The sequence below is a fragment of the Chlamydotis macqueenii genome, chromosome 2 (assembly GCF_036417535.1).
Source record: "Chlamydotis macqueenii isolate bChlMac1 chromosome 2, bChlMac1.mat, whole genome shotgun sequence".
NCBI classification, from domain to species: domain Eukaryota; kingdom Metazoa; phylum Chordata; class Aves; order Otidiformes; family Otididae; genus Chlamydotis; species Chlamydotis macqueenii.
In genome coordinates, this window is record NC_141557.1 from 93,359,624 (window position 1) to 93,481,519 (window position 121,896).

Genomic DNA, 121,896 nt, shown 5'->3' on the forward strand with positions numbered 1-121,896 from the left:
AAATGTCATAACTCAGTCCCATGCCTGATCGCTTGGCCCTGACAGTGTGGCTATTAGAGAACTCCATGTTAACTGCAGTTAGAGACTGAGGAAAAAGGCAAATATCTCTGTCCCTGGCCTTCACCTAAAACCCTTGCACTTGGCCTTGTTGAACTTCATGAGGTTTGCATGGGCCCACCTCTCCAGCCTGTCAACGTCCTTCTGGATGGCATCCTTCCCCTCCAGCGTGTCAACTTGCTGAGGGTGCACTGTGTCCCACTGTCCATGTCACCAACAAAGATGTTGAACAGTGCCGGTCCCAATACTGACCCCTGAGGAACACCACTCGTCACCATTCTCCACTTGGACATTGAGTTGTTGACTGCAACTCTGAGTGTGGTCATCCAGCCAATTCCTTATCCACCAAGTGGTCCGTTTGTCAAACCCATGTCTCCAATTTAGAGACAAGGATGTCATGTGAGACAGTGTCAAATCCTTTGCACAAGCCCAGGTAGATGACATCAGTCGCTCATCCCTTATCCACCAACACTGTAACCCTGTCGTAGAACTTCCCTATGCTGTTTCAAAACCACCTACCAAGCAGTTCATGTCTTCTCTCCTTTGCATCTCTTCCTTTCTTTCGGCCAAAGACAAGACAGACAGTATAAAATAGAGCAGTAAAAAGTTACAGCAACACCTGAAAATCCAATGAAGACTTTAACAGTTAAGTACCCTTTCTTTGACAGGCTTAAGAATGAAACTGGCAGCAGTGTCACATTTTCTATGAAAAATGTATGACTGGGGGTAGAAATGTTCAGCTTCCAAGGGAATATATGTGCCTATATAAAAAGTTGTGAAAGAGTAGACTGAACAGCTGCCAGCTCCATTACGTACATGAAAGCCATAGTTTAGATTTTAAAAATATTTTTATTAAGACAAGAAATAAGAAATTACTCAAATGCATGCCAGCATTATCCATTAAATGCTAAAGCTTTCAACTGACCTTTACATTCAGATGTTAATTATGCATCAGATAACACAGTCTTCCAAGTTCCTGCTAAAAGACAAAGCAAATCAATATAGATACCTTCCCTGAGAAATAACAGCCTTACTTTACAACAGCGTAAGTAAGTCTGTTGACAGCACTGCATACTAAATTCTGAAATAATCCACTGGAAGTAGTGGTTTCTCCACTACTGCTGGCTTAAGAGTTGGCCAGTACTTACACCTGGGGAGTACAGGATACTCAGCTGTTCCCAGGATGAGACTATTTGCTGCCACTGAGGATCACGAGATCAGTATTATTTATCAAATGTCAATGAGACACTGTCTCCCAAGGTATTTACAGTACACATTAGAAAGGTAATACAGTTTATCACACCGCAGCGAGTAATTAGATAAACTCACTTCAAATCAGGAACTTTTCCCTGGGAGTCACTGTTTGTCCTGACATTGTAGAGACCAGTTTTGCAAACCACACTTCTCCTGAACCAAAGGAACTACCTTTATTTTCTAAAGGTCACTGCTGACTTCCTTTTTTACAAAAGCTTTTGGATTAAAGAAGTATATTAAATATATAGTAGACTTGGAACTCCCTAGCTTGGTCAACACTACCACAACAAACAGTGTATTCTAATCCATTTTTTTTCACATCATCTATTTGTAAGCTAAGGACAGGATCGGTAGCAATGCCTTTATGTAAAAACACTTCCTTTTACAAAGACCAAAGCCTATTTGTTTCTTTGCTGATCTAGTATGTTTTCACTTCCAAGATTATATTGGTTTCCCCAGCAGCACTGTTCTGTTAAGGAGAAAAAAAATATACCACAACTGCAAACTAAGGTAGCCTTTGATTAACGTTATCAGAAAGTTCATAATATTGACTGGCAGTAAGGACTGTGCATGTTAAACATAAGCTTTAAGAGAATTCTCATGACATCACTTGTATCTTTTTATTTACTGAAGTCTGCGCATATTTCTCAAATACATATTTTTTATAACCAATCATATTACATTATTTTACATCATTATGTATATTACATTATTTTTGCACTAATCTTATGCTGTGCCTACAACCTTTGCTTACAAGTAACTGCACATAACTATTCAGATCTAATTTCTCATTTTATTTTAACAGTTTGCCTAAATACTTATTTTACCTGTTGTTCCAGTCTAGTCTGAAAAAGGAAGGTAGTCTTGAATGAATTTGGTGATTCATAACAGGTAGGTATTCCTCCTTACTGCTCACCACATTCCAGACTAGCATCTTTTAACTCTTTTTTTACTTGACCACAAAGTATTAGTCTAGGTCAAAATTACAAAGGTGGAGTAAAGCAGGCATAAAGTCTTGAAATTTCCTCCTTTCTTTGGAGTCTGCTTTAGACTGCCATTTAACTATGAAGCTGTCTGCAGAGCATCTCTCCCATGGTCAACAGCCACTATAGCCCTGGGGCTGGCATTGCTACTCTTCCCTGGGCTTACAGGAACATTTCTCCTAATGGAGTCATTATAAGGACACATGAAGTACCCTGAAGATTAACAGACCCAAAATAATCCCTAGGATCTTCCTTATCAGAAAGGTCTTTTCAGAGCAGAATCAATGCGAGTTTTGACTTTCTGCTTCACAAAATAAGAATCCGACTAAGAAAAATTCTTCTACATCTTTTGTCTGTTGTTGAAGATAAGACAAAATTTATATTTTCATCTGGTGTGCCCCACAACATGCCAGCAGTACATTTTTCTCTGCTGGACTTCTTTGGTTATTTTCTCATATCCTCTGAACTTGGGACAACCGAAAGTTTTGCACAGGTAATCCTCCTCTCAGAAGCTTCTTAACTGGTTCCCCCCTCCCGCCACCCCCATCACAGGAACATGACAATTCCCAGCAAATATCTCAGATAACCGATGAGGAATATTCAAGTGATAATTATGGGTTCAACACAAATATTGCTTCAATAATCAGCTTGGGGGAAAAAAAAAAAATCATTCTGAAACTTGGTCAATGACCGATGAAAGCAACTCTAAATTTACTTTTCAGGAAAATAACATTTTTAGTTTGACATTTCTGGTGGCAACTTTTGCATTTTTATTTTGTGGTATTTTTCTATGGTTTCACTTCCTGTTTTAATTAAAACTTTATTTTGAAACATCAAAATTCTTTGCAAGATGACAATCTTTCCCAAAGAACTGCAGCTCCTAGAAAGAACACGGTCATCAGCACACCTTCAAACAGCTACATCCAAACCTGCTAATCATGGTCCTGACAAGTTTCTGTAAGGTAAGCTGCCAAGTAGATCTTCTTTAGGAATTTCATTTTTAACTCTCCAGTCTCACTCCACTGTAAGACTGTTTACTTTTTCATGAAAACAGATCTACTGCTGATAACAGAGTATACTACACAGCCAAGGCTATGGTGCCTTTGCTTTTGGGAGAAATGGGTATTACTTGAAGAGCAGCATCTGCTCTTCACGATGATTTCTAACCTGTTCAGAAACCTACTAAGCAGATGTTCTGGAAATGGCAAGTTAAATGGACAACTCCTACAGAATTCAGAATCTTTTTTTTTTTTCTTCCATTCTCTTCCAACACAGACAGACATACTCTGAGCACTACCTACTGGACATTTATGGCAAAGATGCATTTTACATCCATTTTCACTGCTGCTTAAGCAATCCTGCTTGGCACCATTTGGGCAACACTCTTTGGCTTAGGACAAAAAGCTTGCAACCTTCTCCTAAAAGCATGCTTTTGATGGAGACCCACAGCGAATAAGTCTTTTCTTATACAGCAGCCAAAACAAAGAGGGTTGCATCCAGCACCCCTTTTAACCAACTGTCACGTGTTTGATCCTGCCTGAGCAAGTTCAGTACTCTTTTCTTCCTAAAGAGACTAAAACATTACTCTTTTCTCCTCATTGCTTCCTCTATCCAGAGGTGGGAAGGCAGTTTCCTTTCTCAGCTGAAGCTGTTCTGTTGCACATTGAATATTTAAATAACAATTAAATCAGAGTGAGCAGCAGCCTCTAGCCTCAGTATAAAAAATAAGTTCACTTACTTTATATGAAGTTGCTACCAGAGCAGCAGCAAGGAGTTAGTATCCTCTTCCACGCAGGCTGCTCTCAGGAAGAAGAGTAAGCTTGTAACTTGCATCTCTGATGAATATTTAGGCCACCAGGCTAAATTACAAGGGGAAAAATATCCCATGTAATGTTGATATTGGCCGTGTTACACAAGACAGTGGCAGTCACTTCTCTGTTAGGCCAAAAGCCCAAGTTTAGACATAAAGGGCAGGCCTACTGAGAGCATGTGCACCTAACAGAAGCAGAGGAACGACACCTAGTTACAGGTTTGGGAGAGCTCAGGAGCACATCTGGTACTGAGCAGCTCAGCTCTGCCAAGCCAATGGGCTTCTAGGCTCATCCAAGAACAGATTTTGGGGAACACAGTAATAAAAAACAGTAATCCTAAAAACTTTAGCTGCCTTGAGTATTAAAATGAACTCAATAATTCATCATACCAATTGCAATATTGGGCTTATAAATCCCAATTCCCTTTCCAGATCTGACCTTTAGCTCACACGTCCATTCTCTGTCTCTGTGTGAATCACAGAATCTTTAAGGTTGGAAAAGACCTCCAAGATCATCAAGTCGAAACGTCAACACCATCAGCCTAACACCACCATGCCTACTAAACCATGTCCTGAAGTGCCATATCTGCATGTTCTTTGAACACCTCCAGGGATGGTGACTTCACCACTTCCCTGGGCAGCCCGTTGCAGTGCCTGACCACTCTTTCACTAAGGAAGTGTTTCCTAGTATTCAGCCTAAACCTTCCCTGCTGCAACTTGAGGCCAACACATATACCAACACACGAATAAAAGCTTCTGTTGCTTGTCGATACCTTATACTTGTTGGTAAACAAAAGCCAAGTGTTGCCTGGGCAGAGGAACAAAACCCAAAAGATAATTAATATCATCAGTGGTCAGAATGAGAGCCCATAACTTCCAGTATTTGACAGAGCTCAAGGAAACTCTGATGCAGCAACGCTGCCAGAACCATCAGCAGAGCCATGACTACTTTTTTGGCCTTTCAGTGGGAGAAGGCAGCTGTAAATGCAATCTGCAGTGGGCAACAAAGGATATTAAATAGTTTAGAACTGCCACAAATACTAAGCAACCCTACAGAAGTTACAAAGGTGCCCACGGAGCCAAAAGATGAATTCAGGACAGAGCCAGGAGGGGGGTGTACACTTCCAGGATCCCTCATCCTACAGCCCCCACCCATAGCATGGCTTCACGCCCCACATCACACTAATGCCGCAGGCTCCACATGGCCCCACAGCGACTGGCCCAGCCATGCGGAGAAGCCGGATGCCGGAGCATATCCCAGGGAGACAGCAAACACCGTTTAGGGACTTGGAGGTGTCTGGGCATGAGACAGGAGCCTTCATCCCCTTACACCTAAAGGGCTCCTTCACCCCCTGTAACACATCTGCCCAAATCACTCAGCTTCATCTTCCCGCAAATCCACGTTATCTGCTGGAGAGGCAACATCCCAAAATCTCTTTCAGATAAAGCAGCTGTGGTGGTAGCAGGTACATACAGATGTAGCAGATGCATGATGCATCCTGTATACAGGTAGAACACACAGGAAACCAAAATCCCTGATCCTTTCTACCACTGCACCACTGGCTTCCTCCATCTTCAAGGCAAACCATGCAGGGTGCAATTTTTCAAAATCACGTAGTACTGAGTACAGTGGTTTGACTGATGTCACTGAAGTACCTGATTAAATTCTTACTGGTTGTGAGAGAAGGCACAGTTATATCAACACCGTTTGTGCCACTCAGAATTTCCCACTACCTCATTTTATCTGTGAATAACAAAGTTATCAACGGTCTCCTACTTCTGGCTGAGATGTGCTGTTAAGTTACCCAAAGAGCACAATCTGGAAAGCGGTGAAAGAAAAAGAACTGTCTGGCAGTAAGAATATCTCTCTTTTTCCAGAAAGGACTCCATGCATCAGCAAAAATGTTCTAATTTTTTTTTTTTGTAAATACTTAGATTATGACAGAAAAATGGTTTTAAAGATAAGAATTGAAGTCTGTGGTGGTATAGCCCACATAGTTTCTCGCTCACCCTCCCCCTCCCCAGTGGGATGGGAGAGAAATTGTGAAGAAAGGAGAACTCGTGGGTTGAGATAAAGACAATTTACTAAAATAGCAAAGGAAAACTACAATAATAACAGAATATAAGGATATTAAAATACACAAAATGAACAATGCACTATTTCTCTCCACTCGATGTCCCAATGACTGATACAACCCATCCCGAGCAGCGATTATGGAAATGAAACTGAGCAGCGACCACAGAGTGAAAGGGAGCCAGCAAAGTAGAGGGAATGATGCCAGAGAGAGAGAGAGATGAGAACCATGGAGGTGGACACCCCCACCATGGGCAACCCCCACTGATACACCGACTGAAAACCAGTGGGTGCCAGTGGGACTTCCCTGTACTTTCATCAACTTGGCAAAGCTACATGGTTGTTCTTGTGAACCCTTTAGCATTATGAATTAGATTGGTCCTTCACTAAAGAGCAATTAATACTTGGAGGATAGGTGGACATAGCATGTCATTCCAGAAAATGTACTGACTGTGAAAGAAAAAAAAATGAAGAAGCACCTAAGCAAGTCAGGCAACTTGACAGCATTTTCCAGCACCACAGGCAACAAATACTACTGGTAAGAGAGATCAAGGCAATACATAATTTTTTTTTTTTTAAAAACAAGACAAAAAAATAGCAGAATGCTTTTTCACTCAACATCACAGACATGTATTTGGAAAACATAAAAGTCAACAAGCTAACATCAAAGTAAAGCCACACAGAGCTGAAAAATTTATCTGGCTTCAGCATGACTCATGAACCCATTTTCACTCCTAAATCCCAGTAAAATGCCTTTTTGCAACCACTGCTTTTGTGTTACAATAAAAAGATGCATTAAAGAACAACGATCAGTAGAATGCAAGGAACTATAATGAAAGTTCAGATGCTGATCTCGGAGCTGCCAGGACTGCAGGCCTTGCTTATCTTTGCAGACAACGACAGATGTTTTAAGTACATGAGGGGTTTAACTGAGTGAAACATTCCCCACTTTAAGCATTCACTGAATTTTGTGACAAAGAGATTGCTCAAGCCTCAATTTTCCATCCTACTCAGCAGAGGCCATAAGATTTTTTCGTTCAGAAATTCAGTTGTCCTAGCCAGTATAAGGAATGATTTTAAATCCTCAAGGATGATTAATACTTTCATCAGTGAGATATTTCTATTGGTTAATTAGTGTTAAAACATGGGCCTTACCTCTAGTTCAAATTTGTTTAGAATCAGCTTCCAGCCATTTGATATTGACATTTTTTTTTCCCCGTGAAAGGAGGACCCTTTGATTTTTAAATTTGCTTTTCCTTAGAGTTTGATCAATCCACGGTCAATAACCCCTTTCTTGGCTAAACTCCAAAAATGGAGCTTCTTTAATTTCTCATTAGAAAGAAAATTCATCAGGCCTGGATGACCCTTTTATCTTGTTTCAGAACTTTTTCTACTATGCAATGTCCTTTTCAATGCAATAAGCCTGAGGACTAGCCCAATTATTTTCTCAGTTCTCTTATTAATGCCATAGACATAGAGCTGGTGCTATCTTTTTTACACATCCAAGGATCATATTTGTTTTAACTGTCATCCACCACCAGGAATCTTCATCCTGTAAGATGTCTAAGTGCAGCCATAAATGCTTTAAGGAGGCATTGGCTTCCAAAAATGTAATCCTCGTAACAGAAGTATAACTCAATGCATCACCTTGCATTTGGCTCTGTTAACGTATACATTGTTAAAATAAGACTAGTTTGACAAGTAACCAAGATTTCTCAGAAGGAATTTCTACCTGTCATTGCAAATGCTGAGAGTTATTACATTTAACCCTCAAATAATTACAATTTTTCTTCCTATCTGTCTTGATACACACCAGCAATATTGTGATAGAACAGTTTTTCACAGGAACCTACTGCAATGCCTTCTAGAACAAGTATTTTCATTTATGCTTGCCACAGTCACTTGTCTGGTGTATAATCCATCTAGTTTTCATGTCTGTTACCAACTTTTTAATCTTGATGTTATTTTGACATGGTATTTGTCAGCTTTCACAGGACAGCTGTCTACCAGATCAACAAAATTCTTCACAGTATTTCCTTAGGCAAGACCTGCCATGAGCACAACCACCCAGAAGACAGGAATCCCCTTTATCAAAGGATCATTTCAGTTTAGCCAAAGAACTATTTTTCATATTTTATTTAATTCATATGAAGGTTCAGAGCACTTCTACTTTGAAAGATAGGACATAACTGTAGAAATAAGCTGTGTCTTTCCTCTGTGGCCATGGATATGGCGGGTTTTTCCCAGCTGAGAGAACTTAACCTCAGAATAATTTTCTGCAAGTATTTATTCCTGAGAGATAGAGTAATGACACTTGAAAGTGTACAGGCAAATCTGATTTTCTCATACAGGTACTGAGAAATTTCCATTTAGCTACTCAATAACTGCCAGCGCAAGACAGTTCATTCTGACCAGAAAATGAAATATAGTGGAAGTTTTTGTCACCACGGGACATTCATTTGCTCTCACAAGAGAGCAGAAGTGCTTTGAAAGCAAGCTTTTTAATGCTTGCAAACCAGTGGTGATGGCAAGCAGAGTTCAAATTAATTGCCATCTCCGTAGTTTTATTAGGAACACATAAGCATAAGGTTGACACTTTCTTGGATAAATATGGCCACGAAAACATACAGGACTTCATTAAATCGCAATAATTGGCAATACTCCAAAGAGAAAGTCCAATTTATTTCATCCTTGAGACAAAAAAAAAAACAAACCAAAAAACAAAAAAAAACCCCAATCTTTAGTTTAATTCTCCATAAAGAAATTGGCTTTACAGTGTACAGGCAGCTTATGGTTTGTCAGGATGTATCGAAAAATGGGAGTAGACTAACCACTGCTAGAACGATTGCAATAGTACAGCCGTGACAGTCTAGCTACAACTATCTACTAACTGTATTTCATAAAGCAAAGAAATAACTTATTCCCTGTCAGTTACAGACCACTGAGAAGCATACAAGAAAATATTTGACATTCCCAGTGTGTCAGTTTCTGAATTCCCCTGCCACCATCTCAGTTCTTCAAAGTCTACAGCAAAATCAGCATTTGATGAAAGCCAGAAGCCATGCTCTTCACAGAATTTCTTTGAAAAACTCTGTAGATTATTAAAGAAAAAAAAATATCTAAAGAAAATCTGACATTGCTGCCTCCAGATGGGGATATATACTGGTTATAGGCTTTTACTCAGACTTCTGAACAGGAAGCTGTGATTTTTACCTGGCTGAATTGAAATGAGTAGAACTTAACGGTGTTGATCAAGGGAAAGTTCTGGAACACCTCAGGGAAAGACGATTTTTTAAGGATCTTTCTTTGACAGGTATTTCCTTGGATAAAAATCAGATCTAGATTCCCTTTCTGAATTATACAGACTGTTTTTTTTTAAACTCATCACATTTAAGCAAAACCTTACAACAGAAACCTATACTACATAGTCCTCTTGGAGCATCATATTGTTCTCACTGCAAGACCGGTAACCCCACTGGCAGAAAACACTGCAGCAAATTCCCAACCAACAAACATAAAATAATGAGGTTACCTTTAATTATTGGTCAATATTACTCAACTGTTTTGTCTCTTTTTGGAAACCCACAGACTTGTAACCTGTATGTGGACACTTCAGGAACTGCTATGCCTTGACACCCACTGGACATGCGTCATGTTGACATTTAGCCTATAAAGCCTTCCTGTCATCAGTCCAGTGCCAAAATCCCTGGGGTGGTTCCAGCTGGCAGAGCTGCCATCTCCTAACTTTGCCATCATTAATTTCAGTTCTAAAGCTACTGAAGGTAGGTCTTTTCTTGGAAATCCCCCTAGTTTGATACACCTACCTGGATAAAGTCTCTCTTAATCATAAAATGATAAAAAATACAATAAAAATATACATTATTACAACTCATTGACTGTGGCATCTTAGAAAAGATTAATTATTTCAACTGTAACAGGTCAGTTACCTCTGTTGGTAAAACAGAGGTAGAAGAGAATTGTATGAAAATACTTCTTTGCCATCGTGCTTCTTGTTAATCTGGCAAACATTAACCTGCTTGTACCATTAGTTACTCATTTATCTCTAAATCTTCATATCAAATGCTCTTCCCCTTTTGATCCATAATCCCAGACTGGGGCAGCAAGTTTAACTCACCAGCATAAGGGTGAACACTTCAAGAAACTGCTAAAGTTCAAGTAAGCCAAAATTACCAAAGTATGCCTTTTCTAAAGAAGTTTAATTACATTCACAGCCGTGACAATGAAGAATTTTTTTTTCTTCTGAAAACTGAGAAACGGAGACTAAGATGCAAAATTAGCAACCTAACCTCTCTCCAGTTCTTAGAGCAATCACAGTGTGTAGTCAGCAACAGCAGAGCTGTAAAAAGGATGTTCTCAGTAGGGTCATACAAAAGTTTTCAATTAAACTTTTTTTCCCCACATTAAAAAAAAACAAACTCAAGAATGCCTTAAGTCAGGAGAGCCAAGATTATGTGCGAGTTTCCCTAAAACTTGTCAGATAACTTCAGCTGTATGATACTTACCAACAAATTACGAAAACACCAAAGGTTCTTACAAGTTTTATCACAATGGTCTTTTCTCTGCTGTTTGTCTTCTTAAGTAAACAAAAGCAGGTGTTTGCCCAAGATAATTTTATTTTATATTTTATTAATAAAAAATATTAGATTCTGGTAAGAAAGGCAAAATTCAAGCAAAGAGACTCATTTAATTATCTAAGGCATAAGGATTTGATTCCACCTGTGAACCAAGAGTGCAAGTGTGTGCACCGTTCTAGGTCTACAATAAAAAAAACCAAACCACAAAACACACCCCACAGAGCTGTCAGTACCTACTTGAACCCCACCCTCCACCTGCATGCGTTGCAAATACCTTAAGTGTTTAAAACAGAGTTACAGTGAAGGAAGGAGAAACTAGCTGAAGGAATGGATGAAGAAGATTCTTATAACTATTACTGCAACACAAAGCATGGCGTAAAACAATGGAAGCGTCTCGTGTGCTTCATTTTGGTTGTGCATTGCACAGGGGACTGATGCAGTATTCCCGCCAGGCAGACCATTAGCTCTATTGCATGTGGTCACGAACACAGTTTTGGATGGGGTGACAGTGAGGGCAATATCAATAACAATAATTGTTGCTTCTTCCAGGCATTTCCAGATACACAGCCTGGTCTTGGTGCTACTCATCCATTGCACTTTGGTACTGCGCTCCTATCCTGCACACCTACCCTCAAGTAGATTCTTGTCTTCGCACTGGGGAACATGGCACAAATTAAGAACATAAAATAAGGAGCCTAAGAGACCAGTAAGGGAGTTTGGGGAACAAATAAAAATTACATTATTCCTTTGCTTCACGGCTCCCATCGTATCTCTTTCTCTGCTCTTCTCTGCTCCAAGGCAGCAGAAACCCACGCAAAACATAACAGGATAGAGCTCTGGAGGACCTAGAACAGTTGGGGTTCTGTTTGCTTAAGACAGATTGTTTCAGCCCTACACGAGGCTATGCGCTCCACTGCAGCCACCAAATCAGTAACCTTGCTGTTAGGTTGCAACTTTCAGAAATATGCCTCTCTTTAGCAAAGCCTTGAATTAGTTGTTTCCTACCACTGCACACCTATTAAACGCATTTTTTGTGTCCTCCTTAAACCATCTTGCATCCACCAACTTGCCCAAAATGCTTGCGAGCATGCATGCTCAGAACGTCAGGGAAGTGGAACTGGATCCTCAAAGAAGTCCTCAGGGTCCATTTAAGCACAAATAATGGCAGCATTAATATAATTTCCAAGATTACCTGATATAAAGAAAAAAAAAAAAGAACTACTTGCTATGATGTGAAACATGAACTTCCTTGTGAAAAGTAATTAGCGCGGAGTAGTTTCTGACTTGGGACAGCAGAAAGCTACTAATTGTTTGATATAAAGCTATGTCAAAAGCTTTAAACATTCTTCAGTCAAAGGTAAGAATAAACAGTGTTTCATATGGAAGCTCAATTCTTTTTACATTTGATACATTAGGATTACCGTATGTATTTCAGTTGCAGCATGAAATTTTAAACAGCAGCACAAGATACCATCGCGATGTTTTTCTGGACTATCTTCATGCTTCAAAAATGTCAATTGCTATTTTTATGAGTGGTAAAGCCAAGACTGCAATTGCCTTGTGAACAAGGGACTTTAATGTTCACAAGATTAAGAAAACCCACAATTTACCAACTATTACTTTTCAGTGCTGTTTAATTAAAAAGGAAAACTTAAGTGTATCACTACAGTCTTCTAAAGCAGTAAGAAGAAAAACAGTTCAAAGGAATCTTTGGAAAATTTACCAGTGTTCAGTGAAAATTTCAATCTGATTTTTCAAAGGGAAGGTATTGGCTGCATCTATTCACCATCTGGGAGAAGATACTCCAACCTTACAAAGTAAACATCTTCACAGCTAATTGTCCAGACCTGAAGCTACATAAAACTGTCTCTTACCATCATCAGCCTACTCAAAATAAATGCACTTGAACTATAAGCTTGAGTGTACACACACATAAACATCCATGGACACACAAGAGAGTGCATTTTGATATCAGCAGACATTTAGTACAGGAGTTGTTTGCTTTCACCTCACTCAATGGGGAGAGGAAACACATGTCCCAGCCCATATTGAAAATTATGAAAAACATAGATTAGAAAACAACATAAGATAAAATTTTGTTCCAATTTATAACACATACAACAACAATTATTTCAGAATGGCTGAAAAAACGCAATATATAGTAAAGGTTACTCTTCCGGTTTTAGTTCCCACCAACCCAAAAAACCCAACATATTAATCTTGGAAGTAGCAACCAGCTACTTGCCACAGATTTCTTCTCACATTTCAATGAAATGCTAACAGCTGAAACCACCTGATGGAGGGGCTTTTACCACCCCTTCCCCAGCAATTAATTTTTAATGCTAAACAAATTGCCACAAGCAGAACTGAAGAGGAACTGGAGAAGGTGTAAGGACTTCAGAGGCTCACGTATATTCTGTGCATGTGCTCCTCAAAAGAAACAGAGGTGGTGTGACAAACACCGCATTACCAAGCAGGCAAAGCTGAGTGTTCTGACATTAAAAGAAAGGTTTAAAAAGAAAAAAAAAAAAACACACATCAGTATGAGAGAGTGTCGTAGTTCAGCCCTGATCAGGACCAGACTACGCAGTCTGTCTCTCGCTCCCCCCACCCTCCGAGAGAATAGGGGGAGATGATATAAGAAAAAACAGCTCAAGGTTTGAGATAAGGACGGGGAGAAATCCTTAAAGTTACCGTCACGGGCAAAACAGACTCGACTTGGGGAAAACCATTCATTTATTTCTAAAAATTAGCAGGAGAATGAGACAGGGAACAAGATAACCTCCCCCCACCCCTCCCTCTTCCCGGGCTTAACATTATCTCTACTACCTTCCCCTCCCGAGCGGCACGGGGGGGGAAAAGGGAATGGGGGTCGCGGTCAGTTCATCACGCGTTGTTTTATGCCGCTGTATCATCGTCAGGGGAAGAACTCCTCGCATTCCTCCTCTGCTCCAGCGTGGGGTCCCTCCCACGGGCCACAGTCCTTCGTGAAACTGCTCCGGCGTGGGTCATCTCTTCCACGGGGTGCAGTCCCTCTAGAACAGCTGTCCCAGCAGGCCCTCCACGGGCCACAGCCTCCTTCAGGCCTCCACCTGCTCCAGCGTGGGGTCCTCCACGGGCTGCAGGTGGATCTCTGCCCCTCCGTGGACCTCCATGGGCTGCAGGGGGACAACCCGCTCCACCATGGTCTTCACCACGAGTTGCAGAGGAATCTTGGCCAGGAGCCATATTACTCCTCCCCCTCCTTCTTCACTGACCTTGGCGTCTGCAGCCATTCCTCACAACAGGCTGGCAGACGCCTCTCAGGATCCTTTTTACATCTTATTCACTTCTCATCTCCTCTCCACTTCTTGCAGCCAGGCCGGGCCGAGTTGGGCCCAGTCGGCTGCCCGGCGGGAGGCCAGAGGGTGAGGCCTGCAAGGCCCATGAGGCTCGCGCCTCCCCCTCTCTGCCCCCCGCTCAGCTGCTTCACATCTTCTTCTCCTCTTTTTCCTGTTTTCCCCTACTTAAATACGTTATCGCAGAGGCGTTATCACGGAACATTCTGCTACCAATTGGCTCGGCCTTGGCCAGCAGCAGGTCCGCCCTAGGCCCGGCTGAGTCCACTGAACAAAGGGGAGCAACTTCTAGCAGTTTCCTACAGAAGCTACCACCTTAGGCCCCCCCTCACTAACAAAACCAGAACAGAGAGAAATTAATCTCCAAGGAAATCTACTACAGTATGAATTACTGTACCAGAAAAACTTTGTTTAGATTAATAAGCCAATGGAATTCTCCAAATAATAAATATGTAGTTTTGGAAGTGATGATTACTTCTTACACTGAAACAATTACCTTTTAAATTACATCTCTGGTCAAGCTCAAAATACACGGATAATAGAGATTTCTTTCAGCACATTTTTTGTCTATGTATCTGCCTGATGACTCTTTCATATTCTTTAGCCTCCCATCCCCAAAATATTAATGAACTGTACTGGACGTATACCTCCAGAACTACTTTGAGGGAACAATTGAGACTGAGCAAATACACTCCTTCACCAGTGCTACATTATTATAAAGCTTTAGCTGCTACACACGCTGAATAGATCTACTTATTTTCTCTTCATAAAAACAAACACTGTATCTGCACATTAAAACCACTAAAAAAACCAAGTGAGAGCAAAGGTGTACTCACAGAAGTTCATGTGCTTTAGGCTGCCTGATAGCAGACGCATTTGTCTTAGTTCAAACTTAAAAGGAATTCTGAGCATCTTGGTAGATTTGTCTCAATTTAAAAAAAAATAGTTATTAAGCATCACTCGCCAAAAAACCCCACCTTGTATGCACTAAACTAAACAAGGTTTAATCCCTTCAGAAAACTGAAGAGGTATCGGCTGAAATTGATTGACTGTGCTGTATGAATTACTTCAAGGTGATGAGTCTGGTCACAGAACGGCGAGAGGGATGGAAAGTGGAACATCAGCTGTATGCAGTCATGCAGGGAGGATTTGATCACTTTTGCTTTCTCTTCAATAGAATGATCTAAATTTATGCTTAGACACCAAACAACCATTTACATTTCAGAGAGTAAGCCCTAATGGGGGTAACCTGAATTACCTACAGCTGCTGAATGTAAGCTTTTGTAGGGTCTGAACGCATGGCTGTCTAGCAAGTTGTTAGATGTCAGCTGAACCACAGTTACTGTTGAGGCACATGTCCCTCCTGACCCCACAGAAAATGTGAAGAAAAATGGCTTCTCTCAGTGAAATAAGTTACACACAAGGACTGAGATCCACTGCCATAATTGTACTTTGTCTCCAGCAAATCTGCTGTTTCACCAGATCCACTGCCGCCTTTGTGGCTCATTCCCAAGATCCCACCATTCAAATCAAACTCAAGTTTTCTTTACAGTAACAGCATTTTATTTCAAAATATATTAACCATTCTGTGCTTACAAAGGACTGCAGTGTGAACACAATATTAAGTTAAAAGCTTCTTAAACCTGCTACAAAAACCATTTTTATTAGGAAGGACTGGTGTATACAACCAAAATTATTCAGTTTAAATACCTCTGCAGTCTGCACAAGTACTTCTCAATCTTAACCAACTCACACGTTTTGTTCTGCCACACATGGACATAGGGGTTATATTTTCAATATTACACATGCAAAACAAAGTACTGTATGAAAACCAATTATGATAACAATAATTTTTAACATAGTTCCATTCTGAAGATGGATCACATGTACATTTACACATAGAATTTGTGTCAACAGACAAAAGAAGTTATTGCTCCAGATCCCCACAGGTTCCGGGTAGGAATGCACGCTATAGAACAATCCGTGCTTTGTAACGCAAAAGATCTGCAGTTAGGTTTGAGTAGGGTCTAGCCAGTCTTAGGACTCAATGTCAAAAGTTTCTTTGGATTTGGTTTGGTGAAATTTACCAAAGGGAAAAAAAACCCTTTCCCTAGTCTTTCAACCAAAACATCAAATACTAGTTAACATATACATAGATTTAACATATATATAGGTAAAGACCTAACTATTAGTATAAAAAGTTGGTTTCCAACCATCACTGAAGCATAGAAAATTTGTTTCTAAATGTAACAATCTGAACAAATTGTATGCTTGCAGAATATACCAGTAACGTCACTGGAAACTGAAAACATTGATCTACACAGCCAGTAAGTTACAAACACCACAAAAACAGTTTTTACTGATACTTCTTAAAAAAGTTTCCATTTTGGGCTGAGACTAGCAGAAAGGGGGTCAAAAATTAGGATTCTGTTTTTCCAACTTTATGGCCTGGATGCCAGTTCTTAAGCTTAATGAACTTTTTTTCTGTGGCTACTTTTTAGCTTTCTGATGCCTCTTACATTTAATCTACACCAACACCATGAAAAGTACTTTGACTGTAGGTCCTCATTGGATCATTGTATACAACAGTCGAGTGGCAAAAAGTGAGGCTAGGAAAATAAATCGGCATTTTTGCTTTAGAATCCTCATACTGAAAATTCTCCAGCTATATATATGGATGCTATAGTCCTCACTCTACCTTTACGAGCTTGCAAATGCACCCTCCTGCAAGCAAACAGGCCCCGCTTCTAACTCAAACCTAGCTTTGGTATCGCTACATAGTGCTATATGCAAAGAATAATCTAATTCAGTGCAACATGAATTATGTTTGTCCAAGTCCATCCATATGCAGAGCACATCAGGGATGCATTTACTCGCCAATTAGCAATTCCTTCCTGAATTGGACATACTATTTCAGCATGGACGTTCAAAGCATGTCCTTCAGGTCATCAATCCCAAAAGAGCGTGAAGCAACACTCTCATGTACTAAGCTAGGTTCGGAACAAGGTACCAGATGAGGTGTGTGAGACGTTAAGAGACAGGGGAACTGAAGACATATTTCATGCAGCTCTGTAGTGGATGTGTGTAAATAATTCCAGGAACAGCTGTCTCTTAGCAATGGATTACTAGACAGAAAAACCACCTTTTCCCAACTTTGTGTTAACTAAAACAGAACAGTCCTAATCACCCTACCAGTACTTGCTTGGCTCTTCCTCATTTATCAAGTAAACATTAACTCTAGAAAATGTTGCTTGTTTTCACTATATACAGGCACTATTTTGTTCTCAGATATCTTAAAAATAAAATAAAATAAAATAAAATAAAAGGACAAAATTTCAGTTAAAGTCCAAATAGGACAGATACTGCTCATGTTTACGTAATGCTGCGTATCAGTATCTACACATTTACAAACCCAATGTAGAATCCCTGAATATGCTCATCACTTCTCGCATTTTTTCTGGTTTCAAAATACCAAGTTCATTTTCCACATTGCAAGTTTGGTTTGTTTTATTTTTTTTTAATTTCCAAATTTATTACTTAAAAGCAATTTTGGAGAATTTTACCATAAAGCATTACAGTATTTTACTAAAAATGACAGATAAACAGTATCAGATCAAGTCTCCCTAAAGTTTTTTAAGAGTTTTGTAGAAATACAAATAAGATGGGAATTGCCAAAGTATGCCTCACCAAAAAGCGTAAGAAATAATAATAAGAAACCCTTTGAAATACGAGCCAAGATAGAGTTTATAAAGATTATGCATCCACGGATTTAGGAGATGCCAGATGTCACTTAGTAAAGATTATTTAATTGGGAAATGAATTTTCTCTTCTAAAATTTCAAACTTCAAGGCAAACAACTGCGTCTGTAGAAGAAGAAAGCTACCTCCATTATTAAACATAATTCAAACTCCAATCCCAATAGCTTTCAGCACCTTCTGAAGAAAATTGTAGCTCTTTCCAGAGGTAGCATCCATAAAGGTGGCACTATCTGCAGTGACAGACTTAAAACAATATAACATAAACACAATGTCTGAATAAAATGCCATTGTGGGAGCATCTTCTACCACTGATGCAAAGCCATAGAGTCTCAATAGAATAACGGTATTTTCCCATCCTTAGTATATCAGGTCCATAGGAAAGGCAGCACTCTTTGCAGTATTCTGTCACCAATACTAGCGATTAGCAGCATAGCAATTCTGCTGCTGCTTTTACTGGGGAACAATTTTATTCAGTTTTGTATTTTCAGGCTTTCTGAAAAACAATGTTTAACACCACAGCCATACACCTATTTCAGAAGTTACACTGATATCCACAATGTATGGTACTGGAGACAGCATGCAATTTTCCCTACACAATGTTTTTTTCTTATTTTGTTTAATTAAACAGATTACGGATTTTCTAATCCAATAATCACTGACAAAATACACGTTCCTCCCCAGAGTCCTGAAGAGAAGCCACATAGTCCTTGAAATCAGACAAGCTAGATGTACCCTAGATGAGCTGGAAATACATACCATTGCACATGGAAATATCTGACTGCTGTCTCCATTATTAGATACGCGGGTATCAAGTTAATTTTTAGAAAAATGAATATCATATGTATGGCTAGAATGTTGGTTTTTTTTCTGTTGTGGTTTGTTTTTTTTTTTTTTTAAAGCAGTCTTTCAAAATAAGTCTTTACTGCTCCCAACTGGCCACGGTGCATCTCTGCTGAAAGTTACCATATTGTAGTAAGGCCGGCAAAATGAGCGTGTGCCACATTCTCACCTATTGCGGTTTATTGCTTCGTGAATTGAATTAAGCCAGTATTTACAGTGACCTGAAGTTAACACGCTGGGCTGTAAACTGACACACATTCACTTCTGCTAGCTCTACCACAGCATGGTAACAGTCAACTAAGGTACAGGAAGAGGAGGAAGGGAGAACTTAGTGCAAAAAGACAGATACCGCTAACCCTTTGGCACTACATTTACTTGCAACAAGCCTGATTTGCTAGAATAAAATGATAAGAAACAGTAGAGTTGTATTTTACAATACCATGAGACTACATTGTCTTGGTGTACTACAATTATTCCCTTCTGAATTCTAAATTGGTTTTGTTCAAACTGAATACTAAAGATACTAAATATAAGTAAATACCTGCTCCTGGAATGACTGTTTATAGTAAAGCTAAAAACCATTAACTTCTTGCTGATAAGCATTACAAAAAAAGATAGTATTTCCTACGAAAACTGTAGTTTAATGCCACTACAGAAGAATCTCCTCTTTTTTTTTTTTTTTTTGAAACCCACGAGCCATCTAAAAGGCTTATTACGCAGAGCTGCTGCTTGCTTTTGCAGATGAGGCAACATAACCAGGAACTGGCATGCCACAGTATGATCAGTTTTATTATTTTCACATTATTGTGAGACTGATCTAAACTAAACCATTCTTAAAGAGGCTGAGTCTTTTCAGAAAAGAAAATAGACTGTTAAATACAAAAGGACAAGTTTTTCTATTTCTACTGGTAATTAGATACTAAAGACAAACCCTAAATGATCAAGATAAACTTTTTCATAAGGTAGTGTTCTGTTTTTTTCCTTTATTTTTTACATGGCAAAATTCAGTGACTTTCATATTCTAAGAAAATATTGTTGGAGGTTTTGTTTCTTCTTTTCTTTTTGGCAGTATACTGTTACTGTACCACCACTTAACCATACAGCTCGCGCCTCAATCAGGCATAGCACATAGCATGAGCTCCTTAAGCTACACTTACTGAGAAAGACTGGACTATGGGTAGTTCTTCGTGGCAAGGCTTAGCTGAATTTGAAACAGGAAGCATCAATATGAAGCCTCATTTAAAAGCAGGGCAAACTAAGAAGACTACATCATATATGAATTCTCTACATAAAATTATTTCTCTTCACATTGGGAAAGAAACATTTCAAAATAGCAACGTATCTTCTCAGCTGATTTTACTGATTTGCCACTATTGAAGATAATTGTGTCTGAAATACCATTTTAATCTTCACAGCAGAGACCCTTCTTTAATTGAAGGAGGTTGGACAAAGGGAGAGGGAGAAGAGGAAAACTTAAAAAAAATAATAAAAAAAAAAGAATGCTTTATAATGACTCTTAAAATGACTATGGTGAGTGCCACAGCAATCTGAAAGATTGTCACAGAAATAACCAGGATAGCAAACGGGGACAACAACAATATCTTGACCAGTGAGTAAAGAGGAGCAACAGAAAACTGGAAATACATTGAAGATGAGTATTTCTTGCTAGTAATCTTCTTTGAATGCTGTCGACAAGAAGCTATAACAAAATGAGAACACAACATTCAGTGCAAAAATTCTGAACTAAAAAAGTAATATAATAAAGAAGTTTCCCAAGTATCACAGTGATCTCATTCAAGCTGTTTAGAATGTTAGGGGAATACTTAGGGACAGCCTCAGGCTCTTTGTCATCCTCCACCCTAGCCAGCAACAATTATTAAAGTGTGTTTCATTAAAGATTTTACATGACCCACAAAACCAAGGAAATTAAAACACAGGACAGTTACTTAAATCAAGTAATACATCCTTCCTATTCAGTTAGTTGGAACTGATGTGTAGGCCTTTCAGAATTTAAAATATTAAGTGGGATCTACTTCAATGAACTTGAGTCAAAACACTAAATTAAGCCTGAGTCTGTCTTCCAAACACATATCTGCAAGTTTGCAGGTGTAAAACCAACATGCTTGAAAACCCTCATTTAAGCAGAACATTTAATCAGTAAAACTGCAGCAGCTAACCTCGATAATCGAGGAATAAGCTATTTGTGTCTTAACAAGCGGCTTGTTTTTTGCAAACCTATACCAGGACTTTCTTGCTTAGTAAGTATCAGAGTATTTCCCAATCACTTTCTATGGCAATGTAGTTTGAGGAATACAGTAAAAATACATGCAATATCATGAAAATAGGAGCCTTCCAAATCTATCAGCACTTCTGCAACTCAGGTAAAACATACATCTAAGTTACCAAGAGTTGTTTCTACACAAATCTTAGATATCCTTATCCCAAGGCAAGAACAGACTTTTATTCCAACTGTTGCATTACTGTCAACAATACTGTATTTTCTATAACTCATTATCAATGAAACTCTAAAATAAATTCAAGATAAGTTATTAGAAACTGAAAGGTGGTTCTTTGGTTAAGCATGTGCATCTGCTACTTTGTACCTAGGGCCTCATTGTCTTTGTGGAAAAGCTGTTCAAGTATGAAATTTCTACCAAAACCCTCACTTCTTACTTCTAAAAAGGATCCATTTATAAAGATCCATTGTGTCAAAATATTTCAACAATCAATATGAAGGCCTTAATTGTCGCTAAAACTGCAATTTCAGCAAAATTACGTAAGGAAGGAAAGCTCTAGAGTAGTTTGATGCTATGACCTAGGCAACACACCATTTCAGGAATTTAAGAACTCTGTTTATTATTAAGATATAACTTAATCTATATCTTATTAAGATATTTGGCCAGAGGCTTTCAGGGGAAAATACCAAACTAAATTAAAACAAAATCCATGCTCTCTCCTCTTCCTCTTTGGAAAGAAACTTAAATTTCTTTGAAAAGTTAACTGAACTCAGCCACAGCATTTGAAAACCACCATTAAACAATCCCCATTCAACTTCTTCCTATTACTGGAAGTAGACTTGACAATTGTACATTTCCTCTGCCTGAAAACACTCAAGGCCTTTGATTAAATTTAGTTGACAAGATGACTCCACTGGGATGGTGAGTAAACAGCAAAATTAATCAGATTTCACTGCAAATGAGGGCAATAAAACCATTTAAACAAGCCCTCCTATTTCTATATGAGGAAAAAACACATTTAATTTGCATGTCTATGAATTTCAGGAAGATACTAGAAATGCCAGTCTCCAACAACACTAAATTTCAGTGTGTATAACAAGATAATATTTAGGTGTTGTTATAAGTTGCAGATGATGGTCAAAGCCTCTAAAGAAATACTTTGAGGAGCAGCAAATAATTATATTCTACTTTCATTTAACAATGAGTGGTTAACACCTTTTTTGCCATCAGATTAACTCAGAATAAATATTCTGGAATTAGCTTTCTTTAAAGCTACTACAATTTAATAACACAAATAACCCAATAAATAAAAGCCAAGTCAGTCATTTCAGCAGATAAGATAATGACTCCAGTGGATATACCTGTCCTCTTAACCATTCTTTTTATGAAGACACGTCTTCAACAAGGCAGTTGAACTGTGTGTTAGTATGCAAAGCCATGGGAAGTAGACATTCTTTCTTGAAGAGGCAAAGTGCACAATAATGTAAGGCCAGCAGAAGTTTGAGAAGTGGTTTCTCCTAAAACCAAAGCGATGCTTCCCTGTGAGCTGCCCCCCTAGGCACAGCCGGAAGAGGACAGAAGGCCATGGCTGTTGTGAACTCAAGACAGAAGACAGGGATTCTCTCATGTTGAACAGGTGCAGCACAGCACCTTCATCACTCTGCAGCCATTTTAGTCTCCTCAGGGCTCTCTCTAGATGACCTGGCAGGGCAGGATGGGGGGGGGCGGAGGGGAAAAAAAAAAAAAAAAAAAAGTAAGAGTCAAATATGTTAAGCGATTACAAATATTTCGTTTCCTACAAATGAAACAAGAAACACACATGCAAATTGGTGTGTGTACTGCGGGAAGCTCTATCTACAGCATATACAGGAAGGCCTGGAACATAACTTCTACAAGTCAGAGACTACAGACAGGTCCAATTAGTGGTTCTTCTCCTAAGTACCCAACGATGACAACATTATTCATGTGAATGAAGCAAAGGATTATTTTGGACAAGCACAGAATCCCCTTTAAGATAAATGTAATGAGCTAACCTATGTAATTGAACAAGACAGCAGAGACATTAAAATGGCCACTGTCATTAATAACTTTGCAGTATCATTTCCAACTCTAATTAAGTATTCAATTAGGAGTTTATTCATTCCATTCCTTAACTGTACAGTTTAAAGATACATTTCTATATTCCACGTTCAGTAACTTCAATAAAAAGATTAATCAAGATCATACTTTTAATTGAATAATGGCATATAATGTTATCTCATTTTTTAAACTTAAGTACGTTTATCTTTATTTGCAGTATTGTACAGTAAAACAAAAATGCAATAACTGTAGGCAGGCCTCTTATTAAGGACAACAAACACTGACTACACTGACTATGAGATATCCATGAATAACAGTTTTACACAGAAGAAAGGATGTTCAATCATCTCCTAGCACAACGGCAACATATAAATTACAGGATACAAAGGTATTATCAGTGAATTTTCTAAGACAGTCTTCTGTAAGAAGTTGAGACATTAAATACACATTTCAAGTTTACAAGTTCCAGTGAGTATTTTACTTTACCATAATTTTTATCCCTAGAATATAAGATAATTGAATCCTCTCAAAATACTTCAATACACATGCAGGTGTGTATGCACATTCACATATAAAACTCAGGCACACCCCCTCTATACCTATGCGCACATACACTGATCCATGTAAAAACATAATGCATAGATGTAAGACATTTATAACTTACCGATAAATCTGTAGCGGCCATGCTGCTTGTGATGGAGTGGGCACTGAATTTGTTGGACTCACCAACATGGCACTATATATGTTGGAAGCAACCACAAGTATACAAAGTAGAATTGGTCCTATGATGGCTCCTTCCAGTCCCAGGTAATATGCTCCACCAGCTACCGCAAGACCTGTCAGGTAAGGATGACCACCTCTGGAATTATGGCACAAGCAGAATAAAATTAAATTAAGAACAACAAACAACAAAACTATCAATTATGAAGTGTGAATTAATCAAGGTTTTATTAAGCTTAGAAAATTACATAGCTGTCTATAGATACCCATATTTACACTATAAACTGCTGTTTGAATGACTGCACCAATATTCCAAGCTGTATTCTGTACTATATTTGCACAACAGATCAAACAATGTTTTATAGCATATAATGCTGGTAATATCAACAATGACGTAGCTACTTTACAGACATCTGCTGAAGAATGTCTGAAGGAATCAACGGCAAAAACATTTCCATTTTGAAAATGGAAAGATTATTGATTACAACGAATGTTCACACTTTATAGTCAAGAACTGTTAAATTTTAAGACAGCTAGCAACATGTACAGCGATTCTCTGTGCCCCTGAGCAAAGACATTAATTTACATGATGACAGCAACTTCCATTGTATCTTTCAAATAACAGCATATATTCTTTAAATAAACAGTCAGGTCTTCTCCTTTTGTAACAAAACAACCTCTCAGATTGAGTGTTTTGTTATCATTAGTTTTTAATGTTGTCAGGTGACAAACGCAGATTTTTATGAACATATTAATATTTACTGGGAAGTTGGGATCAATGGAGCTTTTGGTAAGAGCTACTATGGCAGCAAGTAACCCAGCCCTTTTCTCTTTTCTTTGTTTCAGTTTAGAGGCACAACACAAATCCTACCAACAGCATTTACTCAAAGCCTGCTCATCTTTACAGCTAAAATAGTGATGTATGGAATTATAGAAGAAAAGCTGCAGTTGAAACTTATCACCCAGTTTTCGGGAACTTGCTCTAAATTCTGAGTGTAATGGAATGAAAATACGAGCTAATCAGTTTAGAGCTCCAGTAGTTTCTACCAGGTTTCTACCGTGATCCTGATGTCCACCCGACTCCCACACTGGCAGTCTTTGCCTTCATCACAACTGTGTGTGGAATAAGACCATGAAACATGACCTATTACATCATAGTCACCTCAATCATGTCTTACCTAGACCAAACCTAACCTAGTGGTAAGGGCCATAGTGTTTTCTGAGGGGATAGACTTGACCTTGTTTTTCTCCAAACAGTAGACATATGATTAATTTCTAAAGATTTAAAAACTTCATATACATTTTTCCAGCATCTGCATCAGTTTAAACATTCTTCTGACTAGTTTACTAAATTAAACAACAGGTCACCTGATGTAATAGGACTACAGTACAAATGCAATGCATTTGGAAAACCCTGCATAATGTAATTGTAGCTATTTCAAATAGATTCAACCTAATCTGCAAGACAGTATGATGCTTACTGTTCTATTTAATCCGAAGAATACAATTTTGCTCCACTCCCAGAAAACCTATTCCTGCCACATATATTTTCCAGACAGTAAACAGAGCCTGCATCCCCTACAGTCAAAAAATGTATTCTAATAAGCAGAATAATTATTGTTTGGTTAAATAGCTACTAGCCTTAAATTTAACCATGATTGATTGTTGGAAAAAAAATGCAATTTGATTTTATTTCACCTGTTAGCTTTAATTGAGGCAAAATAACTAGTGCCACAGTCTATGAAAAGTAGTATCAATATTCTGCATATTATCATTCGGTTCTTTCTATTCAGTGTAATTCTATTTGGTGAAAAAAAATATTAATTTCTAACTTAACACAGAACTGAAACATTTAATGTCCTTATTCTACATGAACTCCACTACAATAAAAAACAGCACAAATGAGGGATTAGTACTAGCATGTAACTAAGTCTGGACCATGAAGTTCCCAATTCAAAAAGTTTACTAGGATTGTTTCTGATCACCAAGGCTGAAGCAGTAACTAAAGGAGTACAACTTTGTGTCTATATCGTACATGGCTGTGAAAATGTCTTGCACATATGAAAGCTAACAGTTCATATCTTTGCCAGCTCTGTTAACAGTGCTGCTTTATCTCCAATCCAAATTGCATAAAGGGATTCACTAGATATTTCAGCAGCAGAAAACATCAATGGGCATTTCAGTTGCGCTCCAGATACAACCGCAGATGTTCACTTTGTCTCCATAGTTTGGAGTTTGTTTCTCTTGTGTAAAAACTCAAAGCTGAAATTGGGAGACACTTCCAGTCAACACAGGCAGCTAAACTCCTAGCAAGACTTTTTTCAAGAAATCTGTGCCCACCTGCCACAACAGGGAGACAGCCACTGGCTACTGTCTCAGTAGAAGCCTATCTCCAGTTTTGCAATTTCACCTGTCTCAACACATTTAAAGATCAATCCACAATCAACAGATTTTTACACTGGAGTATGGTGACACAACACAAAGGTAGGCTTCAAAAAAGCCTAAAAATTCTCACAATCCATTCTGAAAAAATAAAGTGTTTTTTTCAGGTCCCTAACAAGCTCATGGATTTCTTGTTTATTCTGCAACATCATCTGGCATTAGGTGACGTGAAGGAAAATGCTACACATCTTTACTCAATAATTAAATAAACAGCAAAGTTATTCTTAGATTTACTTTACCAACTGAAACAGTTGATATGGATGACTTTGAGAGTAAGTCCAAGACCTCTGAAGTGATAAAGTTCACAGAAAAAAGGCCTGGGAAAGTAAAGGCACTTAGGCCAGTAAGACTTCATACCATGAGGTGGTACCACTACACCTACTCCTATGCTTGAAGACACTGTTCTGTGTGCTTCAGAAAAGTAAGCTTAATTAAAGGCACTGGTGATCATTAAGCATTTTTACAACACTAACTTTAAAAAGTCTTCAACGTACTTACCCTGATATATCTGAATAAATTGCTGTATCTACAAAATAGGTTGGCAAGAGGTGAAAAACCAAGAGCAAAATGGCTTTGCATCCCTCTCCTTGCACAAGCCACAGATCTAGGACGGCAGGGATTGCTGCCCAGTACGTCCCCAGAAACGGCACTGCTCCCAGGATTGCTGCTAATGCTAGAGCACACAGAAGCAGAGGTGAGAAAGAGACCAGAGAAACATATTTCACAAATATATCTACAGTTAAATTCTGACACTTTTGCCACACCAGTAGTCCCACTTGTATCAACTGTTGCAATTACGACACTGAAGCGCCACATAAGGCTTTGGGTGTTTATAGCTGTAGTTTAAGAAAAAAACAAAATTACACTATTCCCCATACAGAAAACCTTCACCAACTGTCAGTCATAAGGAGTTATTTCCAAAAGAGGCACCAATTCAGAAAAAACTGAAGTTATACCAATCACGTACATGTCAAACTTTTACATAACTACGAATTAGCAACCATGTGCAAGAAAGTACACAAGCAGAAGTCTCATCATAACTTACCAGATCTCCTGCAGTCAACCATAATAACTGTCGTAGTTCAGCCCCAATCGGGACCAGACTACACAGTCTCTCTCTCTCTCTCCCCCCACCCTCCAAGAGAATAGGGGGAGATAATACAAGAAAAAATGGCTCGAGGTTTGAGATAAGGACAGTGAGAGATCCTTAAAGTTACCATTACGGGCAAAACAGACTCAACTTGGGGAAAACTATTCATTTACTACTAAACTAGCAGGAGAATGAGACAGAGAAGAAGATAACCTCCCCCCACCCCTCCCTCTTCCCAGGCTTAACATTATCTCTACTACCTTCCCCCTCCCGAGTGGCACAGAGGGGAAGAGGGAATGGGGGTTGCGGTCAGTTCGTCACGTGTTGTTTTATGCCACTGCTTCATTGTCGGGGGAAGAACTCACATTCCTCCCCTGCTCCAGCGTGGGGTCCCACCCACGCGCCTCAGTCCTTTGTGAAACTGCTCTGGCGTGGGTCACCTCTTGACGGGGTGCAGTCTCTCCAGAACAGCTGCCCCAGCGGGCCCTCCACAGGCCACAGCCACCTTCAGGCCTCCACCTGCTCCAACGTGGGGTCCTCCATGGGCTGCAGGTGGATCTCTGCCCCTCCGTGGGCCTCCATGGGCTGCAGGGGCACAACCTGCTCCACCATGGTTGTCTCAACAGGCTGCAGGGGAATCTTGGCCAGGAGACGCATTACTCCTCCCCCTCCTTCTTCACTGACCTTAGTGTCTGCAGCCGTTTCTCTCACAAGAAAAATTCTTCACAACAGGCTGGCAGACGCCTCTCAGTATCTCTTTACATCTTATTCACTTCTCATGTCCTCTCCACTTCTTGCAGCCAGGCCGGGCCAAGTTGGGCCCAGTCGGCCGCCCAGCAGGAGGCCAGAGGGTGAGGCCTGCAAGGCCCACAACGCTCACACCTCCCCCTCTCTGCCCCGCTCAGCTTCTTCACATCTTCTCTGCTTTTTTTTCTGTTTTCCCATTCTTAAATACGTTATTGCAGAGGCGTTATCACGGAACATTCTGCTACCAATCGGCTTGGCCTTGCCCAGCAGTGGGTCCGCCCTAGGCCCAGCTGAGTCCACTGAACAAAGGGGAGCAATTTCTAGCAGTTTCCTACAGAAGCTACCACCTTAGGCCCCCCCTCACTAAACAAAACCAGAACAATAACGTAGGTAGTACTGTGAGAAACCAGGCAAATATAAAATCCATGACTTATGGTGTACACCCTTCTGATTACACAAATACTCATTGTAAGTGATGCACTACTGCCCTCATTCTAATTTAATGCAACAGGAATGAACGTAATAAAAAAAAATAATTAAAGGGTTTTTTTTCTTTTTTTTTGTGTCATTAACCAGAAAATAAGAACTTCTAAGATATTGCATGTAGCCGAAAGAAAGAAAGTTATTATTTTCTAAGTAGGTCTAATAACAAACAATGCCTTTAAGGTAGTTGCACTTCATAATACAGACTATTATATTAGATTTTGTTGCTTTACAGCTTCCCCTCTTGCTCCCTCATACATGAAGATACAGCATTTTTAAATTACTACTATTTTTTTTTTAAGGGAAGAAAGACAAAAGAGGAAGAAGATTGTTCAGCGAAAACTGTTCAGCTACTTCCAAAGCTAAGATTAAAGAATAACAGAAAATCAGAGGCTAGTTCAGGCAACAGTACTGAGAATAAGACTGCATGTCTCTATCTCGCAGTTTCATGATACTGCATCTTCCTGCATTTAGGCACCTTGAAAAATCAGCACCTGTCAACTATGGAAGAAGGAAAAGCCAAGGCAGGTAGAATGAAGTTAAAACCTGAAAAGATTTGGACTGAATAGAAGGGAGAAAATAATTACATCCAGGAAAAAAAAAAAAAAAAAAAAAAAAAACCAGACAGGAGAAGTAACTGGAACTGGCAGTGTTGTGAACACAGAAAAAGCCAAGGCTAAGAGGTAAGACGGCAATCAGAGACTTCTCTCCACCCTACCCATGACCACCATGGAACAGCCTTGGAATAAGTTTTCAGCAGAGCTACATTGTGATTGAATGTGATACATTCTCAGTTGGAACTAAAGATGTTGAAAATAAGAGCTATGAAAAGCTGTACAGTCTTCATAGAACCATTAGATCATCAGTTTACTTGGAAGAATCAATCAATGCTAAGAAGTTCTTTGGAACCATAATGCATATCACAGAAGTATTAAACTTGTCACAGTATTTTCATAGCAAGCTTTGAACAATTAACAGGAAATAAGAATGAAGTTATATGCCAAATAGGGAATAAAGAAAAAAAATTCTCATTAAGTTCATACCATTTACAGAGTTCATCAATAAACTCAGGTGGTATGATTAAAAAAGTAATCAATCCTGTAATTGGAAGCTATCTTAAGACATTTGCACAAATCAACCATATTAAGGTCGCCTATGCAGCTTGAATTCTTACAGTTGCCAGCTTCTGATGTAACATTCCCTAAAATAACTTTAAGACTAATCTTATCAGCAACATTTAATCCTACTGATCTTGTACAATAAATAATTACATAATATTATCTATAAATAGATTATAATTGTTCAAATTCTTACCAGATGGTATGAAGACTATGTTAATCCCAAATATAGTGTGAGTCAGCCAAGTGTAGAGTCCATAGAAGCCAGCCATTTTGAGGGAAGCATCAAATACACCTCTAAAACAATCAAATATACTCTGTTAAATGTTATTGGCAATATGATTTTAGAAACTACAAAGACATACAAATAAGCTGCTTTGAAAAACTGCAAAGCCATTAGTGTCACAAATAACACAACTCAAAACATAACACCAAACCCTTTATGTATTTGTTCCCTATGAAAAGGATAAGCATCCATCACACCTGTCATTTAAGGTATTTAGACACCTCAGAGTGTTCTTTACTGTACAATAGGTTCCAGGGATAAACTCCTTGAAAGAAACTGCTCAAGCATCAGACCACATCCTCTATCAAAAATAACCTTGTATCTCTGAGAAGCACTACCATTCTACATAGGAGATACTTTTTCTTTGCCCTTTGCCACCTCTATCTGTTCATTCATTTTGTTTATCTGCTTACATTTCTGCATCTGCTCAGTCTCATTGGATTAAAACCACTGGTCTGTGAAGTGAAATGGGCTGCTTCAACTTTTACTTTCCAACATACTTGCATGGCTTTCCAGACAAAAATAAGTGAGCGCCTCATATTCATCGCTGGATTTTAGCCTCAATATCTTTATATTCCCAGCTTTTAGGTTGCTTACTAGGTTACATTACTAAAAATCTATATCCAATATGTTGCCCACAAAACAAAGTTGTTCTCTCTTAAGTGTGTGCACAGCTTCATGAGAAAGCAAACAGGCAGCTAAGTGCTGCATCATTTTTACAGCACTAGTGTACTTACACACGTGGAGTATCCTATAACTGAATGGAAAAGCTGTGCCTCAGGACTACAATCACAACAATTATACTCTAAAACTGGTATACCTTACCATTGTATTATGCCAGTTTTTCACCATTACTTGAGAAAGGCATGAAGTTTCCTGAAACCACTATTTTAGCCTCCATTTTTTTCTGTACTCTAGTAAAATTAACAAGCTCTCAACAACTTCTATAAGACTGCCCCAAAACTATATTTCAGTATACAGGAGGTAAGGCAGGCATGTGAAATATCTACTTCACTTGAAATTAAAATATCCATCTACAGCTACAGGAAAGACTGAATTTTTGAACAGGTAATTATTTTAGATTTTCTCACAGAGATTACAAAAAGGGAAGACAATCTTATTATGGTAACCAAAAGAAAGACAACAAACCAGAAAAATTATTCCAACAGCCAGAATTAATTGCTCTGAATTTAACTATGTTAGGGAGTAACTGCAAAATCACTTCTCATTCATAATAAAGCATCCAAAACTGCCATTCTGATTTACACAGTTTTCACATTTCAGTTCAGACAAGCATCATTTTTATGCTCAGATTAATTTTATTCAAATTTAAATTCAAGTTCTGCCATGTCTTTTGCTGATGTAGTCATGCAGCTTATAAAAAAATTTTACACTGTTAAGTTCATTATTCACTACAGACACGCTAGCAGAATAACAGAAAAGTTAATCATTGACCAACACGCACGTCCTGATCTGATGTAATTTTGCAAGTTGATATGTAATTTATTTCAATAACAAAATAGCATATATCTCCAAAAGACTGTAGAACAGTACAGCATCTCTCTAGCTCCTTGCGTCTAGCACACACAACTAAAGCTGAAAGAAGGCAACACACAGGGCTGAGAAGCTGTGAGGTGCCAGTGGTCAAGGAGGAAATGAGGAGGCTATACCTAATTCATTCTCCTCCTCTCCTTCACCTTTCTTTGTGCCTCAACTAGTCGGAAGAAAAGCACAGGAGATCCCACTTCATGGCAAGTCTGGCCCAGGAGAAGTCTAAAGTCTCTGAAGACTCCTGTTTGATACTTCTGTCAGAAAACCTAAGAATGCTATCTTAAAGTCCCTAGAAATTCACATCCATTTGATTTCATGGTTAAGGCAGCTAAAAAAAAAAAAAATTAATGCTGAAAACACTAACCAGAATCTTCATCAACAATATGCTTCAGCTACTCTGCGTCTGTGACACCAGATCTTAAAGATGATGTGGTATGCTACTGCAAACGCTGAGTGCACTTACTACTATCTGCAAAATGCAGACCTTCTTGGTGAAATTATGACAGTAAATTCATTTCATCTCTTAATACTTATTGGCACACATACAGTCTCCTTTTATATACAAGATTAATTGTATGTTTCAGAAATCAGAAAATCCAATCGCTGCTCATTTGTCATTTTGGCACTATATCTGGATGTATCTGGATGAACCACTTTACCTGCAAGAGCTGCCGTCTGCAAATGTGCAATTTATGAGCACTTCACAGCAATTTGATGTAAGGCATACTTAGACATACATATTCCATTTTACTGAGATTTGAAAAGCATGTAAAAGGAAAAAAAAAAAAGGAAAAAATCAGAGGACATGGGTCATACTTCACATTATTCAGATTAAAAATGAAGAAACTTCTGTCAAATTGTCAAATGTTTCTGGCACATTTGTTAAAGTTCTTTCTATTTCACTGAAAAGCTAGGGAATTTGCTTGTAGATTTCACAAGGGAAAGTGTCCCCTTTTCATTTTATGGCTTTTGGCTTTTTTTTTTTTCTTTCCTCTTTTACTAATTTGCCATAAAAAGTCTACAGATCCCCCTTTGCTTCTACTGAAGTTTATATTAAATGTATGTCCACCTGAACTCAGGTTCACTTTACAGAGCCTGCATATAAGGTCTGTTCACCATCAGCTACACAGTGAAATTTCAAAAATTTCAGCCTAACACTGCAACAATCCCAGTTCAAAGGAAAGAAGCAGAAAAGTGAAGACTCCTAGGATGCAGAACCTATCTCAAGCTTCAACTCGGAGCATTCATTTTTTGACCTCAGAGTTAATTCGATTTTCTACATCTCTCTGTTCCCAGAGCACTGGAGGAAATAAGAACATATGGGCTGAAATGATGAGAACTGGAGTTTCCAGAAGATTACAGTAGACATATAATAAGTTCAGAAGAGAGATTTAATGGCTACTAAACTAAATTTATAATGAAGGCATACTGACCCTGGCCACTAAATGGACAGAACAGTAAAAACTAGACAAAAGTGACATCTGTATTTGGAAATGTTTGTAAAAATGAGCATTTCCCTTAATACCTCACAAAACACTTTAGAAGCCATACAGTGATTTACAATCCAATCAAAATGCAAATTTGGTAAGAGGAACACCCTAAGCCAAACATCTTCTTAGGAAAAGACAGTTTTCTGATGAAACCCCTGAAACAGTACTTGTGTATGTTAGAAACTGATGGGTTTGTATGAGAACACTTTGTGATTCTATATTGACAGATGACACCACTATAGGTGCCGTGACCAGCATGTCCCCCGAGTTGGGACGTCTCTCAGGCATAGCCTCCTTAGACCAAAGAGGTTTAAGGACCATCTGCCAGCAAAGTTGATGACAGGCCAAGGTGAAGTTCTACTTCTTGAGGCTCAATTATCACCCATTGAGGAATGTCGATGCATTGTGTGTAGTTATGCTAAACTCGAGAAAGAAGAGGGAACTTTCATCTACAGGCTAGTCTCCTCTCTATATATATACGTAGACAGCCGGATATATACACACACATATACATATATAACACATACACACACACACGTATGTGTGTGTAGATATGTGTGTATGTATATATATATACATACACACACATATACACACACATTTCACTAGATTCAAATATTTCTGTCTGTGTGTGTTTGTGTTTATACATATATACAGATATATATATTGCTTTAGGATACCCTGTAGTAAGTTAGCGTGAATCTTGTCATTCTGCAATCGGTAATTAAGTTGCTGTTCTAATAATTCAGTAGAATATGTTATCACTTTGTTAATCTTTAAATTGGTTCATGATTAAGTGCTGCTAAATTCTACCTTTGATTTACCTCACACCATAAATAAATCTTGAATTGGTGCTAAATTGTAATGGTGTGAAATATTTCATCCACGTCACCTGCCAGCACAGTATCTTTTATGTGCCACGACAGTTTTTACAGTGAATTCAGCCAATAATTATGTTTTGCTGTGTTAGTTTTAACTAACTAGCTCAGCTCTCTACTCCCCATCCAACTCATACAGCAGTGGCATAAATAGCTGTGTTCCCACTAAGAAAGAGGCCAGCAGACTCACAGCTGGAGGGCAGGAACTCTTCTTTGCACAATATCTTATCCCAGCTGAAAATAAAGGCTGCTGTCACCATAACTTCAAAAACAAGTAGCTCATTTTCTTCCTTCAGACACCACCAAGATCCATTGCAAAAGACAAGCCACCAGTTACAATCAAAGGGCAGCTATTATCTTAAAAAAGACGGAAACATTCTTCTACAATGGTTCTCCAAATTTCAAGTGATCACCGGGAGAATAATGAATGAAATGACTCTAAGAAGTCCTTTTACAAAAAAAACCTCTTAAGCTGTTATTTGACTCTCTTTAAGTGTTCTGTTCTTCTAGGAATAAAAAAAAAAAAAGTCATTATTTTTCCATTTCAAAAGTAAAAAGTGCTAATATACACTCCAGCTATGAACCAAGCAGAAGTGGCAGTAGGTGTTTCTTGACAGAGTAAGATCATCTCAGGAGCAATATAAACATGCAGATTATTTTCAGAGATGATTCCATGACATTTCAACAGTAAAATTGTTGAAATCTTGTATCATTCTCCTTAGAAATGATAAAACTGAACAAAGAGAGGCAAGAGCTCCAGCATATGGAAGCTAGTAATGGCACTAGTCAGACAAAGTGATACAGCCTTGAACAAAATGCAGGTCCTTGAGTTGGTGTAACTGGTGCAAATATTACACCTCTCAAGGCAGGACAGGGCTCCAGTGACTGTATCAAAACTTTAGAATTTAAAACAGTGGGAATTAGTCTAAAGGACACAGCAGCAAATAGGCTTTTCTCCCCTAACAGAGAGATATGTCCATTCTCTGAACAACTAACATGTAGTCCAACTTGTAAGAAATTCTACATCTGATTATTTCTCTGTAATACTTCAAATATTTTTTAATTGCTACTTGGACCTGGTCATATACACTATATATATTTACAATGACTCTTCTGAGAAGCACATTTGAAAGCATTAGTTATTTCTAAATCAACTACTTCTAACACTTCCAGATTTTTATCATGAGCAGACCACAATTCTCACCAAGTGCAACACCTAACCATTCTTAAAATGGATCTTAGAACATAACATATAAAAAGCCAAAGCAGTTTAGACCAAAGGCCTGTCTAACCAGCATCCCACCTCCAGTAGAGAACAGAAGTAGACGCTAAGGGAACAAAATAAATAGGACAAACACATTTAACAGTCCCTCTGAACACTTTTTTCAGCCTCTGTTTCCACCTTATGGGATCTCATGAACCTGATATAGGCTGTCTGTTCAGTACTCCTCAATTAATATATATTCTTAGCCCTGTCCAATCCTGCAAGTTGCTATAACTCCAACATTTTTTGGCAAGACTTTCCCCATGTTTATGGCCTGTTGCATGAACCCAGACAGCTTCCCTTTTTTTTTTTTTTTTTTTTTTGAATCTGCCTGCTTGCTTTTTGATGATCCCAAGATTTTATGTTGGAAGAGATCGTGAGCAGTCCAACTCCAGTAACCCTTTTCACAGCGGTTCTGAGTTGCAAACCTCAATTGCGCAACATTCTTTTTCCAGGTTGAAGAGCCCAAACCTGCTCAGACATTCCTCATACAGGAACTGCTACATATCTTCATTCAGTCAATCAGTCTTGTTGCTCTCCTAGATTTCCAGGATGCAGGAACCAGAACGGGACACAGTAATCCAGGTTTTAGGCAAACTGCTGGTATGTCCTTAACTAGTTCCTACTATGCCGTACAGTACTGATGTCCAGCTTCCATATCTGTACTTCCTAGGTTTCCTGTAACTTTTTTTTTTTTTCCCCCACGAATTTTCTTTGGTGAGTTACTATCATCCACTCTCACCAATTTGCTATTGCTCATTTTGTCTGTTTCTTCTACAACCTCTTCTACAGTCACTGTAATTTCCGAGAGATTCTGCTGCAGCTCACCTATACAAAGGATTTTACAATGTGACTCCTTCCACGTATCTTCACAGAAAAGAACTACACAGCATCAGTTTACCTATCCCTTGCAACAGCCTGCAGCAGTCTTGCTGCTGCTGAGTACTCTTTGTCATCCCTCAGGCCCCCTGAGCGCCTCCTGCTCCTGCAGTATGTGAAAAGTGGTATTTTGTTTTTTTTTTTAGCTTTGAGCAAATGAATCAAACTCTCTCTCCCGCCCGCCCCCTTTCTGGCCTATTTCTATCTGCCAAAGTTTATGATCCTTCTGCTTTCTTCATTTAGCTAAAACTTCAGCTTTTGAAAGGATAGTTTCTCATTTCCTGTGACCTTTCTTACTTTGCTTTTTAGCTACGCCGTCTTCCCTTTAGCCTTACTCAAGCCTTTCTTAGCAGTTGGCATGCACTGGCACTGTACCTTGAATATTTATTCTCCACACCATCACACGGATATAATACTTTCAGATCTTCATTTTAGCTTGCAAAGTTCATGAATGAGAGCAACAGCTAGCTGGACTCAATAAAGCCCAAGATCCATTGCAGTCTTATATTAAGAAACTCCCAGTCTGTCCAGACTATTACTACTACAAAATCATGAATCACAAGCATAGAGAAGAGGGTATTGTGATTGCTTCTGCTGGCAGAGAGAATAAACAATGAATTGACCTTATAATTCAACCTAAGATTACAAAAAGGCAAAAAGCTAAAGTTGTGATGTGAAATCTTTGAAATGTTAGGAAATCCTGAAGTTTTCTATAAGCCTTTATGCCTTCTTCTTACATTACAATAAATCTGTATTTTAAATAGCAGAAATCTAACCAAGATTATCATAAAATATACTGTAACCTTAAATACACACAAAGAATTATTAGATATGCAAGCACAGAATCCTGCAATATGTTACACTAAACATGATTCTCATAGTATCCCTTTATTCTTAGAAATGTCTGATAGAAGATCACTTTCCTATATATTTAATAATTCTTTCAGCAATCTAGTCTTTCCATCTGTCCAAGTCAGCTACCAGGGTTGCCTCAGAAGCAAGGAGAAAAACTGTCTGAGTTGAATTTCAGATGCAAGTAAATGTCCTTGTTTTTACTTTTTGTGTCTTTTACTTTTTTGTCACATGCCAGCTAAACTTTCATTCAAATAAATACTTTAAGTTCTCAAACACAAATAACTGTTTAAAAAAAAGTTGGTGATGTAGAAAAAACAGCGTATATAGATAGATAACTGCGTAAGTGCAATATGTAATCAAAGGATTAGTATCTAAGATGCAATGTAGTTACCTTAAAGATTGCATGCAAATCTGCCTATGTGTTTAAACGTGCACAGACACACACACACACAATAACCCACATCCTCTACGTGTTTGCAGATACCTTCAGTCTTAAACAAACTGGACAGTCAGAGAATTACGAACTACAAAAATGCACCATGAGAAACTGCTGTTTGAACAGACAGAACGCGCCATCTGCAAGATGAAAACAGCAAATGGTAGAATATTGGTTCTGCCTGATGTAAAACAACAAAGCCCTCAACAACCCATCAATGTGTTTGAAAATACACTCTATCAGTCTGCACAGCGTAGAGAACAGAACTGTGTGCTTCAGTATCAGATTATGCACTTACATAATCTTGTGAATTAGGGGTAGTAAACTGTAGAATTCCTACAGACTTCATGACATGCTTGACTCAAACTATGTGTGTACAATAATGAACATTTTTTCATAGTTCCACGTAAATTTGGAAAAACAGTAAAGATTAAGCATGAGCAAATCAATTATTTTCTCAATTTTTCTTTGAATATCTGGGTTTTTTTGAATTATTCTTTGCATAACTTTTTTAAATCACATGTACATAAAGCAATATACAGACAGCTATGTTTAATAAGAACAAGTATTTTCAACATAAAACAAAAAGGAAACAAAGGTAAAGACAAATCTTTTTTTTTTTTTTTTTTGGCAGGAGACCATTTAAAACTAAAATAGTGGTATGAGCAAGTCATGTGGTTATTGCTACCAAAACAAAACAATCGGCCCACTAGGATAATCAGGTTACAGTTACTACCAGCTTGGTTCTGCAAATGTACTGAAACATCTCTTCTAGATTTATAGACTACATTCTACTTTTTTTTTTTTTTCAGTAACCCAACTGAAGCTTCCTTTCCTCTATGTACTCTTAAAAAAAAAATAAAGAAAAAAAAAAGAGTATCTGTTATTCCTAGTTTTAGACTAGTAAATTATTTCATTAAGACAGAATCACTTTCAATTCTATTCCCATCCCATAACATATAAGTGGAGCTTATAAAATTCAGTAAGGTCCTGTTAAATGCATTCCTGTAACAAAAGAGATTTCTGCAAGAGATACTGCTGCTACTAAAGAACACACACTGCATGCAAAAATCCAGTCAAAACATAATCAGTTAACAGTTGTCCTTGAAAAATTAATCTGAAAGACATTTTTAATGCTGCAGTAAAATAAACAAGATCACATATTTTGCTTTTTCTAAGCATTAGCTTAACATGCTGGAAGATTATTGTTTTCTGTGGGAATTGTATCACCACCTCATTTTCTCCATCGTTGCTGCTGAGATGCCACAGCAAACAGGCTAGACGCTTAAACAGCTGAGATTTTTTTGTTTATTTGTTTGTTTGCATAGTAGCTAATTTCTGATCTCTTTAAACGTTAATAAAGCTGAAAAACCAATAAGAACCTATTTCAGCCATCAAGGCACTATAGGTTTTCTTCATATCAAATCTCTCTTTAACTTTCTGGCAAATTTCAATTAAGGATATGATTGCTATTTCCTCTTTAGAAACACCTAATATTTTAAGTAACTTTTATATAACCAATGCAAAATCTGATCAAATTTGAGGTGTACATGGCAAATGAAGAAAATGAAGCAAATAATGATAACCCTTCTCAAACTGAAAACAAACAGTATTCATCTTCCTGGCATTACAGAACGAACTTCCACTAACACGTTTCAAGGCATCACTCGGAATACTGATCTGGGTTTAAGACCATTTCACAGTGTAATTAGGCCCCACCAAAATTGAAAGCTGCAGTAACTTTAAGCCACAGCCATACCCGTGTGCATGCACTCATGTGAAAGTATCGCACACACTAAATTGCACTGAGCCCGTGACAACATGCAACTTAGTAATGTGCAATATCTCCACCAGAGCAAGCAGAATGGGAGCTTCAGGGAAGAAGGGTATGGTGCATTCAGGAAGAGAACGACATGCTGCTCAGGGAAAGGAAAATGGTTCAGGCAAAGGTGTGCATGCTACTACCTTGGACACCTGTGAATTGGAGAATTACTGCTTCATCCATTTGGGGGGGGGGGGGGGGGGGGGAATAAAATCCATACAAGAGCACCACCTCCCTGTTTCAGGGGCAAAGGACGTAATTTTCCTACTTATGGAGTGAGGTATGTGATTTATGAACTAATTTGATTTTACAGAACCTTTTTGCACAAAGGAAATCTCACACGTGTGCAGATAACCATTTCCCCCAGCCCTCAAAATACTAAATTATTAACACAATTGCAGTGAAAAATTTCACTAACTAGTACTGAGAACTAAAATTATCTAAATCCAGTAGAATGGTCCAAGTGGTTCTCTCATTTCTAAAGCAAGTAAACTTCCTAACCCTGCCTGAGAGTGCTGCCAAAAGGATTCCTGCAGCTCAACTTATTCTGGCATAACCCTTCTGCCACAGTCGCTAGTCCGCTCCCTATTCCCCTTTCTCCCCTGGTTCCTGTAGCTGGCTTTTACTAGTTTCAGTGAAAGAAAATAATGTATTTACCATGTTCACAGGCTACAAAACACCACTGCCAGTCAAGGGAGACTCTTGCACACAATGAAGGTGCAAGGCTACCTTAATAATTCATCACATTTTTGTGCTAATACTTGCTTATGTAATACAGAAAACAGGAAAAAAAAAAACAAAAAATAAAAAAGGACAGAATGGCAGGAGGGACAAAAGGCAAAGGGAGCATTTATCAAGAAGAGGAAATAGTAACAAAGTGTGGCGACACCAAGAAAATTAAAATTTGAGTAAGAAAGACCTGGGATCGATTGCAAACCAAGGAAAACCAGAAACAGATAAAACAACTGGGCATGAAAGACCAAGATTATTAGAGAACGTAAGTTAGTTTGCTACTGAGACACTAGCAGCATTCAGGATTATTAACATTTTCCTAATGTTTTATTTCTCACCTCATTCGCAGGCAATGGCACATGAAATTCCAGTACGGAACTTGGCATTGCAAATTTTGAATGAGTTGCCCTATTTGAAGTAGCACCAGTATTTCATACATCAGCCAGAAAACCCTGACGTCACACATGCCTTTAGTTGTGATCTTCTTCCCAGACTTTTTACTATTTTTTATGGAATCATCACACAAATACTGATCTTCCCTCTCCCCCTGCAGATTAAATGCTGCTGTCTCCAGGATGCAACCCATTAAGAGGAGTAAAGGCAGTATACAGCAAAGCAGCACACACAAGTGCTTACTCTAATATGGCAGGAGTGTTTTCATCATGAAAGTTATTCAAAGTTGTGAAAACTGATTTATGAACAGTTTGCAAAACCGCATTCGTTCTGTAGTACAAACACTGCTGGTCCCCTCCTGGAAGATTGCTTAGGACAACTCCATCAAAGGCAGGTATCTGCAGCAAAGGCAAGTGTCAAGCTTACAAGCAGAATCATATTCACAACATGGGGAAAGACCAAACCAGCAGCAGACCATCCCTTGAATTTCCCTTTCCCTCCTTATCCTAGGAGAAGTCTAGAAAGACTGAACAATGCTCCCAGGCTGAGAAGCTCCACTCTGAGCAAACGTGCTTCTTCCATCCCTCTCTCTCCTCTGGGTGTCTAAAGTCTTAGAACAGCAAGAGCTTCTTGAAGACCCTCTGTGGCAGTGCACAAACAGTAGCAACCGATTAAGCAAAGACGTTAGAGAGATGGCTGCTGCTTTGGAAAAGCAGAAAGCTATGCTTCTGACAAGTAATAGTGCTGGAGTTTACCCTTAAGGTCCTTGTGCACCAAGCCCTGAGGGAAAGGGGAGGAGAGGGCCTGGTTTCCATCGAGCTGCTGCCTTCCCCATATGGCAAGGGACACCCACAACCTTGCAGGAGGTGGCCTGTCCCACTACCACCCAGGCCCTTCAGACCATCACCAGCATCAGCCTCATTCCGCTGACCTGAGGCACACCACCACCAGCAGCTGCCCCTGGGTGGGATTTGTCCTGCCAAGGACAAGGCAGTGTTCCTCCCACCGAGTAGTCCCCTTCTCCTGTCTACACCTCACCCACTCGGATACTGTGGGAGGCCATGTCATGGGCCTTACTAAGGTCAGAGTAAATGGCAGTCACTGCTCTCCCCTTGTCCCACCAGGACAGTCACCTCCTCAAAGCACGACTCATCTTGGTCCCAGCACAACCTGCCCTTGGTGAAACTGTACTGGGTGTTCAGTGATGTCACTTTGTCTTTTGTGTGCCTTGAAGTGATCTTCTGTCTTTCATCGGTCTGCCCCTGTACCACTAGGCTAGCCAAGCAAGCTCTCATGTCAGACATGGCATGACTTGCATGTCCCTGCTGGTTCCCACCACCTGATACATGCTGCTGGCATTTTGTGTCCCTTCCATCCTGGACAAACAGATTTCCTATCAAAGGACAGGACAGCATTTCATCCCATGACTTGCAGCAAGTAATTCTTGGATTCTCTTCAACTTATTTAAAACTCCTGCAGTTTAACACCACAGCTGCATCTTTTTTTTCTCCCACTACTCAAGCGCAAATTTAACATCTGAGGTATCGTGACAGAAACAGTCAGATTCAACACTTGGCTTAAAATAAGCTAGAAAGCTGTTCCTACCCCAATACAGCTCATATATCAATCTGTGTGTATAGAGACCTGTCACTCTCTTTGCAAACTCATCATCAAGGGAGTTAAAAAAATATTTATAAAATATATAGCTACTTATAGTCAGGAGAATAAAAATCCCAACATAGCTGTGGTGAGAGAAACTGCAATGGGAAATGGCCTTGGTGTGATTAGGTGTCTGCTGGATAACAGCTTCAAGTTAAGGGATTTCTCGGGCTACAGAAACCATTTACTGATTACCCTCCTCTTTCCTCCTTGCTCTTCTTCTCACAAATAAATGACAAAGGACACAAAGTAACAGACTTTTTTGACTCTATATAAGTTCCCTAGTGCTTTTCACAAACACATTTTAAGCAAAAGAGCAATGGAAGTGACTGACAACATGGAAGAAGAGTATTTTCATGTCATTTGGTCCATAAGCCACAGAGATGTAACTGCATTTCTTGCCAGGAGGATCCCTGCCCTCCGGAAGGTCTAGTTAGATGCACTCTCAGCTTTCTGCATGTGCTATGTCCTGCTGAAGAGCGATGGGAACACAGCTGGTGCCTTTCAAGATTTATAGCCTGAACTTTCTCTAATTTTGGTCACCTTGAATGTGTATTTTGAGGATTAATTCATGTCATGTAACGCCGTCACAGTCTACTAATGAAACTGACTACAGTTTCATTATTCGATAATTTTTAATATGAATGGAGCCTCTTCCTTTCATCCTACCACCAAGCATTAACATCCATTTTGCATGCCTTTTATAGATGAGGTGAACAAGCCATTTTTAGGTCCTCATCCCTCTAGAAACAGTTCATCTTCAAAAACAAAGGAGAGCTGCTACTTTGTAACAAAAGAAACAGCTTGTAGTAGCAATTGTTTTTCATATGGCAACAAACTGGGCACTCATAAACTCATGGGAACTTGTTACTATACTCTTCATATTTACATATGGAGGACCACGATAGGTCTTGAGGAGAATGCAAGCTTATCTAGAAGCACTATGGTAAATCCTTAGGTACAACCGTGCAAGACAGAGGAACTTCTGAAAGTCTCAGTAGTAGTATTTCAAAGAATTCAAATAAGGCACCAAGTACAGGCTACTCCAAATAAACAATTATGAAGGACCGAGTCAAGCTACCTTAGCAAACACACAAACTGAGCTCCCTTGCTTATGACAAGCAGCTTCACATTCCACATTCTCCAGACACTGGCTTTTTCTCACTGTATTTCCACTTACTGCTGCATGCTGGCTCTTTCCTAATAATTTTCCTGTGGCTTCTCTAACATTATTTTCTCTTTCCACCATTCTAAACTCTGACAAATATCTTGGGTCACCTGTGTCACAGACCTATAAACTTAAAATTGCATTTAATACAATCCTCCTTGCAGAGTATTCATATCCTACTTTTTGACACCATTCCCCTCTACCAAGGGCTAAAGAGAACAATTTGCGAGACAAGTTGCAGTTTCTAAATCTGCTCGTATTCTTCAGAAGAGAGAGAACTGAGATACTAACTACATGATCAATGAAAGCTCAAGAGCAGTCACTCAAGAGAAGGGCTATTACATTTTTGGCAGAATTCCACATTTGTTGCTTTCTACCTGGATTGTCCCTTCATTTCAAATGACTACAGCACTTACCATTGTTGTTCAAGATCTTATGCAGCACGATACAACCTCCTCATTGTTAAAATGGACCGAGAAACAGCTTAATTCAGTAACAGATAACAACACTCACTCACAAAATACACCTAAGAACAATGGCAAACATTTGGCAATGAGTTTGGAAAGTAGTTTTAATATATCGTCAGTTTAATGACTGTAAGTGTTTTGTATGTATGTGCAAGATGACACAGAAAGCAGTGGTGTAAGAGACAATGGCTGAACAGAATTTAGCATGGAATCTGTCGATTTTGCCGAGTCCACCAGCTTTTTGAAAAAGTGAGCTATGACTTAAATACATTATTTTAAATCCATTTATTATATTACCAACATCTTAGTGTTTCAAGCTGCTACCAGGTGAAAGCTCACAGTTTCATTCATCCATGATGAATAAAATATATTACTGTACCACCCTAAAAATTGCTTTATTGTGAAGTCTCAGTGAACCCTATTTAAAAACACAAAAAAAATCCTCCTTCAATTACTGTAATAGTTTAGAGGTGAAACATAAGAATGGCAACTAAGCATGAAAGACAGTGCATGCACTGTGGAGGTGCAGTACAGAAGTTTTCAAGTGGGATAAGGAAAGTGCTCCCCTGTTGTTCCCTTTGGTGTCATTTGGTTCATGGAGATCATGAACTAGATTTCGCTCAGATGAAACTGAACTGGAAAATGCACTCCAGGAGCATATCTAATACACTCCCCCTACAAATGAGTACTTAGTCCCCAAGATTAGACTGAAAATAGTTCAAACCAAGTAACTCTGAAATGTGTACAGCACAGATGTCAGGTCCTCCATTTCAGCTGTTTTGCTGTATGAATCTGCTCCTACTGAGCTGCATTAGCTGTTAATGCCAACACAGCTGCAAACACACTGCTTTATGATGGGTTAGGTGTCTCACAGGTGTACCAGTTTTATAAAAGACTAATGTTCACTACAGCACAGACCTCTGAAATTTTTTTTAGGCAAGTCCAATCCAATCGTTTTAAACCACAGGGAAAGAAGCGATCAATGCTAGATTCTTGAAAATCTTTTTGATTTTCAAGTTATCTTTGAAACATGAGCTGTTGCAATTGCTAAGTATCTGTAGCTGAACATCAAATTTAAAGATTTTTCCAGAAAGGGCAAGAGATCAACAACATACCTTATTGCTTCCTCCACAGACTGGCCAACTATATTTGAAGAGGAACCTGGCTGAGACAAAGGTGTCAGGCTTATCACCCACTTTACTGGCTTGTAGTACTCATCACTGGAACTCAATAGGTAGAAGAGTGTGGTCAGAAAGATCACCTGAAAAACAAATTTGAGTTTTAAATTAAAAGGCAATAAATACTTTCCAGAATTACAGTATGCAGCTATGCTTCAGATACTGAACTTCATTGGAAAGGCACAAAATACTATGCCACAAGCTTGGATTTAGAGAAACACAGAGCTAGAATAATTTTCTTCTCTGTTCCACAAAGGACTTAACAGTTACAGCTAAACATTATAAAACTTCTAGCTGTGTTCGGCCTCTTCCAAAAGTCACATCTAGATCAAAAAACTACAATGTGTATTCGGATCAACATTCATTTGTGTCGTCCGTCCCCCCCAGCACGTTTAGTAGATCTAAGAATTGCTCAATAGTAACATCTATTCTTTAACAAAAAAAAAAAAAACTCTAACCAACCAAAAATTGCCAAACACATCTGAGCTGTCGGAAGAGTCATTATGCAGCTGGGTATCAGACACAAATTAAACAAAAAAAAAAACATAAACAGATAATTTATAATATTTATTAGGTTGGTAATCCTGACTACTACTTCTGTGAGTTTGAAGGTGAGTCTCAGCAAAAGTAATGTCAGTTCCATTGTTTCAGTTTAAAGACAAAAAAAAAAAAAAACAAAAAACCAATTAGGTTGTATTAACTTCCTGTATGTTGCAGTCCACTATGTTTTCCTTATTTTCCTGTTAGTGGGCTGAGCAACTTCTTAGGCTAAGCATACATCACAGAAATGTGTCCAGCTTGAAACAGAATACTTCAAACAAGCAAAATCTATTCTCTATGCCTCAATAGTAAATTATGGCTTATATTTGCTTCATTTTGCAGGCCTTAGATCTTTTTTCTTTCATCCCAAGATTAACCAGAATTCCTTCACTTTCCTTATTTCCAACCTACTGTATGCTAGAATAGACCACATCTTAATCTTTTGATAAGCCAAGCAGCCTGACCTCTGTAAGTCTCTTACTTTCAAGCATTTTAACCAGTCTGCAGATACCTCATGCCCTTTTCCTGCATCCTCTCTGAACACGCTCAGGAAAAAAAAAAAGAAACCAAAAAAAACAAAACACAGACAGGAGAACATGCAGTATTCCATTACCAGTCTCAAGAATGCAATCAATTTCTCTCTGTTCCTAATTAATTTCTACTCAATTAAATGTTACTACTACTTCCTCCAACTCTCCCAGCCTTTAATCTGGAAGTGATACTCACCTGTTCACCTACTGTGACTCCTTTCCAAAACGTCATACACAGGTGTAAGCTGTACTCCACCTTCCTAGGTGTGTAACTTCTGCCTTGGGTGATAAACCAAACTACCAACTACAAGTCATTACATCAGCTCATGTAAACAGCAGACTGGTAACATTAATTTTGAGATCATTAAAAAAAAAAAAAACAAACCACCCCTGAATTAGGTCTCGATTTAACAGGAAATAAGCCAGTGACAGTGGCAATATGAGCTACACTTTGTTTCCATTCAAATGAGTAAATCTTAAAACTTGAATCAGATTTTAGCATCCTCTGTAATACTGCAAGTATGGTTACTTTGCCCTTGATAGGGCCCTGCCATTGCTCCTAAGCTACTGTAACATTTCTTAACTTTGCTACAATGCTACCTATACTGAAGGAGGCATCCAGGTGGCGTTTTGTCATCCTTCCACTGGGATCTGTCTACGGGTCCTTCTCGTACCGCAGTTTTCAACACAGAAATCAGCATATTGCTCTAAGTACAATAGCCACTCATCCTGACACTCATAAAAAGAACAGCAAAAAACAGCTCCACTGCATTTTGTTTTACTAGGACAGCCTCAGTTAACTTCTGGAGATGTTGTCTTTTGAAAAGAATATGGCAGCAAAGAGAGTATTCCATGCTACAAACGCCATGCTCAGTATGTAAGTGTGGGTCGGCCAGGGGCGCATCTCTCCCTCTCTCACTCCTTTCCTTGCTGCTCAGTTTCACTTCCGTAATCACTGCTTGTGACAGGCTGCATCGGTCATTGGGTAGTGAGAAATTGTGCACCATTCATTTTGTATATTTTAGTATCCTTATATTTTGTTATTATTGTCATTTTCATTTGCTATTCTAGTAAACTCTCTTCATCCCAACCAACGAGTTTTCCTTTCTTCGCAATTCTCTCCTCCATCCTGCTGGGGATGGAGAGGGAGAGCGAGTCAAAGATGCAGCAACAAAACCAGAACGATTAAAAACTCTGAAACTATTTGCCTTCACATTCAAAATGAACTCTATACAAAAGCTCTTTCTCCTTACTGGAGAATAGTGAGAGTTTTCTCAGGAAATCATGAGCTTCTTAATTCAAAGCTTTCCGAAAGAGAGCAGAAAACAGCTCATGCTGAAATCTCAGCTTAAAGAAAAACTAAATTGTCAAAGATATCCACCCCTGGAAAGCAAATTATTGGAAAAAAAAAAAATCTCACTACAGCAAAAGATGTAAGTATGCCTTGAGACCCCAGAAGAACAAGAACCGTTAAGGTCACTTCTGGTCTTCTCCTCCTCACTTAAGAGAGTGTTTTTCTTTAGCTCTGAAGGAAGGAATGCAAATAAGCAGTAAATTAACAATGACATAACACTAAATGTGATTCAGTAGCGATGCACATCACAAAAGTTAAGAAAGCTGCGGTGATTTATCCTAGGGTCACATCTGGATTTCTCTGCTTATTGCTTCAAGCTGTTGCAGCAGAGAAAAAGGAGGAAAAAAAAAAAAAAGCAAAAGGAAAAATTAAGAAGCAGTTTTATTATTTCTACATGGACTACATGACAGTTTAGTTAAGTTATCCTAAAAAGTACTTTAAGGCTCAACTAAATTCTGACAACAAGTAGTATTTTCATTTACTTATTGCCGCAAATGATGGACTGTATTAACCTTTATTTAGTGCAGGCAATTTATTGAATATTCTAAATTTAAGTCCTTTTCTTTCAGTCATAAACTGTTAGCAAACCCGCACTAAACACTATTAAAAACAAGTTGCATTAATTTACCTTCTTGTGTTTTAAGAAAATCTGTTCAGTTTTCGTAGCAAGAACTTTTGTGAAAGCCTTTCATAAAGATGAGAAACCATGCCTCTGAACAGACAAAACAGTCTGCACTGCACCGCAAACGGGACTAAGTTATAGCACTCTCCCACAGCACTTAACAGCATTCATAACTACTCTTTAGGTAGGCACGCAAATCTTAAATGCCTTCAGTAGAGGTAGTTCAGACAGTTACAACAACATTGACATTTTCTGTGCACAGAAGCAAACATACCCCTTTACTCTGGCATATCTGAAATACAGTTAAGAGGACAAAGTTGTTCAGTGACTTTTTAGCCTTATTTCTTAAAACTTGAAGTATTTCTAACTTGTCAGTTCTGCTGTCTGCATTTCAAAGACTACCATTATCAACACTCTACAGAAAGAGCCTATACATGTATTAAACCACATCTTTCCTATATATGCAAGATCCCTAGGAGTTCAAAAGGGAAGCTCATGGTCAAACCCAAGAAACCAAGAGTGCATGACTGATGTGTTCTGGTGGAGAAAGCTTTATATGACTATTTCAAATAACATGTTCAACCTACAACAGAAGCGGAGGAAATAGAGTAGCCTTTAGGGCATCTAATATTTAAAAGAATTCCAACACAGCAATATCCCAACTAGCTCTGCTAAACCAGCTGACTGCACAGTGCCCCAGCAAGTGGCAGGATTCTGCTGAAAAACAAAAAGGCAGGATCATGAATTGCAGCAACAGCATGTCATGAACTTGCTATAAGCCATTAGGCATCTAGAGCTAAATTTTGTCTCTGAGCAATGAGTGCATTAAAGTAAGCTGCAATTATTATGCAAGCTTGTCATTGCTAAGTATACTGACTTTTCAGACACTGTTTTCAATGCGTCATCCCAGGTGAAGCTGTGGACTAAGGAAGAAAAGAAATGAAATATTCCCATGCAGTCTTTTCTTCAAAAACTGGAAGATAACTAGAGAACTGTCTTCAGTTTAAGACAGTCATTCCACTGTCTTACTGTGATCTGTTCTTTCTCAAATACTGAAGAGAATCCACACAGATGCCTTGAAATGCTGTTAAACATTGCTTCAGTTTTGCAGCTTTGTCTACAAAGACCTCTCTCCTGAGCAAGCACCAATGAAGGCAACTAAGTTGAACTGGTAAAACACTTTGTTTTCTAACAAATGTTTCTGAATCCTGAACTAAAAACCAGGACATGGACTTCAGTCAAGCTTCCAAGATCAGTATTTGTTTAGTTAAAACAGGAAAAAGTCTCGGGCCAGTGTTTTAGGATATTTTAATTTTTATTTTAAGTAACAGCTGTCACAGCAAATGAGTAGAAAGAAGTTACCTCTACCATTACAAATTACTCCACACAGCCGCAGCATTTAGAAACAAAAGAAACTATAAACATCCAGCTCACATAATAATACACTAAAAAGTAATACATCCTTTAAAGAAAACATCTTTAATAAAAAGGTTTCAGAGACTACTACCCAGTGTGAACAATAAGGTTAATAAGAACTAACTTTGTGTAGGAAGCATTCTGAAATTAAGAGCTCAGAGAGGTTAAATAAAAACAACACAAAAAGTCCCTCACACAGATTTGCTGAAGACACTTCATTAAAAAAGGGAATATACGGTAATCCTTGTGAAATAAATACTTTTGCTGACATTTCCTCTAACAATTTCTCCCCTCCTCCAAGAGCATTCCCTTGTTTAAGGATATGCTTATTAGTACATGCCGTAAGATTTCAGTAGTTATGTAGGATATCACAAGTTACAGCTCAGTATATCTTCAGGGCCAGAAACAAGAGTTTTCCATTAATAGAATGATAGGAAGACTGCCAGCTCCTGTGGAAGTTACACGCATCCTGCCCTTTACCTAGAACGCCCCCCAAACAACAGATTTGGAAGTTGCAAAATCTTAAAGAAAGCTGGAGTTAGATATGGTCAGAAGATGTTTTCAACACTTTAGGTTTGATTTTTCACTGTTATAACATGTGCAGTTAGGGTCCTCCAGTAAAACAGACCATGTAAACCGATGACATACTACTTACCACTGAAAGCACAAAATTGAGAAGAGCTGTCCCACTATGGAAGAGGATTGTCACTAATGTTGTAACTGTAGTAAACAAGAGGCTCACATTGCGACTCATCACTATCCACAGAGACTCCAGGATCTGGAAGAGGAGGAGGAAGCAAAAACAAAGTCAGGCACTGGATGGTATTAGCTAGGACAGAGAACTGCTTACAGAGTGATTCATCTCCATCAAGCCATACAAAGAAGATGTCTAAAAAAAAAATAATCTTCCCTCACTCCTAAATTATAGCTGGTAATATCAAGTGAAAACGTCTACTTTCCCAACAACAAGTTTCTAGGTAGATGGCTACAAGATTTTAGAATTTTACTCTCAATGCTCAAAGTTATTTCATTATGCAAAACTGCAAAAAAAAAAAAAATCTAGATACAGTGACACTTGTTTATTGCAATTGACATCACCAACAACTGAAAGCAGATTTTGTCTTGGGAAAGAAAACTCATCCTTTGAAAAGCAGAAATGCTAAACCCACAAAGAATAAGGAGTAACATCAGAAGGTAGAAATAAATCTGAAGACCGTTTCAAATCAAATAATAGAATTACTACTTTAATAAATTTGGTTTTAAAATGTTTTATGGTAATGAGAGGCATAATTTTTATAATGTCTGCAGACAACTACACAAGTTGTGATTTTGAATAGAGATGCATCAGTTAGCCAAGCAATTACAGAAAATAAATCAAACAATGGTAGACAATCTATTAAATTTTGACTGGCTTGGGGTACTCACTGCTTATTAGTTACAGACAGTAAAGAGTAGTTTTGAGACATGCTTTCAAACATAGAACACCCATTACAGCCAAATTACTTTATGTATGGATGCAGACACATCAATCTGAATAGGGCAGCATCTTCATAAGACATTAAGGCCATAAATGCATGGCACAGCATGGCATATGGAGGCACCCTACACACGGTGTACAGTAGTTTTATAACAAATATTTAATTCAGAAGGAATATAGTAAGAATGTATTAGCAAAAGCAATTCAATTATATAAAAGGAGCAAGGTTACAAACAAAAAGCCACACCTTCTTTCAGGCTAACTAATATAACTGGAAAAACTGTAGAAGTTCTGATACAAAAGCCCTTCCTTCTCCAGGTTCAAAACTGTAAGTGAAGACTTCAAAACTAGCAACAGTTTCTATTCGTTTAATAAATATCTTAATCAATTACACTCAATTAAAACAAACAAACAAACAAACAAAAACAAAACCAAAACTCAAAACACAAAAAAACCACACCAACCCAGCAGTTGTCATTAATAGAGCAGATAAAGGAGTGTGAGTCATGCAACTGCCTCTCCTTTGAAACCGCGTTAAACACACAGAAGATAATTTACTAAGCATAAACTTGAGAGGGAATTACAATACATAGTAAAACCAGAAAGATCCACTTAGTCCATGCTTTTTACTATTTAATGGGAATTATGAATTTTAAGGCTCATCTTTTGAACAGATTGTATTAGTCTCTCTTGAGAATTCAAGTGAGGTTAGAAGTGAAGAGGACATTCTGCTGAAAAATGTTCTCCCATTGGCTTCTGTCCCTCTCCTCCTTCTATGGATTAAGAATTCATTCTAGGGCTGCAGCAGTGGTATAAGTTCATGCAGCCACCAGGCATTAAATGTACATTACACTGAAGACGGTAAACACAGAGGACAGTGATTTTTGAGGAAGTAGGCTATAAGGAAAGCAGAGGTCTTTCAGTTGGTATTCAGTAAAAATAGTGCTGCCATTGCTAATAACAGGCTGTAAGTTGTATGCTAACTGAGCAAGGCTCCAGTCCCAGATGTTTAAGTCTGTTACTGGAACTTGGCTTGCAAACAGGAGCTTGGTGCCACAGGTCTCATGTTATGATGTGGAGTTTAATCACAAAACGGCAGCAAAGGCCTTGAAAATAGGTATATGGGTTGAAAACAAAGGCCCCTGAAACACAAGCAGTTCATTGAGGAAGAAGGCATTGGAGATGCACAACCTTAAGAGCTAGGAAAAGATTGCTTTTGTTTTAAGAAAATCAGGTAGCAACTAAGGAAGGGGAAAAAAAAAAACCCCAAACAAACAGGCAAGCAACTGGATAAGGACCTGCCATGACCCAGAAAAGTAATGCTTCTCCAAGTATCACAGAGCTTATAGTCCAGGGTAGAGGTCAAGGAGTGGGAGTTGTCCAGAAACAAAAACACCTTATAAAAGGACAAGCTCCTTAATTTGAGAGATGATGACGTCCATGGCAGTTCCAGCTTTCCTTATTTAAGAGCTCTTGAGCCTGCTCACTTTGACTTCTGTGATTCAAGACCACCAAGGACAGCAGCTGTTAGTGCCAACTGCACAGCGTCACCATGATGGTATTCTATGCTTACAGCTCTTGTAGGATATGACTGATAAGGACTGATCACTTTGGATACATAACAATAACAATTAGTAGACTGCAAAACAAACCATTAGAATGAAGTGTGTCGTTAATGAAAGTTGGTCTAGTAAAGTTTTGTTTTAAAGATTAAAATTAGCCAGTTTTAAAGATTAAAACTGATTTATCAGTCTTCTAAGTACTAACCACAGCAATTGTTAATTCCCTCCCTCCACACCATCACTTGCAATACATCAGCCAAGCTCATATTGGTGCGCAGTTCACAAGCTGAAAAAGTTTCCTTCAAAATAGTACATTCATCCAGTATAGGCTGTATTTATTTAACACTTTGGCTAAAAGCTTTAGCCTAAGGAGCTAACAACCAGGAGTATACAAATGCAGCTAGTTTGAATGCAGTTATCAGGTGATTCAACCAATATCAGAAACAGTTCTCCTAGAACTACCCTTGTTAGGTAGAGTAATTGATCAGAACTGTTGAACTAGTTATCACTAGCATTTGCTTTAGAGTAAGTATGGATAGTGCCTTTCATTCAGCTTTGGTACATCTTACAAAAGCAAGTGCATCTTTTAGGACTTGTCTCCAGCTATAAAGTTCCTCTTTATGCATATGTACCATTAAAATTCCTAAGATACATGCTTCTCATCACTAGGATGAGAAGACAGACATAGTAGACATTAACCATTACTGAATACAGTATGAGAAAGTGCTCAAATACTTCACTAACAGTCACAAAATCAAAACACGTGTCCCTACACCTAGGAGTTCATCGTGCCATCCGATTCCCACAGTACACTGCGGCACAGTTAATGAGCTCAGTTACTATGCACAAACAATTTCTAACACCTTGCCAGCTGAGACTAGTTCTACAAAATACAATTAAGTGTGAATATTTATGCAATAACGATACTTTTAATATAACTGTTATTTAATAACTGAAAAACACACATCTTTCCCCAAAACACTGCTTTGTAAGTAGCCTTAAGAGATCAGTGTCTGAGAGCGCCATGATACAGAATTCAAGACTCCCTTATGCATCACACTGATGTGTCACTGTCAGCATCACTTGCCGTGCCTTTCCAATCTGTAACAGGCAAGAAATCAAAATTGCACTTAACATTCTTAGCCATCTAAGGTGTCCTATCAGCCATTTAAACTGGGCAATACCCGAAAGTAAAGTTTAAAAGGCACTTGATCAAAACAAGTTATTTGCTGAGAACTTCAAGTCAACAAAATTCTGGAAGACAGGTAAATGAATGTACCTAATTTGATGATAAGAGATCATTAGCAGATTTATAAAGGGAATAAAACTGGACACAAAGAGACATTAAGAAAAAATCCTTGTACTTCTGTATACTTTTTTCTTTTCTGTTTAGAAAGATGTATCATCCTGACAACTCAAAAATGACAGCAGCGAACAAGTCAATATACATACTTTCAGGTAAAGATACGCAATGGACTTCCTGAAGAATAATACAGCATGCACAAGATCAAAGGCTTCCTGCGGCAATTAAAAGCTGATTTCCAAATAAATGTTTACCCATAAAGTTCTGGACTAACCCTTCAGGGCTCAACAGCTTATTTTTGAAAAAATATCTTCACTTGACCTTTACATGAAATAGAGACAGAACAGCAACAGAAAAAGGACCACCCTCCAGCATCATGTCTTTGACTTTCTGACTGTAAAGAAATCAACTCTTCTCTAAAAATAAGCATCCAGTTGAATTTCACCTACCCTGAAAAAACCACCACCCATTACAAAGAAGAGAACACCAAACCTCTGAACACTTACCTTACTACTAAAAAAACCCAAACCAAACCAAAACAAAAACAAACAAAAAAAACCCCAACAAAACAAAAGCATGGTAGTTGAATTACTACTGAAGAATGGACTGTATTAGTCATAAACTTAGGAGATTACTTGGAAAAACTCTCAGGGCCAGATAAAACATTAGGATATGTGGTAACTCAGTGAACTATTTGAGAAACTGACTTGAATTGGAACACACAGATCAGTCCCACCAAAGGCATGGACAGAGAAACCTAACTGAGCTGAAGCTGACTGTGTACATCTTAATGAGAGGTCTTCTGTCTTTCTGCCTGGGAAATCTCTGAACGAGATACTAGCTGCTGAAGGAATGATGCATATTATTGTGCAAGAAGCAAAAAGATCAATTTAAGGAGACATTAGCAATGCCTCAGGTACCATCAAGGGAGTTCTGAGTTATCATTCACAGATGTATCAGCAGCAATTTACTTTTTCGAGGTTTCAAGACTTCAAGAAATGGAGGGACAGAGTATGAACGGAAAAGCAGGTGAACGGGGAAGGAATGAGGCTTCTTTATTTTTCAGAAATTGAATCTTAATAGTCCAGCTATGTATTGCATATTTCATTGACCTGTAAAACCTAACTTAGAATAGAGTATGGGATGCAAAGTTTCAGGTATAAGTGAAGATTCATTCTAAGTGGATCCCCAAACTAAGAATAGGATGAAATAAACCCCACTTCAGAAACACATTAAACTGGTTTATAACACTACTCCTTCTAAAGAATACTGGAAAAATCCAAAGCTGAAATGCAGCAGTGCTGCTAACAATAAAGCTTTTAGTAAAAAGCAAACTGATTATTTGGAAAAAGCTTATCTTCATATTAAATTTTCAGGCAATTTGCATGTTTACATAGTGTATTACTTTAAAATAATTAAGGTCTGTCTACATCAAACTAGAGCTAAGTTTAACTGCTATAATGAACAGCACATTTTGAGGCGAGCAAAGAAGTCTTCTGTGCTTTATCTGATACTCATAGTTAAAGTACTGAATCAATGCACATTGTTACAAGTTAAATGAATGCCAGTAATTCCCCAGCACAGCTATATCAGTGATTTAATTACACGCTTTCAACTCTAAGATGAAAGTTTTTTCCAATGGAAAAAGCCTGAAGTGAAACACTTGCATCTGTCTTCTTTCAACATTTTTGTTATAGCAAATCCTCCTTCTCTTACTACAGAGAATGAACACTTCCTATGATTTCCATCAATGGAAAAGAGCTTATCTGCTTGTGATTGCAATATGACACTGTCAAAAAGATTCATTTTCAGAGAATACAAAGTCATCTCTACTATTCCAAAATATTTCAGAAAGCCAAGAAGCTACCAGGACAGTTATTCTGTGGTAAAATCTAGCCTCAATCTACGCGTAAGTATTTATCACGTGCAAGTCGTGTAATCTTAGTTTATTCTTTTCCAAAGGTGGAGGAGATCTCACTATAGCTGCATATCTACACACTCTTCTTTACAGTTATCTCACTGTCTTAAAATGGTTTGTGTTTTAAAAAACCGTCAAAGCAGTTTTGGGACTGTACTGTGTCTTGCTATATTCTTAAGAATCGCAGGTTAGCATTGATTTCAAATGTCCAAATGCAGACATACCCTACAGTTTGAATTCTAATTAACCTATTTAAAACTCTCCCATCAAACCCCCCCATACACAACACTCAACCAAAAAAAAAAAAAAACAAACAACCAGTCCATCCACAGTCCCATAAAACACAAAAAAGCATACAAAAAGCCAAAAACCCCCAAACACTAACAAAATCCACCCAAAAGAAATCCCCAAACCCAACTCCCCCTCAAAAGCACCCACATAATTTAAAATATTAATCCTTCCCAATTCAGTATGCCATTCTAATAACTCATTGTTCCTCTTCAAAATACCAAAAGAAAGATTTTCATGCTCTGATAAAAACATAAATCCTGAATACAGTAAGTTTCCATTGTATCCTAGAGTAAGGGAAACATCTTGCTTAAAAACACCAGACTTAAGTCAAAACTATTCTTATTTTTATCTCCAAGTGTTAATGACCTAAATAAGCATACAAAGATTTTCATCAATTTTAATGGAAATATCAGTATGAGTAATATTTATGCAATACATTGTGGATGAACAAGCCAACAAAGAAAATGCTGCCCAGTAAGGATGTGAAATCAGAATTTAGAGCTATATACTACGCTAACTGCTTTACAGTCTGTCGTTAAGGTCAGGAGCGTATGCAGAAAAAGGACAGGTGTTTCCTCACAGCTGATGAGTAATGAGTTCATGGAAATAAACAGGAAAGCAAGTCAACTGCTGGCACATTTTTTCCTGAACTTCTAAACCAGAATTTACAAGTAAAGCAAAGCATGCTAGCTTGATGAATATTTTAATATTAATATATTTCAGTCTTAAATATTTATTCTCTTTACACTATTTCCTGCATTACTCTAGCCTATTTAGATTACTGAAGTACATTTATCATCATGGCTTCTGAGCACTGTGCAGCAATGCTGTAAATGGCATGGCTAGTACCTATTGTGCAGCTTTCTCCCCCTTCTCTCCCTCTTGCCTAGAAGGAAACTCCATATTAATTTTAAATGATGATGCGTTGTGCATTTTTATAACTCTGCCTCAAGCATGCATGGTCAACTTTGAGAAAGCAGCAAGCAAATTTCACCATTAACTGAAAAAAGATTAACAGCAATAAAAAGTTTCTCTCAACTTTTTCTTCACTTACATCTTCTTCTATGATAGAAACTGTGATCATTTGAGCAGCAGTTAAGGGAGGATGGAAGAAGGACATATGCCCATCGGTCTAAACCAAGAATTGCCTCGAGACAAATACTAGCCTTAACTGCATCCACAGAAACGTTATGTTGTGAGTTAGGTATAAATAATAGTCTTCCAAAATGAATAAAGAGCAACCTGAAGATACTTCCAGTTTATGACAGCAGCTCAAGTCAAAGATGAACTACACCAGGGATTGACTCTGTATAGTAAGCATTTCAGATTTAACATCTTTTTTTTTTTATGAGAAATTTAGTTGCTTCAGTTTGGATTGCTTTCAATGTTTTTTCTTTTTCTCCTCAGGAGGTGAAAGGTCCAGTGCATTAATTCAGGAATTCACACAGTGTAACACAGTCATTTCATTCTCCACAGAACTTTCATAAAAGAAGGGAGAAATAATCTGGTTTCAACCCAGTGAATAATAATTTCAGGGGAAAAAAAGTAATACTACAAAAAAAACCCAAACATATTTTGTTTTCGCAACCTCTTGGCCAATAGTTCCCTCAATTATAACCTAGACAAACTGGTCTCCTTTTTAAAAAAAGAAAAGACTACATAATATAAAGCTTGCAGATAACATAGGTAATCCTACAGTAACAATCTCTCTCAGGAAGAAGTCTGGGAACCTAGTATTAATGAAGATGCTGAAATCAGGAGGGCTTCTTCATCACAACTAGTTCTGTTTGTAGTATGGTTATCTCCCTAAGTAGGCTTACAGTAATTGCTTAGGTAATTTTAAGTAACATTAACAGTGTTTCCATAATTTTCCGTGTACTTGAATCCGTAACCTTAGTGGCAGTCCAAGGAGGAATTGTTATCAACTAGAAATGAGACCGATTTAGTAACAAAGGCAAAAAATACATACCGAAAGAAACGTTTCAATGTTATCATGAACAAACGATGCAACATCTTGCCAGTCCAGAATATCACCAAGCCAGCTGTTTTGACGGTTTATGTGCCATTTGTGTCCTTTGTGTCTGCCAGAATGCGTTACATTCTTGAAAAGAGATATAAAGATGTAAAGAAAACAGACATTTGAATAACTTAAAGATATGAGAAAGCCAAAGACTAATGTTTCCTTAATAACAAACAGATCCAACATGCATCTATATACTTAGAGCTGCTTTAATTGGCATCCTCAAAAAAATACTTGGAAGTGCTCTGTACAATGGAAAAATTAAAATTTGACAGAAAACCATAGTTAATTATTTCATAGGATTACAGTTGTCTATTGTACTGATTCATCTCAGTTAAACATTAGCTTTCCTGCTTGACTGACACAAAGGAATTCATCTTGTTCTTCATGAAAGCACAAAAGAAAGGTAATTATTTCAGTTACTGCCTACATAATTTACTGTTTGCAACAAACAACTTCTCCCAGTACAACCCACAGAGGAAAATACAAGCAGAAGCCAAAACAAGTAGTTTTCTCACAAGTGTCTACTTCTCCACTGGCAACGTGTAGTCATGCAAAAGCGAAACGTGGAGGATTTCTTCTGACTACACAGCTTTGTAACTGGAACCCAGCAAGACAACAGGAAATGGCCACGAACACAACAGCTTCACCCTAATCATGAAGTTGCTTCTTGCCAAGTGAATCGCACCCGATCACCATCCAGCATGAGACTATTTGACTCAGTCTGAGACTGTGACAAGTCTTTCAGAGAAGGATGCCCAAATTCTACTGCAAGTAAAGTGTAAGCAAACTCATAAACTACAACAGATCTTATCCTAATCTTTAACAGCAAGAGACTTCTCAACTCTGATGTTTATAAGCATCCCACTACTTCTGTTAGAATTTTCAAAAAAAAACTTTCAACCTTACCTGCCAGCATTCAAAAATGACAGTACCTCTTTTGAGGTACATGGCAACTAGTATACCAAGTGAAGTCCCTGCACTGATTTATCTGAGAGTATTACATTTTCTGCTTATTACCAATTCTCATTGTTACACATTATGACGCACAATTAGCAACATTCTTTAATAAGCCACAGCAACACAGAGATTTTTATTCTGAGCTGGCAGTTTATTTAGAGCAGAAACAGATGAGTAATCAAAAATCTCCCTCCGATAGGCCTTCTGTATTTGTAAACTGTATCAAGAACCTATTTTCTATTCCTCTAGCTCTGTTTTCAAAGACACCTCTCACCGTTAAGAGCAGAATTAGGTATCATTTGCAAATTTTGTAACATTGTTATTAATACACATTTCAAGTTCATTGTTATTCAGCAATATACACCATTTGCTATCTACTGATCTTCTCAGAAAGTAGCAGTTAATGGTTAAATCCACATTTCATCAGCAATTCTTCCTCAGTTCTACAGCTTTCATGGAAGACTATCACCTGAGCCTGGGTTCTTCAGTCATCTATAGACTACAGCAACACTACGCAGGTCTCAAAATGAAGCGTAAGTATTCTGCTTATGCAACTGAAATAGTGGGGAGCTTGAAAGCTGTACCGAGTTAGATATGGTACAGATGTCCTCCACACTGCACTATCATCCAGTTTACCAGTTTTCAGATACACTGAATCATAGACTCATAGAATAGTTTAGGTTGGAAGGGACCTTTAAAGGTTATCCTGTTCAACCCCCCTGCAAGGAGCAGGGACATCTCCAACCAGATCAGGTTGATCAGAGCCCCATCCAACCTGGCCTTGAATGTTTCCAGGGATGGGGCATCAACCACCTCTCTGCTGAAGGACTATGCAAGGCTACTGCAATATTACAGAAGATAATAGCCAGGTGGAAAGCACTCAGATGAGACTTTTATGTGGCTATGGAGCGCGACAGAAGGGGTAAAATGAGAAACATACTCTGGAAGAGCTACCTCCAGCCCACAGATAAAACATTGCAGCCCATCAGGCCACCCGGTTGCCATCAGGCAACCCAGAGTCTCTAGCTTGCAAACAGCAGTCAGGGGAACAGACTTCAAGACTGTAGGCAGCGAGCATCAGTGTGTTCCTGCAGCTCTTTCTGCCATTTTGACTGCTAGGAAAGCTGTTTCTTACCCTACCAGAAGAGTATCTACAAGAAAGAAGCCTCATAGTTTTCCCTCAAATAACAGCTGCAGGAAACAAATCACGTAATGCAATGAATACAGACAAAACTGTGCTGCATACTGCAGCAACAGAAGTACCCTTACAGCACATGTAGTGACACAGAGCCTTACTGAATGATACAGTGCTAATCCCAAGTGCTTACGGCCAGAAAAATCTATTGCAGATACAGCTTTAATTTTTCCTCAGTGGTCCCGTATTCCTCAACAGCGTCATGTTATCAGTCCACATGCTCTTCTACAGCATTATCTTGTCAAAAAAGAAACTCATTCTTTCCCCTACTATTTTGACTACTCTACTGAAACCCTTATTTTAATAGACATCTTCCTGGAACTCTAGAGTTATTTCAAGGGTATGACTTCTGGATCTTGATATTTCCATTGCACTATGGCTAATGAATTGCTTGCTTTTTCCTTTAAAAGGTAAACAGCACTGGCAGCATGAAAATGATTTAACTTTTATGACCTTTTCAAGATTCAGTGTGCAGAAGCCATTATAGGAAAGCAAAAATGCATTGTAAGAAACCCAGTGAAAGGATAATTTCTTTCCAAAAACTTCAAACTAATTAAAGTTATACAGATCAGGCAGAATACCAGTTTCCTTTTCATAACCCCTCAAGACGACGAAAATTCACCAGAAAGCTAGAAACTATGAAATACTAAATATAAAATGTGAGCAAAGCGTAAATTAAATGGCATACATAAAAACACACATTACTTAAGCGAAGGACATAGTTCTGGCTGTACTCAAACCGCGAGTGTAGAACGATCTATCTTATACACTTGAAATTTTTACCAACTTTTTATTATTATGACCTTTACTCAGCATTCCAAGTTTTTGCTAATCTCCTTCTCAGCAATGCATACTTAGCATAATTACCTCAAAGCAGTACGTGACAGTTTACATAAATACCATTTAAATAAGTTACTCACCTTCACAAACCAAGAGTGATAAAGCCTGTCCCAGAGTTCTAGCACTTGTTTTTCAATCACAGCAGTGTTATTCACTTTTTCTCCTAAAATCTTATGGAGCTAAAACACAGAGAAATCTTTTATTATACAGGACAGAATGAAGCAGGCATCTACTGATGATCTCCAAGACAGATGAATTACATAAGACTGACAGTAAAGGCATGGCTCAAACCCAAATTATTAGAAAAGCTAAGTATCAGTATAGAATACAGACTTCATACAACATGGTTCACAACATTAAGATTTTCTCTGTAAAAAACATTCTGCTGCACTAAGCTGAGGAGTTCTTTCTGCACTGAAAAACCAACGCCGTCTCCAAAATCCTTGATCATCTTTAGAGTATTTTAAATAATTCGAGATGTGTGCTATATATCAAAATGCATAAACAAGAATCTTGTCAAATTCTCCTGAAGAAAGTTAACTTAAGTGAATCAATTATATTTTTTAAAAAAAAATCCAATCTACCACACCCAGTCCACATAAAAATTAGAGTATTGGTGGGGGGGGAAAGAAAAAAAAAAAAGTCTACATTGCCTACAATTGGACAGCTAAAGCCAGATTAAAAAAACCCACTCATCTTTATTTGATGCATTTTCACTGGCAATCTTATTAAAATTAGGACAGATTTTTCAGGTCTTAAAAATAAGTACTCCTCTGAGTAGAAAAGACTACTGAAATCACTCCCACCCTTCATTCAATGCACAAACTAGAGAGTGGAAAGAATACATCTGTCAACAAAATGGTTAACCACACAGAAAAGAATCATTGGAAAAGATCTTTCTTTTTCTTTTTAATTTTATAAAATACAAGAAATGAAAACATGAAAAAAGGTGGGGGAGCTCGCTCTTACCTTATGTGTAATCCATTCTCGGCCATATTGATACACATTATTAGCTGCTGAATTGAGTGCCTTCTGAATAACCTGGGCTTCTGGGAGCCAGCTAGTTTTTTAAAGAAGGAAAATAAAGTTAACTGCTATGTATTTTATCCATTTCATTGTACCTGAAATACATTACAAATTAACATTTGAAACAAGAACAAACAATTAAGGCTAAATACATATAAACTTACTACAACTAGGGTATTTCCTTCTACATATCAAGGAACAGACTTTCTCAGAAGCAGAGTACAACTAAATCAAGGGCATGTCATTGCATCTGGGATTCTCCAAGGCTCCTGAAACCTTAATTAAACTGGTATATTAACTTTTTCAAGAGATCTGCTCTTCAATCTGTATGTGTGCTATTCACATGAAGGTGTCTCGTCTAGCTGCAAAGACAACCTTCTGAACTACTGAATGTAAATTGTTAACATAGTTTCCCTGAAAAAGCGAACAGTTGAAGCAATGGGTTTGGGCACCAGTTATTTCTAAGTCCCCATCAAACTATCTGCTCACTAATTTCTTCAGGGATTTATGCCACTTTCAAGCAATGGACCTACTGAGTTGCCAGCATTCTAACACTTGTGAATACAGGGCACACATCTCTGCTTTGACTTACTTTCTACATCTTGATTCAATGGCACAGGCTGGAGCCCTTCCAAAACAAGAAAGCATTCAGGAAATAAAACTACTGTATTTGTTCACCTGACTGAAGATCAAAATGGAAGCTTTTCTGTCTGTATAACCCCTCAGAAATGATCTGCATTGGAATTCTAAGACATTCCAGTCAGTCACCTCTAAATGTCATGTGAGCATCAAGCTCTGAGAGCTGGTGAAGCTTGCTGGATTTGATAGGAGGTATACTTACTCCTCATGAATTAAAAAAAAAAAGTGGTTTATATGTTTCCAATTTGCATTCAAACATTGGAAGTAAAAATTTTTGCTAAAATTCTGCTAATTACTCAACTAGTATTCCACTATTTTCATTATGTGAATAAGCTTCTGACAGTCAAATTTCCATTTTTGTTAGTCCTACCTATGTCCATCTTATGGCAAAACTGAAAGGCCAAACAACACAAGGGATGCCATGAAGGAATAAACAAACATGTTTTAAAGTGCTTTCTGTTCTCTTGATTGTGATTACTTAAGTAGTGCTAAACCACATATTACTATAGTATTTATTAACTATATCATTTTAGTTCTGCTTTTGAAAATTTCTCTTGCTCTTAGAACACAGCATGCACTTTCTTTCAATCCTGTTAAGCCATCATCACTTTTGTTTAGAAAGTGCCCTTGAAAAAAGCCAACTATTCTTGTCCAGGAGACAACTCTTTATTTCCTAGTAAGTGCCTGGACCCATCTTTACTCCATGTCTCTTTAGCAGAAGCAGAACGAAAGCAAACTGGAACATCCCCCCCTCAAAATCACACTCCTCAGTCTTACCTATTCCCTCTCTGCCGTTCATGCAGTCACTTCTTTGCTCACCAGTATCTATATGCATATCTCTCAAAATCTTCTCTCTCCCTTAATACTTGCTTTGTGTTCGCTTTAATCATTACATAGACTGTATCTTCCAAACTCCCCCTCTTGTACACTATACACATCTACTCTTAATGGGAACAGTTCTTCCCTCCCAACTGATTCATACCAAACACTCCCCATCCACCATTCTTTCCACTCTTTTTCAGTTCACTCCAAAGAGATTCTCTTCAATTCCTGTTCCCTCAAAGGCATTCTGCAGCCAGCTCTCCACACTGAAAAAATAATTCAACTCTCCTTTTGCAACCTTCTACAGAGAGTGCTCTTTGCCATCACTTTCGTTTTGCAGGTAAAAGGGAAAACAATATTGACGTCTTTATTCTCTGCACCATGCAAGTTCTTCTCCAAAACTGTAACTAAATAAGTTTATATAGCTGTCCTTCTCCACCAAAGTCCAACCAGTCCTCAAATGAGATACCACGTTGACAGTCCTCCAGAGTAATGCATAAACACTACTGCTGCCTGAGAGTTTAACTTTTACATCTTCCTGCAACAGTCACTCCCATTTCTGTTCACCTGGGGGATTTTTTTTAAGTAAAAACTACACAAAAGAGCACCCAGAAGCTTGTTCACCCACCCTATACTATTCGCTTAACTTCAGCATTCTTACTTTGCCCATTCTGGGTGACTGGCTACTGTCTCATTGATCAAGCTGCTTGTGACTTGAATCATGTGAACGCTCTCTTGATGTACCTAAATTAAATACAGAGAGGAGAAATGTTATGTAATGCAAGCTAGAACTCTTCCTGCATTCAAAGAGGCGTCTTTATTTTCTTTTTTATTTTTTTTGGTGGTGGGTGGATGGGAGGGGGAGGAGGAGGAATGTGACTGGTTTGTACATTTAAAGAATAATTCCTTTAACGCAGATAACCCATTATGAAGAATGAAGTGCCATTAATCAAAAAAAGCACTCAATACAATAGTCATCAGTCTGTTCGGACAATTTTTGGTCACACACCGTGTGACTAGTAATAGCAAATGGAAATTTAAACCTTATCTCATCAGTGGAAAAAATTCTAACAATACAGCAGCGCTGTGAAGGGAAGTACTAAAACACAAAGCACACTTGCAGATACACCTTTTTAAGCCACGGATCAAAGAAATGTAAAAATTAATTAACGCTTAGCTCTAACATGACTAATCATACTACGAAGGGCCTCACCAAATTAATTCTACAAGAAGAATGACAAAAGACACCTTTTAGAAATATCTTAACGCTTCTTTTATGAATATAAGGAAGCTTTAGGCAGGAATGTTCGCACAACTTTTAAAGCTTTCATTTTTAAGTACTCAACATTACATAAGCCCACATTTTGGAAAAAGGAGACTGACATCAGAATCCACTGAATTTTGTTCTGTAACTGTATTCAAGTCAAACATTCAATCTCTATTGACTGTTTCAAGCACGAACACAGCACCATAAAAAAAAAAAAAAAAAAGGGAAAAAGAAGTACATGAGTGACCTCTTCTGGTGAGCAAAAAAAAAAACCAACCACAAACCACCAAAAATCAGAGAACATCTGATCATGAATCTCAGCACATTTAAACTCAGAACAGGATATCATGAGGTTATTACACAAAGAAATTGACAAATACACTTTAAGCATTTTGCAAATATGCTTCTGATGCAAGGTAAATTACAATGACAAAATTCTAACTGGTTCTGCTGTTGACAAGAAAAGTGTTCACAGGATGCAAAACAAATCTGTTTCTGTAATATATAAGCTAGCAATTCTTTTACTAGAATAAATTTCCTATTTCCAAATGTCTATATATTAGTTTTGTCATATATGTTAAATAAACATATGAATAAGAATAAATATATAGAACTTTTCATATAAAAACTTGTTACCATGGAATGGTAACAAGTTCAACTACAGATCATTTAGCTGCTAAATTTTTGAAAAGATTCTTTAAGCTACACAATTCTGCATAAATATCAGTAACTTCCATTCAGCATTTAAAATGAGCTCTATAATTACATTCCTTAGTGCACTGTACCTTTGCAGTGAGGAGCAGGGCTAGCAGAAGGGTTCCTATCACTAGCAAAAATATTATGAAAATGCTGATTATTTTATCTAGCATTTTCTCCAACCACACGATCATCTGTGCACAAAAGAAAAAACAAATCACAGCATATAAATCAATCTTTAATTAACTCAATGCTATATGACAGTATTGATATCTTTATTTATGATAAGAGTGCAAAATCAGGCTCTAATCAAACAGCATTTATGCCCAAGCTTGGAGATGAACAATTAACAAGCGATGTTAGCATGATTAAGGTCATGGTATGACACGTGATTTTGCAAACGACATTTACACGTTACCACAAGACACAGCAAGCTCTCTGCAAAGCAAGCAATAATTCAGCGTTTACTTAGTAGACCTAAAGAAGCTAGCATTCATAGCAGCTGTAAACATAGATATTTGTCTTTGTTTCTTGTCCCTCAGCAACTTGGAAGCTTACAGATACTATCTACACAAAACTTGGAAGCTATCAAGGTAAAGTACAACCATGACTTTCAAATTCAAATAGCTAATAGCCATCTAAACAACAAATGAGGTATTTCTGCAAGTAACCACATTTTTAAGGCTGCTCATCAGCTTCTGAACTGAAATGGGGCTGGAGGTTTTCTGCATTATTGAATGTCAGGCCAATTATTCAGCACCAACTCTTTCTATACACCTTCAATCTTGAAAGGACGCTCAGCATTAAACATGCATCAGCTAAACCTACCGATACAGGAAACAGGTGTGTATCTTGTTCTGTCGGTTTATGGAAAGCCCCACTCTATACACGTCCACAAACAAATAATGATACCACTTAAGATCAGAGAAATTCTGATGTTGTCATTCGAAACAATAAAACCGCTCAGCCACACAACAATGCAGAGTGCTCTAGAATGGTACAAGCTGAGCTTCACCTCATACATGACTGTTTACACAAAAAGCTGTGAAAGCCCACACAAGTATGATCAAATAGATTTTTCTAGCTTCTGCACTTCAAATACCAAGGCTACTTCTACTCCATCTGGCATTACTGCAGGAAAAAAGTAGCAGCACAAGTACAGCTGTAAAATTTGTGCTTTAAGAGAACTGAGGTCAAAGACAATGTGCAGTAGATGAAAGTACTTCCAAGTGAGTACAAGTTATATTCAGTGATTATGCTGGTAGCTTTTTAGAGATCTTACAAAACTACTAATATGCTTGCTCATGGTTTACATTAGTTCTTTCTTCATTATTTACCCTATCCCTACACATGAAATTGGCCCTGGAACAACTAACTTCTACAGGCTACTGTGTGTTGATTGAATTGGTTAACACTGAAGTTATATCTCCTATTTGGAAAAAAAAAAAGTAAGGATTTTTTCTTTTGGTGCTCAACCTGTAGCATCTGAGCAGGTATTGTACATTAAGCAATTATTTTTAAACTTCAAGTTCTTTTCAACCAACTCTTTGTTTGATCTAAATTAACACAAGGATTACGTTCAGCATTTTAGAACTGTTGTTCAAAATGATGAAGAAAACTGGAAGAAAGCAAAATGCTTTTAAAAGAATCAAGTGTTGAGCAAGCAAGTCTTTGCAACAAGATCTGCACTTAATTATGACCTGCAGAAAGGAATTAAAAGAACCTGAAAGAATCTGCAAAATCTTTTGTCTTAGATATTTTTAGTATTTTTCAGCATTGCTGAAATATTTCAGCCAGCAGAAATGCCTTGCCAGTGTCAGAGGGAGGTTACTCGCCTGCAGCAGTACTGAAGCTTTCTGAAAAATTCTGAGTATCCTCTACATGGGGCTGTTACCTCTTTGGAAATAAAACTGAAAATAGGATTTGCTGTGCCCTTCCAAGCCTCACAGACATCTAAGGATTATGCAAGAGAAGCAAGAAATAAAAGTCCCTGTTATAAAGGTCAGAAATCAAAAATATCACTGAAAAATACTGGATGGCCAGGGGATGGAAATTTTATTGCATGGGCTTGAAAATCAAGCTCTTAGAAATTAAAACTGCCCTTGTTCTTTCTTAGTTAACAAAGTTCAAACTAATTGCTATTTACTTTCTAAGTTAGAGATAAAAGAAATCTGCCAGTTAGTCTTACATATAGCATCTTAATTAGACTCACTGGATCCAAGAAGTTGGAGGTACTGTCAGAGATTTCCAAAAATGCTAACCTCAATGACTGTGTAAGTGGTATCCAATAGATGAAATCTTAATGCAGCTGCTTTAGGTGTTTCACCATGGTAGCAACTACTGGAAGATCAAGGTCCAAAAGATCAGGATGAGGGCTCTCTCTGAACTGAAACATGACTAACAGGGGACCTTTCTTGACACTCCTCAGTGTGGGTTGGAATATGCCAACACTGCCACTGGAGTGCAGCTGCAGCACATGGAAAGCTGGAATTACCTTTAATCTAGTTAGTAAAGTAATGGCAGCACTGATGGTGTACCAGTACAGGCAGCAGCCCCAGCCATGCAGGCCCACCTTGTGTTTATTTACTTGCTCAGGTAGCCCAAGCAGGCTAGACGAAAGCCAACTCTAGTATGCCTACAGGTACTGCAATTACATCTCTCACCACAGACTTAAGGAGATCCAGGTTACACAACTGGTACCAGCAAATCACAGGACAAGACTGAATTGGATTGAGCATTGTAGCAGGAAAAGCAGATGCACAACATCCATTTAGGGCCATATTTACTGCCTCTCCTTTAATTTGCTTGCTATTAAACCTCCCTTCCTTCCTTCTTCTACATTTACCCACAATACTTCCTTAGGAAGCACTCACCTTTGCACACTCATGCGTCGGTGCTATGCTACTGCAGGTAAGCTAGACTGTTAAATCCCCGTGTGCTTGTACTTACCACCAAATCAGGTCCAGATTTCGTTCTTACCCCAACCCTGCCAGACCTCCCTGTACATCCTTCCTATAAACCATGGCCATGCACACAAAGACATACATAGACTGACTAAACACTAGCCATTAGCCAGAGCTTATGAAGATTTAAATTCAGTTCCGAGCTTCTCATCTAAAGGTTAGTCAACAGCGGGAAGCTGATGCTGCCACAACATCCAAAATTACGCAAAGAGAAAGGAAAGCGAGGCTCCTAAGCTACAGAAGGTCACACTTGTAAAACCAGACTGAAATGTTACTGATTTGTGAGAGACTGTCCACAAAAAAACTATCCTTAATTGTCAAAGTTTTGAAGGGAAAGGTATTAACTTGTTCATTTTTATTTAAAATACAGCTCACTGTACAAAATCATTTTTTAAAATGAGCTGCATTCTGTTGAAATGCTTCTCAATAATTTGCAAGTTCACCCTGCTTTCAACTCTTGGGTGATGATACAAACCATATTACTCTGAGCTGTAACAGAACTGCAACTCATGCTTAAACATCAGGAATCCTACTATCAAAACAGGTTCTCATGTTATGTAATAAGACACATCACCTATGAATAGACAGACACATCACAGAATAGATTGGGTTCGAAGGGACCTTTAAAGGTCATCTAGTCCAACACCCCTGCAAGGAGCAGGGACATCTCCAAACAGATCAGGTTGCTCAGAGCCCCGTCCAATCTGGCCTTAAATGTTTCCACGGATGGGGCATCTACCACCCCTCTGGGCAACCTGTTCCAGCGTTTCACCACCCTCATTGTAACAACTTTTTTTCCTTACATCTAGTCTGAATCTACCTCTTTCTGTTTTAAACTATTACCCCTCATCCTATCACAACAGGCCCAATTTTCACGTGTTTCACACTGCAGAGCCATCAGAACACTAGTTTTTCTAGTATATTTTTTTCTACTGCATTACCCACACAGTGAACCATACTTGGACATCTACTTAATTTTCAATTATATCTACAAGAAATTACAAAAAAGGACTATTTTTTTTTTCCTTTAAAGACTGCAACTATCTATTAGGACTTTTTCTGAGACATTTCTTAGACTTGTTGACATTTCCCTTTAGTTCTGTTAATAATTGAGGATATCATCATATTAACTACATCTGATGAGAATAAGGGGAAGACTGTAACCTGGACACATCTCTCGGTTATGTCAAAATGAGTCAGAGGAGCAGTTAAGTTAGAAAAGATAGAGAAGAGTTGACATGAGGTCTCAAGTCTACTCATACCAGTGTCCCTCCAACAGCAACAGCAGAATTTAGCAATTCTTTCTAAAGACTTCTGACAGAGACAATGTTATAAAGAACAAATCATGCTAGCCCAGCTGAACCTATTCTATGTTTTGGGCCACATACACTGTGTTAAACTATGTGATTATATACTATTCTTGTCTGCCGGGGCAGGGGAAAGAAAAAGAAAAAGAGTTTCAAGTAGCTCTTTGACAGAAGCTCTCAGAACAGGAATTTAAAAAAAATAATGTTTATCACTAGTAGCCATAATCAACCATCATTTCAAATTCTCCTGTCTCTAGTTGATGTGGTTTTAGTTTCTTGGTGGTTTATCAGAAATTTATGTTTGTGTTCTCACAACTACTTCTCTCCAAAAGACAGGCAAAAAGGAGAAAGGTGCAAAGTAAACAACCTTTTAACTGCATCCAGTGTTCCATGTTACAAATCTCCTTTCACTGCCTTTCGTAGAATATGATATTTAAAAAAAAAAAAAGTAACTATTAAAAAAAAAAAAAAAACCCACAGCCCAACAAAACAAACCCAGAACCACCCAATACAGTTTGCACAGTATTCCCCCCCCCCCCCTTTTTTTTTCATCTTGATTGTAACATTATTCTACTCGCTCATGCACAGGAGTCAGCACAGCATGTAACACTACAGGACTTTCAGGATCTCTTCCAATGGAACTGCAAAGTAAAACAGTAGTTTTCAAAAACAGCTGCTAGGAAGTAAATAAACCAAAACCCTCTATTAAGAAGCTATATCCACAGGGTTTTGCCCCATAATGCAAATCTGTAAACTAAAAATAAATCTAGACATTTCAGAGTTCAAAGCCATTACAGTGAAATTATTTTTGCAACCTATCAACATTATGGAAGAAATTGATCTACATTCATGAATATTCAAACAAGGAAATTACAAACTCAGAGCCAGAAAAAAAAAATTAGTTGAGACTAAGCTTTCACCTATGGATCACTCAGCTCACCTCTTCACCTAAACTGTCCTAACAAACCAATATCTAATTAAAAAAAAAATTTTAATGGGATGCTATGGTTGCACATATTTACTCATCTTAAGTCACTCACAAAACACAAACATTTCAAAGTCAGGAAATAAAACTGTAATTTTAAAACAGCCAAACTATATTCAAAGGCAAAAGAACATTCCAACATTTCCCCTCTTAAGTGGGCAATTTAACTGAATCATAAAGCAAGCAACTCTACCCTCTTGTTCAGAAAGACAGAAAGCCCCTCATCATACAACCCCGAGTTCACTGATTAAACAAAGAACTTCAAACTTCCTGAATTCATTCCAGCTGCTCAGTCTGGAGACTACATGTAGCATTACTCCCCATCTGCCACCCGCAGCACACACTGGCTGTACAGCCCCATTTCGTTGTTGACAAGAACCTTTCAGAGAGTTGTGCCGTGCCCCCGTGGCCTGCATGCTCTACTCTGCTTTGCTTGTTTTCAACAGCATTCAGCATGACAGTATTTCGGGTGCCTTTCACAACATGCAAGGTAGACCTATGGTTTCTATGGTAATAGCTACCGAATGGAAAGGATGGGTTGTTGTTTATAAAACCATACTAACCATTCTGACTCTCCCACTAACACTGAAGTGGGAAGTGAGGATAAAAATCCCTGCTGGAAGCATAACCTATTTCCAGATATGGTATTTGACTTTTTCCTCTTTCACTTAATTACTTGGATCTAATATATTTTATCACGTACTAGATTCTCACCTTTAAAACTCTGAGGCCCTGCAGATGTACACGTGCTACAGGCATCCCTCTCCAGCTCTGTGCTTGTCTGAAGCAACGACACTGCCCAAGTCTCACCACTGCATCGAGGAGTTGTCCAGATTTCAGTCACACATGAGGCCAAACATGGACCAAATCAGTTTTAACTCCTCTTGGGACGACAGTTCCCAAAGAACAATAGTTAACCCTAGTTGACTAAGATGAACCATGGAAACCAAGGAGTAAATTTCTTATAAAACACATCATACACTTTGATAAGCCACACAAAAGAAAAAATAATTTAGCTATACTAACTGCTTTATTTTTTTCTTTTCTTTTTTTTTCTTTTTTTTTTTACTAGCCCTCACTTCCCTTAAGATTGTCATTACATTCAGCCATTCTGAGACCATGAGCATTCTCATTTCACCCCTACTACACTGAATACCACAGAGTATACAGGCCAGTTTGACATTCCAAAAGTACAAGATTAACAGCATTGACTGAAGCCAGTCAATGCACAATTTGAAAGCACTTAAGTTTGTAGCTTTACAGCTGTGCTTCACCCTCACCACTCCCACGTTAATTGAGCTAACCCATGCTTTCTCTGAGCAGAGAACAGCTCTGCAGTCCAGGAGAGAACTGGTTTTGTTATTCATAGAAGTGAGGAGGTGGAGATCATTTTTTCTTAAATAAAAGTGCCACTACTGCTTGAAAGGCTAATGCAATATTCTGCTGTACAACACGCTGAACTATGTGCATTCATTTTAGTAGAAGACAAGAGATCAGATAGAATAATATGACCTTCAGTAGCTTATATCAAGAGCTGGAAAAGGGACATTTGGTAGAGAAAACTAAGAAGCAAGGCATGTTAAGGAGTGTTCATGCTGAAAAAAAAAAAACAACAAAACAAACAAAAAAAACAACCTCCCCCAAAACCACAGAATCCATTAGTCGGAATCACATTTTTTCTGTTTATTTACCTTCTTATTAAGCCAGTGCCACAGCTTGCCAGTGGCAGGGGAAGATGGAAGAAAAGGGGAAAAAAAGACAAGAACACAGTGGAAAATTATTGAAAAATGCAGTAAAAGAGAGGGGAAAAAAGCAATGAGAGGCAGGCAAAGTCATCCACAGAATGAAAATGAAACTGTCCCAGGCACAAAGGTAAATTGCAATAGGAAGAAAAGATCGTAACAACTTCTAATGCAGCAATCCGTATTTTACTATCAACATGCACTTTTTGAAATAAAGAGAGATACAACAAATAAGAACAACTTCAACGACATTAACAGAACTATCAGCATAATCTGGGCAATTTAATTATACTGAGAGCTAACATTTCAGATTTCAGAGCACGACTTGAAGAAGTTCTCTGAGAAGGGCACTTTACTGAGTAAACATCAAAACTTAACACGAGATACTTGCTTACCGCCATTAATATTCTTAGTCAGGCAGCTTCCTGTGTATTTCAGACCACTCCCATTATGTCAACTACTGTTAAATAATTTTTGTATGGTTTTTCAGTCATTCCTATTACAACATTCACATTCAATGCTACATCAAACATATAATTAAATCTGATACACACACAATAGCAACCTGTACATCAAATAAACGTATGGATTTAATACAATTTTACTAATTGTACAGAAGGTTCTTTGCACTTCTGAACAGTCAATTTCTCCCTGTGTACTGCAGTTATTTTTCCTTACTAATTCTCACTCATACTGCGCAAGCATACACATTTTAGGACCTAGTTTATGTAGGACTATAGTCTTAATTCTAGCCATCAGTAATCAGTCAGCAGCACAATCACAATAGTGAAAAGCTTTAATGTTATTAATGATCTGTGCAAGAGGCTAAGATCAAGTTGGTGAAGTTTGTCTCTCCCTGAAAACAAGATCATTGAATGCTCAACAAATCTAGTGTTTTCACCAGCTGCCAGAAATTATACTAGCTCCCAATGAAAACAAAATGTAAGAAGGTTTCAAATTTTAAAAAAATCTCAGAATGTTAATTAAGTTACATCAGAAGCAAGAAGCAGATTTACAAAGAAACATGAACATCAGGAAACATGAAAATAAAATATGTCACAAAGCACTCAGTAAAGTAGCTTTTACTACTCACGGAAAGAATCACAGTAATGGAAAGCAAGACAAAGCTTCAAAAGCCTCAAACTGACACTGTAGAATTTTTTTCTATTTTACCTCTTCACCTACAGAATAATTGATCAGTGAAAAAAGCTGAAGTTGTTTACTGATTCAACAGGACACTTTTTGCCTTTAACATTACTTCCGCATATTAAAGTTCACTATACATTAGGTTAATTCCGGAAAAAAACCATAGATTTCATGGCTGTATTTCTCCACTTTGCAACTCCAATACAAAAAAAAAAAAGCTAGAGCTCTATTGTTAGCCTGAGATTTTAGCACAATGTGAAAGTAAGTCTTCGGTATTTTTTCCTGTAATTTCAGCCTCCTGGAACTGGATGGTAAATACAGTAACTAGGAAATAACACAATATGTTAAAAATAACTGACTTTTTAAATTAATGTTTAAGACAAAACCTGGGAGGCTCGTCCTAACTACTACTATCTTATAAATACTGATGTTTAAGTAGTTCTACAAATGTAATCAATCTACATTTAAAAATAGGCTACAGCTTAATTCTAATCTTCCAGTTATCCAAAATTAATAAGGCTGCAGCCATGTTTCCAGTATTTTATTGGAAAACTGTGTAAGATCTTACATGTCTGTGGAAGTATTTCCTAGAATAATATATGCAGTAGTAGAGATTCTGCATGTTTTCTGTGCTTGCTTTAACTACGTGCTAAACTTGGTACCAGAAGAACTAAACCTTAACTTTACCCAAAGTTCAATCTGTTATAGTCCAAATTCTAGTACACTATACCTAGAAAAAGCATATAGTAACTCCATGATTCACTGAAGTCTACCAGAAAGCACTCATGCAACATACTAGCACATTCCAATCAATAAAAGCCTAGTGCATGCAGTTGAGCAACTGCCTATGTTGCTGAACTCGCTCGCTAAGTCTAATCAAAGTAAAACTATAGTCACCATACTGAAAGACAACACAGTCGTTTTTTTTTAAAAACAAAGAAAAAAAAACCCCAAAAAAAACAGTGAAGCAAATTTTTAGTTCTTGACTGTTGATAATAACATGCATGACACTATATCAAGTTTTTAAATGACTTGATAGGTGACAACAGAAATCTCCCTATTCTTTCCTCCAGGAAGTCTGTCACATCTGAACTGCTGTGTCTGTTGGCTCCATGGGGCAAACGCACCACCAGGGACTAAAGAATACAGTAAGGACATCCTATTTCCCTAGTCTGCATTTAAACCAGGCCTGCACATACAGACACAGCTTGACCTACTGTTTATAGAGAAAATGAAAATCAACGCCCTACTTTTTTTCCACTTCAGTTCAAATTTGTCTCCATTTCCAAGATAACCAGAGGTTCACAAGTAGTGGGAAAGAAGAGCAGTTCTTCTCTTACTGCTTTTAAGAAACAGTCATAATCAGTAAAGCTCAAAGATTTGCACACATTTCTCCCAATGGGTTATTTTCTGGATCATCTACACTAGCCTCCTAAACTTTGAGAAAAAAATACATGGCACTCTGAAATTTCTTCCTTGTCCTCACTACCTTTTACTCAAAACTGGAACTACTTCCTAATAGGGCATACCACTTTAGAAAGACCAAGTAGTACAAATAGGTATTTGTGTGAAACAGGCCTCATCAATGGCTTATTGTACGTACCTAACAGCTTCAGCATGTCCTGGTGCTGAGATTCAGCCTCCAATTAACTCCATATACAATAAACAAAACCAAACCAAAACCAACCAAACAAATCACTAAGCAGTTTCAGCTCCCAGTAAAAGAAAGTACAAATAACATATTAAAAAAATAAACATATAATTGCAAAGGAAATTATCCTTCAATCTTGGTTTCTCGCACACATGCATAAAAGGTAAGCTGTTAACAATTTACTCCATGAATTTCTATTTTGTGTTTGCATATTTTTACTTCCTCTCCAACAGCACCTACTGAAGCCAAACTGTTTGGCAATCCAACTTCAATACAGCTTATCCATCCTTTCCAAAAAAACTTGCAAGGATGTCATCTTCATTCCTCTCCTTTCCCTGTCTCCACAAGAACTACCAATCACCAATATCCTACGGCACTGCTTCCCAGATTCTCAGAGGTAAGATGCATCCATGATCCTACAATGCACAGAATAAGCTTATCCAGTAGAAGTCAAAATATATAAACACACTACTGTGACGAGAAGACCACATATATAGTTCCAGCCACCCATGACAAAGCCAGGTGAACTGTAATTAGCATAGGCACAAATGGTGACAGCAGAATCATGCAAAGTATCTTTCTCATAACAGCTAGAAGAGCCTGAATTGCTTTAATACGCACAGCACAGACTCAGAAGGAATATGACTGTCATCTGAAAAAACAGGAGGGAGAGAGGAGATGGGAGAAATGAGCTGTGCCAACACTGTTCTGTTGCTTAGACAAGAACAACATGAATACAAACTGACCTTAAATACATTTAAGCTGAAGAGTGGGAAGTTCTGCTGCACTTTAGAACAAAAGCCCTACCTTCTTTAAGGAGAAAAGACTGAGTGGAATTAGGAAGGACACTATATCATATAGTTACACAGGACAAGGATACTAAACTTGACAACTCATGAAATAAAATACATAGATTATGGTGTCTAGAGAATCTTCTTTCTTACAAAACAAAAGCTTTTAATAAAAAGCTTTGTATAGTGTAATTGTTTATTCTAACATGTTAATACTTTCTACTACCTTTGGAAACCTCTTTTATCTTGTTCATAGCTGCATTCTGAAAGGCTTTGCCTTCTTCAAATCCTTCCTCAACAAATTCCGTGAAATTATTCCTTATTTCTTACAGCCATTTTAATGCTTTTGTTGACCTTCTGACATTCGTTTACTCATTAGATCTGGACTTCAGCTCTTCCTTTTCCTCTAGGAATTCAGAGCCATAAACCGCAGACGGATCTGCCAAGGTACAGATGCTCTGATAAATGTACTTACAGGCTTCAGCTCTTCAGTTATAGAAACTCTGAGGTAATGGCTTTTTCTAAAGCAGAGAATACTTCAACAACATTTACCGAAAGCACATTCTTACACACTGGCATAGCTATTACAAACAAAATCATCAATCAAGTTAAGTCAAAACATACAATTCTGAATGGAGGAGCCTTCATAAATTTTACGGAGCTTTCCAACTCTACAATTTGCATTGCAAATGTTGGTGTATTTTGAATGGAGGAGAAGGGAGGGAAGTACAGAAACTTCATTCTATGGCAATTCCCAAATACCTTATCCCACATATTTCTTCTCTTGCAGAGGGAAGCCGCCCTTCCATATGACCATGCCACTATGTTCAACAACTATACTTCCACACAGCATCAACAAATGTGTTCAAACTAGCTCAGGCACTACTTACAGAATAAAATGGCTTGCTTTTTAAATTCAGTTTTCACAACAGAAGTAGGAACATCTTATCCTTCAGATTAAAGCTTGTTAAGTTTAACTTCAAAAAATCTTTGTCATCAGGTAAGACAAATGAACCATGACAATTCTGCCTTAATCAGACAAGGAATCTTCTAAAGCTAGCTCAACATTTAAAAAGTGACTTCTGTCAAGCTTTGCACATAATCATTTAATTAAGTTTAAATGTGTACTTAACTGTGAATAGTGACAGAAGAGACATGGTTTAAAATACACCAGAAAACAGATATAGTTTTACATGAGAGACATGTCCATTAGTGTCAGACATTTATTTTAGAATTAAAGCATCTCTGCGTACAGTGAACAGAGAATAAAACAAACTTTCAGGTTGCTTAAGGAAATAAGTAGAAATACCTTACTGTCAAGCTTTAGCATGACTCTTCCAAGCCCTCTGATGGGCCGTGGAGCAAGAGCTTCCTGACGTTCCTTCACAAAATTTTCAACAAGTTGCCACCAACTTTTGCAATGGTTTGCCACAAAGTTCAAAACTCCAAAATGAACCACGAGTTTTTTAAGTGCCCAAACTGTAACCACAAGAAGAAAATCAAGTATTAGATATTTCAGAGGAGCACCACAAGACTACACATCTATTCCATTCTGAAAGACCTACGAAAAAGAAAGAAAAAGATTCTTGAGCTATATTTCCTATTAGAAACCACTTGTAGAATTTTCAAGTGGTTTTAGTACTAATCTCCTCATTCACTTTACAGCCATGCTTATGCACAGGGAATTTAGATGGCAGCAGAAGAAAGGTGCCTGTGCGCTGCTCAATTATGCAGTTAACAGACTTGAGCAAGGCCTGGGATAAGCAGGTGTCATTCCATTATTCCAGTACAGTGGATTTATCACATCTCTACAAAAACACCACAGCAGACCACTACATGTAGAGTACTACATTCAGAACTTAACACTATGTTACACATAAAAAAGTTTTCAGCCTCAATTCTTAAGTTTCAGGCCTTCTGTACTGTTAAAGCTGTATCTTTCCTTTAAGAACTGACAGGAGATGATTCATAATGTTCCAGTAAAGAAGAGTTCATTTAAATCTTCAGCTAAAATACAGCTACTGATTAATCTTGCTCTTAAATAACATCAAAAACATTATTTTGACATCAGCTTTTTATCTTGGCTTGAAGATGATTACATAGAGCTTCAGAAAAATCCATACTGGTCCTCAAAACCAGACAAAGGAAGAAATAGTTACAACTTTTTTCTCCCTTCAAAAGAAGCATTTTGCTACCACAAACAGCTTTTCTCCAACATTTCTAACATATCCACTGTAAAATAAAGAGTGTCTTAACAACATTAGAAATGTCTAATATTAGAGTTACAGAACCAAATCTCATGTCTGTTTACTCGCCATGGAATAAAGCACAGAGAATTTTTGCATAATGCTTATGGTTGCAGTTCTGCGATGGTACTGTTCTCCCTCACCTACTGAGTATAAGTGCAAAACTTGTGAAGCACCACAAGCAGGAATGTAAAGGCAAAAAAGCATAATACATACAAAACTTTCCTTTGAAGTTAACAGACATTTAGTAGTGATTTAATATTTAACGTATTCTTTTTTTATTCAACAAAATGTTGCATCACTCAAATTACCAATCTTCTCATCATTGAAAAAGATGGGAAGCATGAAAAGCACGTAATCTTCCAAAGGCACCAGCAAATTTCACCTCAGAACAGAGGAGTGAGTTAACTCACATTATAAACAAAAATTTGTATTACAACTGATTTTACTGGAGTATCGACACAAACAGACCACTAACAAAAACATCATCACGAGATACATCAACCTAAAGCATCATAATCATTATATGTAGCAGTAACAGACTGGGAGGTTTCACAACCCAGTACTGCCATGAACTATTGATGCACAAACCTCTATACAAAACTATAAGGAATCCTCAAATACTGAAAACTATGGTTCTAAATGAAAACAAAGTGAAACCATTAGCAATAGAATCACACAATTCTCCTCATTTCTCCCTAATTTTTTTAAACCTGAATTTAATAATAGTGAATGTCACATGTAGATCAAAAGTTACAGTCTGTTCAAAATTCCACTTACACGGTAAAATAACTGTGAAAACACTGGCAGCGCTCCTCAAATTGTATCGTACTTAAAGCAACATTTGACACTGAATTCCCCATCATTGCATTCAAGAGTACTTTTAATAATGCTTTTTTTTTACCATGAAAGACTATACTCCAAACTAGATTCATTACTTACTGCCATACACCACCACAATAATTCCCCCGTCCTCAAAAATTCACATTGTGCTTCTACTTGGAGATGTGTACAATGACATACAGAGTCGAAAAAGTTAACTTCTAATATTCACAGCGCATTTATCAAAGTTCCACAAGAGCCTATTATCTGTAAGCCACTTGTGTAATAGTTTACGTTCTAGTTCATGGAGAGCTCATGCAACAGTTTGCTGACATCTGGTTTACTTACCCTCTGGCACCACCATGTGGTAAACATGGCATTTATTCTCTTGAAGAAATGGAATAATCTAATAATCTTTCTACTAAAGATCACGTGGCAAATATACAAAGGAGAAAATACCATGCGAGTGCCAGCATTTAACTTGCAGGCTGACGTTTTGTATAATAAAATGCAACTCATGGTAAACACACAAACAACTGCTCAGCAAAACAGGGCAAGCTTGCATTTTACAGAGTGAACAACATACCAGAAATTGCATTCTAATCTTCTGCTATTATTCAAAAACAAATGTTTAAATAGTATCTTCTAAAATAACTGAGTCTACAGTCATCGCAAAGGTGATGCCAGGAGATGGTACAGTCAGTTGCACAGCTGTAATTACATTAGATTCAAAAGAGGCAAGAGATAAAAAGCTAAAGGAGGGCTGTTATTAGAAAGATGTGAACAACAGAAGAGAAAGGCTGCATGACAAGAAATCCCAAACATCTCCAAGAAGCAGAAAGTGACTGGAAGACAAAAACAGAAATAAAAAAAAAGGATGCAACATAACAAGCAGGGAAGTAAAGGAAAAAAGAGAGTCAGTAACAGGATTCCCAGGCTCACATCACTGAACAAAACGCTACAAGTGTTCCACAACATGATATATTGCTCAGCTTTCGGATTCAAAAGTCACTTTCTCATCTTTTCATTTTACGGTGGAATTACAGTATAATTTTCCCACCCTCTACATTAAGCAATCTTAAAAGAGCCTCTCATTCTACTGCAATATAAATGCATTCAAGGAAAAGTGTTAATGGTATCAATATACTTCTAATAATCTAAATGCTACTTCATATCAATCCTGTCTACCAATATAAGGAACTCTGATGAAATTAAAGCCTTTCTATTGAAAGTTTTAAGAGTGTTTTTTATTTTAATTTTTTTTTTTTACATGCTAGAAGCATTTTCCTGAAGGTCTCAGAAGTGCTTACAGTTATTAGTTTCCTTAAAATTGAAAGGTTGCAAGGAAACTTGCTTTAGAAGTCTTCTTATTTTCCACTACTAAATATTTTTAATACTACCTCTCTTTTAACAATTCAGATTATCATAATTTGTCTTCTGACACTTAATGTGATCCACTGTTCTAAATTTGGCCCTGTTCTTCCTATACTGCCTTTTTGTAATACATTTGTGGTGACCTAGGTATATTCAGTTATATGCCAAGAAAAAGCACTTAATGGCCCAGTGTCGCTGCTAAGGCAGCATGTCACAAATATTCTCAAAATTAATTTATATTTTGGAATGAGTTTATTGTTCAGGTAGTTAATTTAGACCTACTGACTGGCAGCAGGAGTATTCATCCATTTCAGTTATGGACGTGTACTTTAATCTACATTTGTCTGGCTCAAGCTTAAAACTAGTCATTGTTGTCAGCCTAATTGTAAAACTATTGCACCCATTTTTCCTCCCACCCAAGCAGGTATTTCTAAACAGTGGTCAACTCGCTCCTTCACTTTTCTCTTCAATAAATTAAGCCATGTAAGCTCTGCTTCTAGTAAGTCTAAAATTTATTTTCTAATCCCTTTATCATTTTTTTCATACATTTACGAGCTACATCCAACCTGTCATCACCATTTCCATGATGCCCAGACACCAAAACTGGGCAGTTTCTTCCACTATATTGGGATTAAAAAAAAAAAACCACAACAAAGTCCTCCCTCCTCTTACCCTGTATTCAGCTCCTAATATGTCTAAAAAAATCACATTACCCTTTATCTGGTGCTACAGTGCCACAGCCAAACACGCAGCTGTTCCTTTCACCACAGCTCTCAGAGTTCGGAGCCCCTTGAACCTGCAAGCATGGCCCCATAGTCATGATTTCCAGATGCACAACTGGATGGTTTATAAAGTCTCTGTGTATTGGGTGTAAATCGCAAGGTTTTGCTAGCAGGGTGGGTGCTGGGGTGGCCTCCACAACAGACCCACCGCAGGCCAAAGCTGAGCCCATCAGACACGGGAGTGGTACCTCTGTGAAAACGTACTTAAGAAAGGATAGAAAACACTAGAGAGAGAGAAGAAGAGGGAACACAGAGAGAACAAGTGAGTAGAAAGGAAGAGGGAGTAGAAGGATGAATAGAGGGAATAAAAAGGCCAGGGGATTAGAAAACTGCCCCATGGCAGAGCAGGCACACCACTCAGAGGGACCATGGCCTATGCAGGACTGACGCTGGAGGAAGTACACTTCTTGAAGGGACTGTGGCCTAGCGATGAGATGCTTGAACTGGTACCTCCCCAAAGGACTGCAGCTCAGGGATGAGCCTACACTGGAAGACAAAAAAAACAGTGCCTCTGTGCATACTCAGCCGCTAGCTGGGGCCAATCAATCAAACCTTTTTTAGCTAAAGTTTTGAGAAAATCCAGGCAAATTAGGAAGCTCATTTGGTTTACAGTAGGGGGGTAGGAGGAAACGCCTTCAGATTCATAGTAGCTCATGCATGTTTCCAGAGTTCTCATCTTCCCTATTCACATCCCAAAAGAGTACTGGAAAAAGTGGCATTCAGTTTTCAAATATAAAATAAAATCTTTAGATAACTATCATAACTACTCCTTGCTGGATATCTAAGAAAATAGATGCATGTAGATGTGAAGCAACAACGCTAATTAACCTCCAAGCTAGAATTAGAATCACATTTATCCCATGACTTGTCCACAGAGCCTAGCAACCTATTTTTAATGGAAATTAATTGTTAGTGTGAGCTGTACTTCAGTACTGAATAACAGCTAAAATATTCTTTATCTATAGGTGCAGAAACATGACAGACAAGACACAAGAGGAAGAGAAACAAAGTACTCTACATCAAAAGTATTCTTACAGTGAAAGGTATGGCACTAAATTATTGGAGGTAAGTACAATAGTCAACAGATTTTACTACATGGTAACAGACAGTGCACATTAATCTTCCTATTTGAAGGTACAATTCATCAAGAACACAGTAACGTTCAAGAACATTATTATTATGTTCTTGATGGTCTTGTCTTAACAAAAAAAAATCTTGAAAAAGTTTTAAATTAAAACTTCAGCCTACAAGCCTTTCCTTCTATTTTCTTTAACACAAAGCCTAAGGTTATCATTTAACATACATTTCTAATAATTGGATTATTACCTGCAAAAGGCACCGGCAGTAGCTGCACAATCCAAAAATTTAGCCAGATCTGGACAATGACAATGGCCCACACAAGTATAACAAAGTAAATATCACTAGTTTTCTTTTTTCTAAGGAAAGATCCAATCTCAGGTCTTTGTCTGCTCCCAGAGGAGGATGAAGAGGAGAAAGATGATGAAGCATGTGGAGGCTGATCACCTTCTGTTGCTCCTAAAACAAACAAATGCAAACAAAGAGGTGGAAATGATCACATTAACGTTCACCACAGAACAGAATATGCTTCTTAGTCACAAATTAATCTTTTAGTTGTGGGTTTTGGGGTTTTCTTCTGTAATTTCCTAAAAGACAGAGACAGCCTTGGCACTGATCTGAATTTTTAAAAGCTAGAACAGGACTGTGTAAGCTCTCCCACATCATGCAACACCATGCCAAGCAGTGCCGGGAGAAGAAAAGATGTAACAGCATCTAAGAGGCCTCCTGTCACTGCTGGTAAATTACAAACCAAATGTATTTTCTCAAATAACCATAAAACCCCGAAAAACACAAAGTGTAATTCATTTCTAAAAGAAATCTTTGATTTCTCTTTAAGTACTCAAAAATAAATCTTAGATTTGCTCAAAGCTCATTTAAACAAAACAAAAAAATACAGCATACGTGGAAGAGGAAGTTTGTATCTTACAAATTTCTTACTGCGTTTTTTTCTTTTCCTGAAAACTCACATTACAACCATAGCACTCATGCTGTGATCCTAAATCACTTGCTTGTGTAACATATTTTAGTAACAGCAGCAAACATAAATTAGTGGGTAAAAAAATATTGTCATGCTCTCATTCGTAAATTAGTAAACATGATATTAAATTTAAAAATGTGAACTGATGTGTAAAAGGCACTTAGAAATAAGCAGTAGATAGTCATTTGCGGCAAAAATGTTCTGTTCAAATTAAAATTCTTGTATAGAGAACATATTAATTAATTAATTTAACTTTTTAGTTGGTACATCCGCCTAGTATCAGACTAGTATGGGTGACAAACACATCTTCAGTCTCTGTATATAGAATGAATTCAACGTACTCAACACTTCTCACTTTTTCCTCCAAATCTAATATAATAAACATAAGAAGTAACATGACAACAAGCAGAAACTCAGATATTTATCAAAGGGAAGGAAGTGCTAAAAGTCAAAATAGAAAAAGCAAAAGGAATTTAATATGCTGAAGTCTATGCCTCAAAATTAAAGGTATTTGACACTTTTTGCCCCAAAAGCCCTTAGTAGAGCCATTTTTATTATAGAAAAAAGAATATTCCTTCTTCTGGTAATGAAAAAAATTGATCACAATATTTTTGCAATGAAGAAAATCTTAATTAAATAACGGCAACAGTAATGTTAAGAGTAGTACCCATCAAACTACGTCATTCTTTTACAGTTTCCCTATTAACTTAAGCAGGCTGTACACAGAATGCAAAACACAGATAGGAAAGAGCTGACGGGGGGAAAAAGAAAAAGAAAAAAAATAAAGACTAAAAACCCGCAGGGGATCCCAAGACAAGAAAGCTTTTTCTGAATGCTGCACTTTAAGCCAAACTAAACTGGCACTGCCAATGACCCAGTATTCTCCCCATGACAAACACACAGACTCCTTAGCATCAGAGCTGCCAGTCAGATGACTGTATTGCAAGTCAGCTCACAAAACCGATCCACCCAAAAAACCCACCAAACGAAAAAAAGCCACATTTTGTTGGCAAGATATGCTCTGCAAACTCTGCATGAGTGCCTTGTCAACACAAAGAGGAAAAAAGGGCTATCAGAATACTGATTTAGAGTAACTTCAGGTTCTGTAAAACTCCATTTAGTGTACAGAATACCCAGTAAAGAATTCAAGCAAAATCAGAATGTATGGTATTTATTTGAATATAACAACAAAAAAGGCAATGTTCCAGGCTATCTTAAGACATGTTCTTTTCTTTACATGGTATGTTCTCTGTCAAGTTAAACTTCTTGCTGCCACAGAGTTTTGAATTATTCTCCTCTCCTTCCTTAAATAAAAGGGAAAGGAACAGCAGCATGAACAGAAAGGCAAGCGTCTGTACCTCTGTGGACCAGAGCATCAGAATAAAACTTCAGAGTTAGATGAAACAGTGATTTTTTTATTATTATTATTAATGAAAAAGTCTTTCAGAACACCAGAATGAAGGTATCCCTTCAGGAATAACCACATCTGTCTGCAACTTCAAAATTTTTTTTTTTTTTTTTTTTTGCAAAAACAAAGAAGAATGGTCATGGAAGGAAGGATGAGAGGCATGACTACATTTAAGGATTTCATTAGCTATCATATTCAAAGCCAAGACAATAGAATCTTGCCTACAAGGCTGGTACAAAATACTGCAGTGATATCTGCTTCTTAAGTTACAGACTTCTCGTTCACATACACTCTGGAAATTCTTGGAACACCGGGAAGGACAAGTTAGGCCACCTGCACTGGTACCATTAAACTCCTCACTCCCAACACTAAGTATCAGTGTTCAACAACTAAATAAGGTAAAACATGAGTGTTCAGAAAAACCTATAAAATCAATACAGCTGATTTCTCTTCCTGATTTTTTCATGAACAAATTAAGCATAAGGAGAACAGTAAAAACATAAAGACTTGATTGTTTTATAATTTATATAATACAGTATAAGCACTGTTATTGCTACTGACAATTAATCAACCTTGACAACCACTGACATATTTAGAAGAGATACAAGGAAGATCTCCTCCTGAAGTCTGCTATCCACCTGGTTCAAGATGTGAAAACTTTCAAAATCTTACACTTCTCATAACACAAAGTGTGTTATATTACAAAATCCAAAGCAAGATAACAAAACATCCAAAAATCACGCCAGAGGAAAACTGAAGAGTTGCAGCTTCTTAAACCTGCAGGTAAAATCTTATGCTGTACAGAAATAATGTTTCATCACCATTCACACAGAAGATCTAAACCAAAGATGACCAAAAGGATGCTTAACACATATCACAGAATAGAATGCTAAATCCCAACAGAGTGTTGGAAAATTATTTGAACTATTGTTAGGAGTAAACAGGAAACTACATATTTTTTATTTTCCTGCTGTGAAGAAAAAGAACAGAATTTGCAAGACCAAAAAAAAAAAAATCTGATTAACTGTCTCAAGAAAATAAGTAAAAAAATATCCACTACAAAAGATATCTTTGTAAAACTGTTGTAGTTCTCTTTTGGCCAAGAGAGTTTAAACTCAAGGAAAAAAAAAAAAAAAAAAAAAAACCCACACTGTCTTCAAGATGAGAAAAAACTTAAAACTAGACTGTAAGGTGCTTTTCGGGGTTTTTGTTTTTGGTTTTTTTTTTTTAAAGCAATAAACAAGAACACAACCACTTACACAGAACATTTGTGGGAAACTGCTGCTTGACCGGATGTTCAAAATACAGCTAAGAAAAAATAAATCTCATTTCCGAAATTAAAGATTAGAGACAGCAGTATAAGAGAACTGTCACCATGATGCTCTGTTCTCAAATTTCAGAACTTATGACCATAGGCTTCTATATATATTTTTTTCATGATAGTTATGTAAAATACAGAAACAAAGAAAAGAGTAAATTGTCTAAAGCTGCCCTTTTTATATTTAAAAAAAAAGCACATTTACAAGTACAGCTTACACTGACATACTTAAAATCAGGAAGTCTGTTTAGGCGTCATTGAAAGATTTCTGAAGAGCTTGTTCTACACTGTTTCACCTGGTGGCTGAAGTAACTTTTTAGTTTCAAGAATAGTAGCCTTTAAACAGAAGTTTTTTAAGCCACATGCTCAAAGCATTCTCTCCTGTCACAATCACTGTTCTCTCCTCTGGAGCATGATTTACACATTACAGACAATATTAAGCACACACTGTATTGAAGTAGACAACTCTTAGACACAGCCAATTTAACTTCCAAGTTTTCGAAATTCACATTCTGTCAAGGTGAACAACCTGTTTTGTCTACTTGTAGGAAATGGATGGAAACTTTCAATCTCCAGAGATATTCATAATAGCTTATTTTTCTAGTATTGCATTCCATGAGAGGCCTACCTGGAAAAATGGTATTAAAGCCTAAAACCTGTGATCTAAACATCTTATTTGCAACCCTGCCAAGCCATTTCTTACAGATTTCTAGTTGTGTTGTTGCAAGTGGAAGCATCATGACTCAAGCTACAATATTAAGTAAACTCATAACAGGAAAGATTTTGAGCACGTCATAGTTAAACAGAGAACAAAGGTTTTTCTGTCACTGTCATGTACACAAAAATTATTCCAGTCCGTCTGTACCTGGTCCAGAAATTCACTTATAACTGCCAATAAATCAAAAGAAGGCTAGGGAAAACAATAATAATAATAATAATAATAATAATAATAATAATAATAATAATAATAATAAAACCATGCCCTCATTTTGAAAAAAAAAAAAAATTATTCTTGTCAGGCCTTCTAAATGTAAATAACAACCATGTAAATTATAATTTAAAAGACAGCTTTTGTATTGTTGTCATCTTAACAAGGTAAGAAACTTGTTTCACAAGGTAAGTAAAAATGTGCTATTTTGGACAGGATGAAGAGGAGAGGAACTGTTTTGAAATTTGTTCTTAATTCCCTCTAATTTCATGCCTTTAGAGCAAATTCAAATGTTTTCTTACAGAGTATTCAGTCACCTGAGGGTTGTGAGGAACGTTCGTTCTTGGACTCATCTTCTGTCATTGAAATTGCCATGGCAATTGTTGAAGCTGCAATGGAAATCATCTGACCAGGAAGTTCTGCCCCTGTAAAATATATATATGTATATAAATAAATAAAAGCTTACGTCTTAAAATGTTTTATCTGTCGCTTGATATCCACTGAAGTTGCCAAGTAACAGAAATTATATGGATAGGTACTGCTAGTTTTTAGTATGTATTATATGTAGTAATAAGATCAAACACGAATGAGTGCTATTAATTTTAGTAATACAATACATTTGGAGCCAAAACACAAAACCAGTTATTCGCTTAGCACCTTCCTTGCTAATGAACTGCTACCGAGCAAGTCATTTGCAGTTGCTGGCAGCCCGATCAATCTAAAAATCTCTGTACCAGATAATCAATTTTACTAACCAAGATTATGATGACTTTCAAGAAAACTGAAACAGCACAACAGGAAAAGTTTCCCAAAATAATCATACAGCTAGTACTAGAAAGGAACACCTGACATTTGCTTTTATACAAAATTGACTGACAGCACGTAAAAATTACTTTTCTCCAAGTCTAAATACAAACCATAGTTTTAAGAAACTGGTATTTTAAAAACAAGTGACTGGTTATAAAAAACTTAGAGTTGTCTCAGTTTCCCTCATACTCAATATTATAGGAGCTACTAAACCGATATTACTCATTTATTTCATAATTAGCCTCTGATTTCAAATTTCCTGAGCTTTCTTTATGCTTGGAACTACATACTACATACAAGTTTACGCCTGTAAACTTGAGCAATTGGGCTTTGCTATGGAAAAGAAACATCAAACCTCTGCAATTATTTTCTGTAAAGAATCAAAGATTCATTTCAACGTATAAACCACTTTGAAACAAACATACTAAAAATCTTAGAGTAAATTCTTGCAATTAATATGATATTGAATTTACAGTAATACGGTCCTGATTCTTTCACTTGACTTTACAGAACTTTTGCCTCCAACAATAAAAGAAACAGCGACCCATTCCTTACCAGAAGACTCCTTCCCATTCTGCTGTTCGTGCAACATGCCTGCAGTCATCAGAACAACTATAATCAGAAACACAGGAATTCTCCAGGCACCTGCCACAGAAGCTGAAAGATACAGGATTTGGTTTTGTTTTGGCTTGGTTTTTTTGAACAAGAAAAATTACACCATGAATAAACTCTATGTTTAGCAAAACCAAGAAAGGTACCACATCAACCAAGAATAATTGGGCAGAAACTAAAAAGTGTCATAAAGCAAACAACTTTTCTACATTCACAGAAAGGAAGAGTCGAAAAAACAGGTGAACAAGTTTCTCCGTGAATAAACCAGGTTGTTACCATTCCTAACTTCAGTGACTTTAAGCTATGCTGATATAGAGAACAATTTCAAAAACAATGTGCAAAGTTACATGAAAATACACACAAAATAAAAACATTTTAGCTATTGGGTGCAAATCAAGTTCCCTCCTCATGCCCCCCCCCCTCCCCGCCACTCCCCCTCAAAAAATAAAACTATATTTATGTTAGATCTCCACAGACTGGAATCAAGCAGCAGTGCCTTCTTGGGTCTTGGCTTTTCAGCTAGTACTTCCAGCAAATACAAAATTGTCAAAACGTAAGCAAATGCAAAGCCATTATGTGTAGCTTAAAACCTCAGGAAAGTGTCTCCACATGGCCAGAACAACCCCTGAAACCTGCTGCTAAAGCAAAGTAAATCATGAAGTACGCTGTGAAACCTTCCACCATGAGTCCTCTATTATTTGTATTATACTTCCACCATAAACTCTGACATGATAATATAATCTGATAATTTGCCATATTAAACAAGTAAAGTAAATCTAATACTAAGAGATTACTATAATCTTATATTTGTATGAACTGATTCTATAGACTACTGGCAAATTCATTTGATATTGTTGATATCATATCGACATGCTTGTTGACTACTGATAGAACCTTTCGTTTGTTTGTTTCTATTACTACTCTTAAATGCATTTTACAGTTTCAGCCTTGGTTAACAGCAGGCTCTCAAGAAAATAATAATATTTAAAAATCATCACACACAAGTGAAAACCTAAATCCACCCACACATGACCCCTGTCCTTCCCCATTGCCAGGAAGTCAGTACCAGGTCTGTGAGCCAAATAAGAGAAAACTATGGGAAATATAAACTGGGCAGGAGGAGGTCAAGACACATGTTGCTCAGCATCGCGACACCTTCCCATTCCCTACTCCAATCCTCCCTGCTGGCCACATGCAGCCAAAATTACTGAGCAGAGAAAACAGCCTGCATCTCAGCCAAGACTCCATAATAAAGATTTAGCAGAAGAGCAAGACAACAGAATCCCAGTGGATACATTAGAATGTAACTTCTTGTTACTCACCTAAGTGAAAGAGCAGCATAATCCAGACAGGGACAGAGATCGCTTTTAAGTAACGTTCAGTGCTTATAGTCCACTTGAATGAAACCATCAGCAGGTAACCAACTACCAACGTCCATATCTTTAACAAAAAGATACACACAGGTCTGTATACATACGTGAGTACGATAGAGCTGTATTTTGATGTGTGCGTGTACACACACATGCACGCACCCCTAACCGCCATATCGAGACAACTGAAGTCAGGTTCTCGTTCTTTAAGAAGCCTACGTTTCAGAACTGTCAATTACAGGAAGTTTTGCTCCATTTAAGAGAAACAAAGTCTTTGCAAAGTGTGAGGACAGGCTAGACACACCTTCGGTCTGCCTTCAGTATGGTTCTAATGTACACACGCTTTGCTGGACACAAACCCTGAGGGAAGATCGTTTCACAGCCGAGATGAAGCAATTACTCTGGAACTACTGTTGAAAGGTGAGAACCTAAATGAAACAGGGCCACCAGCGGGGCCTCACGGAGAAAGACTCAGCAGAGCACTGCTCATTCCAGCACAGAGCAGCTCGCCAGCTCCTCTGTTCCAGTCCAAAGAGACAAAGGGGGTTTTAAGCCAAAGAGAGTCATTAGAAAGGACAACAAAAACTGCTGTTCCTCAGCAGTGCTGGTGCACAAAACAGTCATGCCTTCAAATGATTTATGACATAAAATTTTTCAAAATATTTAACTAAAAACACTAAAGAGACAGAAGGATGTACGTGACAACATATCAAGAGGCAGACGTGATCATTTGGGTTTTGCTGCTTCTAACTGCCTTCTACAGCTCTGCTCATCAGATAAATCACAATACAGAATTCCAGTTAAGAATCTTGAGGTGAAGAATTTGAGCTTGAAAATGCAGAAAAGAAGAAAGCAGAAACCAGAAGAAGCAACAGGAGGCGAAAAGCGGCTACTCAGCAGAAGGTGTGACATAAAAGAGGTATGAAAACCAGTAAAAATAAAAACTCTGTGTTGCATTCCTTAAAAAGGAAAACAAACAAAAGCATTTCTGGCCCAAATTCAACAAACATTCAATACCCATAACCAGTTAAGGCCACCTTTACATTTTTACTTCTAAATCCATAAATTGCATGAAGTTTAATCAGAGCTTCTATTAACAGCATTTGCTGAATCAGACGTCACTGTAAAAAGGACACACTGGCAGAGACACAGAACAACAGAACACACAATTAGACAGAACACACCAAAAGAGCTTCCACTCTTTACTTTGCACCATATGACTCAGGCTGAAGAAGCAACAGTCCTTGTGAAAAGCAGGTTTGTGTGACTACCCCTATGTACCTAACTAGTGTAGAGGAAACCTTAATTATACTGAATTCAGCAGAGCAGTGATGGAGCCTGGTAACCTCCGAGGGAACGCTCATATGCATAAGGTAATTTAAAATTACTTCAAAAATGTGAACAAATATATACCTTTTTCATACTAATCTTTCTCATAAAAGCTGATCAGTCCAACTTTTCATGGCTACCTATCTCTAATTTGCATCAACAGAGCTGCAGAATGCTTATGGCCAAATACAGACTCAGTATAAACACCTAAAACTAACAAAACCTTTAGACATTAAGACTAAAGTAATAAACAAAACAAACAAAAAATTGGTCCAAAATGCATAGCAGCAGTCCTTTAACAGCACAGGTTTGTAACATAAATTCACTCACAAGGCCTATTACAGCACAACTGTAATTGCAAGAGATAACTCAGCATGAAGATGCTAGCCTACTCCCTGACATCAGACACACACCATCTTTACATGACAAATGTTCCAGTATCAATGTAATTTTTCTCCTTAGCTTTTAAATTTAATGATAAATTACAAATACAAGACTCAGTAAGTTCAAAAAATTAAACTCTGATTAAAAATACATCAAAAGTCGGCGGCTAACAAGGCATACGCCTACATTTAACAGCCAACAAAGCAAAACACATTGCACTGCTTTTAGCCATGCACGTAGGTGAAATAAAAGCTAGCACTTCAAGGTTTGGGTATTCAATAATTTTTTGTGTTGTAAGTTAAAATAATTCATCAATTCTCATTTCTACAAGCGTAGCAAATGACTGAAGTTAAAGTATTTCTTATTTCTATTGAACAGAAAGAATAGCTTATTTTAAAATCAACAAGTCATCTTTTTTTTTTTTCAGAAATCAAACAACAACAATCCTGAAGCCCTGTAAAAAAAATTATGTAGTCAACTAACTGCTACAAGAGGTTTAGTTTCAGTGACACTATAGAGTAATCAGTTCTTTATCGGTTAATGTTATGGCCAAGCACTTCCCTATGCTGCAAAACATAAATATACTGCATGGGAACTAGGGTAGCTTGCTTCTCTAACTTGGGTAGCCGACTTCCAACAATTCATAGCTGAAAGCAACCGACAAAGCAAATTAATTGGAATTGACACAGACTAGGATTTCATCCCATACTAACTTGGCAAGAGCCTCCTTTTTTTTTTTTTTTTCCTTAACCCTTTAAGAGCATGTTACATAATCTTTCACACTGTTTTTCAGAATGGTCTCCAAAGGTTTTGGCTACAGGACTGTGAGAATATTAACAACCTCTTTACTATTACACGTCGGTCTCAACAATTGACATCATGAAATGAAGAATAAAAGATATTGCCTACCTTCATTAAAATTAAGCTACTGTAAATATTGCACTGAAACTAGAATGGAAACAAATTCCATGCTAAACCAAAAGGCCTATAAATTTGATTTATATGAGTACACAGCTAACCAGGTAACTAATACACACACTTCAGCTATTGCAGAATGCATTAGCTACTATAAACTAGTTATTCATCAAGCTGAAGTCAGCTGCAGATGCCTAACCTTCACCATGTACGCTGAGATACGCCTATCAATCACAACTAATAATTACAGACATGAACAACTCCCATATATCAGAATTCCAGGATGCTTTAATCCTGTAATCTTTCCTTCTTCTTCCTTCCTTCACTGATCTTCTGTGTCTGAACAGACAGCAAAGACCTCATTTCTCACATATTCTTTGCATTTTGTAGCACTCCTCGTAAACCGAACAAAATCATAGAATCGTTAGGGTTGGAAGGGACCTTTAAAGATCCTCTAGTCCAACCCCCCTGCAAGGAGCAGGGACATCTCCAGCCAGATCAGGCTGCTCAGAGCCCCATCCAACCTGGCCTTGAATGTTTCCAGGGATGGGGCATCTACCACCTCTCTGGGCAACCTGTGTTCCACCACCCTCATTGTAAAAAATGTCTTCCCTATATCTACTCTGAATCTACCTCCTTCTATTTTAAAACCATTACGCCTCATCCTATCACCACAAACCCTGCTAAAAAGTTTCTCCTCATCTTTCTTATAAGTCCCCTTGAGGTACTGGAAGGCCCGGTAAGGTCTCCCCAGAGCCTCCTCTTCTCCAGGCTGAACAGCCCCAACTCTCTCAGCCTGTCCTCATAGGACAGATGCTCCAGCCCTCTGATCATCTTCATGGGCCTCCTCTGGACCCTATCCAACACGCCCACGACCTTCTTATGTTGGGGGCTCCTGAGCTGGATGCAGTACTCCAGGTGGGGTCTCACAAGAGCAGAGTAGAGGAGGAGAATCACCTCCCTCGACCTGCTGGCTACACTTCTTTTGACGCAGCCCCGGATGCAGCTGGCTTTCTGGGCCAAATGTTGTTTTGCCTTCAGACATATAAATAAAATTGCCTGTTTCTCTGAATAAATAGCTATAAGACTGCAGTGTAACTTCTCGGACTTCAGCATCCACATTAGGGTTACAGTGGTAAATTTAAAAGACCAGATTTAGACACGTCTAGGCAAGCCTGAAGGGCTTCAGTTCTCTTTAAATTGCCAACTGGAGGCAAAATTACACCGTAGAAAGATGCAGCTTTTATGTTAAGCTCACATATCTGCTTCAGTGTTTTGACTTTTCTTTTAAATTTCAGTGTTAGAAAGTCTAGGATTTATCAGCACGACCATATCAGCAATGTTGCTGAAAGTCTGTTTCCAGTCAGAGTGGAAAGAATTTTAAAATCTCAGACACTCTTTCGGCTTTGCCATAATTTTTCGAGAACAAACTCTTTCTTACTACTCAACTCTTGACAACATTTATATTGATGTATATTGAAGAGTAAAAGTCTTTATTTACACAGTTCACTCCCTTTTTTTCCTATCAGCAAGTTAATCTCCAAGGGAGAGATTTTACAGATGAGCTCATTTAACAGCTCATTGCTACTGAAAGCGGCAGTTCATTCTTTCCCACTGCCAGTCAAGCAGTCCCACCTCTTCCACACACCAGCTTGAACGTTCAGCCAGCCAGCTCAAGCTCCATAAGTAGATTAAAAAAATATCTAGAAAAAAACCCAAGAGTTTATGATCTAATTCAGTTATAGCTAAACAGACTCACAAAGACAGGCACCAACAACAGGGCAACTGAAGCATACATCGGAAGCAGGATAAGCAAGAACAGCTCCTCCACTGGCAGCAAAGCTGTCGGAATGACTCAGCCTTCCTTGGAACATTGCCGCAACAACTCAACATCCAGCAGCGAACACATTTCCTACCTACTTCATGCAAACCACCCTATGGTAAACACAACAGTGAAGACTGAGTAGAACAACCACTAGTTACTACTTTTGATATGTGCCCTGCCAATCTTCCAAAAGATTCCAGTTTTTAATGTCAAGACCTACTAAATGGCATGTTTCAACTCTCTCATTTTTTATTTGTAGTTCTACTCTCTCTCTCTCCTTGCCATTTTAAGTGCTTTTTCCAGGCTGCTCTTTTGCACTTTGAAATCATATGGCAAAGTTTTTTAGGGTTTGGGGTTTTTTTAAATTGTGTTTGCTATCATGAACATCACAGTGTTTTTCTATCTGTTCATTTGAAAGCGGTTTTCTAAACATTACAAAAAAATAACGAGGCAGGTGAGGAATTATAAAAATCTCATTTTGATTCCACTTTTCAGAACCATAATCAATTCCAGATGGTTTTACTGTTGTATCGGGTTTATGTGGCAAGGTTTTGGTAGCAGCGGGCCTACAGGAGTGGCTTCTGTGAGAAGCTGCCTGAAGCTTCCCCCATGTCCAACAGAGTCAATGCCAGCCGGCTCCAAGATAGACCCACCCCTGGCCAAGGCTGAGCCCATCAGTGACAGTGCTAGCACCTCTGTGATCCTGCAGACTGTGGAGGACATCACGCTGGAGCAGGTGGATGTGCCTGAAGGAGGCTGTGACCCCATGGGAAGCCCATGCTGCAGCAGGCCCCTGGCAGGACCTGTGACCTTGTGGAGACAGGAGCCCAGGCTGGAGCAGGTTTACTCACAGGGCTTGTGACCCCAAGGGGGACTCACACTGGAGGAGTCTGTTCCTGAGGGACTGCACCCCATGGAAGGGACCCATGGTGCAGTTCGTGAAGAACTGCAGCCCGTGGGAAGGACTCACGCTGGAGAAGTTCATGGAGGACTCTCTCCCATGGGAGGGACACCACACTGGAGCAGGGGAAGAACATGATGAGGAAGGATCAGCACAGACAACACATGATGAACTGAATGCAACTCCCATTCCCCTTCCCCATTCACTGCCACGGGGCAAGAGGTAGAGAAATCAGGTATGAAGTTGAGCCCAGAAAGAAGGGAGAGGCGGGGGGAAGGTCTTTTAAGATTTATTTTCATTTTTCATTATCCCTCTCTGATTTGATTGGTAATAAATTAAATCCATTTCCCCAATTTGAGTCTGTTTTGCCCGTGACGGATTAGTGAGTGATCTCTCTGTCTTTATCTCAATCCACGAGCCTTTCATTATATTTTCTCCCTCGTGTTCAACTGAAGAAGGGTGAGCGACACAGTGGCTTTGGTGGACACCTGGCATCCAGCCAGGGTCAACCCACCACAACTGTATATTCCACAGGACACAGGGGAAATATCCCACAACATGCAGAGTTCTGTGAACAAAGAAAGTGTAACTGCCCTTCTTTTAGCATGCAGGCAGTCTTTGTAAAACCGACACAAAACCAAAAAACCCAAAACCAACTCATCACACATATAATACAACTGCTCACCTCAGAGCAAACTCAACCACTTCTTCCCTTCACTAAGGAAGCTGTCATCTACCTAAGCAGATAAATGACACCCTGATGCTTTTTTTCTACGTGAACATAGGTAAGCATAAACATGACAGACAGGGCTATTCCCTGTCCCAAGTCCAAAGGACTAGAACAGTGTTCTGTTTCCTCTAGAACCCCCAGCTGTGACATATATCCATGTAGATACATTTGGCATTAACATATACAGACTGCTAAACCACATGAAACAGAAACCTGGTGCTTAGCAAGACTATCCTTTTTTGAAGGGACAAAAGTACAAACTTTTAAGTAGAATCCTGGGGTAGGGGGGAACTGACCATCAGAATCAAGACTGCCACACATGGGTTAAAAGTACTTTCAGTGTGTCCTGCAACATTTCCTACACTGTTAATTTAAGGAAAACCACTAAATCTAAGACATCCAGAAGACTGTAGCTATGGATGGTGAAAATGCTTCTCCTATAGTTCACTTTTCCTGCCTTAATACAAAAGTTTCTTATGAGAAACTCCATTAATAAAAAGGCTATTCAGAAATAAAACTTTTCAAGATTCACTTGTGAAAATAGGTTTTTCAGAGCACATCATACTCTCTCCCTGCAGACAAAGTACTGCTCCTCTGACATGCTTCATGATGACACTTTCCCAAGAGATGACTCCTCAAAATATGCAACTTCTTCACCTTCTCACTTTATTATACAAAGTGCTGTTAAAATTTTGCTGGACAGTTTCATAACAATCATTCCTTTCAGAGGTGGCAGAAAAAGAAGTATCATTGTGTTCAAATAATACACATAAATACCAAAAAATAACTAATATTATGTAGCATATATTATTAGGCTCAAGGCTAGTGTCAGCTTAGTGCCTGGGGCTGCAGTTCATGCATATAAATCTAAACAAGCTCCTAAGCCTTTTCAACAAACGTATCTCACAGCAGGTTCTCCCAAAACTGAGGGTGAGTGTGGAAGGGAAAAGCAAAAGTGGAAAAGAAAACACTACCAACATCTCAGTCTTTCCCTGCCCCTCCCTATCATGTTTTTAAATAGGCCACACAGTTGATCTCTACCAAACTGTGGTAAGATGTGTTTACAGTCAGTACCTGGCTGTTAGACTTATAAGCCATGATACCAAATAATGAAAGTAATATTATAAACAGCAGAGAAAATGCTTAAGGGCTTTTTTTTTTTTTTTATGCTGGGCAAGTTTTACAAACCTGCAAGTCTGCTCTAAGAAAAAAGAGAAGGCGGGGGACAACCACCAAAACACACTATCTGAAACACTAAAAACATATATATATAAGTTATATGCACCTCAAAAATCAGAACTGTGTTTTTCTCATTCACAGTTGTTCCCACATTACAGTCAAACTTAACATTTTCTTTTGCTAGAAAATAAATTGTCCCATCAGGTAACTTGACAAAATGTAGATGCTTTTTCGCCTCCAGGGGTGTATTCAACAGCACTGCAAACGCCAAGCATCTTGGAGCCTGTGACCCAAAACGTTTGCCAAGAAGCACGCTTGAGAATTTGAGTCTACAAGGGTTACTTTAGGGACTGCTGACACCTAGTGCCAACACAAGTGGAGGCTTCTCTGGTGGGAAAAAAAACTAGGACGACAAGGCAGTTCAAGATGAGTCTTCAGAAAGTATGCTAACTGCAAGGGTAACCATGCTGAAATTGTCCTAGCATATAAACATTTAAGGGCATATTCAGTCTGCTATGGGACAAACTTCCCTCCTTCTCATGAAAAAAAAAAAAAAGCTACAGAAAAACATTCCCCTTCCCTATTACATGTAACTAAAGCTCCTGTAGAGTACATGTCCTCTATGTAAGACTTCTGCAAATAACTCCTAGAGAAGGCTGGAGTCAGAGCAAGGAACTCATATGGAATTTACAACCAGCTCCTAGCTTTAAGGCCCAGCAGCCTATTACATTTCTTGAGCAAGCTTCTTCAAAGATGACACAAGAACTGTTAAGTACGAAGGGAGAGAAAAGAAGATTGTGGGAACAAGATGCTTGTAGACTAGCCTAACATCTTGAACTTGTTCTTCAAATAAAGTGTTCTGCAATCACCTATCAAACGGGCCTATCGTGGAGACATCTAGGATTCTCAATGCAAACAGCAAGTGTGACTTAAGAACCACAGACAGGCATATAACTGTTTCCAAATCTTCACTCAGCAACACCATGAACAGCTTTCCCAGATTTCAGAACAGTGACAACAGTACAAGAAAGCTCTGTAACATACTGGTGCCAAGACACAGTTTACTATGGCATTATCACATGCAATTGCTGCACTTGGAGAACACTTTTTTCTACAACTGAAGAGAATTTCTGTATCTGTATCATGGCCTAGCAGATACCATAATAGATACCTTTAGTTAGAGAACACAGATACCACAATAGATATCTTTAGTTACAGAACACCAAATTGGTATACCAAAAACCCAGAATCGTTCTCGAATTCTAATGACAGGCATCCTCTCACTTCTCCAGTACAGCCAAAGGAACCAGAAAGGGGAGAAGACAACCATGCATGTTCTTCCTCTCTGTAAGCAGCAGCGCCATCCTGGTGGGGCAAAGCTCCAAATAAGAACAAATACACTCTACACCTTTGCAGCCCAGGGCAGAAGCACAGACATCCATAGTTCACAAGATGAAAATTACCATAAACAAATGTACTATGCTAGTCAGATACTGGTCTCACACTTAAAACAAGCCATGTTTACTCGTCTCCTTTATGCTTTTAATAAATGATTTATACATCATATTATTGGCAAGAAAGTATTCCTTGCTGTCTAAGGGGGAAAAGTAGTTATTTTAGGTTAATTAAGTTATTCCATATCAAAATATTTCAAAACATAGAAATTCAGGACTGGCATAGTGGGCTGCTAAAACAAAAAACAGCGCAAGTAATGAAATTACCATTACTTTTACTCATCACATAAAGTAGCGACAAACCAAAATAGCTGCAATCTTCATGCAAGATAACATACAGAAGGAATTGTGGAGGATTCAGATCCCAAAAAAGAACAGTACAATGGAGCAAACTGTCTCGTATTATCCCAAATTCCTGTGCAGCTAAACAAGCAGACTGCACTCATGCAAACAGAGTCCTGGCAATTAAACAGCTTTAAAATGCTTAACTGAAGTTAAAGCAGATACCATTAACTGATCCAACTCAAGGCTCCTCAGCGGCATAGATAAAATTAAGTTATCCTGTTACAGCTCTGAGATAATACAAATCAGGTAACAGCAAAATTAAAAAAAAAAAAAAAATTGAATAGGAAAACACTGTAAAGTGCAGAGTTGATGCCAGGCTGAGTTGAGGTTATTTACACAGGGAAGCCCACAGCTTCTTTCTTTCTCATATAGGGACCCAGAAAGAGATACAGGCAAATTGCTTGGAAAGCTACAGCAACTGGTTTGCTTAAGGCAGTCCATAGTTAGATATTTTGACATGATGCCAAAATCTTTCCAAGGAACTCAAACTAGAAGAGTTCTGGGAGCTTACTATCTTTTGCCCTGTCAAAAACTTACAGCACTTCAATGAACACAAGCTTCGTATGAGAAACACCAGTGCAAAGCAGAAGTATCAGACCCTGCTAAACAAAATTGTACTAAGCATGCACAGACACTCAGCAGTGCACCACAACCATAGTTACGAGATGACATCAGCACAACCTCCTTTAGTACCCTTATACTTATTCAGTGTAAGTACAGCTCAATTAACCAAGTTTAAATAAAAGACTGGACTTAGCCAAGTCGGGTAGTGTAGCAATATTGCAGATTTGTTAAAAATAAAGCAAGCAGGCCAATGCAAAGGAAAGTCTTAAGCTTTGTGTGGCAACTAATCGAAACTTCCCATCAGTACCAAATCATGCTTACGTTCTTCCAGTACTCATCTGAAGGTAAAGACGGTTGTATCTCGCCTCTTTATAAAAACAGAGAGAGTGTGTACTCTGTCTGTCAGTCTATTCAGTCTTAATTATACTTCTGTGGACAAAAGAGACCAGAAACATATCTCCCCTGACCTTTTCCAGCATATGACAACACTTCAGAATAGAAAGCCAAGAAAATCTCTTCTTCCCATGAAGAAGAGATTTCCTCTCTTCTTCAAGAGACAAAACACATTCTCCAGTCCATCCTATTCACACTAGAAATAGCTGAAAATATCCTTTGTCAGTACATCCAGGAGTACTACTTTTTTGTTTCTGATATACAACTCCAAAGATGTGTCTGACGTATAAGCACAGACTGGCTTTGTCAAAGGAATAAAACCAGGAAAATGTGTAATTCAAAAATCAGAAGCCTTGACAAGTTTGTTAGAGGGTTTTTGTTTCTTTGTTCATTTCTCTCTCTTGCTCACATAGGAAGGTCAGTTTTAGTCAGTTCTTCAGTTTTGTCTCTATGTATATATCCATTAAATCAATCATCTATGTCATTTTCCAGTGGGGGGAAGGGGTCTTCGTTGTTTTGCTTAAAAAAATAGAGCAGGTTTAAAAAAAAAAGTCTTTGACACAAAGCAATCCAAGCGTGCCAAATGTACATAATATTTAATAAAAGTACAACTTACTGATCTTCTGTGCTTTCACATATCTATTTACCTCAGCTATGTCGTATTTTTTGCATTTTCAAACAACTAACTAAGACAGGTTTTAACTAGTCTACAACACAGGGAAAAGGAGTTTCCCAGACTGTTTATCACCACAAGCAATATTTGTAAGTTAAGTAAACACCTTTACTTTTTAAAGTTCAAACTGAGTTTGCAACGCTTGATACTTTAAGAAGAAAAAGCAAAAATCAGTATACTGAGAAACACCCCTCAAGACACCTTTCCCCCTCCCAGATCACTTGCAGAGCCAAGCTGCTGTTTCACAACACTTGATATGCATTCTACAGCTCAACAAGAGTTAACATTCACCCAAGACCTCACTGGAATACCCTCTGACTTAAGAGCATCTCAGAACCACAGCACGGTGAAACCATGGACACAAGAAACCAACAGAGAAAACACATCTGCTCCCACTTGATTACACAGAGCACCTCTCCACACTGCAGGGCTGCAACTTGGGAGCTTTTTTTTTTTTTTACAGCTGTCTTACACACGGTTTTTACAGTGCAGGCAAAGTTTACCCCACACTCCTGTGATGCCCTGACAGCCAGTGGTTTGTCCCTGGCGCTGCTGCAGCCAAAGTCACACCCACCTGCTGCAAGGAGAGTTTCACAGAATCATAGAATAGTTTGGGTTGGAAGGGACCATCAGAGATCATCTAGTCCAACCCCCCTGCAAGGAGCAGGGACATCCCCAACCACATCAGGTTGCTCAGAGCCCTGTCCAACCTGGCCTTGAACGCTTCCAGGGATGGGGCATCCACCACCTCTCTGGGCAACCTGTTCCAGTGTTCCACCACCCTCATTGTAAAAAAAAAGTCTTCCTGATGTCTAGTCTGAATCAACCTCCCTCTATTTTAAAAGCCCTCGTCCTGTCACGACAGGCCCTGCTAAAAAGTTTCTCCCTGTCTTTCTTATAAGCCCCCTTGAGGTGCTGGAAGGCCGCTGTAAGGTCTCCCCGGAGCCTCCTCTTCTCCAGGCTGAACAGCCCCAACTCTCTCAGCCTGTCCTCACAGGAGAGGTGCTCCAGCCCTCTTTGTGGCCCTACCCTGGACCCGCTCCAACTGGTCCATGTCTTTCCTGTGCTGAGGGCTCCAGAGCTGGACACAGCAGCGTAAAAAGAAAAAACAAAAAACCCACAAAGAAGAGGCTGGGGGGAGTACAAACAGGCGCCTGACGATTTCAAACGTTCCGGTCCGCAAACCCTCCCCGCCCCGCCGCTCCCCCCGACCCCGCCACCGCCGCGCAACAAGTGAGATGGCGGCCGGCGCCGCGCCCCAGCTGCGGGCGGGAGAGGGGCGAGGGCCGAATCCCGCCCCTCCCCGCTGCGAGCCGCGCACCTCGGAGGCGGGGAGGGGGAAAAACAGCCACCTCCCTTCCTCCCGGGCTACCCACGGAGTCCCTTCCTGGCCGGGGCGGGCACTCACCCACTGGCTGCTGAAGTAGTCCAGCCCCCGGCAGATGAGGCGGGCGGCCTGGGCCAGCAGCACCTGGACGCCGAGGGAGCTGCCCAGGCAGTAGAGCCCGTAGAGCAGCGGCCCCCCGGCCCCCAGGAGCAGCAGGAGCCGCCGCCGCCGCAGCACCTGCTCGCCCAGCGCCTCCACCCCGTAGTCGGCGAAGCAGATGGGGAGGAGGAGGGCGGCCAGCAGGACGGGAGTGCGGGAGCGGTGCAGGCGGCCGAGCCAGCGGCGGCCCAGCGCCGTCAGGGAGCTCTTGAAGGGGTGCAGGAAGGTGCCGCAGAGCACGGCCCAGAGCAGCGGCCGCAGAAAGGCCTCCAGGATGAAGTAAACCAGGACGGCGGCACCGCAGCACAGCCCGGCGAACAGCAGCGCCCCGGTGTTGTAGAAGGCCTGCTTGATCGGCTTCTCCAGCCGCGGCAGCGACATCCCCGCCGCCCCGCCCGGGCCGCCCAGCGGCAGCCGCGGCATGGCCGCCGCCGCGCCCTCCGGCCCGCCGGTAGAGCCGCCCGGCCGCCGCTTCTGCGCCGGTGAGCCCGGAGGGGCCGCCGCCGGGGGCTCTCCGCTGTCAGCCATGGCGCCCGCTCCCTCCCTCCCGCCCAGCGCCGGGCACAGCTCCGGCCGCCGCTGCCGCCACAGGCGAGGGCGCGGAGAGCCGGCCGGGGGGCTGCCGGGCTTGGCGCGGCTCCGAGAGACGGGCGTGCACCAGCCCGGCGGGGAAGAGGGAGTTGCCGGCGGGAAGGGGTGCTGGGAAATGTAGTTCTGCTCCGGGAGAGGCGGCGGCCGCGCTCCGCCCCCCGCGGCGGGGCCTGCCTCGGAGCTCGCTTATCGCGCCCTGCCCGCTTCCAGCGCTGGAAGGGGCTCTCCAGCGCCTTCGTCCCTCCTGCCGAAGCAGGCTGGTGGGAGCTGGGGCTCGGGAGAGGCCGGCAGCAGGCTTCACCCCCTCATCCCCACTCGCAGCTCCCTGCTGCTTTCGTCTCTGGAAGCTGGCAGCGCTCGGGAATTTGCAGGGTCATTGCGAGGTGGAGCGTGAGACTGGTTAGGCCAGCTGGAGAATTTCATCTTGTCTGAACCTGCTCTGGCATCAAATTATTTAATAAGGAAGCATGTGCACTTTTACTGGGAATTAATTGGCCTACTGAAAAAGTAGTTGTTCCACCCAGTTTTTTAGACCTGACATTGGTGATATTACAGTGCATCAATTTTTTTTGTTGGTTTTTTTTTGTTGTTCTTGGGTTTTTTTTGTTGTTCTTGGTTTTTTTTTTTTTTTTTGCAAATAATCTGGGGAGGAGCTAATTTCCTGCATCTGGCATTCACCAGACCTCTGTGTTCATGCATGAGGATGACAGCTAGCATTCTACAGGTGGTCTAAATATCTCTCTAACAAATATGCTTGTTGCGAGCAAGTTTTCTGAGGGCTGGAATCCACGACAGTTGCACTTGCTCAGTGCTGGCACTATGCCTCTCAGAGTTTTCCTTTCACAGCTTAGCACAAGCTTTCATCAGGCACTAAAGCTACTCATACCACTAGCATAAAACCCACAGAGGGATCGTCCTCTTTCTGCCAAATGAGAGGTGTAGCACATCCTCTACAAGTTATTACAGAGGTTGTATACTTTCTGAACTTGTGAAAAGTACATAGATACAGGAGATTCCCCCCCCCTTTTTTTTTTTTTTCCTTTTTAGGATTTACATGCAAACTCAACGTTACATAACTTCAATGGTAGATTTGTATCCACCAGGACTTTGTTGAAGTGTTTCTTACATGATGCAGATGTCTAAAAGCTGAAATTGCGCTGAGCACAACTGTTTTTAACTTGCAAATACAGTAGTTCAGAGCTCAGCTTTTAAAGGCAAAGCAATTTAAAGACAGATTATAGCTGAAACCTATTCCTATCGTCATCCCGAGGAGGAAAAGTAGAGGTTTTTCCACACACTTCCTGTAACCGCATTGCATCTTAACAGCTGTAGGTGGGGCTGAGCCCAGCTCGTTTACTACAGCTTTTGCATTGCGGTCCCAACTTTTCCATGCTACAAAGCCTTTCCTGCCAGCTACACACTCCTTTGTCCTTGCAGAGGTCCCTCTCTGCTCCTGTGGCTGCTTGTTTCCCATTGCTGAACAGGTCATGTGTAGGTTCCAAGTGCTTTAATTTCATGCAGTGGAGGCATTTATGGACCTGCAGGTACCTCATTTGATCCTGATGGTGACAAGGCATTACGTGCAGTTGTCCGTATAAGAAGCTTTTGTTGCACCTTAAAACAATACTGTCACTCCCTGCTCTTTGATCAGATAGGTCTGCCAACTAACAGGGTGTTGAAACAGGTGACAAGCACGCATCGCTACCTGACTGTTTTCTCTTCAGTTCCTGCAGAGCAGAGGAAGCATGCCAGGAAGACTCTGATGGCTCATCAGAATACATGTATTGCATTAAAGTTAAATTAGCAAGCGTCAATCAAAATTTACACGAGGGGGAGTTTAGAATACAAATCCTTCTGTTAGATAAACAGAGATGCCAGCAAATCAGATCTTCGTAGGCACATCCTTATTCCTTTGATTTTTCTGAACAGACTCAGGCAGTCATGTTCTTCACAAACAGAAATTAATGTCACCTCTTTGACTTGAGTGGAGCTATAAATATGATTTACATAAGCTGAGGATTTGGTCCCTACTGTAGAAAACCTTTCCTTTCAAATTCTGTATTTTGCTATTCATTGTAAACAACTAAACATACTAGAAATGGTTTTTCTTAAAAAAAAAAAAAACAAACACAAACTCACAATGCAATAAAATAAATATTTCTAACTCATGTATTACCCCAACACAAACACTGAAGAATAGAGACTTGACCATAAACATCAGAAAACAGTCTCTGAGGTGACAGCTGAGGGAGCGAGCATGATCTTCACAAGACACATCTCAAGCTCTGAAAACTTAATTCCACAACAGATTTCAAACAGTGACTGCAGCCTCAACAGCTGGTTTTGTTTAAGATTTGAAATGGTATGTGATTTTAGATTAGTTCCAATTTAGGTTTAAGTTGCATGGATACACTGTGGTTTAGGTATTTTTATGGCCATAAGTAGTGCATCTCAGGGTCCTATACTAATAAAAGTTCTCCCATAGTCCCTTTGGATGTATTTTTGCTATTAATTCTTCAAGAGTGACGAGGGCAGCAAAGGAATCCTTTTGTGTCAATGTAGAAAACATGTATGTGCCTCAACGTACACGTGTGGTAAGTACTTATAGTCCTCAGTGCTCTCCTGTATGAACAGAAATATAAAATGGGGTATGAATGAGTGAGAGAGCAGCTTGTAACTCCTGTCTCCTGCTGCACTGACACCCAGGATTTTGTGCACGGAACTGAAAATTTCCCAGTCCCATTCAAGAGATCCCAGCCACCCGTAGTTCTTATTCGCTTGATGTGCAGTCAGCACAGCCCAAGGTTCAGGCTGTCTTACACGCGATACCAATACCAGGTACTGAGGTGGCCATGGAGCAGAGGAGACAGACAGTGCTGGCAACACCAAGTTGATTTCAATGATTTCTACCTGAAATAACCACATGAAATTAAGAAGTAACTCAGTATCGAAGCCACAAGGTGTCAGCATCAGCCTGCATATTTAGAAGATAACTCTGTCCCTGCCTGAGAGACTAATTGTCTTAACCTGTGTTACTGAACATTAATGAATGTTCAGTTAAGACTAATCTCACTCCATTAATTCACCTCAGTTTAATGACAAAGTGATATTCTCTTCAGATGAATGCAAACTACTCAATGTAAGCTACGATAATTTCAATAGCAGCAGGAGCAAAGAAAAAATATGTCATCTTTAAAGTTCATCATTAAGACATAAATTTTGCATCTTTAGGTCATCGGTACATACGTTGCGTATACTTAAGGCCTCTGTTGATCATGATCACTTGCATAGTGCACAGGTAGCTGACATCCACGAGATCCGTCCTTTTGTGCAGCTTGCAACTACAGCGTAGCAATACGACAAACACAACAAACACCGTGTAAAAGGAATACGTTTCTTGGTGCCTTGAGCCAGCTGCTCTTCTCAGTCCCCCAGCAAGGAGCTAAAATACCTGCTCAAACCCGAGAGATCTCAGAGGCTGAAGCATCCCCGTTTGAGACTTCTACAGCTGCTCTTGCTTACTGAATACTATGAGAGTTCCTCCTCTCTGTTCCCAATCTTGAATATAATCACAGCTTTTCTGAAAAAGCCTGTTCGACTGCTTCTCTGTCTGACCAAGCAATGGGGCAGCAAGGGCAGTAGATAGAGAGCACTCAAATTTGTACTATTGGCAACTTGACTATAGTTGCATCAAATAGGTTACAAAAACACAGCATGATGGTGAATAAGAAAACAAAATGTAAGCCCTCACACCTGTTAAGTTGCTACTGTCACCAGCCTCACTGACTTTAATGGAATTACTCAGGGTAATAAATTCAAGCCCGTGGCACAGGAAGGAATTGTTAAGACAAGGCAGCAGCAGAGACTTTTTAGCCTCACAGAGACCTTTTTTGCCTTTTATAAATGACATACCATATTTTTTTTTAGACTAAAAAGGCATTTATTATAACAGGTTTATAAATATTGTTGTCTGTCACTGTCAGATAGCTAACAAGGCTCACTTGAACACCAACATTTAGTATAAAACAGATGTTACAAAGCAATATTTTAGGGCATGCACTGATTGTGAAGTAGTCCCGTAGGTCACCACAATTCCATTATGTATTCATTCAGTGTTATTTTTCTGAAGAGTGTAGTGCATGAATACAAAGAAGTTTGATGATTACTTCTGGACTACAAAACCTCAGTTCTGCACTCCTACCCGACCAAGTGCTCATTGACTTCACATGGATGCTGGGTACTGGCATACAGAACAGAGCCTAGCATAAAGAATGCAGAACACCACTTAGCAGTTACAGTTACAAGTTGCTTATTTGCAAGTTTTATCTCTGTATTAGTGTTGAGAACACTGAACAAAGTCAAAAGGCAGAGATGACATTTCAGGTTCAACCATAACACTTCGTGTAATACAAACAAAGCGACAAGAGTTAACATAGTTAAGACAGCCTGCTTACTTGCAAAGAGGTTAAAGCAAACCAGACGTCAGGATATATTAAGGCAGAAATACCAAGGCATAGCAAGCATCTCTTTTAACCTAACCAGAAGTCAGGATGCTTGAAATATGCTAACAAAAAATGTATCTGCCTAAATAAAGGCTGGGGACATCATATTCAAATATCAGGGTCCCACTGTTTCATTTTTCTAATTAGTTATTAGGTTTGGAATTTCATCCTTGACTTTCTGTCAAGGACTTGAATGATACTTCCAGCTTTAGACAAAATCTGTTATGGTAATTTTTTCTATTGTAATTTTTATCACCAACTGTGACAAACTGAAAAATAAATAATTGCTTTATATGCAAGCAGTCCAATATTTCAGAAGCACATATATTTTGAACTTAAGATTTTTTTCCTCCTAGATTTAAATACGGCATTTGGGCTTCCTTTCCTATTATCCTAATACTCCGTATGACAATGTTTTCTTGACTTATGGCACTTATCCTTATTTCATCTTGTTTGGGAAAAAAATGTAAATAATACTGTAAAAACACTAATGTGAGGCTAATTTTTCTACTGAAGAAGGTAACAAAGTTTGTATACAAAAACTGCGTACATAATACTCTAGCAAGTAACATCAGGTTTCTGTATAGTCTTCTGGGTCACTCTGCCTCCCCAAAAAAAAAAAAAATCAGATAAGAGTCAGGGAACATGTAGTATTCTGTGTTTTGTCATCTTTTATCTCCAAAGCAGAATCTACCCTTCTGTTTATAAATTGTTATCCAATTCTCAAATTTACACACACACACACAAAAATACCTTCAGCAAATTTACATTGCCTACATACTAATTCTGGGAAGAATATTTTTCATTAATCTAAAGTTTGCAGAACAATCTTGTGAAAAATCAGCAAGAATATTTTTATTCCTTGACACACAACCTAAGTGAATTGTTCCTTTATTTAGTCTACTAATACCATCTTATAAAATTGAACTGAATTATGTCAAGCTTAAGAGAAAGTTGTGAAACTAAATCAGGCAACACGTTGCAATCACTATTTTCCATTAAGGGTTCACTGCCCTGACTAGGCATTGAAGCCATAGGAGATTTGCAGCTGCTCAGTACTTTTAAAAAATCCAATTACTCCTTTAAAAATTGCAAACGTAAATGTGACTATTATTTAGAAACAGCTCAGAAAAGTACTGCTACTAGGTAATTCTGTAACACTCTAGTCTGTGAAGAGCGCAGCACCTTTACAGAAAGTTTCTTAAAAATCTTTAAAAATGTCCTTGTAAGGACATTACTAAATAGCTGCTAATGGCAGATCTAAACTAGCCTATGTGGAGCAGCAGCTGTTCTAAAATACGGTCTGTGAAGTCCTGCACATACACCAGCCTCGCATCGGTTTGAAAGAACATTCCTACTTAGATAAATAACACAGAAGTAGGGCAAATGCAACGGTTGTGAATGACTATGAAGCTGCTTCAGAGGAAGTTCATTCAGGTTGGACATTAGGAAGGTGTTCCTCCCTGAGACGGTGGTCAATCACTGGAACAGGCTCCCCAGAGAAGCGGTCACAGCACCAAGCCTGTCAGAGTTCAAAGAGCATCTGGACAACACTCTTAGTCATATGGTTTAGTTTTAGGTAGTCCTAAGGAGCAGGGAATTGGATTCAATAATCCTTACGGGTTCCTTACAACTTGAGATATTGTATGAATGCAATTCAAACTACTTAGCAATCCAAGAAAAAAAAAAATATCCAAAACAAACCCTGTCCCTTTCTTTGTGGCAGATTCATTGCTATTTCCAACTCAAATCACAGATTTTCAAAGCAAGTAATGTCTTTTAAGTCTGCTTTTTCACACCTATCAACTCCACAAGCTGCACGCGTCCTCCTTGACATTTCAAAATTACACTGGTTTTGCCTCACTATCTGAGCCCAAATTAGATAAGTTAAATAACAAAGTTCAATATACATAATTTTACCAAACCCACTTTAAAAATAAAGAAAAAATAGAATGGAAGCTACCTAAGTGATCATTTCATACTAATAAAACAGGTTTAGAAAAAGAAGGTTTACCTAGATCTTACTCAGTATCTGTAAAAAAGTCAGATACCTCAACATATAAATTGCACAGAAATAAGTAGATATGAAAAAGATGTGGTAAAAAGTTGACATATGGCCAAAAAAAAAAATTGTTTTGATTTTTTTTTTTTACTCAGGAAATTGAGGTTTTCTTTAAAACCTTCCAGTTAGATCCATATCTGTGCTGGGCAGGCTGTGGGCAAGCTGCATTAGGCCCTAACACACCACTGCAGAAATTCCAATAATGAAATTTTAATTAGGGAAACAGACAATGTACAATGCAAGCTGTTAAGAAAAGATGTAGAGCTTCTATCTTTTTGACACTCCAGCTGCTGCAGCAGCAGTTTGTAAAATGGCCAGGGAGCAGATACGTTGGCAGCAGCTGACTGTCACCACTGCCTACAGGGTCTGGACAGGTTTTCATACCTCCGGAGAAAAGGCCAAGCCTCTAGCTCCTACCTTGGGGTTTCATGGGAGTGCACATCTTGAGGCATAGTCTGACCTTGCGCCCACACCAGCCCTTACACAGCTAGGGCCTGCAGAAAAGCTGAAGTCTCCTTAAAGTCAAGCTGTGTTCCTTCTATTCAGATCAAGTAATATTTGTTGTGATTTAGTGCCAGACGTGTTCTGACACATATAAACACAACAAATCAGAAGTATGCCAAAACCATTAGCCCTTCCTTGCCATTCAGCCTTACTACCGGTCTCTCCACTCTTCCATCCCAAACTGTTTGAGGTCACCTGTGCCTCGCTGTACAGCACTCAGACTGCTTTGCCTGCTCATTACGCACTGCGCAGTACGGTAGAAATGGAGTATGCCAATTCATGCAAGTTGTGTACGTACACAGCTCCATGAAGCACCACAACAACTGTAACAGTTAAACGCATTTCTACTTCTATCATAAACCTAAGGCTCTACACCAGTTATACATCATATAAGTATTAGCACTCTCGCAATAGATATCTCTGAAAACATGTTATACTAGACCTTTTGTAGTTCTGTGAAATACATGTTTCCTTCTCCTAAAGCTACTACCCAATACTTTTATTTGGGAAACTATTTCAAGATGTTAAAAAAAAAAATGAAAGGGAGGAGGCAGGAAGTACACCACTACACATCACTGGCAAACCAACAAAACCACAGAGTCACAAAATGCAATTTAAATGCTAATAGAAGTTACCAAGCTTTCATATAAGCTTTAATTCTGTCTCTAGAGTACAGCACAGTGCAAACTTCTAGTGGTCTCAGAAGGGATCAGAAAGACCAGGAGGTTTCCTCAGATTAGGGAGACCACAAGTGTTTATTTTCTCGCTATCCAAGTATTGCAAAACCAATTAAGAAAGACAAGACCACCACAGAGGGATTTCAACTTTTTCTCACCAATATGTTCTCTTTCAAAACCAGAGTATTTCTCTTATAAAAATAGAATTTTGAAGAAAGCATCACCCTGTATCCAATGACATTATCAAATCAGCTGGGCTTTTTTTTTTGGAGAGGAATCAATTAGCATCTAGGAGTACCTCACCTATACATAATTATTCAATTACAGCAAAGAAAAAAATTACTTTCTGAAGGTCTGTCCTCTCCACTTATTTTTCTCTTTCCTATCCTACTTAATATTAATGTAATTTCAGGCCTAGCTTATTATTTGTAGCTGGGTGCCAGTCAAACACTACAGTCAAAAAACAAGGTCCCTTTGCAAAAGGCACTGTCACAAATAAAAGAAACTGATTTCTCTTCCAACTGCCTTACAAACATTCTGGAGAAGACGGACAGAGTGAGCAGAGAGTGTTAATATGGTTAACATAACAAGCAGTAGTCACAACTGAATTTTCTGTATGGAAAGACATTAATGCTGTATGGTCTTTGCCAGTCCTATCTTTCTAATTAATAACAAAAGTTAAATTTCCAAAGGACACTATACTCTAAACATGCACTTTCTAAACTCTATGCCTCTGTATTAGGTTACTCTGCAGCAAGTAATTATCAGAATAAAAGCACTTAGGAAATGCATTCTTTAACAGCTGCTTGCTAGTAGCCGCCATAAAGAAAATAAAAATGATTTGATTTGGAGAAAGAAATGTCTGCCTTCTTTTCCAAAGGAGGCCTTTTCCTCTAGCTTGTGTTGTTACCTGTTAATTAGAAAAATAATAAAAAAACCTATTTGAAATGCCATAATCACTTTAAAATTTCTTTGAAGAAAGTTATTTTATTGTAATTTTGTATAGCAGGGATCAATCTTACTTTTCAATATTAAAAAGAAAAATAATAAAAAAAAAAAAAACACCTTCCATGGCAAGTTACTATGCTCACTCAAATGTTAAGACTTACCAAGTATCATATGAAGTTAAATACCACTGACTTAAAGCCTTTTCATTTCTCTTACGGCCTTTTTCCTCTCATATTTCTTCCCCACTAGTGATTTCTGAACACTTGTACCTTCTTTGTTTGTCAACTTGAATCTCTAATTTCTGCTTTTCCCACTCTAAAGAGCAACACGCAGACAAACTCAGTGCTAAACTCACCCATCAGTTGAAATGCCAAATAACAGACTGTTTTGTTACTTGTTGTGGCCTTTTATTTCCTCTCATTTGATTAGAAGTATTTAATTAGTGCTAATTAAGTACTTGGAAGCTTGGGTGAAAGTTTTTATAGAAGTGCACATTTCTGCTCATACTTCAACAAGAGAAAAATACCATGACAAAAACACCAGACAGCACACTGACAAGTAAACTAAAAAAGGAAAAACAAACAAACAAACAAAAGTAATTTTTACTCTAATTGAGAACATGGGCACAGCTGAAGACTGAAGCAGTTTACACTTTGCAGCAGGCAGCATAGAGTTGCTGTTGCACCTGAGGTACAGGTGCTATACACGTGTTCTGAAAGCGCAGCACGTTTACCTTGGTATTCTTATTGTCATCTTTATCATACCTCTGTGCCTGGGGCCAGCCAGACTATCCTAAATCCAGCAGTGTACTAAAAAAGAAACGAGGAACCAAAATGGGTTTCTATCCTACTTCAGTACCTTTCAATTATTCGATTAGCCCTTTAGTGGGTAATCAGGTAAATACCTGAAACTAAAACAGTAACTACAAGGCCATTAACTAAAGCAACCCTGAGGCTGCTTTAAATAGCTGTGATCTCTGAGAAGGAACTGCACTATCTCAGCTGCCTACAGATTACCACAAAGGAGAAAGAATTTCCCCTAATGATTTCTTCACTTCACCTGGTTGCTGAACATAAAACTCATTATCCAAGGCTTCAGCTCTCTGCTTCATCCAATCTCAAGGCTAAATTTTACAGCCATCATGGACCAAAGCAAACCTTCCCTATTAGGTGGTCTCCACTATGTATTTCATGAGATGATGAGTAGATGATCCAACCTGAGAGAAGTAATTTATACTAAATAAAGCTACATGCACTTTTGAAGTTCACTTCATTCTGAATTTCTCTTCCCCCTCCTGAACTCCAGTCCAGCAATTTTAAGTGAAAAAATTCTCAAAGTCATGAACGAAAATATAGATTACTAAGCAATCTTCCTTTTGAAATCGGGATAAAGTGTTTGTGATGGAGATAAAGTCCTCTTCAAACCTAATTCATATACTTTAAGCATAGATTTGAAGAATGCTGAGCCCAAAAAAAAAATAGCCCACAACTTCACTCTGTGAATAACGATGCAAACCCAGCAAAGCTAGTTGATCTTTTTACTCTGTGCAGCAATGAAAATAGAAATGAGGTCCATCATGTACTTTACCAGATCCTATGTTACAGAGTCCTCAACTGTACCACATTAGGTAGAACTTTGGCACAATTCACATTTTAATTCTATTTAAATAGAATTTTAATGCAAGTTGGGAAGTGAATGAGCAACCTTACCTAAGCACATTTGACTACTACATGTATATATGTCATACACTTCCTATTATGTGAAGAACAGAAATTCTCCACAAGAAATCAAAGTTTTTCATAATATTCTGTGGCTCATAAATACCTTTTGACACGTTCATTTCAGTAATATTTAGCATTCATCTTTGTAATATTTATTGGTGATAAAAAAAATCGAATGTATTTCCTCGTTAGCTCATCTTTTTCCATGATAACTACATTATAGCAATGGTTTGATGAAACTAAAGATACCGCTCTTCTTATTAAATCCTATATTTCCTTACAAATAATCTCAATTGTATTTCCATTTCTTTGTAACACCAGCTGCCCATATTCATCTTTACCATGAGCAGGATACACAGGCATATAACACAGAAAAACGGATTACTTCATACTACTATACAGCTGCTTAAAAACATTTACATGTCAGCAATATTACTGTTTTTTCACAAAAAGATAAAAACTGATTTGATCTCTTGGGAGGACGTCCTATGGCTTGTTGGAAACTTCCGTATTCTTTATGTTTTACCTATGTTTTTTCTACGTATGGAGAATTTACATGACTGTATTCTCCCTTCCCCTTGTTTAATTAACTTTATACCTCACTCATAAAAGAAGTAGCCACTTTTTCCAAGAAGGCTGTTGAAACACTATTGTCATAAAGACATTCATCACCTCTTTTCCATTGAAAAAAAAAATCATGTTAATGCTTGATTATGCAAGTTTAATTTTGGAAAGTACCAGAGCAAGTAAACCTTGATAAATACAAAAAAAATCTGGGAGAGCTGCCCATTGCTAACAGGCAGGTTTTATACTGCTGTGTCAGTACCCTGATCTTAAGTTCAGAAACTGCACTTGGAGTTATGCTGTCTGCACCAGAACTACCAAACAGCATTATAATGCTTTCCCAAATTTGCTTTTTGGGAGCAATTTGGAAGGCAATTTTGTTATCTGATAAGATGTCCACCACTAAACACACATGCAGACACCCCTCCCAAACACACATACACACGCACACATGCATACACATTGATTTTACAAAAGTCTCCTTCTCTTTAAGCAAGTAGTCACAACACTGAAAATAATCTGTTATGTGTTCACTGATGATTCTTAAATTATTTGTCACCACTCTGCCACTCAAAGGAGGTGGTTATTTCATTCTTCTGAGAAGCTAACTATGTTCAAAAGCAGCTAGATGATGATGGTGGTGTGATATAAATTCCAATAGAAAAATGCATCATCCATCCGTACAGCAGTCCCTTCTGAGAAACTTCCACTGCTGAATTCTTGCTCTTTTCCATCGGTCATGGGGTTCCCATCAATAAATAGAAGGTCAGTGCAACAATGAGGAGCAAGCAGAATGGAGAAGAGAAGGTCTGATAGGCAGCTGACGGCATGAAAATATCTTCATACTTGTAAATACTGACAACACGCTCTGATACGGGTGGTGAGTCTATATCATGACGAGTTATAGAACCTTTAATAGGTAAAGGCAGAAAGAAATAATGTCAGATGCATTTTTTCTATAACTCTACCAAAGAACCAAGTAGAAAGCCAAGTAATTTTCAAATCTACAGGAGCATGCAATATTATGCTGTCAGTGAGTAGGGTCCTTTCTCCAATTTAAGAAATTAAACTTCTGAATAAAACAAATTAAATTCAAGTAAACCATAAACATCCTTTCAGAACTTCTAGTTATCTTTACCTAAATTTAGCTTTGGGGAGTGGGGATAAAAACTACGTATCAAAGAAAACAGGACACACAATACCCTGCTATTTATCTCGTCTTCCTTTTAATCTGTTTTTAAGCCTCAGGCTGCCAGAATTTTAGTTCATTTAAAAAAGGGGGTCTAGTAAGAATAATGTAATTGAAAGACATTTCTTGATTTTGGCACCCCATTTCTGTCAGAAGCATGCAAATCAACTTACCCTGAATTGCTGGACCCCAGGCAAAGAGATAGTACCAACTCAAGTGCAGGTCTACAATGGTTTCCTCTCGGGGAACATATACAGGACGTTTGAATCGACACGTTACACGATTGTTTTCAAAAACCCCTTCTTCATCTCTAGCAGGATTCCTCTGGATTTCTTTAGCCCACTGACCGACATTATAGAAGTGCTGTATTCGGACTCTTCCGTTATCATCGTGAACACAAGCCATGACATCATCTCCTCCCTACATGGTAAAAACATATTGGTGGAAGGAAAACAAAAGTGTCACAAAGTTATTCATTTATTTACATAAGTTTAATTATTAAAAACCGATCAAGACCTGGGGCTCTTGTTACCTTTTTCTACATTAAACACAACACAAAGAAATATTTGTTTCCCTAACAATGTGTCAATCAATCAGATTGAACTGCACAAAGTGGAGAGCAGGATTGACTTACCCTTACTGTCTCTGACTTCCCTTTTGGATCTTTCTAAGAGTTATTTTACCTAACATATGTAAGATATTTGTAAGACATGATATCACCCTGACATCGCACAATTAACTGAACCAGCGGAAGTTCTGGGATCCTGCTTCATTAAAATTAGCAGTCTTGAACCCTTGATGTGTACAAAATCCACTGCATCAAATCATGAACAGAAAAACAGTGTAATTTAGTAAAATACAAGAGATCTTGGCAAATAATAGCATAAATTACAGTCTGCCTTTTCTAATCTCTTCTCATGTTGACTTAATAGAACATCAATTCTTATATCTCTTAAGAGAAAATGAAAAAGGTTCAGGAAATAGTAACAGAATACAGAACACTGTAAGATACAAGAAAAGAGTAAGCAACATGTGCTTCTTCACATATCATAAACAGCCACAGAACATTCCAGTTAAGCAAAGAAACAAGACACAGAAGGAAGCATGAGACGTTTGTTGAGGTCATTTACAGAAATATTAAACCAGTTGCTAGAACAGTTACTCAGGGTCACGGACAAAGTGGTAGAGCACTGCATCACTCAGGGATTAGCATTAGTTTTAGGAGTACTATCTCATAAAAGCCTTAGTATCAAGAACTGTTAAAACACTGTGCAAGTTGTATGAATGGCATTTTACTGAACGTGACTGCCACAGGTGTCGGTGCCACAGGTACAGGTCCCACTTCTCCAACACTCATTTTCTGATATGTCACGCTGATGACAGATGCGATGCTTGCTACCATGATCATCTCTCAGTCCTTTGTTTTAGGGAAAGGAGATAAAAAGGGTGCAGTTCACCTGTCCAAGAATATTGCTATGTGGATTTCTAAAAGATGTGTCAAAAGTGAGGGGAAAAGTGGACAACTAGGTAAAACTTGTGCTTGAACAGTTTCTACACCTCAGTGCTGCTGCAGGCAACCCTTCCAGCTTCTGTCTTGAGCCTATCCTTGCTCTGCATGGCTTGTTTTCCAAGTTTAATTTTCATACATCTGAGTACAAATCTCTCATTCTTAAGTACAGAGGCAAAAATAAAGCTGTTTTCACATATAAAAAAAATTAAAGGAAAGAAAAAAACATTCTGAATCTCAATTAATAGAATGACATTACAAAATCCTGCCTAGGCACAAAAGCCCGCACGTGGAAAAGCATAATGTTATTTGAGACAAAGAAATAGGTCATAGAACTTAAAATCTATTAAGGACAAAAATTGGGTTTTTTTTTCCTGAACTTCTGTAGCTATCCAGGCCACACACTTTTGATTAGGGCCTCCAAGGAGCAGCCCACTTCTCACAGCCAAGCTGTTCTGACCCAGAGTCATTTTACCATTAGAGCCTCTGTATCCCAGGATACCAAAACATCCTGGAAGTTTTGAGAAAGGATGAAGTCAGGAGGGGAACAAAAGAGGAAGACAAATGCTAGCTGTTTTAGTCCAGCTGACTGATGGGCATTAGTTCGCATACGCAGCAAATTTGGAAGCAAGGCCTTTTACTTTACACTTACTTTATTCATCTTACTGTAAGCAGAGACCTAACATGCTGCTTGGTGTGCCCAGGCTGAAATGTGACGGGTGCTTTCCAAGGGGCTGATGAGATGCAGGCAGTGGGACCCTGGGATCTACTGCAGGTATATCATCGGAGTTACAAACTGGTAACGTGATCTCTGATAGGTTGGGGCCAAATACTTAAAGGTGCTGGGCTGGTTTGAAAACCCTGTTAAGTACTTGCATGGCCAGGCATCTTAACTCTTCCCAAAATTTGGCGAAAACTGTTCCTCACAACATTGCACATGAACTGTTTTTCATGATGTGAACTGTTCTTTATGGCACAAAAGACTGCCAGCTTTATTGTGTTTATTTACAGTGTCATATTAAAACATATATAGCAATGACTGAAAAACACCTGCCCTCACATTTCCTTTTCATTTCTCATTTTGGGTCTGATAAAAGAGTTATTAAGTCAGTGTGAGTCTTGTCTTGTCCTAGGTCCTAGCCTAGGACTTGTGAATTCTGAGGTTTTTCAGACTACTGCTTACAACTATACAAGAAACACTCCTGTCCTCTGACTTGTGGATTTAGGACGTAGGCTCAGTATTTTTTTATATACTTAAGAATGTTTCTGTATACAAACACCTACATTATGAACTGTATTTGTGGCTAAACCACCACAACATTTTACCACAGATCACAGACAAAATACGTTTGCTTTAGTCATCTATTGCTCAAGTTTTTTAAAGTCCATACAGTATATGCTCCTGTTTTGTTCATTGAAACACAATGAAAAGTGAAGCTTTTGAACTAAAAATGAAATACAAGGATAAGCATAAAATCAAATCCAGTAAAATTTAAGAGAGACAATAAATTTTAACAAAAATTGCTCTCTAGAGCATGTATGTTTAAATTAGCAGTAGTCATTTTGTCACTCATTTGTGGCTTCCCTGCAACAACTCACAGGTATGAAAAAATAAAAAAGATTTTGAAAGTTTAATGGTAAAAACTGTATTTATATCACTGAAAGTCAGCCGATTTACTGAAGAATAAAATTATTTGCTATTTAGTTTCTGATGTGTCTTTTGTCCAAGTAACACTGACATAAAGCGTGATAGGACATTTCCACGTGAATTGGCTTACCCCTGAGGGCTTTTCTAAGAAAAAAGCAAAAAGCTAATAACATTCAGATATTCAAAGCTGAACGGAAATACAGTTATATTTTTCAGTGAAGAAGGGAAAGGATATGTTAGGAAGGATGAGACAGTTTTCTGTGAGGCAGCAGGCCTGTCTTCTGCTCCCAGACTGGCTACCAAATGGTGCTTTGTTTTCAGCAAGTCATTTTTTTTCCTTATATGCTCTGTTTGTGATAGATCAAATATAAATAATTTATATTCTAGCATGTAAAAGTGTGCACACTGTCAACATGAAGAACTGTACGCGTCTTACCATCTTCTTGTCTGAGGAAAATCCAACCGCCACCCAGCCATCAGTATCGGCACTCAACTCAAATTCAACATCAGCTCCTATTCTACGGTAACTTAGAAAGTAGTCACAAGTCTCTGCGTTGCATCCAGGTTTACCGTATCTAAACGGAATTGGAAATACATGTAACTTTTCCTTGCCATTCCCTGCTATGGAACTTAATTAGGTTTCTGCAAGAAGAATGTATTTTTGTGTAATGGCAGTAAAACATTATATTATGCTATACACAAAGTACAATTAAGTGTTTGCAATTATTACTCTTTTAGCGCAAGAATGTACAGTATTTAAACAGTGTGGCAAGCAATTAGTTACACACAGTAATACTCTCTTGACCCTCCTAGGCCTGGTTTTGTAAGTGATTCATGAAAATATAAGAAACGTGAAACAACTGTAGGTCCATAACTATGACACATATCCTTAAATAACCTAGTTTCTCCAAATAACATAGTCCACAACTACAAAGTACGTTCTTCAATAATAAACATGTATTCAAATGAATATGGAACATTTACCAAAGTCTCCAATGCAATCACTCAGCATTTGCAGACATAAAGGTGTCTGCACTGTTATCTCAGACTGACCTGAAGCATCCCTTGGTTTTTCCACAGTCATCCACTCTGATTTTTGCAAATGGATCCACAGGAGGAGCAGTAGGGAAAGGGTAACCTGTATAATCAGAATAAATTATTAACAAATAAAATACAAGGAATACAAAGCAGTAATATTAAAGATAAAAGGTTCCAATAGCATTTACTTTGTCTGCTGATAACTGAGCTGTTTAAATGAGGGACTACTTTGTCACATACCCAATCCCTTGCTCAGATGGTCCTGGATTCAGGCACCAAACTAATACTGACAACTGAAAACAAAAATTTTCTCAGGTTTTCTACATTTGTCAAGAAGGGAGAAGGATGCTGGAGCATGGCTTTGCTACACCAAGAGCAAAAGTTAACTTAAGGGAGCAGGAACATGAAGTAACGCAGTCAGCTAACAATGAGGGATCTTAATTTGGCTATCTCTTTGTGCGCTTTTAGTACCCTCAGGAAATCCGTAAGGGAACTAAATCTGACTCCTTAGCTATAAATGACAGCATTAAGGATAAATGCAGGGCACCAGCTTCAGAGCTGTAGGAATGGATACTGAAAGGACCTTATAATACATCCTCCATTAAGAGGATGTAAGGAATTAAAAGGTAAGGGAGTATCAAAGTGGGGAATTGCCTGCAGTGATGATCTGCAATCTGTAAGACCCAGAAGAGCCGGACAATGAGAGTTATGACTCCAAGCAATCCCTTGTCTGCTGTACGATAGCACGAACATTTGCAAACAGACCTTTTCTGTCTTGGCTTCTAGAAGTTCGTGTCTGTTGTGTAAACATAAGTATTTTAATAGGATGTTCTTCTATTTAGCCAACTTTAGCCAAAGTGCTAGTGTGAAACTAGAAAGTCCTCTGAAAGTGCTTCATTGAATAGGAAATAAACACTGCTGTTACTTATAGCCTCTGGAAAAAAAAAAAAACATTGAACCTGCACAACTTTAGGCATTTGGGAGCCCTGATTCATTTTCCTAGACTTCTGACAATGCCAATGGAGAGACCAAGTATGCCATAATCTGCAAATTACAGCCTCCACTAACCATGGCAGGGGCCTGGGTAAATTACCCAGCATAAACATATCAAGTTGGAAAAATTTTACCGCAGCCCGTAGCGGAGCATCATCGAAAGAACGGCCACAGGACATGCTGTCTTCTCACTTCTTCCTTTTTTTCAAATGCATCAACCAATGTGGCCTGGCCACAAAACTGGGACTTTTAACACTCCTCCATTTGTAACTTAAAATAATAAAAAAAAAAGCCACAAAAGCCCAGCCACAGCTAATGTATTTCTTACCACTTAAGACATCACAGGGCATTTCGAAAACCACAAAAACCAGGACTCCTTCTAAGTTAGCAGCCCGGACAGCATTTTACATAGGAGTCCACCCCTCGGAAGGAGAACCACCGCCAGCTGGCCTGGTTGGGAGCCCGGACCCCCGGTCCTCTCCTCCTTAGATCCTATCCCGGTGCCCGGCTCTGCCGCCCGGCCTGCCCCGGCCCCGGCCCCGGCCCCGGCCCCGGCCCCTGCCCCTGCCTGAGGGAGATGCCCGGGCCCGGCGGGGAGCGAGGCGCCAGCCTTGAGCAGGGCCCGGCCGTCGGGTAGGGCACACGGGGCTCCCCGCGGCCCCGGCTCCGGAGCGGCGGGGCCGGAGGCCGCCCGGCAGGAAGATGGCGGCGTGCGCTGGCCTTCGTGCTGAAACCCGCCGCCGCCCGTCCGCCCGCCAGCAACCGCCCGGCCCGGCCCGGCCCGGCCCGGCCCGGCCCGGCCCAGCACTCCCTCCCCGCCCCGCGCCGGGCTCGCCCCGCCGGCCGCCGCCCTCCCGCCAGCCCCCGCCCGCCGCACCCTCCTCGGAGAGGTAGCGCAGGTCGTAGAACTCGCTGGCGAAGGTGCCGTACGTGGAGTCGTGGTGAGGCTGCGCCGCCTCCTCGCCCTGCTCCCCGCCGCCCGCCTCCCGCCGCCCGCCGCCCTCCTCCGCCGGGCTGGCGCCGGAGCCGGCCAGGAGCAGCAGCAGCAGCAGCCGCCGCCAAGCGCCCCGGCTCCGCACCGCCATGGCGGCCGCGGCGGCGGCGGCGGGGCGGGGAGGCGGCGGCGCCCGAGCGCCCATCCTGCGCGGCCGCCCGCGGGCTCCTGCGCCGCCGGCCGAGCGGGGGAGGCGGCGGAGGCGGGGGGGCCTGGTCCCGGGGGCTGTGGGGGTGGGCGAGGGGAGGGCGTGGGAGGGTGGTGCGGGGAGAGGGTGGAGGGAGGGGGGCGGTGTCGCCCCCAGCCCTGTGTCCCAGGCCGAGCCCTGGCACCGCGGAGCCCTGCCGCCGGGGCCTTTCCCGAAATGGGGGTGGTGCACGGTGGCCTTCCCCGATCGCCGCCTTACCCCCAGCCCCACACACCCCACACCCCCACCCCGCCACCGGGGCACCTTGGCCCGCAGGCCGGTGCCCGGCTCCTGGGGGGGTGCACCAGGCTGGCCTGGGCCGCCCCCGTGGCCTCGATTCACCAGAACCTCCCAGCATGTGCTCCCAGGGGACGCGATGAATCCCGCTCCGTAACTGCCGCGCTAACTTCCCTCTTTTCCTATTTTTTATTTTTAACGGCTTCTGAGACGGGACGGAGGGCGCAGCGCGACTTACATTGGTTTCAGGTAAAACCCAACGCTGCTGAGCGCTCGCTATCTGGTTGCGTGTTCCTGCTTTCTGTTTTACGCAGCCGGACAAATATGCGGAAGGCCTGGCCGAACGGAAAGAAAGCCCAGCTCGTGTCCCCAGATCTTGTTCAGGCTCTGGTAACTGACGCTGGACTGGCAGCTGGGCATTAGGGATATGTTTGCGTTTTTGCTGCGCCGTGATGTCTGTGGGTTGGTGGAGGACCAGTGACCTTTCATCTCCCAGGTTCGCTGAAGTGATTCTTCTCTCAGATTTGGATTGCTGTCCTCTGGTTGTAACTCTGATTTCTTTTCTGTATTGTTATGCATGGCTATGCTCCCTCCTTTGAGAGTCTTGAAAAAAATTCAGCAAAACATTGGGGAAGAGGGAGGGAGACAAGAGGACGCAACAGTCGGCAATATTCTGAAAATTAAAATAATTTAAATTTAAATATTTTCTTTTTTAGTATCGCTGGCTGAACTGAGTTACTTTTTGATGGCGCACTGAGGCTGCCCGAGACCTAGGCTGTGTTAGAGATCAGTTCATTCCCTGGGGCTGAGCGGTTGCTGGTAATATTAGTGTGTGCTCATCTGTCTCGAGTGGAGGGCGTTAATTCACATCGCTGTGCTTTAGTCCA

At 39.0% G+C, this 121,896-nt stretch overlaps 2 protein-coding genes across 3 annotated transcripts; both read right to left on the reverse strand.

The window, feature by feature from the left end:
* Positions 1 to 15,651: 15,651 nt before the first annotated feature.
* TMEM245 (transmembrane protein 245) lies at positions 15,652 to 102,175 on the reverse strand. Of its 2 annotated transcripts, XM_086740442.1 has the most exons (19): positions 101,570 to 102,175; positions 89,422 to 89,539; positions 88,043 to 88,144; positions 86,998 to 87,105; positions 82,297 to 82,506; positions 77,056 to 77,225; positions 72,108 to 72,131; positions 65,251 to 65,355; positions 63,860 to 63,942; positions 61,681 to 61,771; positions 60,792 to 60,890; positions 57,666 to 57,797; positions 49,801 to 49,923; positions 44,621 to 44,766; positions 29,822 to 29,922; positions 26,686 to 26,860; positions 23,690 to 23,884; positions 20,294 to 22,647; positions 15,652 to 20,224 (listed from the first exon to the last, which is right to left on the reverse strand). In XM_086740442.1, the coding sequence occupies exons 1-18, from the start codon at positions 102,173 to 102,175 to the stop codon at positions 22,602 to 22,604; spliced, it is 2,634 nt and encodes an 877-aa protein (XP_086596568.1). In that variant the 3' UTR covers positions 15,652 to 20,224; positions 20,294 to 22,601. The 2 variants fall into 2 exon arrangements, with proteins under 2 accessions (XP_086596568.1, XP_086596569.1); XM_086740443.1 differs by lacking the exon at positions 72,108 to 72,131.
* Positions 102,176 to 112,454: 10,279 nt separating this feature from the next.
* Positions 112,455 to 120,676, reverse strand: FRRS1L (ferric chelate reductase 1 like). The gene is made up of 5 exons (XM_086740446.1): positions 120,469 to 120,676; positions 118,614 to 118,698; positions 117,997 to 118,135; positions 114,579 to 114,825; positions 112,455 to 114,126 (listed from the first exon to the last, which is right to left on the reverse strand). The coding sequence occupies exons 1-5, from the start codon at positions 120,674 to 120,676 to the stop codon at positions 113,954 to 113,956; spliced, it is 852 nt and encodes a 283-aa protein (XP_086596572.1). The 3' UTR covers positions 112,455 to 113,953.
* Positions 120,677 to 121,896: the final 1,220 nt, after the last annotated feature.

Bases quoted from the DNA above. Each gene is read 5' to 3' on its own strand.
- FRRS1L (XM_086740446.1), bottom strand. From the start codon at position 120,676: ATGGCGGTGCGGAGCCGGGGCGCTTGGCGGCGGCTGCTGCTGCTGCTG. The intron at 118,136-118,613 runs GTCAGTCTGAGA...AATTCCGTTTAG, and splicing joins AAAACCAAGGGATGCTTCAG to ATACGGTAAACCTGGATGCA. The intron at 114,127-114,578 runs GTAAGTTGATTT...TACCTATTAAAG, and splicing joins CTGGGGTCCAGCAATTCAGG to GTTCTATAACTCGTCATGAT.
- TMEM245 (XM_086740442.1), bottom strand. From the start codon at position 102,175: ATGGCTGACAGCGGAGAGCCCCCGGCGGCGGCCCCTCCGGGCTCACCG. The intron at 82,507-86,997 runs GTGACTGAATAC...TGTTTGTTTTAG, and splicing joins ACGTTCCTCACAACCCTCAG to GAGCAACAGAAGGTGATCAG. The intron at 29,923-44,620 runs GTATGTTGTTGA...TGATTGTTTTAG, and splicing joins TCTGTGGAGGAAGCAATAAG to AGGTGTATTTGATGCTTCCC.